The sequence below is a fragment of the Rissa tridactyla genome, chromosome 22, assembly GCF_028500815.1.
Source record: "Rissa tridactyla isolate bRisTri1 chromosome 22, bRisTri1.patW.cur.20221130, whole genome shotgun sequence".
NCBI classification, from domain to species: domain Eukaryota; kingdom Metazoa; phylum Chordata; class Aves; order Charadriiformes; family Laridae; genus Rissa; species Rissa tridactyla.
In genome coordinates this window covers 5,662,756-5,793,737 of record NC_071487.1, presented here as the reverse complement: position 1 = coordinate 5,793,737, position 130,982 = coordinate 5,662,756, and the positions used below count along the sequence as shown (strand labels likewise).

Genomic DNA, 130,982 nt, shown 5'->3' with positions numbered 1-130,982 from the left:
GCTTCCACCTGGCTGTGCTGATTAGCGCAGGGAGCCCTGGTGTCGGAGAAGCATCTCGTGAAATTCAGACCAGCGAGGTCTTCGTCCACACCCGCACACGGCGAACCGCATGCTGTCCCACACCAGCGTCGACCGCCGGCCCTCCCGGCAGAGGGCCAAGAGCGCGGGGGCCGCGGTGCGGGGGCCGCGGCGACTCCGGGCTGGAGGGTGGCGCATGCCAGCGCCAACCAGACGAGGGAGGTTCAGATAAGAGGAGGAATCTTGCCTGAAATAACTTTACTTTTTAAAGCATCCTTAGGCACGCGAGGAATCTGGACGGCGGGGGGGAGGCAGAGCTCTGGTGTCTGGTGGTGCAGGGCGTTAGTGTGTTCCCGGCCGTGGCGGCTGAGCGCGGTGATACTGTACGGGCATCACCGGGAATATTTCTGTTAGAGCTGATAAAGAAAGCCTAAGGCTGGCTGCTCCTGTGAGGAACCTCGGGGGTGGTTTTTTCTCCCAGAAGATGGAAGAAGAAGTGGTCTCACACCGTCCCGTAGGCTCTCGTGTGAGCGTGGGGGTGCAGGGCAGCTGGTTGGGCTCAGATCCCAATGGATCTTGTGCTGGGTACCCGCTCCATCCTCAAGGAGCAGCGCGGTTACAGAGGGCGTCCCTGGGGGCTTACAGAAAGGGCCCCCATCAAATTAATCGCACAGGTGGCTCGTACGGGTGATAACCTGGTAGTGGTAGGTTGGGCTCTCCAGGGGAATTTGGATTCGCACCAGGTATGTAATGTGACAAACGGGCGGGAGAAGCTCTGGGGTGCATCCTGGGTTGGGATCCGTCTGGCTTTTGGTACACAGCGGCGTTTTCTTTGTTGGGGCTTGTGCTTGGCCCTGGGCTGGTTACGGTGTCTGGTGACTCGGATGGAACCCAAGTGGGCACCATTTGCTGCAACTCTCGAGCCCTTTGTGGCTCCCCTCAAGAGGGGATCTGACCACGCTTTGCCAGTGGACACGCTCCGATGGAGCAGGAGCCGCGTCAGGGTCCAAAGGGTGCGAGCGGGACAGGCGATGGGATGGAGCTGGCTGGAGAAGGGGCTGGGGAGGGTCCCTGTGGTGGGGCTGTGTGTGCTCAGCCGGGGCAAGGAGGCTCTGCCAACCCGGGTGCTGGACCTGCGTCCCCTGCTGAATGATGCTGATCCCCAGCAAGTTGGAGAGGGGGATCTGGGGCTGCCAGCCCTGCGTTAGAGCCGCTCGGTGCGTCTCGGAGGTGGCTCGGTGCATCTTGGTGGCGGCAGGAACCTGATGGAGCGGTTGTGGCTGGAGTGGGTTGAGCCGGCGCCCTGCCCTCATCCTCTGCCTTGAGGGTTCTCCTTATCCCTGGCAGCACTCGTGCTGGGTGTGAGTGATGCTTCCAGGCGGTGCCCCTGGAGCCAGGATCCAAACCGCCGCGGCCCCTCCTCCCTTGCAGAGGAGGATCAGCTGGTTCGTGCTGCTTGGGACTCCTCACCGAGGTGTGCACCCAAGCCCTGGTGGCACACAGGAGTGTGACCGGCACTGTTACCTGCCCCCAAGAGCAGCACCAGTGGTTCCCAGCCCCCTTCCAAATGCCACTGAAAGGTCCCAGGGTTGTCAGTGGACCTTGGGGCAGCTTTCGTGTGCCCAGGACTGCCCTGCTCACCCGGTGCTGGGCTCTGCTTGAGCCCCGTCACTCACCTGTGACCTCCCCTCACAGAGGAACAGGAGCTCTGGGACTGGTAGCGAGTTTGGGGCTGTTTGGGTGGGCGGGAGCTGGGGGATCTGGCGAGCGTGAGGTTGTGCTGCTGGGGAATGTGTTGCTGTTGATCCCAGTGGTTTCCCAGCCCTTTCTGACGGGTACTCTCTGGCTGCAGACATGCCACGGGCAAAGCTCAGCATGGAAACTTCCTGGTGGCCATCAAGCAGGAGAAGGGAGAGTCGGCACGGACAAGCGGTGAGAAGCCGCACGGCGAGGAGGAGGTGAGCTCCGGTGCCTGCATCCTTCCCCACACAGTCCCCGGGAGCAGGGTCTGTGTTGCCCAGCCTGGGGCTGTCCCTCCACTCACCCTTCAGCAGCCCAGGCGCAGCCAGGAGAGCCCGTGGCTGCGGCCGTGACCTGAGGAAAGGCCCAGACCTTCCCTCGAGGGACAGGAGGCCCAGGCGGGTCCAGGCTGCTCCTGTGTCCTGCCAGCGCGATGGCGTCAGGCGCTCTGATCCGTGACGGGTTGTCCCTTTCCCTTCACTGGGTGCCAGCCGGTGAAGAAGAGGGGCTGGCCCAAGGGCAAGAAGAGGAAGAAGATCCTTCCCAACGGCCCCAAAGCCCCTGTGACGGGCTACGTGCGTTTTCTGAATGAGCGGCGCGAGCAGATCCGCACGCAGCATCCTGACCTGCCCTTCCCAGAGATCACCAAGATGCTGGGGGCTGAGTGGAGCAAGCTGCAGCTTTCGGAGAAGCAGGTACCGGCCCCCAGGAGAGACCCGCCCCCAACAGGGCTGGGCAGCGCCCTCCGGACCCTGCACCCCAAACCCCTTTGCTCGCTGCCTGGCTGCAGCTCCACAGAGGGAGCTTATCCCACTAGTGGTGGGCTGGTGAGCAGGAGCTGGGCCTCGAATAGTGGGGAGGGGTCAGCAGCCCCCCCGGGGAGCCTGGGGCCGGGCCGGGCTGAGGACCCTCTGTGACCGTAGCGGTACCTGGATGAAGCGGAGCGAGAGAAACAGCAGTACATGAAGGAGCTGCGGGAATACCAGCAGTCAGAGGCCTACAAGATGTGCACAGAGAAGATCCAGGAGAAAAAGATCAAAAAAGGTGGGTTGCGGGAGCAGCGGCTGCCGGCGTCGCTGCCAGAGCCTCTGGGGGGATGCTGGGCTGGCTCCTGGGGGTAACCTCCTTCCTCCTTTCCAGAGGATGCGGGCTCTGCGGCAGTGAACACCCTGCTGAACGGGCACCCACTCAAGGTAAGGCCCGGGCAGGTCTGCCTGTGTGGGGGGAAACTGAGGCACTGCAGGGTTCAGCCCGTGGGAACCGCGCTGGCTGCAGGTTTGGGCAGAGGGAGACTCCTGGGTTGTGCTTCAAGGCCCCAGTTTCCCGTCGAAGCAGAGCCCGGAGTGGCAGGAGGCAGAGGGCAGCCGTCCTCCCTGTCTGCCCAGGCAGGGCCACCCCCCTGTCCCTGTGCCTCCTGTCCGTCCAGCCCCAAGGAGACGGGTTCCCCTTCGGTGGGACCCTGCCTGATCCGTCCCCTCCTCTCCCCCAGGCCGGCGAGTGCAGCGACACCTTCTCCACCTTCGACGTGCCCATCTTCACAGAGGAGTTCTTGGACCAAAACAAAGGTGAGGGGCTGGGGGAGGGCTGCAGCATCTTGCGCGGGGGACGGCTGCAGCAAGCGATGGTGCTGCAGGAGCAGCCTGCATCCCGCGGGGCAGGACCACGGCGGGCGCTGGGTGCGAGATCCAGGCTCTGAAAGGTCCCTGGACCTGGATAGAGGGGCTGGTGGCGCTGATGAGCCTCTTTGAAGAGTTGTGGCTGGGGAAGGGACGGGGTTTGGGATGAGGGAGAGAGTCAGAGGGACCACCCCTGACATCGCGCCGTTCCCGGCAGCCCGGGAGGCCGAGCTGCGGCGCCTGCGGAAGATGAACACGGAGTTTGAGGAGCAGAACGCCATCCTGCAGAAGCACACGGAGAGCATGAACTGTGCCAAGGAGAAGCTGGAGCAGGAGCTGGCCCAGGAGGAGAGGCAGACCCTGGCCTTGCAGCAGCAGCTCCAGTCCGTGCGGCAGGCCCTCACCGCCAGCTTCGCCTCCCTCCCCATCCCCGGTGAGTTCGGGGCAGCCGTGGGGACCAGCCTGCTGCTGGGGCCTGGTGGCCGCGCAGAGACACACCGGGGGGGTTAATAAACGCTTGTCTGCTGATGGGATGGGAGCCAGGGCACTTTGGGGGACTCTCTGGGGAGCCCAAGGATGTGACAGCCCCCTGTAACGGGGTAGGGCAGGCTGGAAACTGCCCTCTGGAGCCATGGTCACAGCTGTGCCCACAAACTCCTTTTGTTCCTGGGCTTGTGTCGACGCGGCTCTCTCCTGCTGCAGGAGATGGCACCTATTCTTCAGGGTCCCTTCCCCAGTCACCAGCACGATGGGCAGGGCTGGGTGGGGACTTGCTGGCCCTGCTAACTGGGCTTCTGCCTCGCAGGCACCGGGGAAACCCCCACGCTGAGCACTCTGGACTTCTACATGGCCAAACTGCACAGCGCCATCGAGAGCAACCCCCTGCAACATGAGAAACTGGTGGTGCGCATCAAGGAGATCCTGTCCCGGATAGCCAGGTGAGCCAGGCAGGGCTGGCCGGAGCTGGCGCACGAGGACCCTCATGTCCCGGCCAGCACGGGTACCAGCGGGTCAGCCCGTGGCAGGGGGGGTGACAGGAGCCAAGCAGGGACGGTGCGGGTAGAGAGGGGCTCAGGGCTGCACCAGGCAGTTGTGGGAGAGAGAAACCGACCCCCTGTAACTCAGCCTTGCTTTCCTCCCTCTTCAGCGAACACTTGTGAAGAGGACCAGTCCCTCCTGGAGCCCGGGGCCGGCCGGACCATGGCCCTGTCCCTTGGAGCTCATGCAAGGGACAGTCTCTGCTGGTGGTCCGGCTGCTTCCCCCTCCACCCCACGCACCTGGCTGGAGAAGTGAGCTGGGGGTCCCCCTCCCCGGCCCCCCTGCGCCCGGCTCCTCTGGCTGCAGCATCTCTGAGGACCTTGAGCCTTCCTGGGGACCAAGCGGTGACAGGGCTGAGAGCCGCCGGCCGGCCGCGGTGCTGGGCGAGGGGGTCAGCGGTGGGCGTGAGCGTCCCCCCTGCTCTCCCGTGAGCTCCCCAGCTCCTGCAGCTCCGTCTCGCTCCACCGGAGCCTCCCAGCTGTCTGAGGGCGGATGAGGTGCCTGTGGGTTACTGGAGGGAATCGGCGCCTTCCAGGGGCGGCTGTTAACCGGCCTGTGGTGGGAGGGAGGCAGCCGGGTGCCCTGGGAGCCCCTGGGGCTCAGCGCTGCCTCCCGGCCCCTAGATCAGCCCAGGGAGCCTCTTGGTCCCCTCTCCTGCAGCAGGTGAGGTGGCAGCTTCCTTCTGCTCGCCTCTTGCTTTATTTAATCTTCCCCCTTCCCCTTGCTGCTCCCCGATGGGTGCCTTCAGCCCCCTGCCTGTGTCACCCTGCCTGTCACCTCTCCTTCCCCACCCGCCTCTGGGACCAGGCAGGGCAGCTCCTGCCCTTTGCAGTGGTGAAGGCAAAAATAATCATGCAGGAGCCAGGACTGACCCCTTTTTTTCCCCGTGGTGGGGAGCCTGTGGGGCAGTGCACAGGTTTTTGGCTCCTGCCTCCCTGCCCGAGCCCCTCCTGCATCGTGGGACCACCGTGACGGCAGCCGCGTCCCGGCCGTGCTGTGCTGGGGTCGCCCGGCCCCGGGGCTGCCCGTCACTAATCTCAGACTGTGTAATTAGAGAGTGTCTTATTTTCTTACTAGCACTACGGTGATCTGGCCCTGGGTTTAACCCGGGGCTGGTGTGCGACCGCTCGTCTCTCGCCTGCAAGGTCCGTGCTCTGTAGATGAGTCTCCTGGTTGCCACTCCCGGCGGCCACTTGGCTTGGGATGGAGATGGGAGCAAATAAATGTGGGAGAAAACAACCAGCCTGGGCTCCGTGTGTTTGTGCTCAGAGGCAGCTTCAGAGCCACTCCCGGCCCTAATCCCGGGAGCTTTGGGGTGTTGTAGGGTGATGGTCCCGAGCTCATCGCTGCAGCCCCCAGCACCAGCCGGGGAGGGTGCGATGGAGCCGGCTCTGTACGGGCTGCTCTCCCACCTCCTCCAGCCTGCCCGGGGCCCTTCCTACGTGGCAGAGCTCACCCGATCCCAGGTGGGTTACCTGCGCCGCGGGATCAGGTTCCCAGGCCCGGGGATCACCTTACGGCCGAGCCGGGAGCTGGCACCCATCTATAATTCAGCAGTGCCGGCAGCGGGATGCGGCGGGCGGGCAGGCGCGGCAGGCAGGTCCAGGAGGGCAGCCCCATGGAGAACGGCGTGGGGCAGGAGCCGGGGACCCCCGAGCTGCCCTCTGCCGAGGACATCCCGGCCCCCCGGCCCCCCCGTGTCCGCCCCAGGCTGGTGTTTCACACGCAGCTGGCCCACGGCAGCCCCACGGGGCGTATCGAGGGCTTCACCAACGTCAAGGAGCTCTACGCCAAAATCGCTGAGGTCTTCGGCATCTCGCCCACCGAGGTGAGGGGGCTGCGGCTGCCGGGGCGCGGGGAGGGGGCTTTGCACCCAAAGCGGGGGACACCAACCCCATGACACCATCTGTGGCCACCCGTCCTGTGGGTCCCCAGCTGCTTGCAAATGCAGCCCCCAAAATGACCTGGAAAAGAGTGGTTTAATCTCAGGGCTGTCACGTCTCCTCTGGGGAGCGGTTGGGTGGCTCTGTGCCTCGGTTCCCCCCCCGGCATGCAGGCAAGGAGCCGGGGCTACCTCTTCCCTGGCTGATGCCAGCGACCGCGTAGCCTGGAGCCCAGGGAAGGGCTCCCAGGGAGCGGGTCCCCGGGCAGGCTGGGTGTCCCCAGACCCCTCTGCTCCAGCAGCGCCCGGACCCGGCTGCCCACGGCCGGCACCTGCCCCGACAACCCGGATGCCCCCCGACCCTGCTGGGGCATCTCCAGCCCCTGATGAGGGGGTTCCCCGGGGCAGATCCTCTTTTGCACGCTCAACACGCACAAAGTGGACATGCAGAAGCTGCTGGGGGGACAGATCGGCCTGGAGGACTTCATCTTCGCCCACGTCCGGGGCGAGACGAAGGAGGTGGAGGTGACCAAGACGGAGGATGCGCTTGGCCTCACCATCACAGACAACGGGGCTGGCTACGCTTTCATCAAGGTGAATCCCCCCCCCCCCCAGCCCCGTGGGGTCACGCTGGGGCTGGGGGCAGCCGTGGGAGCGGTGGCCCCGCAGGGTGGCATCCCCTGCTGCCACCCCATCCCTGGGACCGTGCTCCTTCCCTGACTCCCCTCCCACCAGTGTGTCCCTCCCCGCCCCAGGCCCACGCTGGCCCTGGGGGTCACCCCCACCATGTGCAGTTTTGGGGGGGGGGACACACCCTCCCTGCCTGACCCAGTTGCTGAAGGACACGGGACCACGGAGGTGCTTTTGTGCCGGGTTGGGGGGGGGGGGGGGGCTATGTCTATCTGTCTTTCCCGTGGTGCCACCTTGTCGTTGTGTGTTGTCCCCCCCCGCCATCCCCTTCCACGGTCCCCAGAGAATCAAGGAGGGCAGCATCATCAACCGCATCCGGACGGTGTGCGTGGGGGACAGCATCGAGGCCATCAATGACCACACCATCGTGGGCTGCCGGCACTACGAGGTGGCCCGGATGCTGCGGGAGCTGCCCCGGGCTCAGCCCTTCACCCTCCGCCTGGTGCAGCCCAAAAAGGCCTTCGGTGAGTCTTGGTGGGGGGGGGGGGTCCCGTCCCCTTGCCCTGGGGATGGGGGACCCCTGGGAGGGGCGTGGGGAGGCCGATCCCCCCTGGCCCCCCTGTCCTGCAGCCCCCCCCAGGGTCTGCTACCCACGTACCCCACAGACTCGCAGCACCCCTGTATGGGGCACACCTTTGGGGAGGGGGGGGGAACGGGGGTCCCCATGCCTGCTTGTCCTCCCCATGGGCACCCCAGCTCCTCTGTGTGTGCTGTCATGAGCATCCTGTAGCCGTCTGCACCCCCCACACCCCCCGCGCCCATGGGTGTCCCTTATGCCCACGCTGCCCCCAAGCACCCCCTCCCCATGCACGGCTCAGCCTGCGGTGCCCCCCCGCCTCGGGGTGCTGGGACATGGGTGGGCTGGGTGACGGCCGGGGTGGGGGCAGCGAGGGGCAGGAGGGTGCCAGGCCCTGCCTGTGCCCTCACCCCCCCTTACTCTCCCCCATTACCCCCCCCCATCCTGGGGTGCAGACATGATCGGGCAGAGGACGCGGAGCAGCAAGTCCCCGGGCGAGGGCAGAGTGACCAGCGGGAAGGAAACGCTGCGGCTGCGGGCGCAGGGCCCGGCCACGCTGGAGGAGGGGGTAAGACACCCCCCCGCCCCCGAAACCCCCCCCCACCCCCTGAGCCCACATCCACACACACCGTGACCGGGGTGGCGATGAGCATCCCCACGCCCCTGGGTGAACCCTATGGCGGGGGGAGGGGGGTGTTGCTGGGTGCCCACGCGTGCAGCACCCATGGGCACGGCCTTGTGGGAGTGGGGCGGGGGGGGGGGTGTCCCTGAGCTGTGCCCCCACCTCCTGGCACCCACCCGCTGGGCCTCTCGCCCCCAGCCCAGCCCCTTCGAGGAAGAAGCCGCCCGCCGGGTGGACGACCTGCTGGAGAGCTACATGGGCATCCGCGACAGCGAGCTGGGTGAGCGGGCAGGGGGGGACGGGGGGGGCCCTCCCCGGACCTCCACTCGCCACTGACCCGGCCTCCCCTCTTCCCCAGCCTCGATGATGGTGGAGGCGGCCAAGGAGAGCCCCGGCGCGGCCCAGCTCGCCCGCGGCTTGGACTCGGTGCTGGGCGAGTTTGCCTTCCCCCAGGAGTTCGTGGCCGAGGTGTGGGCGGCCGTCTGCCACCCCGAGGCAGGGCAGGAGTAGCTGGGGGGGGGGTGGGGGTGGCGGCGGGGCCCCTTGTCTGCGTCCCCTCCCTACGTCCCCACCTGGGGCTGGCGGTGCTGCTGGGGGGTCCCCATCCTGCCCCCTCATTGCAACCAGGTGTGTCCCCTGAGGTGGGGGGGGGGGGGGCAGCAGGGCACCCAGCTGTCCCCCCATCCTCCAAGGACCACCCCCCCCCCCAACTCGTGCACCCCCGAAATGTGGTGGGAAGCGGCCGTGGCTCATTAAAGCAGAGACTGGAGGAGAAGGGCTGTTGCTCTGGCTGGACACGGGGCTGGGGCCCCCCCCATGGTCCCCCCGGGGATGCTCACCCCCAACAGGCGCAGAGAGCTGTACAAGCGGTGGTTTATTGTTGGGGGGGGCACTCAGGTGGGGACAGGGAGGAGGGAGCAGCCCCGTGCCCCCTGCCACCCCCCCCCAGGTACCGGGGCTTGGCGGAGGTGGGTGGGGAGAGCCCATGGATGCAGGTGATGGGGACAATTAATTAACCTGGGGGGTGGGATGGGGGGATGGCTTGTCTGTGTGTGTGTGTGTGTGTGTGTGTGTGTGTGTCCCTGCTTGGCAGCTGTCCCCGGGGGCCGCTACTGCAGGACGGAGTCAGCGGTGAGCTTGCGGCGCAGGGAGGGGTTGAGGACGGGGTAGAGGGAGAGGATGGAGGGCCGGGGGCGCAGGCTGGGGTAGACGCGCTGCAGCACGGCCCGGCGGAAGAGGATGTAGACCCAGGGGTCCAGGATCTGGTTCCAGGTGACCATGCGGATGTAGATGAGCAGCATCTTCTGCGTCTCCGGGGGCAGCATCTGGAGCCGGTCGCTGCCGGCCGGCAGCTGCTGCAGGACCGTCTGGACGATGAAGATCTGCGGGGCATGGAACGGGGCAAGGCGTCAGCGGGGGGGCGACGTGGGGGTGGGCCATGCAGAGGCCATGAGCTGCCCCAGGGTGGGGGAGATGGTGAGGGTCCAGGTTGGGCGTCGAGCCTCTCGGAAAGGGCTCCCAGGCCGGTTTGGGGCACCCAATACCGGGGAGCACCCGCTCTGCCTGCGGGCGGTGCTGAGCCCCAGACCCGTCGCTCAGGTGCCCACCCAGGGTGCAGCGTGGTGGCGGGGGGGACACCGAAACCCAGGGCCTCGCTAGCAGGGACGTGGGGGGAACAACACCCTGAGACCTGGGACCTCGGCGGGGGGGAGGCCACCAAGACCCAAGAGGGACGTGGAGGGGGGGGCACACCGAGACCCAGAGCCTCACCAGGAGGGGCATCCAGCAGATGGTGGCGATGAGCATGATGCCCACGAGCTGCACCATCATCTCCACCTCGCTGTCCCGGCGTCGCTGCACTGACTCCCGGTCATGGTAGACGCGGCAGAGCGTCACCACGCTGACCGTGTTGAAGATGAAGGAGAGCAGCACGGAGAAGATGCCCAGCAGGGCGAAGAGCAGGCAGAAGACGACGTCGCCAGTGTCGGGCAGGAGGGTGAGGAAGCACCAGGAGCCCGGGTACTGCAGCGTGTACCGCCCCAGCCCCAGCACCGGCAGCAGCCCCAGCAAGCAGGAGAAGCCCCACACCAGCCCCACGATGGACCAGGCGCGGCGCTTGGAGATGCTGGTGGAGCGGGAGAAGGGGTGGTTGATGCCAAAGAACCTCTCGCCAGCCATGGTGGCCCCCAGCAGCAGCGGGCACTGTCCGAAGAAGACCATAGAGAAGCCCAAGAAGTTACAGAGGTGGCAGCCGGGGTCCACCTCGGCCCAGGTGAACTTGATGAAGTGGTAGGGGATGATGACGGAGGCTGTCACCAGCAGCCCCATGAAGTCCGTGACCACCAGCCCGCAGAGGAAGACGAGGAAGGAGGAGCGGGCCCGGCTGGACAGCTTACGGGAGGAGCTGAGCAGGACGCAGAGGGCAAAGAGGTTGGAGCAGAGGCCGATGAGGCCGAAGGCGGTGGAGAACCAGGGCGAGGTGATGCTGTTCTGCGCCGTGTCACGGCCGTCACTGGCGTTGAACACCCCGAAGCACGTGTCTGACTGGCCGGCCGTGCTGCCGTTGCGGGGCTCCATGTCCCCCCACCCCATCCCGCTCCTTCCGGCGGCTTCAGGCACCCTCTCGGCTCAGCTCCATGGCGTGTGCTCCCTCCGGTGCCAGCACCGATCCCGCCTTGCCCTGCGGGGACAAGGAGGGGGGGTTTAGGGCCGGGCCCCGCGGCCAAGCCCACCCATCACCCACCGTGCAAATGTGGAGCACCCCCGGGCTGGGGAGGGGGACACCACGCCAGGGCCACGGCACGTGCCGGGCTGGCGCTGCTCTGGGGGCGGCAGCGGCCGGGAGGGCCCCAGCCCCGCAGCTGGCCAGGATTAACCGTCCCCGGCCGCGAGCCACATGGGGCTGTTGCCATGAGGCTGTAATCCGGCGCGGTGGGTGTTCGGAGAAGCGCGGCGCTGGCAGCTCCGCTCTGATGGCACCGGCTCCCCCTGGCCCCAGGGAGGACACAGCCAGACACCCCCGAGGACACCTGCCCTCTGCTGTGGCGGGGGGATGCTCTGAAGGACGGGGTGCGCAGGGACGGGGCGGCTGTGACAGGGCCTGATCCTGGCACACACCCACCCCCCCCCATCTCTGCTCCTTCCTCTCTGCACCCCTGGCTCAATGCAGGGAGACCCCGTTCCCGCAGTGTGGTGGGGAAACTGAGGCAGGAGATGGGACATCCATGCCCGGAGCCATGTGCTGCAGCCCCCGGTGCCGGCACGGCGGTCACCCCACGGCTGTGGGACACGCAGCTGGCCCGCATGTGTGCCATCCCTCCTCTCCCCCTCCCCGGCCCCGCCGCAGCTGGAGTCAAGGCTTTGTCACCGGGAGGCTGGCCCGGCGCCTGCGGCAGGGTGCATGAGGACGGCTGTGGTCGTGGGCAGCCCGGTCGATGTCACGCTGCCTTGCCGGGCCCTGACCCGGGGCTGGGAAGCATCCGACATCTGGAAAGCCCCAGGGCTGCCGCCTCCATCGCTAATTAGTCCAGGCTGCAAATGGCGTGATGTGGGATGGGGCAGAGGCGTGGTGACAGCGGGGGCTGGACACCCCAGGGACCCCAGGGACCAGACCCCTCCTCTCCTCCTGGGATCCCTTTCTCCAGGCTGTGGATGTCCTTGCTGCCCCGTCCTCCCCGTCCCCACACCGCTGACGTTGTCCCCAGCCCAGTGGCCCCCATGGGATGCCCAGCTGCCTCTGCAAAGACCCTGCCGCAATGCTCCTGGGCCGCAGGGGTCCTGGCAGCGCTGCCTTCCCCCCCTGCAGGGTGGCACTGCCACCCGCCCTCCGTCCCCGTCCCCAAGGCAAACCTCATGCCAGCCCCGATGGGCGCCAAACCCAGCGGCTGGTCCCGCGTCCATCCCTGCTCTGTGTCCTCATGTTCCGGGCGAGCCCTGGGCCGCGTCCTGCAGCCTGGCACCTCCATCCCCTCGCCACCCCCTTTCCGGCCCCCGGCGCGAGGGTGGCCACGGGGCCGGGAGCCGCGGCCCACACCCGCGGCGCACGCTGATCCCACAGCCCGTCCCGGGGCTGGGACGGGGCCAGGCGTTGCAACATCCTCCTCTGGGGCCGCATCCAGGCGGGCTGCAAGGCCGGGGGTGCTGGCACCCATCCGGCATGGCAGCGCCCTCGCCCCCATCACCGAATGCACCATCAGCCCCCGCGGCTGCTGGGTGGTAGCAGGGGCATGTCCCTGTCCCCGTCCCCATCCCTGTCCCGGCGCAGGCAGCTGGCAGAGCGTGGCAATGATTCACTGCCGCAGCGTGAGGACGGCCACGGCTTTTTCCATGAGACAAGAGCGAAAACTTGCTGCTGTTTGTTTCCTCCGGTTCCCAAGGGATGGCAGCGGCGGCCCCAAAGGCATCAGTCCCCTTGGGGCATGCGGTCAGGCCTCGGTGGCACTGTTCGGGGTCCCAGAGGAACCACCAACTTTTCCCATGTCCCATGGGACTCTCGTCCCTGGGAGGCAGCACATTCCTCCCATCCCATGGTGATGCCACCATGGCTCAGAGGTCCCACTCCGGCTGTCCCTTGCCATGTCTCTGCCCATGCTCTCGGGACACGGTCCTCAAATGTGTGTCCGTTCCCCACACTCCTTCCAGCGTGGCTGGGGATCAGGAGCACCCAGGGCGATGCCACCCTGCTGTCCCCATTGCCCAGGGACTCACAGCCATGGGATGCTCCTGGCTCACTGCAGCAGGATCCGACCCCTCTCCCCACAGTGTCCAGAGTGGGGATCCCCGCGGCGCCACCAGGGCTGGGCAAGGGTGCACCAGCCCCAGCAGCTCCGCACACCCCAAACCCCACCGTCACCCACGTCCCCTCCCCGTCCTCCCCTCCCCTCCTGCCCCTGCACCACCGTGACCCAGACCCTCACCCGCCGCTCGCTGCCAGCAGGGTTGGGGACACGGGGGCTCTGCCCCAGGACCAGCCGCGATGCTGGGACGGGCTCAGGGACCGAGCAGCGGGTGCCACCCTGCTCGGAGCTGCCTCAGCCGGGTGGCGTGGGACCGCGCGCAGCACTTAGAGGGAATCAAATATTAAAGAGCTGGGAGCGAGCCGAACCCCGCGCGCGCCAGGGCAAACCAGAGGCACTTACTGGAAGGGGTTCATGTGGGGGCCAGGGACTCCTCACTCGCTGTCTCCCTCCATCATGGGCGGTCACCGCAGGAGGACGCGCGTGAGGACGGCAGTTCCTGCGGAGGAGAGACCCTGAGCCCGCTGCCTGTCCCCGCGCGCTGCCGTTTGGGGTTACCGGATCTGGCAAAACCCTCTCCCAGGGAGATCCCACGGGACCAAGGGTTTGGCTGCGAGTAAAGGCAAAGGGTGCTGGGGTTAAAATCCCGGCGGAGAGCAGTTATCTCCGCAATGGGCCGCTGGAGCCCGAGAGGCGCTGGCAGCAGCGGCGGGGGCTGGTGCAGGCGCTAATGGGGTTCTTGGCGCCATGCGAGCCCGTGGGTCGGCATTACGCCGCAGATGCACCGCAGGCCTCCCTGCCTCCGCCGGGCACCGCTTCCTGCCCTGGCCACATCCGAGGTTAGCGAGGGAAAGGCGAGAGGCTAATGGGGGAGCGCAAGAGGCTGCTCCTTATCAGCGCAGCGCCCGCCCCAGCACATCGCTTCCCCGGACGTCCTCGGCAGGATCAGGCCGGGAGGGGCTGGGAAGGGAGGTTCGCTGGGTACCGGGGCACCACGCGCCTGCAAAGGGACCTCAAACCGGGCAGCAGCGACTCCCCCCCACCCCATGTGCCCCCTTGGCCGGGGCTCTGCCACTCGGGACGTGGCACTTGGCCGCAGGACGGCTGCGCAGAAGACGCTGCGGGGCGTTTGCATTTGTCCCTTTGCTTGCTGGACACCTCCAGGGACAGGCCCTTGTCCCTGGAAGGACGAGGACCTTCTCTGCAGCGTCCCTTCTCTCCCCCCAGCCTGATGTCCCTTGTGCAGCTGGTCCCACCCTCCCCCGTTGGGCACCTCCAACCACCCCCCCCTCCCGCCCCCGGCTGGGGCTCCCTGGCAGCAGATCGGCTCAAGGCCATCAGCTGGGACAGGAAAAGCAACAGCCACGTCATGGGGATGGGGACCTGGCAGAGCCCCAGTGTCCCTCCCTGGACCCACAACCATCAGATGGACCCACTGCCGGGGGAGATGGCCTGGCCCGGAGCAGGGACACCCCTGGGACACCCAGGACAGAGGACATTCATGGAAAGCATGGATAGACCCCGCCAGGCACGGTGGCTGTCCTCGCCTGTCCCTGCTGTGGCCCGTCGCGGGGGGTCCCCAACCCGGTCACCCCCCGGGCTGGGTTAGCACCGTCCCTGGGCCATCTCCTCCCAACCTGTCCCCAGGGCCCCCGGCGCAGGGCGGGCGGTGGCGGATCACCCTGGGCACCTTTGGGTGCAAGAGCCGGGGCAGCGCTGGGCCCCCGAGGTGGCAGGCCCGAGGCGGGGGGGGGGGGGGCAGCCAGGGCCCCCCCGCGCCTCGGCTGCCCCCGGCCGCAGCATCGCGGCACCTCCGGGGCTCCGAAGCCGCCGCTGGGTCGCCCGCTCCGCCCGCCCAGAACAGCCCTTTTCCCGGTCCTTTCCCGGTCTTTTCCCGGCCCTTCCCAGCAACGCGGCGGAGCCGGCGAGGGGGGACGGGGGACGCTGCTCTGGCAAAGCCGCTCGCAGGGGCCGGGTCCGCCCCGGCGGGGGGAGCCCCGAAAGCTGGTGCCGGGGAGAGCCTGGGACGTGCCAGCCCCGGACACCCAGCGCGGGGGGCAGACAGCCGGGGGGGGTTGGAGGGGCACCACGTCCCCGCTCCCCCTCCCCCCAACCCGTGGGGGGTCACCGCTTTCTCCCTCCCCCGAAACCTTCGGGTTTCTGCGCAAACCAGCCCTTATCGTCCCGGCCCAGCCCTGCGGTTTCTCCGTCCGTCCCGGTCCCTCCGTCCTTCCGTCCGTCCCAGCTTCGGGGGCTCTTTCTCCTTCTCAGCCCCTCCGGTCCCTACCCCCGCCCCCCGGGTCCTGCATCCTCCGGCCCCTCCATCAGCGGCTCCCGACCCGGCCCTACCTCGCTGCCGCCGGGACGGCGCGGCTCCGCCCGGCTCAGCCCAGCCCGGCTCGGCCCCGCTCGGCTCCTCTCGGCCCCTCTCGGCCCGGCTCAGCCCGGTCCCGCCGGGGGGCGCGGGGGAAGGGCCGAGCCGCCGGCGCCCCCCGCCCCGCCCCGCGCCCCCGGAACAGTGTCCGGATCCGCCGCCCTCCCCCCGCTCCGCACGGGGCTCCCGACCCCCCCCCCTCCCCGTCCCCCGCCGACTCCCCCCCCGACCCCCCCCTCGGCTCCCGTGCCGGCACCCAGCGCCCCGAGGGATGAGGCACGGCGTCCCCCGGCCCCACCTGCCCCCACCCCGGGACCCCCCCCATCCCGGGACCCCCCCCACGGCCGGTCCGGCTATATTTAGCCGCTCCGCGTTACTCATCTGTTTACCCCAGGCGGATTCCTGCGGCCGGGGGGGGCGCGGGGGGGGTCAGTCCCGCCGCCGCCGCCGTTGTCCCCGCGGGACCCGCACGGCACAGCCCCGTCGGGCGGCACCGCAGGGGGCCTCGTCCTCCAGCCTGGCGGGGGGGGGCGTCCCCGCCGTCACCCACGGCGGCCCCCGAGACCCGGTAACGGGGAGGAAGGAGGGTGGAGGAGAGCGACCGGCCCCCCCCACCCCCCCCGCCCGGCAGCGTCCCTGGGTGTCCCCATAACCCCGGCCGTCCCTACCCCAGGGGACACACCGGACGCCCGGCTGCTCGGAGCTCGGTGTGTCACTGAGCTGCCCAGTGGCAGGTGGCCCAGGTGGCCCATCCCAGGCACTGTCCCGCTGAGGCGTGAGAGCTGCAGGAGGGACGCGGTGGCCTCTGCTGCTCCTTGTGGCCCGCTGGGGAGGGCAAAGCCCGTCCCTGGCACCAGCGTCTCCATCCAGCTCGGAAGCACTGGGAGCGTCTGAGCCCACGGGTGACGCAGTGGCGCCCCGTGCACCCGGTGTCCCCCGAAGGCCAGGCTGGGGCACGCGGGCGGCTGAGCGATGCTCGGGAGCCTGAGCAGGATGTTTTCCTGCCACCGCCTTGGCACTGCCGGGCTGCAGACCCCGTCCCTCCATCCCCTGGTGTGGAGCAAAGACTCACAGCAGAAGCCCAGGAGCGGGGTGACAGTCGTTTGGAGCCAGAGGGACACCTGCGGAGCCGGACCACGGCCGGCCCTGGTGGAGGAACGTGCCGGGAGCAGGAGAGGCCCCGCCGTGAGCAAACTCGTCTCAGCACCGGCCGTCGTGCCCGGATGCTGCTGGGGTGGGTGTGCCGACCCTCCCGCCGGGCTGGCGCGGGGCGCAGCTCCGCTCTCAGAGGATGTGGGCACGGGGGGTGCCGAAGGGCGGATCCTCACTGGCCTTGCCACCACCCTGGCGTGAACCCAGCCGAGCCTCTGACAACTGTTTCCGACAGCAGAAAAGAGCTGGACCTCCCAAACCCAGCCCGGGGCTGCGCCGTGGCAAACCACGAGGCAGAGGAACAGAACCGGCTCCCCCCAAAATACGGGGGAGATGTGGAGCAGAGCACCCAGAGCAGCCGCGGCTGGAAAAACCATCCTGGCCTTCAGCTGGGTCCAGCCCCTGAACCGGCCGCGGTGGGTGCCCGGCAGCCGTAGCCCCGGGGCTCAGGCTCTCGTGCCCCATCAGCGGCTCCATCCAGGGCTGGACGTCGGGGGTGTGGGGAAAAGGCAGCGCCTGGGAGGGGACACGGACCCTGTCCAGGCTGGGGACACCGTAGGATGTTTTTGGGGGAGTAGCCCCCCCATGCGTGTGTGTGCCCAGGAGGGAGGGGGCACAGCGGGGGGGGGGGGTCGTTAAGCAGGGAGGGCGCCCAACCACTGCCTTTGAGGTTTGGTTGGGTTTTTTTTCCCATTTCCTCCAAAGCCGTCCCTGGCCCGGCCGTCACAGGCTTCCTGCGCTGAGCTCGGCGCCGGACCCCCCTGCACCAGGCAGACGCTCAGTGCTTTAAATAACCCACAGGAAGGAGAGGCCGGGGACGCGTCCCAGCGCGGCCGGCCTGGGATGTCCGGCAGGATGGGGAGGGGGCACCGGCTGTGGGGCTGGGACGGTTGGGGTCTGCCCCGTCCCCGCGGGAAGCTCCGCAGCGTGGGCTCCCCCCGCCTTTGCAGGGCTGGATCCCACCGGCGGCGCCCAGAGCTCTGACACCTTCGCTGCACCTTTTTGAGGGCTGGACTGAAGAATCACGGAAGGATCATAGAATTGTTAGGGTTGGAAGGGACCTTAAAGATCATGTAGTTCCAACCCCCCCCGCCCCCAGCCCTGGGCAACTCTGTCAACGTTTTGTTCCTGCTGCAGATACTCACAAACTGGGACCGATTCACGGTTTAACCTTCTATTTGGTAATCTAAATCGCTTCACCCCCTTCGGTCTTTCAATACATGGCGCGTTTTCCAATTCTTTCAGGACTGGGCGACCTTCCTGAGCTATGGGGAAAACCGACAGCCGTGGGGCAGCCCCCGAGGCCGGGGAGCTCCCCCCGAGCCGGGCTGGCTCTGCCTGGGCAGCCCCCGAGCTCCTCCGCCATGGGGCAGGATGCGGCGAGGCCCCTGGGGAGGAAACAACAGCGCTGCAGCACTTCATGGCCGAGACAGAGGTTTCCCGGAGGCTGCCGGGCGTTACTCACCCCGCTCCCCGGCGTCCCCTCCCGCCGGCTCCAGCAGAGCTGGGACACCCCGGCGCTCGGGAGCTGGTGGGGTCGGGGCCGGGGGGGGGGCCGTCCCAGACGAGGGGCCGCGTTAGCAAAGCGCATCCTCCGTAGGGTTAATTGCGCCTAATGCTGAGAGCCAGCGTGTGCCGGCTCACGGGTAAAGGGGGGATTCTGTCCTTGAGCGCGTCAAGGATGATCGGTCAAAGAGCTCCTCATCAAGACAGCAAGTATTGGTGATGTTCTTGAGGAGGAACGTCCTGGAACGCACGAGCATATGGACCTTGAAGATGGTACTAATCTCCGTGTTTGGAGAAGTTTAACCGACTTGGCAGAAAAGTGAAAATTCTCAGTGTCCTGAGCGGAACTACCTTCATTATAACGCTAAAAATCACCCCCGTAGGTCGAGACGACCCGCGCCCAGGTGAAGACCGTTTCCCTGAGCAAGCGTATGAGCTGTAACGCCGTTGTGCGCCCGTAGGTACATTACTAACCAAGAAAATAGGGGCGGGAGGTACTAATATGATAACCGTGTTGTAAAACGTGCGTATAAACCGCGTGGAAAGTTCCGTTTGGTGTGCCCGGTTTGTGGGAAACCACCCAGCCTTGGTGCAACCCCGAAATAAATCACCGATGTCTTGTCCCGGCGTGTGAGATCGGCCGCTGCCCTGCGGGGAGCGGAGCCGATTTTTTGGACAAGAGTTTCTGGCTTCGCCAGATGGGACGCGCCGTGCCGGGATGGCCGTGCCGGGATGGCCGTGCCGACGACCAGCGGGGAGAAGAACCGCGCGGGCTCCAGCGGCCACCGACCTCTCGACCGGCCGCTCCGTGAGAGTTCCCTCCTCGTCAGGGAGCGGGGAGCGACTCAAAGGCCCAGCGTTAATTAGAGTCACGGAGAATAAAGAAGTGGAGAAGGTTATAAACGGAGCGGGGGACGGAAGGCTCGTAGGTGGGGTATTTTATAAGAAATGAATCCCACACGGTGACAAGCGCCGTGCACGAAGGGGTGGTTAAAGGTTTTCTTCCTGGGTGACGATCTGGGGACCGGTCCCTCCTCTGCGCCCTCCCCCCGCTCACCTTTAGGGTGTATTCTTAGGAATCGGAAGAAGTTTGGTGGAGGCCCTCTGATGAAAGGAAAATTAAGAGAGTATTGTGCGCGACGGTGGCTCATGTAGAAGTTGGAGGGTGAGGAAAAGTGGCCCGAAATGGGAACCTCGAGGTACGATACTATTTTGCAGTTAGCGTTGTTCTGCAGGAGGCAGAAGAAGTGCGATGACGTTCCGTATGCGGATTTATTTGTCGCTTTAAGAAATGATCATGAAACCAGAAAGAAACGTGGGTTGCCAGCAAACGATTCTAATGTGATGCTGGTGACGGATGAGAAAAAGGAAAAGCCCAGATGCCGTCCGGCACGTAGCATTGGGAAAAGATGTGTAAAAATGGGAGAGGAGGAAGATGTACAGCTCCTTGTAGCTACAGAGAGCGGTTCTGACCAAGGCAGGGCAGCGGGGAGAGAACAGAACGGGATTGTTCCCGCGGGGCCGGAGGGTTCCCCCCCCGGGAGGGCTCGGGCTCAGCAACGCGCCGTTCCTCAGGCCCCTCTCGCGGCAGCAGTGGGACCCGCGGGGCCGCCCGGCTGCGTAAAGCCCCCGTTTACCACCTCCGAGCTGTTAACTTGGAGCCGGGCAGCTGGATCTTAGCGGGAGGATCCTGATCAAACGTACAGACCAATTCAGCTGAGACTCGAGAATCATAATCCCGGCTGGGAGGATGTGCGGGGGCTTTTAAACACCCAGCTCCTCCCCGAGGAAAAGCGGCCGGTGTCAGAAAAATCAAAAGAAGAGAACACGCAGATTAATAGAGAAGGGCCTGGACGTTTCACGCTGAATCGGGAGCTACCTGGAATCCTGATTCTGATGTTGGGAAATCAATGATTAAACGGTATCAACAGCTAATTCTGTGTGGGATTAAAAACGGGGTACGGAGACCTAGGGCTCCAGCTAAATCGTTTCAAGTGGTTCAGGGAAAAAAGTAAATCCTTCTGCATTTCATGAAGGACTTCGTGAAACCGCGCGGAAATGGACAGGCTTGAATCCTGACGACGAGACGAATGAGGTGATTTTTAATATGTTGTTTCTAAGACGGCGTGCTCCAGGGGTAAGGCAGATGCCGCAGGAAGTAGATGGGGTGTCGGGAACGTCGGCCTCACGTTTGATGAAAATGGCGTACGATGTATCGTAACAGGGAGGAGGAAGAAAGGAAGGAAAAGCAGAAAGAGGGACAGAAAAGCTGGGAGCCGACGGGCCAGCCTTTAGCGACTGCTCTTGCCCGAGCACAAGCCGCGGCTGGAGGAAGGGGTTTTGCTGGAGGAAGGTGTCGAGGAAGAGGAAGGGGAGTGGGAAGAGGAATGTCACCAAGGGGACGAGCGCCTTTAGGTGTGGATCGCTGTGCCCTCTGCAAAGGACACGGGCGCTGGAAGAATGAGTGTCCTGAAAGGACTCGAGGGAAGGCACAGCCGGTTCCTGTCCTGGGGCTGGATTTGTTCATGATGGGGACGGAGGATTCTGAGTGACACCAAACTCCCCGGCAGAGCCCCCGGTTCCCCCAAAGCTGGGGAATGAGACAATAAGCTTTTTAGGGGCTACAGGAGCTACGTACTCGGTATTAAGTAGTTGTGAAGGACCTTTAAGTTTACTACGCCAGTGACCGGGGCCATGGGAAAGCAAGAAGTAAAAGCATTTTCCAAACCTGTTAAATGCAGAATTGGTGAACATACCGTAGTTCATAAATTCTTATATCGTAGAATGATAGAATGTGCTGGGTCGGAAGGGAGCTCTAAAGGCCATCTCGTCCAACCCCCTGCAGTGAGCAGGGACAGCTTCAACTGGATCAGGTCGCCCAGAGCCTCATCCAGCCCGGCCTTGAAAAGGCTTAACGTCACCTACCCACACGTAACGCAACCCCGAGAAACCAGCCAAACGCGCCTTTCCCTCAAATTACAGTTGTACTGCGGCGTTCCCCGCTTACAGGCACCGGGGCGGGAGGCGGCCACGCTGCCACTCTATGGGCGAGGAAAACTGAGCGTAGACACGGGGCGGATCGTGGCGGTGCAACCCCCCCTCCCCCCCTGCCTCCTTCAGGCCGCTCGGTACTCGGGGTGATCTCCCTCCAACCGGGGCCACAGAACAACACGGTGGTCTGACATGAAAGAAAGGAGGAAAGAAGGAAAGAAAGAAAGGAGGAAAGGAGGAAGGAAAGGAGGAAGGAAAGGAGGAAGGAAAGGAGGAAGGAAGGAAGGAAGGAAGGAAGGAAGGAAGGAAGGAAGGAAGGAAGGAAGGAAGGAAGGAAGGAAGGAAGGGAGGGAAGAAAGAAGGAAAGAAAGAAGGAAAGAAAGAAGGAAAGGGCAGAGAGCAACGGAGCAGAAGACAGGCGCGTGCCTGGTCCCCACGGCTCCTACCGCTGGGAGGTAACAACTGCAGTTGCTCGCTCCTGACACCGTCCGGATCATGGCCACGGGGAGGGGGGATACCAGGGCCCCAAGATGCAGCAAGTTCTGGGGCTGCGTAACCATCGTCTGAGTGGAAAAATACCTGACGAAAGTCAATTGTCTCGGGTCCTATAAGCAGCGATTGTGGTAAAGACCCTCTGAGCTCTCCTGGCTCGTGGCGCACCGTGACCCCCCCGAGCTGAGACACCCCCCAGGCCGACACCTGGAGGCCGGGGCAGGAGAAGACCCTTCTCAAGCCTCAACTAACGCCCGTTGAGGAACGCCGACGCATCGCGTTTACCCTAAATCTGAGAAAGGGGAATTTTGTCTCTAGGCTGGTCTCTCTCATCCATCCCTACGTTGTGAGAGACGTTAGCTTTCTGGATGGGGATGCTCTTCTGGCCCTCCGGGCACACGTAGGACCTAAAAGCGGCACCTTTTGGCTCGCTGGCATTGCCCGTTATTAAGAAACTCCCGATCGGAGACCTGTCTGTGTGCGCGTGCGCACGTGCTCGTATGCTTTGCTTAGATATATACACATATATGGATTAATCTGCAATTTGTGCCTTTGCTCGTACGTGTATGTACGGATTCGGGATACCTGCCAGTAAGTCGAGTGAAATCTTGCCCTCTTCCACTCTGGAACTAAGGCACCTCTCGATTATTTCGTTTACTCATTTTCTAAACCCCTAAACAGGCCAATGATTAGGTGCTGCTAAAATTCAACCTCTCAATCTACCTTACGTCATTAGTGAATTTTGAAGCGCTGCTGAATCATAACCCCGTCAAGGCTTCTCATCCGCGAGAGCGTTGCTAAGGGTTCGCCTCCTCTGAGGCCTAACGGTGGAAAGTTCCAACGGGAACCAGGGCGGTCGGTACAAGCCTTGGAACTGTAACACCCGGTTTAAGCTGGGAGAAGAGACTGCGGAAATTTGCAACCAAATCAAATCCTTGGGTTTGTACGCACTCCCCCGGACGTACTGAAGCAGGGACGGCTCTTGTAGGAATTCCCCGACTGAAGATATCGTGGAGCAATTTGTGGAGGACCACCTCGTTCGGTGGCACTAGAGCCACCGAAAAACAGGAACGGGTTGCGGATATTTGGAAACCACGGGAAGCTTACGGCACCTGCGTGCATCGACGTGTTCCCCCCTGAAAGGCACCCAGAGATTTGGCTGCCTCAACCCCCCCACCAGCGGAGGGGAGGGAATTTGCGTGGCCAGTTCCAGAGGGAAAAGGATGGTACCGGCTCTGCGGAAAGGCGGCCAGGAGAGTTTTACCTGGGAATTGGAAATGAGGGGCTTTAATCCCCAATATTCCCGCAGTGAGTAAATTAGATGCAGGGCTATGGTTGAGAAGTTATTTAAAAAGCTATAAACACACCCGCGATCCTCTGATGACGCCTGCGGCCGCTCGCGCTTTTCCTCAATGGTTTATCCCACGGCTGGGTGGGGGTAAGGGAATTCGAAAAAAGCCGGCGTGAATATCTCAGCCCCTGCGTTGAGAAAATTCGGGATGAGACCTTGGGTGCAATCTGGGCCCCGCAAGAAGCAGGAAAGGAAATAGCAAATATCAGAAATAGCAAAACGGAACGGCTTTAGATGTGCCCGTTACCCCCACAAGGGGGTCTGGGCCGCGGTTAACCCTGGTTGTTGTGCGTATGTTGATCAACGTGGCCAGATTTCTACGGATCTGAATGAAATTCGTGAACAGATTCAGCTTTTGCAGGAAATGCAAAAAAAGGCGACACCTCCTCAGGGCTTGATCTCCTGGTTCCCTGATTCAACAGCACGGATAAAGAAATCGGTCGCTCTTGTGGTCTTGCTGACTTTTGGAAGCCTATAGGTAATAGGACCACGTACCTGGCAACGTTGTTCTGAAGTTAGCAGATGCGGGGAGTGATGAGACTGACGCGGGAAATCCCAGATAAGTCTCACAGGGGAGAATTGCACCAAAGCGCGTCCTCGGAATGGTTAATAGCGCCTAATGCCGAGAGCCCGCGCGCACAGGCCCACGGGTAAGGAGGATTCTGTCCTCGATTAGGGAAAGAGCTCCTCATCAAGGCAGCATTGTCAACGTTCTGGAGGAGGAACACCTGAACATACGGACCTTGAGAACGCTACTAATCAACACGGGTGGCAGAGTTGAGCCAACTTGGCAAGACAGCGAGGATTTAGAGTGTCTGAAGCTGAACTACCTTCACTGTAACATGAAAAGTCACGCCCATAGGTCAAGAAGACCCTCGTCCAGGTGAAGATCGTTCCCCTGAACAAGCGCATTCGCTGTAACTCGATTGCACAGCTATATGCGGCGCAAATCAAATATAGATGGGAGGTACTCATATGATAATGATGTAAAATGCGTAGACAAACCACGCGCAAAGTTCCGTTTGCTCTGCCCGATTTGTGGGAAACCCCCGACCCGAGCACCCAGCCTCGTGCCGCTCCGAAATAACCATCCGTGTCTCTTCCCGGCGCGCGAGATCGGCTGCTGCACAGCGGGGAGCGGAGCAGATTTTTCAGACAACAGCTGTGCCCTACGGCCAGCGCCCAGAGGGACCGATGCCAGCCAGCCCCGGCTCAGCCCTGCAGCGCTCCCCAAGGTGCCCGACCCCCGCTGAGTGTCACTCGAGGCCCTCGGGGACCCCCAGCAGAGCGATGGGGGTCTGGGGAGCGCAGCCGCCCCTGGACAGGGCAGCGAGAGCCACTCAGGCAGCGGGTGGGAGGGCAGCCACGGAAACCGGATTTTCCCCTGTAAGGAGATATCCCATCTGCTCCTCCGCGCCGAGGCAGGCGCTGCGCAGCCGTTGAACCCTTTCATCCCACAGCCGGGTCAGGGGGGCGCTGGCATTCCCAGGCTGGAGAAGCCAGATCCCAGGGGAGAGTGTGCCAGAAATGGGGCCGGCTGGGGGGCGATGGGCACAGGGAGATCTGCGGCAGGGGGACATCTGGGGCAGTTGGAGATGAGGGTGCTGCGGCTCCAGCTGGGGAGCACCGGGACTGGGCAGGAATGTCACCAGCAACGGGAGCAGGCGGGAGGGGGCTGCTGTGGGCAACATACAGGGCTGACAGCACATGGGGAAGGGGTGACAGAGCCCAGAGGCACGGGGGTGAGGACATCCCCCTCCAACATTACCCAGCCACCAGAGGAGCAGGGGAGCCCCCAGTGCTGGCCCAGTGTGGGCCTGGCTGGTGATGATGTGCAGGAGAGCTGCACGGTGCCCACGCACAGGATACCCGGCCTTAAACAACCCCTATTTATTTGCACCAAAGTCTCAGGGTCCCTCAAGATAAAAGCAAAGACAGGGAAAACCCTCAGGAATAGGCCCTATGCTGGGCCAGGGCCTGGGGATGTCTGTGGGACAGTGCCTGTGACAGGGGACACGACCCCCTGCCCACCCCTGCGCCAAGTGTCCGGAGCTGGTGGGGAGCTGAGCAGCCCCTCATCTGCGATAACGGTAACGCTTGAAGTGGAACCAGAGCTGGAAGATCCCATTGGCAAACTGGCAGCGGAAGCCGTGGCGGTGGGAATACTCCCACTCCCGGTTGACGATCTTGAAGGCGATGTCCTCGTAGGGCGGCCCGGCGTGGAAGCGCAGGATGGCGAAGTCCTTGTTGTCCTGGCAGGCCTCCAGGAAGTACTCAGGCGTCGAGCGCTTGTCGATGAGGTCGGGGTAGAAGATGTTGAACTTGTAGCCCTGCACGATCTTCGGGGGGGGGTTGTCGAAGTCGTAGTGGGTCTGGTTGTACTTGTTCCACTCAAAGCCCGTGTGCACCCGGTTGAAGAAGCGGGGCTTGCGGGGCCGGTACTTGTCAGCCCAGAGATAGGCCTTGCCCGTGAGGGGCATTTCCACACTGAACTGCGCCTCGTCCGCGCCCATGCCCTCCTTGGCCTTACGGAAGAAGATGTCATCGGCGCTCTCGGTGGCATCACCTGTAGGGAGGAGGGGTGACATCGGGTCCTGCAGTGCCAGCCAGGCCTGGGCTGCGGGGACGCTGCTGCCAGGCGTGCAGAGGGAAGGAGCAGCAGATGCTGGGCAGGGGATGTGGAGCTGGACACGGAGATGTGCAAGCCGCCCTGCAGACTCCAGGTGGGCAGAGGGCTGAGCTGTGCTGGGAAAACAACCCTTCCCTCTTGTCTGCAGCCCTAACAGCTTGGTGGTGTGACTGGGAGTGGGGAAGGATGTGACGTAGGTACCCACAGGGAACACCGGTGTCTGAGCCCCATCTCCCTGCTCCTGCCCAGGCCACAGCACCCTTTGCTGCCTGGGGCATCCCTGTGCCAGGCCGGCTCTGGATGCGTGCTCCAGATCCAGCTCTCACTCACTCTTTTCTGAGGGCAGCGTCCCCCTCCAGCCCTGCACCCCGAAGCGCGCGCACGCACACCCCTCTGCGCCAGGCAGACCGTGAGGCCGGCGGGCACAGGGCCTGAGCGTGGGGCTCCTACCTGTGACCTGGAGCTGCTGCCGCAGAAGCAGCAGCCGATGCGCGTCCTCCTCGGCCTCCAGCACGTGGGCGTCGAAGGGCAGCTCGTTGGTGCCCAGCAGCCGGGGGCTGTACTTCCCTGCATCATAGTCATCCAGGCTCTGCTGGATCAGGTCCTCCTCCATCAGCACAGCTTCCCCCTCTGCCTCTCCTTTGGCCTCTGTGTCCTGCTCAGCCTCCGGCTCCGAGGACGGCCCCGGCTGTACCACAATGCTCTCCTCTGGATCCAGCCTGCAAGGAAGAGAGAAGAGAGAACTGGGACGGGGATGGTACCCTTGTTCTCTGCTTACCCGAGGTCTGTCTAGACGAGGATGCGTTTTCTGTCCCCAGTGCCCGCAGGGAGAGGCCCGGACGGCTGCGCTCCCCAAGGGAAGGGCTGCGTACCTGTCGCTGGGGGAGGCCGGCTCCTGCTTGATGATGGGGAAGAGCGGTTCGCTCTCCACACCCTGCTCCTGCTTCAACTTGTACAGTTTCTGGCGCAGCACATCCTGGTGCCGCTCCCGCAGCCTGCAAAGAGGAGATGAACTGTCAGGTCCCACCCAGCAGAACCACCTCATGCCCACACTGCCCATAGCTGTGACACCCACCACATCTGCTGGGTTTTGTACAGTTTTTGGGATTAATAACCCTCCAGTTTGGTTCCTTCTCAGAGACCTCACTGTAAACATTGCCACCGGAGAAGAGACCAAGTGTTCAGCCCTTTTCCATGCTTGGGAGAACCAACCATCTCAGAAAAGGTGTAAAACCCCTCCACCAACGACTTTGGGTTTGTGCCTCCCCAGCTCTGCTCACAGCAGGGTCTGCGCTGCCCCTTTCCACAGCCCTGGCCAAGGGACAGTCCCTGCTCTCACCTGGCCCGAGCCATATAAGCCTTCAGCTGCTGCAGCAGGCTCTCCCAGTACCCAATGTCAAGGTTGGGTCCTCCTGCCCGGATCTTGGTCTCGATGCCCTGGTATAGCACTTGCAGCTGGTTGTACGTCTTCCCCTTGAACACGGACTGCACGTCTGAGCTGACCGAGGCGTTGACACCATCCCGACGCTCCCCTGAACAGACAGGCAAGGGCGGTCAGTGAGTCTCCGAGCGCTCAGCCTGCTGTCACCCAGGCTCTCCTGGGCTGCACCTGACAGCGGAAGGCTGGATCCCAGCACAGGGAGGCTGTCAGATCCACAGCCTCCATCCAGCAGATCCCAGAGAACCCCTTTGAGCCCAGGTGTGCCCGGCAGACCCTACGCCCTGCTTTACCCACCGCTCACACTCCCCTTGACACCCACACCAAGCCCTCCCGCTTACCCGGGCCTCCTTTCCCAGAGGCCTCCAGTTTGCGGAGCTTGGCTATCTCATCCTCTGTGATGATGGTCATGTCCCTCCAGAAGTCCACGTTCTTCCCTTGCTCCAGCTCCATGTAAACCTGCAGGCAGGAGACAAGCAGGACATCAAACACCTGCTCTGCACCCCGGGCAGGGAAGTGGAGCGGAGGGGGCCTCGAGCTGCTGGCCCTCAGCCAGCCCCAGTACAATGGCGGCAGAGCTGGCACCTGGATGTCCTCCACCAGATCCTCCATGTCAGAGACGGTCAGGCCATTCAGGAAGGTGTAGGGCTCGTGCATCTCCACGGCCAGGTCGTCATCCTCCGCACTGATGTACTTGGCCAGAAGGTCAATGGGTTTTGCCCTCCCATCCCGAATCCGGATCTTAGACCTGGGAAAGAAGAGAGGGACAGTGAGCGGTGCCTGCCATCCTCTGCTCCCTGGTGGGCCCGTCCCCATGAAGCTGCACACCTACCGCAGCTTGGCCTGCTGCAGGTGGAAGTTGTCCTCCTGCTCCTCCCAGGTTTTGAAGTGCTCTGCCTCTTTCTCTCGCTGCAGCATCTCCAGCTCCTGCTCACGCATCGCCTTCTCCCGCTCTCGCTCCAGGCGCAGCTGCTTCACCTGCCCGGGATGGAGAGAGATGTGAGGCCACTGTAGATGGGGCACACACAAAGGACATCCCTTCGAGGACGCAGCTGTAACCCTGCACCCTGAGCTGCCTTGGCTCCTGTCATCAGCCCAAGGCTCCCTGGGGAGCCAGGAGCCATGAGAAAGAAGAGCCAGCATGGGCCAGTGGGGCCGGAGTGCTTGCTGCTCGCTGCCAGCCCTTTGGAGGACAGGGGATACAGGCACAACAGAGTGCCTCAGTGCCATGGCCTGGCACTTGTCCTCCTCAGCACTTCCTGAGCTGGAGTCAACCCCAAGAGAAGCCTTCTCACCCTGGAATAGCAGAAGTCGGTATACTGTGCCCCTCCCGATCCTACAGCCTATGCGCACCCCCAGTGAGAAGAACAAAGGAGTTTCCAGGTGAGCGACTGAGAGAACTGGGCTGTCCACAGAGTTCTCTGTCAGATGGTGAGAGGGAGGGGACACGCAATCCTACCTTCTGCAGCTCCAGGCGATTGTCCTCCTGGATTCGCTTGTTCCTCTCCTTCAGGTCCTTCTCATCCAGGTGGCTGATTCCTTTCTTTTCCAGCGCCTGAAACAGAGTGGCCAAGGGAAGCTGTGAAACACAGTGACCTCTACAGCCCCTCACCAGCCAGCAAATGCCACCACATCCACCTGCTTCCACTGCTCCAGAGAGCTCTGATCCTGTCAGAGGTCCCCAAATCTCTCAGAGGTCCCCAGATCTCTCAGATCCTACTCCTGAAGCCCCTCAGCAAAACCCAGGCTCAGCCCAGGGAGGCCACCTGACCTGGCAAGCGCTAACACACCAGTAAACACTGCCCAGCACTCAAGCTTCCAGCAGGTCCGGGTCCCTCTCCTGCCCCCTGACCCACCTCCTCATCCCACACCCCTGGCTACAGACCTCGATCTTCAAGAAAAAGGAGGTAAAACCCCACTGAGCTTGTCAGAAACACCCAGCTACTACTCTAGACCAGCATTTTGCTCTCACATGGCTGCTTTTAGGGCTACAGAGGTTCCCACCTCAAGCAAAAGTCCCCCTCTCCTGACACCCCACTGCTCCTCAGTCCTGTCTTGTCCCATGGCAGCTGCAGGGGCATGATCTCCTTCGAGCAGCCTCCTACAACATGCAGGTGCAGAGAAGAGCTCACTTTGCTCCAGATGAAGGTGCCCAGCAGGTTGTTGTCCCCAAACGGATTGTCGGTGTTGGTGTAACCCATATACTCCTCTCCCCATCCCATCTTCTCCCGCTTCTTCCTCTCCTTGGCCTCCTTCTTGGCCAGCCGGCGAGCCCGTTTCTCCTCAGGCGTCTCCAAGGCTTTCATAAGGGCAGCCTGCTTCTTCTTTTCCTCCTTCAGCCTCAATCGCTCCTGGAGGCTCAGCTGCTGCCCCGTCTCTTCCCTGCCCCGGGAACGTGGCGGGGAGGGAGAGCTGACAGAAGACACGGAAGACTTGGAGCCATCTCTCTTCCTCCGCCGCTCTCTGCTCCGGGCTCTCCTCTTGTCTCGCTCGCGTTCCGAGCTCGAGGCAGAAGAGCGATCCCGGGATCGCGAGCGGTGTTTCTTCTGGCTTTTATAGTGCTGGTCCCTGTTTTTGCTTTTCTTCTTCTTCCATTTCTGTCTCTCATCGCTGGAGTCGGAGCTGGGGTAGGGGGAAAGTCGCGTTTCATTTGGGAAATGGTTACTGGCTCTGTGTCAGACAACAGGCACTCCAGAGCGGAGAGCACCTTTCCCTGCTGCAGATGTGGCGAGTACTGACGCAAACACAGCCAGAGCTGCCAGCAGAGCCGAGAAAGCTCAAAGGCGCTTTCATGGCGGTACCTGTCTCCCTGTACCACCCCCTCTCCCCCAGCAAAACCCCCATTCGGGCGGATTTTGTGTCACAGACACCACTTTCCAACCACTCCTCCTCCCGGGTGTATTCAAACCTCCCCTACTCCATGCCTGCGGCCCCGCCCGGGCTCCCCCGGCGCTTCCACCTCAACCAGGCACCGGGAACAACTAGAGAAGCCCGATTCGTCCCACCCGCCCCACCGGGGCCCGTGATTCCCCCCTCAGCCGCGGCCTACCCACTCCAAGGCCCGCTCCCGCCTACCCCCGCGCCGGCGCCCGCATCCCTCTCACCCCGAACTCGGTTCGCGACGACGTTCCCGGCTCCTACTCCGGTATCGCTTCTTCTCCCGGCTACTGGAACGCTCCCGGCCCCGCTCCCGCCGAGGCGAGCGGGACCGTCGCCGCCGGGCCGGGCTGCGCGACCCGGAGCCCATCAGCTGCCGCTCCGCCTCGGGGTCCTTCGGCGGAAGTGCTGCCCGGCGCGTTCGCCTGAGCCGGCCGGGGGCCTCGCCGCGGGTCTGCCCAGCCGCCGCCTGCGCCCGAGAGGGCGCAGGCGGCGGCTGGGCAGACCCGCGGCGAGGCCCCCGGCCCCGCACCCGCCCCTCCCATCCCGCCCCCTTTTTCTTCCTTTTTCCCCCCAAAATGGGGACGTGAGTCCCAGCCGCGAGCGCAGGAGAGAGGAGGCGGAGCGAGCACAGACTACAGTATGCTTTATCACAGAGCCGAGGACAGATAGCATCAATTTACAGTTCTCCGGAGGAGGGGGAAGAAAAAAAAAAAGGGGGGGGGGAATACCCAAAACCGAGGAAAAAAAAAAAAAAGAAAAATAAAGCGCTCATGACTTAAACCCCACCCAAAATGAAGAGAAACGTGACAACACCCATGGCATCACATCCCTGCATCCCCCCCCCCGCCCCTTACTTACATACATTCGTTACATGGTGCGCGCACGGAGCGGACACAGAAAACGAGTGGGAATATGAACATCCCGATAGAACGGAGCCGGGGCTGATGGACACACGGATGAAGGGAGGTCAGACAGGAGCCCGGTACGCCTGAGGCCTGGCTTTCGCCTCGCCCTTCGTGGCTGGGGGCGAGCGGAGGGGGAAGGCCGAGCGGTGGGAGCCCAGGGCGAGACCTACAAGGGGCTAAAAAACTTCCCGAAGCGCGATTTCGGCACGTATGGCCGAGCCTCTCGCCGCAGAGGCAACGGCAGCCAAAAGCTGGATCCCTCGCGTGAGCATTCAAGGGCTCTACACCATCCTCTCTGCTCTACACCTGCCTGCGAAGAGCCTTTACAGGAGCTCGATGGCGCGCACAAAGAGATGCCGGTTTCCTCTTGCCGGGCCATACCTGGTGGGCAGAAGCCACCTGCAGTTTGGCAAGTGCCCGAGCTGAAAGTTCACCAGCAGCCTGAGCACCAGGGAACATTCCGGGCATTCCAGTGGGGAGGATATGGGGATGAAGGAGAGCGGTGGCACGCGGCTGCGTGGGAACCGGCTGTCTCACGGGGCTGCTCCGCTCGGATCCCAGAGGAGTAAAAGAAACGCTCCTTTCAACGACGGAGAGAGCGCGGGGGTTACAGCAGGGACAGCCCCTGCGCTGAGCTGCTGGGCCACTACAGAAAGCCCTGGCAGAGAAAGAACAGGCAGCTGGAGTCCCGGATGAGCAGGAGGGACATCCAGACCAAGGACGGGGTGGTGGTTTTCCTCCCCAAAAAAGGGCCGATGCTCTTTCCTGTGGGTGAGACCTAGTCCTGCCCTCCTCTGACTGCGCGTCCTGCGATGGCGGCGCTGACAGCGCTTGGGAAATGCTCCAGAGCTCCCCGCCACCCTCACGCCGCAGCGCGGAGGTGGGCTGAGAGCCAGCCTTAACCTCCAGGTTCCTTTTAGCCTCCAAGGCAAGGGGAGGCTGAGCAGTTCTCCAGCACCGAGCTAACCCGACCCACAGCAGGGAGCGCGTGCGAGCCCGGAAAGGGGCAGTTTCCATTTCAGATCAACGTCTCCCTAAAGTAAGGTTCCTTCCGTCCCCTCACGATGACAACGTTGCTTTAAGCCCTTTGCACGTCCCCTCGCAGCTCTGGCCCTTGGCATCCAGACCTGCTCGCTCCAAAAGGTTCGGCATTACAGAACTGCACAAGGATTGTCTCAAAAAGCCCGAACGCTTGAGGCAAGACGCGGAATGAATATGCTGCAAAAGGTCGGGGTTCCCCCCACATCTCTTGCGACCAAGCACAGCTCCAGCTTGCAAAGTTCATCCACTGAGATACTCCATGAAGGTGGGGCTCAGACGCTCCCTGCGCAGAGGCTACGCAGCTTTAGAGACCCCCAAAATGAGGGGAAAGAATAAAATCTCCCGTCAATGATGCTTAAACAATCTTAAACGAGATGCTTGATTGCAGTGGGCTGGACAGTCCTGGCGAGGCTAAACCCACCAGCCCACCAACAAGGTGGTACCAGGGCAGCTGGGCCGCGGCTCCGCCAGCCTGAGCCCAACCTCCCAGGTTCCTCCCCAGAGCTACGTTCCTCCAGCGCAGCACCCAAGAGCCGCATCTCAAGATGCGGAAGGGATGCGGCTCCCTCCAGCCTCTCTACGCTTGCGGAGGAAAAAAAACCCCAAAGGCTGAATTTTCAGCATTTTGAAGCCTCTTGCTTCCAGCCCAGAGGCAGGCTGTTGGTCTGCGGGTATTGCACTCTTCCCGGCTCCCCTCCGCCACAGCGCTCAGCCCCCGCAGCCCGCGGGGCCCGGCCGGGACTGGCACCACGGGGTGGGTCAGGAGCCGATTCCCAGCCCGCTGCAGGGGCTGGCACGGAGCGCTGCTACTAGCTGGGTGAACGAGCTGTCACGGAGCGACTGAAAGGGGAGAGTTTAAGACTTTTGATAGGTTATTTGGTAAATACGTGAACACACCTAAGGGCAGCAGCTTGCAAGCTCCCCAGCCTGTGCTCTCGAGAGAAGCACACCTTACAGCCTTCGGCATCTGCAGGCAAGGGGGGGGAAGGCTGGGTCCCGTACTTCTAGGCAAGAAAATGTCAATTCATGAAGATCCTCACCAAGTTTAGCACATTGCAGAGGGGAAGAGCTTCCTGCCAGCCCAGTTACCTTCTGGGACCTGAATGAACCCATCCCGAGTGCTGCTGTGAAGACAGATTGGAGGGGCTGAGCCCTGAGAGAAGGGTCCCACTTCCCCACTCCTCTACAAGGAATCCCAAGGACAGTCTGAAGATTGTGATGAGAATAAAGAGATTTTGATCCTCTTTCTCAAGTGAGGCTCACAAAAAACATGAGCAAGACCCGCCTCCCTCTGGTCTAAAGGATTTCCTTTCTTCTCTCTGGGAGAAGAAGATGGGATTGCTCGAGTTCAAGACAATGCTATGGCATGTGTCCTGCTGACAGGTGGATGAGCCTAGTCTGAACACTACCCAGTGACACCAAACCCCCTCGCCTAAAGCCTGCAGCCCTCGAAAAGCAAACTCAGACATCCGAAGCAGCGATTTCCAAAAGCAGATGTTACCACAGGCAACATCCCAGGCACCCAGCTTTTTGTCCAACAGAGTCCGTGAACGCAACGCTGCCTGGCAGAGTTAGGTGGCAGAGCCAGGCTTCCATTTCTGCCTCCAGTGTGTGCGGATGTGCACGCGCCTCCCTGACTGCCCTGAGGTACGGAGGATACGTGTGAACCCAATGTTCGTGGCCCCCGAGGACTGGGGGGTCGGATACACCCATGAGCATGCGAGGTGCTGAGTGGCTCCAGGAGGACGCAAGTGTCCGGAGAAGCCACACGTGGGGCCAGGCAGAGCGAGGAACTCGCACTCCAGCGCGGCTGGTCCCTGGAGGCGCACAGTTCTCGTCTGTCCGTGCCGGTGTGTCTGGAGCAGGTGGCGGTGCGACAGCCGGTAAGACGAAGCGTGGACTCCAAGCACAGAGGGACGGGGTGACGCAGCAGTGCAGTACACGGTGAAGGCAGAACCCATTGCAACGTCCGGAGGAGAGCCGAGGTGACCACGTCACTGTCGCCAGGAATCGTTTGCTTCCCCCGCACAGTGTTACAGATCAAGAGAAGTCACTAGCGATTTTTTGAATCCAAGTAAATTGCCATGGCTACTTTGGACTACTGTAACATGGGAGCAATTCTATTCAATGGCCTTTAATACATTGCATTTACATAGCACCTTTCATCCCAGGGTTTAAGTGCTTTAACGGAAGTGGGTACTGTACACCCATTAGCACGGGGGAAACCGAGGCACAGAGTGGTTAAGTGACTTGCTTTAGGTCACTCAGCAAAACCGTGGCAGAGCCTGGACAGCCTTAAACCTCCTGACTCCATCAGTTGGTTAGACCACGCTGCTGCCTCGAACGAAGCCACTCCGGTCCCTGCCCTCCCCAGCAACGTGCTCCTACCAATTCTCCAGTGAGGTCTCACACTCCTTTCTGATGCACAAATAATATGACCAAAAAAAAAAAAAAAAAGTGCAGTAAACTAAATGTTTAAAAAAGCACATTTGTGCTGTCTCTGTGCAAAGATAAAAGAAATAAATACATGATTAAAAAATTAAAAAGGTTCACAGTATCACACATGGATAGGTAGCTACGGTAGTGCACGTCTGGAAAACACTGTGTTACTACCCAGGATTCTCTACACCCAGCTGGATGTCTCCATTGGGAGCTGCGGGTGAGCGGGTGGTTTCTCTGCTGCCCACGTCTGGGATAAGTAGACATAAACGGTTATAGTTTTGCTCCGTTCTGAAATGCAGTGCCCGGGATCCTGCAGTGCAGCAATACTGGTGTCAGCAAGCTCTTCCCCATCCCACTGGAACGGCTGCATCAACGAAAAGGGAACACATCGACCTGCAGAGGGAATCGCTGCTCTCTGGGGCTTCTGTGTCTGCATAGAGATTACTGCAAGAGGCAGAGAAAAGAGAGTCAACACCCGAGCACCCGCCCCGCGTTCAGGTCTGAGCCCAGCCAACTCCCCAGAACCAAAACAAGCGTGGAGAGAGAAGGCGGCTGTTTGTTTCGCATCCTCCAGTAACGACAACACGACTGGAGAACTTCAGCTCCCCAGAGCTTTCACTGCACCAAACTATTCAGAACAAGCCACAAACCCTTGCTGAGCAGACGGGGTCTCTGCCGGCGCAGGAGATCTCGCCCGCTGCTACAGAGCTCATCCCAGATTCAGCAGGGCTCTGCCGCAGCCATGCAAGAGCCCCATGCTGCGCAGAGGCCACAGCGGCTCCCTCTGCAAGGTCAGCTTGCAGAGGGAGTGCAAGCTCCGACCTCGACCCACCGGGCACCCGGCACACGTTTCTCGTACACTTACTGTATCGCTCTCCTCATCGGAGACAGAGTGGAGTTGAGCGCTATAGTGGAGCGGGGAGTAAACCCAACTCCTCTCGTCTGTCGGCTGCCAGAGTGGCCAGAGACGGCGGGGAGAATGCAAGGAGAGCAGCAGCAGAGCAGGGAGCAAAGGAGAGAAGAGGAAAAAAAATAAAAGGAGAAAATAAAAAGAGTAGGAAACAATACAGTAAGAACAGCTGTCCACCTGAGGGAGAGAAGTGAGCTCAGTGCCAGCTCGCAGCAGAGGAGCCTTCCTCATCCTCAGTTACGTACCTGCTCCCTACCAGCTGGGACACGGGACAGCCCGCCAGCAGCTGACATCGGACACTGCTCCAGCTGCAGTGGGGATGGCACAACCTCTCCTCTTGCAGGGACAGATTTTTAGAGCTTTTGAGAGCCAGGGAAACCTCAGCTCCCTGCCACAGCGTCGCCCCGCTCCAGAGGAACCGAGACACATGGGAAGTGACTGACCTAAGGGCACTGACAGAGCTCTGGGTTCCACTACCCACTCCCAGCTCTCAACCCCCTGTCTCCCAAGCCCTGTGCATTCTACAAGCTGGCATCTCCGGTGGCCAGGAGGGCTTTTACAGTGAAACCTGTTCCGGTTTGCTGTGCCTTCTCCCTTCCCTGCAGGCCAAGCAAGGCAACAATGGGTGGGTTACGACCGTGGTGGATGATGGCCACAGAAAGGAAAGAGTTATCGAAAGGAAAGAGTTATCGCCAGAGTCTTGGAGACAGTGGGGTGATGGGAACAAGTACAACAAAAGGAGGCAAAACACAATTGGATCTTGGAAAGAATGAGGGGGAAGGGGACGTGCGGCGAGAGAGCCGGTTATCACAGCACCGGGCATCGGTGTGACAAAACAGGCTTCTGCTGCCGACACAGCACAGAGAAGCCCAGGCAGATTCAAGGGTTGGTGTCTGCTTCCAGCGTTCCCAGGGGGGACCCACTTCCCCTGCAAACAGGCTCTTTTGGCTCCAGAGGTGATCCCAGAGACAGGAAACTGCCCCCTTTGACTCAGCCTGGGGTTTGCAAAGGAAGAGAAATGGAACTGGGTACTTGGGAAGAAGCCTGGGGGAGGTTCCCAGGCTGGGAACTAAGTGTAACAGTCTACAATGTACAAGAAACTACAAGAAGCCAGAGGAGCTTTGAAGCACTGGGCTCCGCATGCTGAACCCCATCGGTAATTGCAGCTACATTAGCAGAGACCGCTGGGAGGGAAGGAAGATAAACCTGTGCCTGAAGCTTCTTACGGGGGCTCTGCTAGAGGTGCAGGAAAGCTCAACGCTGCACAAAGCCAGCCCCACATCCTGTTTTTCATCTGTCCCGACTGAACCGCGTGCTCCAGCCAGCCTCCTTCAGAGCCTTTTAGGAGCTCAGATGCAAGCAGGGAGCTGCAAAACCCAGCGGGGAGATAAAGGAGCATCCGGTGCTCGGTATTAACCCTCCCGGTGCTGGGGCAGCTCAAGCCAGCCGAGGGGGCAGGAGGAGCTGCTGGGAGGGGTGGCCCGTTTGCCTACAGAGGTGCAGCGCTTTCCTCACGCCAAGGCCAGGAGCACGTTACTGCCACTGCTTCCCCGTGCGCCCTGCCCGATGACCTCCCCCCTGCCTGGCACCAAACTGGCAGCTACTGGGAGGACCACGCTATACAAATGCTTGTGCCGAGGCTCTGAGAGCACTGCCATTACCCTCCGAGGACATCAGCTCTCCCAAAGCCTGAGAAGGGAAATATTAAAACCTACAGCACTCTGAGCCCCGCATTCAGCCCCTCAATGCTCCACTGCCTCCCTGCACCTTTTGGAAAGGAAAACACTCACTGCTCACAGAAAACCTCCAGAGAGGAGGGAGCACCTTGGTGATGCTGAGAAGGGCTGGAGAGCAGAAACCATTCCTAACCCAGCAGGAACTCCTAACTCATTTGGCTTTACGAGCTGCTCAGGATCCCAGCCACCAGAAAGAGGACCAGCCACAAGAGATTATATCTGCAACTGGAATTTAGCAGCTTCAAAGCATCCTAATGGTCCCTTCGGAATGGCATCTGACTTCCTGGGCCAAGGGAGCAGAGTCTAACATGACCTACAGAGGTCGGGTGCCTCTCTGTCCAGGTCTGGTGCTTGCAAGTTTGTCCAAGGGCTGGGTGACACTGCAGCCCATCCCACGGCAGGAGCTGTGTCACCAGCCTGCAGAAAAGCAGGGCAGAGCATGTGTTTCTGCAAAATCCCACAGGGAGATCCCGTTTGTGTGATTTCCATATGCTTCCCCGGTTTCTGCTGGGCTGGTTCCAAATGGCCGCAGAATACAGAGCCACAGCATCCAAGGAAACGCAGTGCTGGCCCCAGTGTTTCAAAGCTGCAGCTCTGCTCCCCTACGCGCTAGCGTGTTCACTTACAATCCCAGAGGAAAGCGAGGTGGTTCGGAGTCTGCGCTGGCGGGGAGAGTAAATCCAGTACCTCCCATCTGTGAACTGGATGGCCCCAGGGCAAGTGAAATGAGAAAGGAAACAGAGGGAAAAAAAGGATGATGTGAAAGAGAGGATGAAAGAGAAAGCAAAAAACAAGGGGTTGGGCAACTCCAGGCCTGAACGGACCAGCGGGCGGGAAAGCCGTGCGTGGGAAGAGCAGCGCCCATGCCCTGCCACAGTCTCCGCACTTTCATTCCCCTGTAGGTGAGCAGGAGGATAAAGTGCTCTCCTTTCAGGAGCAGACTTCCAAAGATCGGATCCAAGTCCCCTGGGACAAATCATCCTCTGCACACAGCATCCCTTCGCCGACCGTTGCCCCTGGAGCACTCTCCTGCAAGAGAGCAGCCATGGACCAAGCCCCCCTGCGCTCTGGTGCAGCCTCAGTCAAGCTCCAGCTCAAGTGGTTTTCCAAGGAGAGCGCCCGTGGGAACCCAAATCAGCTTTTCCCTTCATCCCAGCAGTGACAAACACTCCACAGCACACGACACACATTTAATGCAAAACTCAAGGACTCAGATGAAGTATGAAATGCTGATGAGCAGTCAGTCACGCTCTCTGTGGGCACACACTGCACACAGATGGTTTCCTCCGGATAGGGAGGTGCCCCTCAAGTTGGGGGGAGCGCATATGCTCAGGGACAGGGAGGAAGAGGAGCTGACCCTTGCTAGAAGACACTTGCCAGTGGAGCAGGCAGTATCTGCAGGCAGCTTGCACACAGCTGCCATCCACAGGCAAAGAAAGAGCAGCCAGTGTTAGAGGGAGCTGTTTGCGTTTCGAACGGCATGCATAAAAACCCAAACAGACAAGCTTTTAAAATGGAGCTGATTCCTTCCACAGCTCCCACAAGCCTCGGAATGACTCGGCAACAAGTGAGCAGCTCTGCAGCAGAGTCATGCAAGCACAGGGAAAGGCAAAACACTGCCATTTTTAGGTTAGCCTGAAGGAGCTCATCACAAGGGCTCAGCTCATCTCCATCGCCACGTAACTGACAGCACCGAGGCGGAGCCGGGCGCCTCTTTTAATGAGAAGGTTCCAGCGCCCAGGCACGGAGGAGAGCTCTCAGGGGTCGGACCCTCAGCTCCGCTCCGTGAATCCACCGGGCAGGTACGCGTTTGCTAAAAAACTCTTCTCTGGTCTGCAGAAGCTGCTCAGACATTGCGAGAGCTGCCTGAGGAACACAGCGCCAGGCTCCACAGCACTCTGCTGCCAACCAGCAACCACCTCACTTACTCCCTGTCTCAGCACTAGATTTCCACTGCATCACCTAACGCCTCTGCCTGCAGGGAAAGGAAAAGCCAGAGTTCACCAGAGCCCGAGGTCAGCCCCACCGCAACCACCTCCCTTCTGGCTCTAGGCCACTGCGGCGCGTTTGTTTCCAGGAAAGCAGCCGGGCTCTGTGCCTGAGGAAGGAAGAACCTCTCAGTTGCACCGACATTCACCTTGGCTGGTCCCGGGAGTGAACACGCTGGCCTAGATAAGCCCTTCAGCACTTGTGCTTGGAAGTAGAGCAGCACACCTACAGCTACATCCACAGCACAATGACACCCATTTGAGCCCCACTAGATGCTGTCTTGAGTTCTCCAAGGGTTAATCCAGTTCCCTGCATTCAAAAACCCATCCAGCGTTAAGATCTGGAGGTGCTCAACACGAAGACGGCGTGGGGCAGACGCTGCCCCACACCCAACTGCCTGAAACAGAGACTGTTACAGCCTCGTCCAGCCTTTCCCCCCACACCCCTAATGGGCCAGGAGGAGAAGGTATCTTACAAAGTATATGTCTGTGACTGGCACGTCATCTTCATCGGAGGCCTGGCTGGCTGGTTCGGAGGCCTGGCTGGCTGTCTCCACCTCTATCGTAGCTGCTGACGTTACAACGGCACAGGCTGAAGAAGCCGCCTCTCTGGAATGGGGAAGAAACAACAGTTGTAGTCACTGTGATCAGAAGAGGCACAAACAAGACTGTATGATTTAGTACAGAGGAGCTGAAGATGCTCCACTGTCACATCCAGAAAGATCAGGTCAGCTTTGCTTCAATGGGGGAGCACCTGTCTCTCTTCAGGAAAGCTGGTGCCCTACAAAGTCAGCCCCCAGCACAAGTTGCCACCGACCAAATGACACCGGGCAGGCTCTGCAAAGCTGCCCAACGTTCCCAAACACTCACTCTTTGTCATCTTCTTTGGGAGCGACGATCTCAACATCACACTTGGGCTCCAGCTCGACACTGATCTGCTGCAGCTCCTCCTCAACCCGCACCTCCTCGTGCGACCTGGTAACCAAAGAGAGAGGCCCAAAGGCTCAGTTGGGCACTAGTTATGCACAGCCTTCAATTTTAGGTCAGCCTGAATCAGTCCTGAGTCAGCCCAGCCTCTCGCACCGCAGCCTCCCACAGGACAAGCTGTGCTGGTCGCCCCGGCACGCGGCTGCCAGGCGCTGGCGGCACCAGGCTCCCAGCACAGCCCGAGCTGTTGACTTCGGCCCAGAGGAGCCACCAGACCTCCCAGGATTGAGGATGTGGATAACCAAAACTCCCAGGCAAAAAGAGTCCGTCCTGTCAGGCTGCACTGCTCAAGACTAACGAGGTGGGAAAAGAGGACAAGAACAAAGGGATTAATTAGCCAGGGCTGCAGAAAAGACGGGCAGTGTCAAACGGAGTACGGGAGGAAAGAGGAAAACTGGCCTCTGGGGAAAACCTGTGTCCAGAGTTAGCCCAGCGTTATCTATCGACTGCACAAGGGCCAAACCCTCCAACCTCTTCTGAGACTCCCAGAGCCCCAAAGCTGCTCAAGCGCACTCCAGGGTTAACGTCAGATTTATCTGCACGCTCAGGAGCTGTTTGTGACACTCTTCAATTTAATACCTCATGCTATTAAAGTAATTGCTTGTGCTAGCAGGGCTGGTTCCATAGCCCTCGTGGGAAGGAGGAGCGGGAGCTTGCCAAGTCCAGGGCACGGTCTCGAGGACGGACGAGCTCCGGGCTTGTCGGCAGCACCATCCTGCCCTGGCTGGGAGCCGGAGCCAGCAGGCGGCACTCCTGTCCAGCTCGGTGCCGGGATCTCGCTCCTCTCCTCCTCGAAGGGGTGGATCTCAGAAACCCGGAGGGAACTCCCCAGCAGATTTAGAATAATCAGAGGTGTGACACGTTCTTGAGCAAATTGGATAAGGTCTTTTTCATTTCAGCTCAGGAATGTAAATTCATGTTTTAATAACTTTGTTCTTGCACCGGCTTTCACCAGGGGATCGCAGAGTGCTCTACAAATCCACAGGTCCCTGCTCCCCTGGAAAAGGACACACTGAGACGCCGGCACCAGAAATGGAGAAACTAGGCAAAAAATAGCAAAGGCGGCCACACTTGCGTGCGGTGGTTGTAGCTGTGGCGAATCTACGACAGACAGATCTACTTCTGACCAAGTCGCTAAGCTCCCCGTACGGCCCAGGGCCAGTCACTGTGATTCACCTGACCTATTTCTGGATGAAATCGCATCCGACAGCAGCTCCCTCCGTTAGATGCCAAGGGAGTAACTTGAATGAAGTCACTGCATTTTGCCGAATGGGTCCCACCACCGCTGCCTGAGATTAAGTCTCCAATTTTCAGCAATCTCACACAATGGTGAGGTGCTTCGCAGGTGCCTGACACTTCAATGAGTGCTGCAAATCAACAGCAGGTAGGTCCTCACCCTCCAGTGACAGGAATTTACCAAGCCTCAGCAACACGCAGCATCCAGAGGTATTTTCATTATGAAATACCACACAAAGGGATTTTTTTTTCCACGGTGTACGTGGTCTGAAGCTCAGCAAATCACTAAAAGCTAAGAACGAGGGGAGATGTAAGACTAAGACAGTGCAAACCCTCATCTTCCAAAGTCCTTGCCTTCCTGTGAAGCACCAAACACCGACTGCAGGGAGAGAGGACGTCAGCCTGCCCAGCAGCTCCTCTGGCTACGGCACATCCCAAGACCGAGTCTCGGATGTGCGTTTCAAAGTCTGTGCCTACAACACTTACACGGTGTCCTGGAAAGCTAGGGCAGAGTCGGCAGCAAACACAGGGTCCTCATGCAGATCATGCTGACACAGGCAATGGGGTCATTTTTAGTGGTGCAAAAATATGCAAGATAATTACGTGATACGAGCCTCGAAATCCAGACATCCCTATGCAGCAGGGGATTTTTGTCCTACCTTGCCCTTGGCTCTGAGCCACCTATCACCGCAGGAGGGGTAAAAAAAAAACCACCCTCAAAGTATCCGAGTTTCTGAAAACACGGGAAGGTTCTTCTCTGGGGTCTAAGGGTGCTCAGTGCCTCGCAGCCAAAGCCCTTTCCCACATTCACACCCGCCGCAGCCAGGCGGCAGGAGATGCACGGAGGGACATCTCTTCTCTTCCTGCTGGTGACGCTCATTTGCCCAAAGCGGGACGTAAATGACCTTCCTCGATTCTGGTGCTGGTTGGGTGAGTAAATTTGAACAACTCAGTCCTTTGTAGACTTTCCTGGGCCCTTTCCCATCAAATAACAGGAGTGATATTTAAGATTCCTTGCAAAGCACTGAGAGATCTGCTTGTAAGGAAAATTCCATGTAAGAAATGGGGATCATTTGATTGCGAGAGGCAGCTCAGCACCCTGCCACATACACGAGGTCTCTGTGCAGCAGCGCAAGAAGAGATGAAACACTTTTCTCACCTGCCATCCTGCCCTGAGGAGTGTGTGCGCCTCCTGCAGAAAGAAACCAGAACAGTAGATTCTGAGGAGCGATTTAAGACAGAAATCCTACACTGCCCCCAAATCTAACTCCCCACCCCATGAGGGAGATGTTCTACTTAACAGCTGACACTTCTCCCAGCAATAATTAATCCCATCAAAGCTGTGTCGTCTTGCTCCCAGGAGAGATTTAATTAAAATCGGTCATTAGCATTCCAGAGCATAGGGCAGCCTGCCGAGATGTGCAGCACGAAGAGGAACGGCAGCCGCCTGCCGGCAGTGGGAGCAGGGGACGGACGCTGTCCTCACCTGTACCTGGGCTGCTCAGAGGTCTCCGAAGGGGATCGCTCAGGAACAGAGAGAGATGTTGAAGATAGTGTCGTGGCTATGGAGGCCGTAGTAGCTTCTTCAAAGGAAGGAGGTGTGCAGGGCAGCAGGTCTGGCCTGCCTGCTGGCCCGGAACGGAGGGCAGGAGAAGCGCAGGAGGAAAGAGATGAGTAGGTCAAACACCAACACCTCACCTACACCAGCCCTGTGCGGGGCTGTTCCACCACCAACCCCCGCACACCCTCACAGGGACTGGTCACTTAAAACCACAAACAGGCGAGAAGTTGAGCTGGGTTCACGAACGCAGCAGCTTCTCCCCAGGCATCCTCTAGAGAGAGCCAGTAAGCACCACTGCCAGCAGGACAGACAGCAGCTACAGGAAACGTAACGCCAATGAAGGCATCTCACTGGTAAACCAAAGCTGGATTAAAGGCTTGGGTCGCCAGAGATAAATATCCAAGTGAATTAAGAGATGAATCGAGTGCTCACTGCTTCGTACGGGTAGAAATCTAACGCCTACTCACTCGAGAAGCCCGTCCTTCACCACTCTAGCCCAGAGGGACGTGATGAAAAGGCAGCACGGAACCAGGCCATTCGGGTTTTTTTCTAATAGCAACGTCATGCCCCTTATAACTGTCCAAACGCTGTCACTGGAGTCCTGCACTTCCCAGTGCGTTCCCCGCCTTTGCTTTTTTTAAGGGTGGAAAATTCAACTTTCTGATCATTTTTGGGCTACGACTGCTGGCGCCAGTTGGCAGCTGCTGCCTTGCAGCGGTGACGCAAGCGACCATTTGTACTGCAGAACCACAGCGTGCTGCAAAGAAGGGATTCGGTCTTCCCCGATGCAGAGGCGCTGCTTCCCCAATCAACTAACCGTCGGTGCTGTGACAAAACAATATACTCTTACCTTCTCCCCTGTCCTGGTTAAGTTTAGCACCTGCAAGGCACAGCAAGACACGCGATGAAGAGCTGTCCCTCAAGGAAGACATGTGGTTGGTGCACCGTGGGGAACTTGACGAGAACAGGGGAGGATCCTAAGGAACCGCTAGGAAAGAGGGTAATGACACAGCCAGCAGCCACCAAACGAGAGCGTTACCTTCATCGTCAAGTGTGGGGTAACTCCTGGCCGCACGGAGATCATACTGCGTTTCGTCCTTTTCAGAGGGGAGCTGGCTGGCTGAGAACGCTGCTGTTGGACCAGCCGTCTTGACAGCGAGCAAGGCACTACGCCCTTTCTTTGAGGGAGATGACTTCAGAGCTGGATGAGAAGAGTGAAAGAGAAGATGAAATTGCCACCGCCACCAACTACTGTCCCACTAAAGGCACTTTTCCCTCCACAGGGAGAGGCCTCTGCCCTCCGACACACACACACGGGCTCTGCAAGTGCCATCTCCACAGGGCTGAGCCTGCGTCAGGCTGCAGGAGAGCTCCTGGGTGGGAGTCTCAGCAGAGCAAAGCCAGCCGTGACAAACCGAGGGCTTTGCAGTTCCCCAGCTTTGCTCTGTATTACGGCGGAAAAGCCTGCTCAGACTCTGGCCCAGAAAGTCTCCACGTGGACTGAAGCAGCAAGACGGAGATAAGGCTCTGCCTCTCCCACTCCACACGGGCAACAGCTCTCGGACAAGGTACTTACAGGAATTCTTTCGAAACACCGTGTTGGTCATGAATTTGAAGAATCTCTCTGCATAAAAGCTGGGTCTGTGTACTGACACCGTGTCCTACAAAGGCAAGAAGCAATTGTTTAATTTTAAAATTGTCCCTCAAGGCAGAATTTCTATAACAACCGACGCAGTCTTTTTTATTCCAACATTTAGCACTGATAGAGCCTTAAAATGGAAAGGCTTAACTGAAATGATCTGATTAATGCTATAAATAAGCCTGAAGCATTGCCTTTGATTTGATTGCATTTGATTATACTCTTGCTGTAATTTTATAATGGATTTTGGTGATTTTATCCCTCTGTAGACTTCCTGGATTTTTCAAATATTGGCCTGATTACATAGATATGATTTGTTCTGGCTTTGCTGGCTGACATTCAAAGCACACCTGGACACCTTTGCATACGACACGGACACCAAAAATTCAGCACAGGGTCTCCATACATTTCAAACATTTTGCACTTTTTGTTTAAAAATAGTAAAACCAAAGCTATCTCTGCTTCTGGCGTTCGACTGTGCTACCGTGACTTGGCATCTCCACCTTTCCTTTGCCTTGTTATTTAAAGGAAGCTAGGATATGCCATGCTGAAAAAAAGTTTCCACATCCAAAGTTGCTCTTTCGTTAAATACGCACCTGGCGCTGCAGGAGACAAGACAGCAGGGAAACACCGCCAGGGATTTATTAACAGATAGCTTACTGAAGTGGAAACACAGTCAATCACCAAAGAGAGCAAACGCAGGGCTCTGACACGTACACGAGTGCCTGCGCCTTGCGCGTTCAGCTCCTGGTGTCGCGGGGAGAAGGAAAATGACAGATGGGAGCAGAGGAGGAAAGCCGGTAGCACGACAGCTAAACACACGAGGAGGGGGAGTGAGCAAGAAAACCTGATTGGGAATAAGCGGCACTACACCACCGTGGAGGCACAAGAGGCAAGAACTATTCCTTTCATTGGCTTCCACTGTGCCAGTTCGGGCACTATAAATAGCAAGGTAATCGGCACCAACTAGAATAAACGAAGCCAAGGCAGGTAATCCTGCCGAGGCCTGGCCAGTTCCTGCCTCTGCACAGGCACTCACCCCGTCATGGACAAGGGCCTTCCAGGTATGTTCTAGCTTCTTGATGAACCTAATTCCAGGGGAGAAGGGGAGAGAAAACGAAAGAAGAGCGATTCAGGCACATAACTCTGTATCAAAGCCACCTTTCACAGCCCGCACAGGAGAGATCACTGAGCTGCTAACGATTCCGCCTTCATCCGGCGTGTAGCCAGGAGAGGTCAAGCCGAGCACAGCGGCATCTCTGCAGCGGGGTCAGAACTGCCTGGGAGCCCTACAGGGAAGGAGAAGCTGGGCTGGAAGAGGGGCAGAAAAACACCTGGAGATGCGCTACCCATCTGAGGCACAGACCCGGGGAACTTCTTTATAAGCAACTCATTATGTCTTAGAAAAATGGTTCTGTGTCACCAGCTGTTTTAAGGACAGGATAAAAATCCACAGCCCCCGACACGCATCGACAGACAGCTTTAGGCAGCCTGCCCACTCATTAGCAAACTCTTCAGGAGAGGAAAATCTTCCTGCTTTCATTCAGTATTAAAATAGATGTTAAGACACTTAAAGGGCAGACTGCAAAGTTACCTACCTGTATGACTGAAGGATATCTATTATCCCTACATGTAGCAGGAGACGCTCTCCTTTGCCGTTCACGGCTGGGATTCCTCCCATCCTGCAGGTAAAACAAAGCCTCAGTGAGTGCACCCCAGAAAGAGCAGCTGTAAAACCCCGAGAGCTGCGGAAGGGAAGGACAGACAGCGGCACTGACAAGAGGGCTCCGATGGGGTGGCTGGACACAACGCAAAACCTGCAAAGCCGCTTTGCGCGCAGCCATGGGAAGTCACCTACTGACCCAGGCCACCTCGCACAAGGCGTCCCTGGGGCTGCCGCCTGCATCGCCAAACACCGGCCATCAGGACAGGAACCGCGTCGCGTGGCAACGGCTCTGCCTGGGCCGGAAAGCACCGCATCGTTTTTTCATAGCTACAGGGTATTTTATTCTGGGGATCAGGTTATTTATCAGGTCAGTGTGAGCTGTCTGCCTGTTAGGGCAGCAAACCTTTAAGAATGAGGGTATTTCCAGTCCCATCCACGCTAATATCAGTCCTGCCAAAGGTGCAGCAAGCACTAGCACCAGCACACAACAGAAGCATGCAGGTCTCAGGCAGGCCACTGCAATTAGTCATACGACTTGAAAGAATGGAAACACCAAAGTATTATCCTGGCTCCGCCGTGACTCATCCTCCATCCACGCTGGAGCAGCTGGTTTCAAACAGCAACAAAGAGCAAACCCCCCGTTTTCGAGCAAGCTTGGTCCAGAGAGGCAGAGTCACAAGGGCCGCCTGCAGCCCGAGTGTCACAGATCGGGCACGGCACAGGACAGGATTTGGGCAACCCCCCCCGCCCCCAGCTCCACCAGTTACTCCAGCGCTCGGCTGCACTGCTGTGTGCTAATTGCACTGGGATGCACTCAGGGTACTGTTAGGGATTCCAAAGATGGAGTGATGGAGAACAAACGCCGAGCTCCTAGGGACAGGCTGATCCCCACTCCAGCACTCGGATGCTGAGCTAGAACTGAGCTAGTTTCATCTCCCCAGAGCGCAGGAGGATGTTTAGAGGCTGGTACAGGAGCTGACAACCTACAGACTGGCCTAAGAAGAGAGACCTCTGTGAGCCTGGAGTCCTACACAAATACTCCCCGCCCCAGATTTCCCCTTTCTCACCACACCACGTTACCGGCAGCAATACCACAACCCCCGGGAGAGACGCCCACTCTGCCCACATGGGCTGCAGTTCGGGATCTACTACTCCGGCCTCCACGTCTGCCCCTCCCAGCAGTGCAAGAGAACCCGGTTTTCACCTACGTGTCGTCTGTGTCTATGGACTCCCCCCGGGCAGCCCCACCCTGGATGGACTCCATGGCCGTGGAGTAAAGTGCCTTCTGCCCCACGGGACGCTTCTCATCCGACGTGCTGTGGGCTCCCTCAGACTGTCGCTCCCGTTCTTGCTGGTCTATGTTATGAACCCCGAGCAGGAGGCTGTAGTCCATGATTTTAAAACTTTCCAACACCTACAGGTTAGCATTGAGTTTAAGAACAAAGACAAAATATCAGGCCAGCAGCTCAAATCCAGCACAGATCTCGAAGCACGGAACAACCCGTCCACATTCCCACTAACAACTCCTTTGCCAGAGCCTGAATGTTTCTGAACCAATCATCATCTCTGGACTTGACGGCACAGAGTTTGGCCACCCCACAACCAACCCAAAGGGCTGAAGGCTTGCAAATAACACCGTCGTACCATGTATCTGCTGCACCCTGTATAGGAAAAGCGTATTTCGTCCCAACAACCCAGCTAACAAGTGGAACAGGCTCCCACAATTTGACGCGCCAGGCAAAGGAACACAGCCTTAGTCCTCAGGGGCTGTCATGCCATCCAGCTCCGCTGCTTCGCTTTCAGGGAGAAGGGCAGTAGAAGGGATTTATCCTGCTTTGGGGTTAGCAGATTAGCAAGGTTCTCAATCGTTTACTCTTCCTCCTCATGCTCGAAAGGCACCGAACTTCGTGAACCCCCTCCCCAAGACGCGGCCCCTCCTTACCAGACAGTCTCGTTGCAACGTTTTCACCAATGCACTGAAAGTGTCTGCATCCAACATCAGGCCCTCGGGCATGTCTTGTATGAAGTCTAGATCCTTGTACGTAGGGCTGGACTTTTCTTTTTCCTTCTTGGATGCCCGGCGTTTATAGGTTGAGCCTTTCAGGTCAAATTTCAGGTGCATTTTCACCACGCGAGGCAGAATGTTGTTCATCACGACCACGCGGATGTTTTTGCCCCCCGATTGCACACAATACAGTCCGTAAAACTTCGGCAGCAGAGTGCGTGGGTTCTGGTTCAGATTCTGCGGCAGGGGTGGAACAAAAGCATGGCGAAAGGTCATTTTGGCAGAAAACTCCTGCCACATTCAACACACGGCACGTTAACAGATCTTGGAGCAGTCAGGCTAGGGGTTCTTCACCTAGAGATTTTCTGAACTTTACACAAGAGCTCACTGGACGCATTTGATAAACTCTTGCATTTCAGTGGCTTTAGGACCTGAAAATACCACTTATGCCTTGAATACAGGGAATGAGATGTTCAGCACTCTGGGCAAATAACCAAGTCCGGAAATTCCCCGCTTTCCCCATCAACAGCAGCTAAAAAAGGGAAACCAAACTGGGAGAGAAATAAACACAATAAGTGGGAACTTCAAGTTTAAAAATAACAGCTATCTTCATCTCTTCAGAAGTGTCGGAAATCAAGAGCCATTCTATGGCCCAGAATAAACCAGGGACACGGTATTTTTTAAACAAAACAACATCAATTTTCTGCTCCTTTTGCAGAGTTGCTTTATAAAACCCAGTTGGCCAGAGAGCACGGATATCCTGATCCGCTATCATCTCCTTTTTTTTTTTTTTTAGGCAGCGGTATTGTTAGGAATGACATGACAGGCACGATTTGCTTGTTCAGCTTTGGGGAAATTTGGGAAGGCAACAGAATATCTCTGCACGCTACGAAAGGAAGGAGAGAGCTGACAGATTCTCTGACAGACGGCAGAAGCACGACCATATTAAAATTTCATGCCCCTCCTCATCTCACCTAACTGGGCACAGGAGCGAGCCCTCTTTGCGAGCGCGCTCTTCAACATGGCGCAAGACGGAACGCAAACGGCACTTGCCCGGCTTTAAGTAACTGAGGATGCGACCACTCTGCTCCCTTCCCACCGCCTCCTTCCAAACCAGGTGGGTTTCCCCACGAACAGCAGAGAGAGCGCGTCAGCACCACAGTAACCCACAAGTGGCACGTAACTCTGCACCAGACAGGCCAGGTCGGTTTAATCCGTTACGCTGATTGTTAGCCAGGACAACAGTGCAACTCCAGTCCCATTCCAAATCCTCCACCTGATTTACTACGTGCGTTAGGCAAGAGGTGGCACTTTCCAAGAAAGCTCATCCTGTCCAGGAACTTGACTGTGACTTGCAAAAGCAAGCGACCGGCTCCCGCTTCCACACAGACACCCAAGGCCCTGTCTCACTTCGGCAAATTTTCCCCCAGTAAAGATTGAAAGGGAAGTATTTTCATAAAATCGGCGTACGATCACAAAAATCAAACCCACTGCAACACGCACGCACACAGATGGGGCAGCATTAATGTCGCTTGCCATCATCACCTTCTCCTCAGCACCTCCATGGTGGCTCTAACGGAATTTCAGTGCCTTCATCTATCGAGTGGACCCTTCACCACAGTTACACAGGGAGACAGCTCTGGTTTACGCGCCAAAGCGTTGGGTTTGGTTCTGATTTACTACTTGTGACCACATGCAAGTCCTCTGGGTCTCAACATATTGCCCTGCCAGGCCCGAGATTTAGCCAAGAGCTACCTGCAGCAGACTGGATGTACAAAACTGACTGGTACCGCGGGAATCTTCAGCTTGGGACTGAGCCAGGACAACCAGCATCTGCCTTCGGAGCAGCTCTGTTACACAGCGGATACGGGAGATATCCAGGGACGGCCGCAGTTTCCCCACAAAACCAAGGTGGTTCTGTTACTGCAGTCATCACCCCGGAGCCAGGCTGAGGCAGACGCACGGCGCCAAGTGAAGAAGAATGAACCAGTGCTGGTGAAACGACACCCAGAAACACACATCTGCGAAGCCATTTTCAGGCCAGAACATGCCTACAAGCTATGGCACAATTACCTGCCTTACCTGACAGGCTGAGAGAGTTGGGTTGTTCAGCCTGGAGAAGAGAAGGCTCCAGGGAGACCTTGGAGCCCCTTCCAGTCCCTGAAGGGGCTCCAGGAAAGCTGGGGAGGGGCTGTTTGCAAGGGCATGGAGCGACAGGACAAGGGGCAATGGTTTAAACTGGAGCAGGGCAGGGTTAGATCAGCCATTAGGAAGAAGTTCTTTACACTGAGGGTGGTGAGACACTGGCCCAGGTTGCCCAGAGAGGGGGTGGAGGCCCATCCCTGGAGACATTCAAGGCCAGGCTGGATGAGGCTCTGAGCGACCTGATCTAGTTCAAGCTGTCCCTGCTCACTGCAGGGGGTTGGACGGGATGGCCTTCAGAGGTCCCTTCCAACCCAACACATTTAAAAAAAAAAAAGTTTACCCCCAGAGTCTGCAAGTAATTGGCAGGATTTGTGCTTCTGGGCCTGGCTTTGAGACATGCTCTTGGTGATGTCCCCAGCACAGGGCGGGCAGGCCACAGGAGACCCAGGCTGGGGAGGGGGGGGGCATGCCCCGGGCAACGCTTTGGACGGAAAAGCTGCCACCGCCAACCCAAGTCGGGTCCGAGGCGCCGGGCGATACGCACCATGTAGTAGCCAGGAAGGAGCTTCTGTAGAAATTCAGCTTCCTTGTGCATCACAGTTTTTATGATGAATTCATCGTCGCTGGTGACATAGAAGAGGGAGCCGCTGGCACCAGGGTTCGACAGCTCTATCAGAGGCTCGTTACATAACGAATACTACGGAAGAAAAGGAAAGAAAAAAAAAAAGATTATTTTTAGCCCCCGCTCATTGCGCGTTGAGTTCTATGCCCTTGAGGGCTTTCCCCAGCACGCTGCCTCCCTAGAAGATTAAGGGGTAGCAAAGCTTAAGTGAAAACTATTTTCATTACAGGTTAGGTCTAAGCGGCAAAGCTGATGGACAATTTACAATTAGAGACCGAGATTACAGTTCAGAGCACCCCAACTGCTGAGAACCAAGCTAATAATCTGCTTTCAGTGACATCCAAGCTCCATAATGACATCTTGTATTTTCCCACTGTGCATGTATCACATTTAGGCTTTTTTTTCAGCATGTTACTGCAAGCGCCGAGGGAAAGACAGGATTTTAAGAGACATGACAGTCTGCTCAGGGTTCCCCGTATCACCGAGCTGGAGGGAACGCGAGGCACCGGCTGTCCTCTGGCCTCGTACTCCCCTGTGACACAAGGATTTTTACAGCCGCGTCTCACCCCCTCAATCCTGATAGAAACCCAGGAAAAGGATTAGACCAGGTGCCCAAAGGAGAAGAGGGATCAGCACTGGGTAAGCACAGCAAGGGGTACCGCACCGAGAATTGAACCGGGAGGACACTTCTAGCCATCAGAACTCAAACAGCAGGTTCTCAAAAGAGGAGGGAAAAAAAAAAAAAAAAAAGGCAACAGGGGGGAAAAAAAAAAAAAAAAAAAGAAGGAAGTGCAGGCAAGCACATGCCCTTTGCAGGTAAGGGCCAACCCCAGGGTAACCACGCCGGTCGCGTGGGTTCAGGGCAGCACCACGTCAAGAGCTGCCACAGCAAGAGGCAAGATGGGGAGAGGGAGGTAGGGCGTGCAAGGGACACAATCAGAGCAATAAATTAAACGCTCATTATTACGCACTGAAAACAGCTTTCAGCCCTGCACAGATTAGTGATCCAAGTCTTTATCAAGTTAATTATCTCATGCATAATTAAAGGCATTTGCTGCTGTGGCAGGCAAGAGAGAACCAGGGGAAGCAGAAGCAACAAATCAGAGCCGCGACCTTTCCAGGCTCTTTGCCTCACCCAAGTTTTGAGCCACTCATCAAATCAGCTGCCATTATCTCGGATGGCACAGATGGGGACCGTGTTACTGTCAAACCGTGCAATGGCAGAGATTTGGTTCCGCTTGTAGGTGTTCAGCTGTGATTACCCCTACCTACAGTTCAACTCGGGGGAAAATAGGGGCTATTAAAAAAGGGGGAGGGTGTGTGCTCGTTTGGATGTGTTCCCTTCCCCAGTTCAACAAATGTCCTTTTCTAAAGAGCAGGACGTCACATACATGCAAGGGATCAAATTCAACCCCAACGTACCCCAAGCCCCAACAGCTTGTATTACTAGGTATTTTAAAACCAGCCTTTCCAGCTCTGAGGAGCTTTCTGAGCACAAGAACAAGCTGTATTTTATTCCTTCTTTGTAAGACGATTAAAATAACTACACTCGCGTTGCTCTCGAGTGAGTACACAAAGAAAAATTCCCATCTTTGTCCTCAGAGCCCCAGGGGACATTACAGGGTTGCACCCAGCAGAACGCAACTCCTTTTGCTTGTAAACACAGTAAGTTATTGTCACCACAAGCAACAGAGAGGGAACCCCGTCGCGTAGCTCACACAGCACTCGCTGTGTGCAGATCATTGCCTTTCCCTCCAGGGCGAGCCAGCAGCTACCTCGTAGCAAACAAAGACTTGGGCTGAGCGGTGCTGGTCTTGCTGGGACCGTCACTGGATCTCCTCCAAAACTGAACAGACTCCCTAAATCCACAGCCTGTTCCCACTCCTGGCTGGGATCAGAACGATGCCTCAACTCTTTTCTGTCCCTTTTAGGCAAGAATCGCTGACAGCCTTCATTTAGGGGCAAATTTCTTGGGTTTAGAGTAACCATCGCAAACAGACCATCTTGGGTTTAGACCATCGCAAACAACGGAGGAAAGACGGAGAAATCCCAAAATATATCCATACCAAATAATCATCTGGACGAATCCCAAAGAGTTCTCGGAAGTACCGAAAAGCCACTGGCGCGTAAGTCTTGAACCTGAAGTCAGCGTAATGGTGAGCCGGGGTGAGGTTACTGCCTTCGCTGCACAGAAGAGACAGGAGGTGAGCAGGGCCTCTGCGTTACCGCTCACCAGACAGCTACAGCCACATCAAGGCTACTGGATATTTAAGAGGAACCGAGCCTCGCAAAATGACACCTTAGGAACAACAACAAAACATCTTTCTTCTGTGGCAGGACAACAAGAAAATAGATTTTAAATTATCTGCCACAAACTACTTCCAGATAACGCGTGGAACCACCGCTTGCCAAGCAGAATATATTTACACAGGGAATACAGCTTTTACGAGCTTTGTTTATTCACGGAGCTGAGTTTCTTCCATCTCAAACAGGGGATAATTTTGTGGAAGAAATTCTAGATGGACAGGTAGAAAGAAAAGCACGTAGGAAGGCTAACAAGCACAAGTATACAGCACTGCATCTTTCACTTCCTTGTGCAAGCCAGTGTACTGCAGAATCTAACACTTCCCACTGTTATGTTTGTACGTAATCGATGCATATTTAAAACATTCAGAGCATCCAACTCTGTGATCTAAAGACAGATGGAAGCTCTCTTGAAAAAAATCACTGAGAGGAAAAGAAATAACTCATCCGTTCATTTTGTTTCCCCTCTCTCCTTTACCTCGGGAAAAAAATGCTCTCCACCACGTAGAAGTCCTGCATCAGGACATCTCTCTCTGGCTTGGAGCTCAGATTGCCGACAGTATATCCAATCCCTAGCTGGATGGCCCCCTTCAGAGTGGATGAGGTGGTCTGGCAGAAAGAAAAGAGCAGTCAGTGAGCGTTTCACAGCAGATTATCGCCATAACATCCCCTATAACAGAACGCAGTCGTGTCTATGGCTTCTATGGGGTCACCCCAGGCGCTACATACTGCTACACAAGTTCAACCAGCTGCTGAAGGGTTAAGGCTCCCAGAAGGTTTGCCATTTGCAAGATTATGCAGTACGAGGGCGCTGCGTAAAATCTAAATCAGCTCGGTAGCTGTTACCAAACTGAACCAGGAAAGCTCGGCTGTGCTATTGCTAACCTCGGGCCCCAACTCCTCTTCTCAGCCTGCTACCGACACACAGCCGCCCGACCCCACGCCGCAAACCCAAACCTTTTTGTAGGTGGTTTCACCAGATGCATCAACGCCTCGATGACCTATCTTCTTCCCCTGGCCGGGCTGTCCTGGTAACGACGGTCCCTGCAACGAAAAGAGCATGGCTAAAGCCCAGAAGAGAAGCTGACCTGGCCAACAAGAACACGTAGAGCGGCACAGGCACAACCACCATATCGTGGGGATCGCTCTCTACCGCTGGAGAAAAATCTGCAGAGCGCAAACAGGTGTAATTGGCACCAGCAAGCCTTAAAACAAAGCTGTTTGAATTATACATCCATCCCACAAGACAAGAAGAATTAGAATATCCAACCACTCCATCTGACACCCTCGGTACTGAGCGGGCAGAGCCCTCGGCAAAGATGCTGAGCTCAGGGAGATCCGCTTGCTTCCCAGCTGCCAAGATTCCGCAGCAGTTGCTCGACTGCCGTTTCCCATCGATTTAAAATAGCCACGAATTAAATCAAACAGCAAGAGAACTTTATTCTTAAAAATCCCACGCCCTCAGGTGTCATACCAATACCTCGCGCTTCACTGGAGAAATACAAGCCAGACAAGAGGGAGAAACCAACCCCACTCCTGCCTTCGTACGGAGAAAACCCACGTAAGTGAGATCTCATTTGTTTACAATTGAGAGGAGGAGCCCGCACAGGGTGACCACGACACCAGCCCTTCCTGAAGTTTTGCAAAGAGTTTCCAGAAACACTATGGGGCTGCCAGCACTTCCGAGAGAGAACAAACCTCCTTCTACCCCATTTTCCTCCTCCTCTACCTCCGAGTCTGCCTGGGCCTTTTTGTGCTGATCCAGGAGGGAGCAGATCATGGCCGTACCCTTCCGCAAGCCAACACAACCAGGTTTTGTGGGGTTTGATGCGGCTCCTTTCGCAGCCCTGCGTGTGGGGCCTCTATTCTCTGCCACAGGGCAACGTTTCGCCTCCTCCTCCGCTCCCCCAGCACCCACCCGCAACACCGGGGGGTTCCTTACACTAAAGGACAGCCAGGCTTTGGGTGTTCCTTTAAGCAGCCTGCGGAGAGATCCAAGGTCATTTCCCAAGTGACAATATTGTATCGCACTCTCTCTCAAGTGCCGCACAGACCCATCTCCGAACTGATGGCTACAGCAGACAATGTATAATTTTGTTCAGACTACAGAAGTTCTTTGTGTTTTAGCTTTTAATCAAGAGCTTGCAGCTATTTCTGGCCAAACTGCCTGTACTTCTGGTACTAAGGGCCCGACTGAGCTCTCCTTCAAAAAAAATATCTTATTTCCCACTCCATTTGAAACATTTAGCACGGCCGGGCTTGCTTCCCGGGACTCCTTCTCCCAGCAGTCGTGATCAGCAGCACAGCTCAGCCTTGCCTCACAGCTTCCAACCAACAAGCCGCAGCCCATCACACACAAGCTCAGGCTGTGTCGTCCTGCCTCGCCACGCGGCTCCTCATCATCCTCTCGAAGCGATTAACAGACACCGGTAGCGGTTAAGGGATTGCCATCACATGAAAAGCAGGAGCAAAAGTCTCTTCCGCAGTCCCTTGTCTACCCGTGACTGTGTTTCCAGGGCAAGAAAAAGCCGGGCTATTTGTGCCCTGAACAAAGCAATTGACTTCCACAAAAGCTGAGCTTCCCACTATGCATATCTCCGGGGGGTGAGAACGAATCGAGTGCCACATTCCTGGCAGTTTTATGGGAAGATTTTTGCTATTCACATATACAAACGCTTATCATCCCAGGTGAGTAATGGAAAGGGGTACGTCAGAAAGTCAGATCAAAGAAAATTCATTTGAACATGGTGCCCTAAACCAAGAGTGTGGGCTTCAGGGAACAGCTTTCAGGCACAGATCCTCCTACTAGATTCCCTGCTGCCAACTGTGAAGTTTTGCTCCAGAAGGTAACAGTGATTCAGCAACCTGCGACCTGGATTATGTGTGAGAAAATATCAGCCCCTCGAGACGTTCCCCTCTTTTATGGCTTCACAAATCACAGCCTCCTCGACTCGCTCGCAGGAGCGGGTAAGACCCAACGCTGAGCCCTGGAGACGCTCAATACACGGATTCTCCATTTATCCCCTGCTGGTTCTGGTGTGGGAGAGGTGCCCTGAGCCACTTACTTACAGACATCATGGATCATGCGGCTAAAATTGGCCACGTGGTGGGCATAATCCCTTCACATCCCCTCTGGGCTGGTGGTGATGCTAACACAGCGACTCCAGAGACCTGCCATTAATTTTCTTTCTTCCAAATAACAGATATCAAATTTTCAGTAATCTTAAACGTATTTTTAAATCCAACTTCGCTCAAAAAAAGTCAGGCACGAGCGTTTTCTAGAGCTCTGTGTTCTCGTTTCTCAACACGGGGTTTTCAAGGCCAGCTTTACACATCTCACCTCGGTGACGGCTGCCTTCTTCGGTGCCAGACCTGAGGAGAGAAGGGAAGAGCATCAGTAAAAGTAGGGACATCAGGAAAAAAAACAAAGAAACCAATGAGAAAATAGCCTAATGCTTTGCTCTTTCAAGCAAGGTGGAAAGCCTTTAAAAGCAGCTCGTTCACTAGTGCGGGAGTCTGAAGTCACAGGGGTCACCCAAACAATTTCGTATTCAGAAGCAAAAGGCGCACAGTTTTCCCCAGCAATGATGTTTCCCAGAGGCTTCCACGGAGAGAGTTCTGGTAAATCCCTGCTGCACCGTAAGTAATAGCTCCACAGCACGCTGAAGAGTCAGTTACATGCAGAAGCCCAGAGAGACACTTATGAAGCCGCTTTCCAGCCACTCAGAAGGCACTCGACAAACCATATTGATAATTGAATCTATTTATAGAATCCGAGGTCCAAATATATCGCAAAAATGGATGCATCATTTATCTCTACCACGGCCTTTGGGAGAAGCTGCCATTACCCCATTACAGCGAACAGTGAGAAACAAGGATTTTGCCTGAAGCTTTCAGATAGATACTCCAGAGTTGGAAACACGGGCCCAAACCCACCTTGCCCTTTCCCAGCACGAGCCCAGGCTGGCAGGGAGCTCCTTAATTTTCAGACAACAGCGAGAACAGGCTCCTCTGCTGCCAGCCCCGCGGGGCGTTTGCTGGCCTGCCGAGAGCCTCACGAGTGGGACCACAAGCTCCAGCCCAGCTGGCTCTGGAGAGCCACCATGAACAAGGATCAAGAGCTGCTTAAGAAGAAGAGCTGCCCACCCCATCCCGGCAGCACAACGTCCCCTGCCAAGGCAGCCCCCAGACCCCGGAGTTAGGAGAGAAGCCCGCTTGCACAGAACACAAACCCAAGGCATAGATTTACGGCCGTCCAGGTAGGAGTCTGCTGCTCCCTGCTCCTGCCTGAAGCATTCCTACAAGCACAGATCCTTAAGCAACCCACAATCCTTCAGAAAGGGCTTAATTTCACAAGAGGCCGTTGAGTGGAGCTTGAGAGTTTTGGCTACGAAGAAGAAAGGCTCTTCCAAGCCTTCAACTTTTCCCCATTTGAGGGCAACAGGGGGATTGCACAATCGCCTACCGGTGCGCAAATCCTCCTACTCGAGAGGGAAACCAACACTCAGGCTGGGCTTGGTCCCTCTCTGGGGGGAGCAGGAGATGTCCAGCCCTCCCGGCTGGCAAGGGGTGAAGCCCCAGAGGATCCATCCCAACATGCTGCTGCTTCAGCATCTCCCCCGTTTGGCCAAGAACTACAATGGTTTAACTGGGGTAACTGCTCAAGCTCCTCAAATACGAGCAGCAATGCTTCATGGCTTGTTTCAAACGGAGCCTGAGCAAGGAGCTGGGCATAACAGGAGCAAGATGCTCTGCGAATGACGATAGCACCAGGAGAGAGCTTGATTCAGTTACTTTTCAGGCAGTATTTCAGACACTGGGAAGCAAAAAACCAACAAACCCAAAAAAAGCCCTTTCGTGGCCACGAGAGAGATGAAGTCACTCTTGATCAGAAGTGCTGAGGTTCTCTCACCATCCGGTCTCAGCAAACTGGGTGCAAAACGGGTCTTGTCAACGCGGCACTTTGAACTGTCTGCAATGCAGCTCCCCAGCACGACAGCTTGGCCCGCGCTTGCAAAGCCGGAGCGGCATGGGAGGGTTCACTTCTTGCTCTTTTGTTTTAAATCCTGCTCTCCGGGGCCCGGGCTGCACATCAGGAACAGAATCACAGGACTGCAGCAAAGGTCTGAAACCCCGTTCCCCCCGTGCAAGCCGCATCGCACAATCCCATCTCAGAACACTAGTGCCCCCTCAGCGAGTTCACTGACGACACCAAGCTGCGTGTGTGTCGACACACTGGAGGGAAGGGATGCCATCCAGAGGGACCTGGACAGGCTGCAGAGGTGGGGCCTGTGCAAACCTCATGGAGTTCAACCAGGCCAAGTGCAGGGTCCTGCACCTGGGTCATTGCAACCCCCAGCACAAACCCAGGCTGGGGGATGAGGGGACGGAGAGCAGCCCTGAGGAGAAGGACTCGGGGGTGTCGGTGGGGGAGAAGCTCCACACGCCCCGGCACCGTGCGCTGGCAGCCCAGAAACCCCCCGCAGCCTGGGCTGCATCCCCAGCAGCGTGGGCAGGGGGGCGAGGGGGGGATTCTGCCCCTCTGCTCCGCTCGGGGGAGACCCCCCTGCAGTGCTGCCTCCAGCGCTGGGGCACTGACAGCAGAAGGACACGGAGCTGTTGGAGCGGGGCCAGAGGAGGCCCCGGAGATGCTGGGAGGGCTGGAGCCCCTCTGCTGGTTGGACGGGCTGAGAGAGCTGGGGGGGTTCAGCCTGGAGAAGAGGAGGCTCCGCGGAGACCTTCCAGCCCCTGCCAGTATCTGAAGGGGGCCTACAGGAAAGCTGGGGAGGGACTTTTTACAAGGGCAGGTAGTGATAGGATGAGGGGTAATGGCTTCCAACTGGAAGAGGGGAGATTGCGATGAGATGTGAGGCAGAAATTGTTTGCTGTGAGGGGGGTGAGCCCCTGGCCCAGGTTGCCCAGAGAAGCTGTGGCTGCCCCATCCCTGGAGGGGTTCAAGGCCAGGTTGGACGGGGCTTGGAGCAACCTGGGCTGGTGGGAGGTGTCCCTGCCCAGGGCAGGGGGTGCCACTGGGTGGGCTTTAAGGTCCCTTCCCACCCAAACAGTTCTGTGACTCTATGATACGGAAGGTGAGCACAGCAGGAACCACTCGTCGGCGCAGACCAGCTCCCCTCCACCACTCATGTGGGTAGAGCATTCTTCAGCCAAGGGACCATCCCCTACAGGGATGTGAAACCTCATCACTCTTTAGGACTTCACCAGCTCAGAGGACCACCGCTAGCCCAAACTCCGCATCAGTTTTTGTGCCGAAAAATTAGTTCTTTGGTCTAAGACAACATGATCGCTCAACAAAAAGACCTGCCCTGGCCAGGGGAGCAGGAGCTATGGCATCAAGTGAGCATTTGGCTAATGAACTTTCAGGGCATGACCGGAGCAGCAACTCAAGACCACAGAGGAACCCAAATGGGCAAATGCTGTTCCAGGGTGAACAGTGGAAACGGCTGGGAACACAACACGGCCAATACGCTCTCCCTGCCACGGCCAGTACCGCTCTCCTACTGCACTAATCTCTTTTATGCACTTTGTCACAATTCCAGGGCAGGAGATTATCTTTAATTTTGTGATAATTACCACAAGCCGCTTTCGTTCCCTGCTTTTAAGTGTCTGCTGCTGTACACGTACCAAATGTGGAATCAACACCAATGAAGGAAGGGTACCGGAGGTGGGGGACTGCGGATCTCCAGGAAAAATGATGTTTCAGCTGGACAAGAGCATAACCAGCAAAACCTCCACCTCCCGAAAAAAAAAAAAAAAAAAGAAATCACCAAAAAAAAAAAAGGCTGTATAAAATCGACTTGTCTAGGCAGAAAATGAAAAAAAGCCTTCCCATGGCTTCTCGGTGCGTGGCACTCGGCTGCGCTCATCTCAAACACGCTGACAGATGGCCTTGCAAAAACTGATTTAACTCCGGCTTCGGGGGTTTTACAGCCACGGGAGACAGCGCTCGGGTTTGCGGGGGAACAGGCGCTCTGCTGCAGGAAGTTTCAACACTTAACAAAAGCTAATTGAAACGATTCTTATCGGATTTGGTGCAGCTTAGTGAGGGTGTATTCAGAAACGTGACGAGTGGCTCCAAAAGGGGAACCCCGGGACGGAACCCCAGCTTTCTGCCCTGCCTCCAGCTCGTGCCTGGGTTTTGTAATGCGTTTCATGCACGCTTGACCTGCTGCCTTCGGTTCCTCTTCTCATCTGCGCACGGCTTTGAGCTGACCCTATCCCAACGCTCGAGCTCCTCCAGGGCCTCAGAAACAAACGCTTCGGTTGTAGCATTCAGCGATTCTCATCTCCGATTTAACGTTTATTTCCCCCCCCCCCCCCATACGCCCCTCTATTCACAGCCAGAACCGCCCTGTCTCTCCCCGCCACGACGCCGACACCTCACAGGACAGGGATGAATTTACTCCTGGAATTCTGCCTATTTGCCGTCCAACGCAGAAAAGGACTCTCGAGTTTTAGCTTTACCGTACCAGAGGAGCGTAACCCTCCACAAGGGGAAATAACTCGATTCTCCTCTTACGCCATCCATTGCGTCAACAAACTGCTGTTCAGGCCTTTTCAGGCCCCCCACTCCCCACTTACACCCGCTTGACCACTCACTCCCAGTAAGCAACGCCCAACGTAGGCTGGCAGGAGGCTCCCGCTCGCCAAGGAGAGCCTCTTCGTTAACAGGTTCGTCAGCCTCACCGCTGCATCCGAACGCACAAAACGGTGCAGGGTTGGGATGAGAGCAGCTCCCTCGGCTTCTCCAGCCCACAGCCGCTCTAGGCGCTGCCACCAGGGAAATGCAAGCGACGTCAGAAGTTAAAAAAAAAAAAAAAAAAAAAAAATAAAACCCATAAAATTTTGGGGCCTAAAAGCAAACTTCATGAAAACCAGAAAATATTGCCTGTGCTGACCACAATTTAGAAAGAGTTTAAGTTAAAAACAGGGGTTTCGAGTCTCATTTAGGTGCAGAGAATAAATTTTAAAATCTAATCGAGGAAAAAAAAAAAAAGTCACTGGGGCCCCTCTCAAAGCCAGCTGAGACAGCGCACGAGCAAAAAGGCCTTCGATATAAAACCAGAAAGAGCCACAAAAGGCATCTGTCCACTGAAAAGGCTTTTCTTAAGAAAGTTTACAATCACCCAGCAGAAGCCTTGTTTAAGGCCTAATAAAGAAGTTGTCTTTACAAGGCAGATGTTATACACACACTTACAAATTATAAGTATTTGATGCTTTAGAGAAGCCAAAGCAAGGTGGAGACTCCTTTCTCCAGTCGGAGATAGTGCTGCATCTTTAACAGCAGCTTCACTTTATCAAAGTATTTACCAGGAGCTCTACAATGTGACTGCAGCTAAAACCACGTTGGGATATAACCCCCCCACGTTAAGCTCTTCAGCCGCAGGCTGGGCCGACACGACCCCTCCAAAAATGCAACACGCGAGAGACCTGCCGTTTGCCACGCTCTCCATCGGGGCAGCCCAACCGCAACCAAACACGGCCAGTTTTCAAAGTACACTCCTCCAAAAGTGCCGCATCAGCAGGTCACATTTGTTGGTGGTGCCTTTTTTTTTTTTTTAAAAAAATGTTCTTTGTTTTTAAGCTACTGAGCTGACATCAGGCTTTGCAAAATTGACATTTAATATTAACCCAGCCTTAGCGGCTGGAAACGGTGAAATTCTGACACGTCACACACACACACCAAAGAGAGTCTGGATCTAATTTTCCACTGATTTGATGGAGAAGAAGCCAACGCCATACACCTGAGCAACCCATTTGGACAACAAGAGGAGGTGAGGACGCAACCAGGATGCCAGGGTTTATTGTTCCATCAGAGCACTCCAAACGCAACCCTGGCTGGTTAATGCATTATGTGCAAAAGCATTAAGAAACACAGTCCTAAGGCACGGGCTGTGAAAGTTAAAGGCAATCACAGAATCCCAGACTGGCAGGGGTCGGAAGGGACCTCTGGAGATCATCTCCTCCAACCCCCAGCCACAGCAGGGTCACCCACAGCAGGTGGCACAGGAACGCGTCCAGGCGGGGTTGGGATGTCTCCAGAGACGGAGACTCCCCCACCTCTCTGGGCAGCCTGTGCCAGGGCTCTGCCACCCTCACAGCAAAGAAGTTGCTCCTCATGTTGAGATGGAACTTCCCATGGTCAAGTTTGTGCCCGTTACCCCTTGTCCTGTCCCCGGGCACCACTGAGAAGAGCCTGGCCCCATCCTCCTGACACCCCCCCTTTCAGTATTTATAAGCATTGATAAGATTCCCCCGTCAGTTGTCTTTTTTCCAGACTAAAAAGACCCAAATCCCTCAGCATTTCTTCCTAAGAGTGATGTTCCAGTCCCCTCAGCATCTTGGTAGCCCTTTGCTACCCCCTCTCCAGCAGTTCTGTCCTGGCAATACTCGTGTAGCAGATGTGTTGCAGTCGAAATACAGACAGAAAGGCTGGAAATGAAACGCATCCATCAAAAGAGACAGCTGTTACCTCCCGTAAGGGACTGCTGATAAAAAGAAATTAAAATTGGGGGTGGGGGGAGAGGCAACTCAGAGAAGACGCCAGAAAACAGGTCTCAGCTGAGAAGCAGCATCTGACTCGGCACAGGGCCGGCAGCCGGGGCTTCGCAGGAGCCAGCGCAAGTGTCCTCCGTATCAAAAGGGAAGGGCAGAAAGAGACCAAAGGGGGCTCCAGGAAAGCTGGGGAGGGACTCTGGAGCAGGGAGGGGAGCCACGGGACGAGGGGGATGGTTTTAAACTGAAAGGGGAGATTGAGATGAGATGTGAGGCAGAAATTGTTTGCTGTGAGGGGGGTGAGCCCCTGGCCCAGGTTGCCCAGAGAAGCTGTGGCTGCCCCATCCCTGGAGGGGTTCAAGGCCAGGTTGGCCGGGGCTTGGAGCAACCTGGGCTGGTGGGAGGTGTCCCTGCCCAGGGCAGGGGGTGGCACTGGGTGGGCTTTAAGGTCCCTTCCCACCCAAACCAGTCTGTGATTCTATAAACCTCCGAATTTCTCCTCACGCTCAGACCGCGCGGCTCCCGCTCGCAGCAGGCAGGACCGACAGCCCAGGGCGGTTGCGAGAGAGGAGCAGACACAACCGGCAGCAGAAGCCGGACTCTGAGCAGCCTCCTGGAGGAGGCAGCTATTTACAACCTGCCCTTCCCAGGCACCCAGGATGACCTACTTCTGATCATTAAACACATTTCTTCCCACAAAACACCACAACTTCATTAGGGTGAGAAAAATCAAGTAAGCCACAATAATAAATAAGAAGTTTGGGGGTTTTCCCCCCACCTTAAATGCGGCATCTCTCACAGAAAGAGCCGTAGCTGACTGCTCCGCACCCTGGGCACTGATAGCTGCTGCTGCCATTGGGGAGCTTGTAGAAGTAATAAGGAAATGAAGCAATCTGACATAAATTCTGCTTGTTATATAGAATGCACATATAGCTTTGATACCAAAACATCCATTTTTCCCTGGAACTCCTGTTGACTGAATGATTTTTTGGGATCATCTACAGGAAACTCGCGCTGGTGGAACACAAAAGAGCCGAAACATTCTCTCTCCCCACTGGGGCCAGCCCGGTGCTCAGGCCAGGCTGGCTCCGTCCCGACGGGCAGCACGGCAAGGGGCAGGAGAGCCCCCGCGCCCGGCAGCCCCACGGTCCCCAGGACACCTCAGTCACCATCCAAAGTCCAGCAGTTTTGTGCAGACAGATGGAAATGCTGGCGGCACCGGGCAATATTCAAACGGGACTCCCAGGAGCGGCCAGAGATAAGTAATCCCATTTAATCCCACCTCGGCCGCCCTGCTCTCCTGCCTGTCCTCGGCCCCTGCTCGCCGCCCACGCCAGCCCCGGGCCTGGCCATGCCGTTTCAGACACGCGGGAACCACCTCCGCTTCGGGCAGGGTAGGAGATTTTTTGCAAACCGCGATCTGCTGCACCAACGCTACGCACTGCACTCTCTTTTCCCATGCCCTTTGTCTTGTTTATTTGAGCATAAACTCGTTAGGGAAAGGAACGGCATGGCTCGTACAAATTAAAGGAAAGAGCTTAATGTACCGGCTAGGTATGACGGGGCCCAGGGGCACCGCGGTGACACAACAGCGGTGACACAGCTCGCTCCTGCCTTTCCAGCCTGGGCAGCTTCCATCTACCAGATCTTCAAGGAACCGGGGTTGGGTGGGCGGCAGGAAACCCCCCCGGCTGCAGCCCACCCCCAGTCCTGTCCCAGCCACCCCCCCCTCACCCCCCCAATTTCTGCTTGAGGGTCTGAACCCCAGACCCCAGGGATGGAGCCACTGAAGCCCTGTATCACACAGCCCAGCGCGGCCATGCCAAGCAGAGCATCCCGCTCGTGGAGCGTCACCACCGCAAGGGACTGCCACAAAGGGAGGATTCTGCAGTAAAGGCGCCTACCGGCCTGTTTTATTTTTTGCTTTCAGGCAGAAACTGTTTCTGCCTCAGGAATAAATGTGTTTATCCCAGCTGAGGAGGCAGGGCAGAAGTTAACGCGTTCCTCCCTCAGCCGCAGGTGCGGGACCGCATCCCGGGCGCAAGCCTCCTCGGGAGCCGCGCTGCTGAGCCAGGACATACCAGGCTGAAACGTTTCCTTGACAACTCACCAGAAAAGCGCTTACAGCACGGAAGCCCAATTACAGCGGGGAACGAGCAGGACAAGACCATGGAAATGAAATTTAAAAAGAACTGATTTGTTTTCTTGTCTCAGATCAGCTGCATGTAGGAAAAAGGAAAAAAAAAAAAAAAGGACAATTTCAGAGCGCCTAGCCCGAACCGTGTGACACAGCCGACAAAAGAGCATAACAAAAATCTCATCAAGAGGAGCACACAATAGCTGACACCCAGTAGCGGAAAAAGCTGCAGCCGTTCGGCTCCACATTCGACTCTGTAATTATGCAATCCAGTGGGATGTTCAGGCGAACATCTGCTAGATGGGAAAGGTGCAATCTTATCTGAACACAGTGTTCCTGCTCCCTTCCACGCCGCCGGTCACAGGAGGATTGCAGAGTGGAACAACACACGCTCCCCAGCACGTCCCAGGCGGCCGAGCATCTCCCCGAGGCAGAACAGTGAGACGCTGCCAAGGCCGGGGACCCCGGCAGCGGCGCTGGGGACGCCAGCCTCCTCCTAGCCCCTGGCTTCTCTCTTTATTACAACCTACAAGTCCAAATCTGTCTACCAGAATTCACGGCAAAGCTTAATTAGGATTAATTAGAGAGAGCAAACATCGCAGCAGGAAGCGTGACCTCTCCAGGACAGAGCCAGCTCTCTGCGCCTCCGACGACATCCAGGCACCGTGGCACCACTTTAACACCACGACGCCGATTTAGAGCGAGGCCATAAAAGACTGCAGGACTTTGAAGTCATGTTCCTCACAACCATCCAGAAGAGCCAGAGCAACACCCAGTTGCCCCCTTACCTTTGCTGAGGGGTAGGATCAGCTTTGCATCCCCTGCGAGAGGGTCCCAACCCACCAACACCGACCACTGGAGCTTCTCCTGGCTGCTGGGAGAGCTGTAGTTCAGCAGCGAGAAGACGGAGAACCTCCTGTTGCCTTTACAGTCACACTGCAAAAACATCGGGGACCTGAGCGCAGCGCATGACCCCAGGCAGCCCTTGGGACTCTTCCTGTGTGTTCCGATGGAGTTTTCAGCTGCCACACGGCCCCAGAGCGCTGTTTCCCAACCCCGGGTCAGAGAAGCACAAGACAGCTTTGCGAAGGCTTGATCCAGAACTCCCTTCCCTCCTTTGTTTTCTGAGCATCCCTATCTCCCTGCCTGCAGCTGCTGCCTAGAAGCGGGATTCAGCACTTTTAACTCACGCCATGTCCTGCCTCTGTGCAGGGAAAGGATGCCCAGCTGCATCCTCCACGACGCTGTTCTCCAAGTGCCACTAATCAAGGGGGAGACGCGCGAGCCGAATGCGAGGTTACACACCGCTTGCCAGAGCCAGAGCAGTTAACTGTGCCCCAAACGCACCGGGTGGGCAGCGTGGCACGACTCAGTGCTTCAGCTGCACGAGGCTCAACGTCAGACCTCAGCAGCTCCTGGGCAGGTAGGGATTAGCGCTGCCGGAGGTTCTTCTCCACCATCCCACCACCTCCGCGAGCTCCCTTTGCAACTCACCGTCTCTGCCAGGACATCCGCAAGGCTGGGACCAGGCACGGGACAAGGAATCGGTGGCTGGAAAGAGAACTTCACTGTAGCCAACCCCCAAACTTCTTAAACTGATAAATAGCATAGGATATTGTTACTGACGGGGCCAAACCCCTCTAATTAGAGAGCAGGATGCCTTAGCACAACATCCCTTTACCCTGCTTCTCTGGGTACCCCTCCGAAGGATCTCCACCTGCCTTGGGAGAGCACTGGCAAGTCAAAAAAACCCTTCGAGCTGTTTGTAGGAGCAGCGCAGCAGACACAAAGAGCGGCAGATGGCAAGCTGTACAAGACAGTGACAAACTATGGCCCCTGTTTTATCTCTCAGCCCTTTCTCACCGAGGGTTCTGCAGCTAAACAAAGTCGGCCCCTCTGATCCAGGAGGGAGGGAGGGGTGAGGTTATTTATTGCTTCCACCACTTAAAAGCATCTTCCTATAGATGTTACTTGACAGAGAGCTTACTCCCCTTGCTCATTCACCGTCAAGGATTATTCTCAGACTAAATTACCTTAAAATAGAATACAACTCAAGAAAGATAGCCACCTCCCCAGATTTTCCACTTTCTGACCTTCTAAAAGACGTGCTGAAGTCCAGTTACGACAGTCACAGCAGGGAAAGAAACCTACCTGAAGTTTCACAATAACCACCCACCGCAATAGCGGGATCTACAGAAGCAACCACAGCAAGCACCGCTTTAAAACTGTGGGAGCTCAGCATCCCAACAAACAGCAAAGTCCAAAGGGAAAACAAGTCTGCAGATAAATTTTGTCTGCAGGCCACCCTCCACGAGCCATCCTGAAGACACACCTGGATTTTCAGTGAGCGGGGTATTTCCTGATTTACTCCGTAGCCAAAGCTGCTCGGCTAAATCCTCTAAGATTTAATTCCGCTCTTGCTAATGTCGCTTGACAGAGATTTTCCGGGGGTGCTCAAACCCTGAAGACTTGAAAGGGGATTTCAGAACGGGGTCGCATACAACATGCGTCACTGGATATAAAGTCCTTTTGCTAGGCTGCTCACAGCAGGTCGAGTAAACTCTCCTCCACCAAACACTTCCAGGTTGCCACGGGTGCTGCTGCCAACACCGCAACACGCACACGTACGCACCGGTTTGCATCGCGACGCCGAGGACAAGGTCTGGGTGGGAGAGGAGGTGGGGACATCTGTAACTTCTACCTGTTTCAAAAACAAGACGTCAAGGCAAAAGCATCAGGTTGAATTCCTGAACGTGTTTTTCAAGCATGGGTTTGCTTTACAGCCCCTCTACGCAACTCGGATGTAGTTTTCAAGCTGACCAAGTCCCGCTAAAAACACGCGGTTAAAAAGACAGGATCAGAAAAGCGGTCCAGTGACACATCTTTGTTCATGAGATCTGCTTCTGAAAAAACTTCAGCTTTTGCTGCCGTAACAACCAGAAATTCAAGCTCTCCAGCTGCATGCGTGTCTCATCTGAGCTCGTTAGGCACGAAGCTATCAGAGATTTCTTGGCCTCATTCAAAATTAACTACCTGGACTCACACGTGGCAGAAGGCCAGGTCTGGCTGGTGTTTTGCTGCTCCTCATCAGTGTGTCCTCTGCCCTCGTCACAGCTTCCTGCCACCCGTGCTGCCTGTGCCCTCCTCCTGCACAGACAACACACGTTTCACACAACCCACCCAAACCCTACGGCAAGCCCCAGTGAGGGCTGGCCAGCTCTTCAGGAGCAAGCTCTGCTCAATCACAGACTGGTTTAGGTTGGAAGGACCTTAAAGCCCACCCAGTGCCACCCCCTGCCCTGGGCAGGGACACCTCCCACCAGCCCAGGTTGCTCCAAGCCCCGGCCAACCTGGCCTTGAACCCCTCCAGGGATGGGGCAGCCACAGCTTCTCTGGGCAACCTGGGCCAGGGGCTCACCCCCCTCACAGCAAACAATTTCTGCCTCACATCTCATCTCAATCTCCCCTCTTCCAGTTTCAAACCCTTCCCTCTCGTCCCATGGCTCCCCTCCCTGCTCCAGAGTCCCTCCCCAGCTTTCCTGGAGCCCCTTTAGGGACTGGCAGGGGCTGGAAGGTCTCCGCGGAGCCTTCTCTTTTCCAAGCTGAACCCCCCCAGCTCTCTCAGCCCGTCCTCCCAGCAGAGGGGCTCCAGCCCTCCCAGCATCTCCGGGGCCTCCTCTGGCCCCGCTCCAACAGCTCCGTGTCCTTCTGCTGTCGGTGCCCCAGCGCTGGAGGCAGCACTGCAGGGGGGTCTCCCCCGAGCGGAGCAGAGGGGCAGAATCCCCCCCTCGCCCCCCTGCCCACGCTGCTGGGGATGCAGCCCAGGCTGCGGGGGGTTTCTGGGCTGCCAGCGCACGGTGCCGGGGCGTGTGGAGCTTCTCCCCCACCGACACCCCCAAGTCCTTCTCCTCAGGGCTGCTCTCCATCCCCTCATCCCCCAGCCTGGGTTTGTGCTGGGGGTTGCAATGACCCAGGTGCAGGACCCTGCACTTGGTCTGGGTGAACTTCATGAAGTTTGCACAGGCCCCACCTCTGCAGCCTGTCCAGGTCCCTCTGGATGGCATCCCTTCCCTCCAGTGTGTCGACACACACGCAGCTTGGTGTCGTCAGCGAACTCACTGAGGGGGCACTCAATCCCACTGGCCATGTTGCTGACAAGGATGTCGAAGAGCACTGGTCCCAATCCATCCCATCCCAGCAAATCCTTTCCTCCAGAGGGATCCTATCCCTCCCTGGATGTGCCAACAGCTCCTCTCTCCCCCAGGACTGAGGGGGCTGGTACCCAGGAGCAGTACCGAGCCTCCAGTCCTCCTCTCCTCCAGTGGGGCTCCATCAGCAAACGTCCCCTGCAGCAGCAGCAGCTCTAGAGAGACCACGTACCCGTGCTGGGAGACTGAGGAAGGACCTCTAGGGCAAAAGCTGCTGCCGCGAGGCATGGGGGGGCTGTAGGTTAAGAATAAATTTAAATTATTGCTCACCACCATGTTCTCTTCCCACCAGCCTCGTTAAGGCCACTTCTGCTCCCTGTGACTAGAATGCTGCGGTCGGGTGCTCCCGCTCTGCTCTAACAAAGGCACCTGAACAGATGGAACAAAACAAGCCACGGCAGAACAAGCTCAAAAGATGAAGTGTGCTGCCAAAAATCGTAACTCAAAGTTTCAGCAAGTAGTCTCTGCTCTCCCTGGGATCCTGGCTGTAGCGTGGCAGCTAGTGACTCAGCTATCAGCTGAAAATAAGTTACCTAAAAAATAATGAAATGTAAAAATCCCTTCTAGGGCTCTTAGTAGGAAATACAAACAGGCAATAAATACGGAGATGGCAGGAAGAGATAAGCCAGTGCCTACGCTGGCTTACAAGGATGTTTCAGCTGCGTTACACTGACGATGACGGACAGCCTCCAGCCTCCTCCACCACAGGTAACCACAAGCTGAAGGACAGGCTCTTTCTAGCACTGATCTACAGCCCGCTCCAAAGCCGGGCCAGCAAAGCAGCTTCCCCAGCCCAGCCTGGAGGTTCTCGCTTGGAGGCTGAGCCAGGTATTTATTGCTTCTATTTAGCCAAGTGCAGCTCTGTCCGTTTATCTACTCTGCTCCAGACTCTGTACAGGTACGCGTCCAAACTAAAGACGCAAAAGAACAAAGAGCAAAATCCAGAAGAGCACTTAGGCTCCCCAAGTGCTGCGCAGGCAGACCTGAGGCACTGGTTATCCCCAGACTCCAGGTGCTGAGGACACGTCAGATTTCTGGCACTGTTTTCCCAGAGGCTGCCGCACATGCCCGTACCCGATCCGGCCCCTCTGCGAGAGCAGCACTGCTCGGCATTCAGGAGAACGGAGACCACGGTCACTGCTGAGTTGTGCGCAGGGCAAGGGCTGCGCATACCCTTTGCTCCCTGCGCTTCCAGGGGATCTAGGAGTGGTCAAGGTCATTCTGAAGTGATTTTGTGGTTTCTAGGATGCGTTTGACAGCAGACTGTTATTAGGCGAAAGAGAACAAGTCACTGTGGAGCTGAAGCCCAACCAGCCGGCTCAGCTCCTTGCCCAGCTTTCCAGAGCCCCCGGCCGGCTCTCGGGCAGTGGGATTCAGAGCAGGCCTGCTTTAACGAGAGGCATTCGTTAAACACAGAAACTACAACTGAAGAACGTGGGGCTGCAGGGACAAGTGATGGTCTTGGGAAGAGCCCCGTCTGGCTGGCCACACGGCTCCTACACGGGCAGGGGGGTGCAGCTGGGAACAACTCCTGGCCTCACAGGTCCTAAAACAGAGCCCTGAACCACGAACAACTCAACTCCTGAGCCCTTCTCGGGGCTTTATTCAACATCTGCCGCATCCGAGGGAAAACTGGGGATGTCCTATAAGAACAGGTATGGAATAAAGCAATTTAAGACAGCAGCGTGGCGTGAACTTCAGTCTGGCATTTCTGAACCACATAGAAGAACCTCACAGGACTGTTAATACTGTCTGCTAAGACTTCAGTAAAACCAGAAACTAAGTAGTTCCCCTGAACTGTAACACTACAAGACTGGATCGGCCAAACACCCGCTGCCACCGACTCGTGAAGGAGACGGGCACAGCACAATCAGCTCCTGCCTTTGGAGAGAAACAGAAACCCCACCCAGGCACGCAAACATCACACGTTCGCTCTGAAAAGCGTCTCCAGGAGGACAACGAAGCCTCTCGCTCGGGCTTCCCCTCCCAGCTCGGCTGGTAGCTGCCGGCTCTCCATTTAATGATGGTGGGGTGGGAGAAAGAGACAGGAGTGTGCGGTAACGCTGGCCAACAGCTACGTACCAGCTCTCCATGGGGAATACAAGATGCACGGGGCTGACACGGGAAGTCCCATGGCTTAAACTCTGCATCTCCTGGCTCCCAAGCCAGTAATCTTCTTCCATGCCAGGTGGCTCAAGCCTATCGATCTGCACCCACCAAGCAGTGGGGCTCCTCCGGCCTCACCGGTGAGGCCAGGGAGACTTGAACTGGTGAATTATTTTTACAAAGCACAGTAAAATGGAAGTTAGAAGGCTTAGAGCAGTCAGGTGCTGATGGCCTTCCATGGGAAGACGAAAAGGCAGGTCTGATGAAGCAAACCCACCCCGCAGATACTGCGACGCCATTTACGGAGGGACCTGACCAAGCTGTGAAGTTTTGGATGGGGCAATACTTCTTGGCTTCCTCTTCACCAAGAGGGGTGCACCGGTTCTGCCCGACGTTCAAGGCCAAGCATAAGGCAAAGGACATTTGGCGACCATTATCTTGGCAAGTCAAAGCAACCAAAGGCAGGAGCTCTCATCGAAAACATTAAGTAACAGGCAGCACTCGCCACTCCTGCCTGTAATACATTCCTTTTTCCTTTAGATGAGCAGCTGCCATTTGGGCACATCTTATCCCTCCCTCCCACAGGCCTCGGATTAAGTCATTTTTCACCCCACCTCACCCTTGCAGATTAAGTTGTTTTTCAGCCCACCTCACAGGAAAACTCGCATTTAAATTTCATTTCTTCAGACCCTGTAAAAACCCACCTCGTTCCTCTAGGTTACGGTTTGCTCTTCACGCTGGTCGCTTCCAGCCTTCTTGCACTCCTAGCTTTCAGTTCAGAAAAAAGATTCAAAAATAAAACCAGTCTTTGTGTTTTAAAACCTGGAAGTTGGGGAAGCCACAGCATCTCTCTGAAATCGGTTATAAACCTTAAATCTCAATACCTCGGGGAAGCTCAGGCATTGCCATCCTACCGATACAAAACCAGAACTCGGGTGTATTAAATGAAGGTCCCTCCCAAATTACCATGCTCTTTGCGGCTGACGGAGTCCTGACCAGCCGCCCACCACCAGCGTTTCATCTCCAGAGGGTCTGCAACTTAATACCAGCCTGTATTGGCCAGCTCTGCATCTGGTAGACGATGGGCAGCCCGGTTTATTATACCAAAGTCAAACATGAGGCAATTGCTGCCTTTAACTGAAATACAACTGTCTTGTCCGACAAAGTGCACACTCATTTTGCTTCGTTTTCACGCCAGACCCAGGTTTATCAGGATTTGGATAGGGGAGCTGCGGCGCAGATTGCGGTTAGATGCGGGAAATGCACGGGGCCGGTCCGCCGAGAAGCCGCAGAAGCAATTAGCAGTTTCAGGATGTTCGCTCCTTCGCTTTCTCATTTTCTTTAATAAGCATTTTCTGGCATTACCAGTCGAGAAGCCTCTTTCCTAAAAGAGTGTCCTAGATAGTTAATCCACCAGTGACTCCTACTTAATACCAAAATGAAAACAAACATCCAACCCTCTGAGACTAAGGTGGAGAAAGACTATGTCATCATTTCTCTTCCACCAAAATTAATTTAAGCCTGAAGAGATGCTGGTTTGAGAGGAAGCATCCTGGAATTAGAAAAAAACCAAACAAAACCACACCAGTCTGCATACCTAAAGCTACAAAACGCAGCATAATATGCACCCCCTAGAAAAAACTTAATTATCTTGTAGCATAAATTAGCGTTACAGGGGAAAAAAAAAAAAAGCAGTAAATTAAGCAAAGGCAATTGTTGGCCTTCCAGATTTCAGTTCTGATCCCTGAACAAACAGTCCTTACCGACACAAGAATTATCCCATAACATGTGCTATTTAAACCCACGAATAATCACCACATGTTTGGCCAAACTGAAAAAAACTTTGCCTTATTTCTGGATTCCACCTAGGCAGGCGTCTGCCCGTCAGTTAACACTGACAAGTACAGCTTCAAGACGGTATAATTTTTTGCTGTCTTTGTTCCAGCTTTGAAGTCGGGGACTATTTTACATCTCTATAGTTTGCATTTCTGCCAGCAAATTCTATGCCGTTTTGTACGCTGCCCCCGTCAACACACATCCAGACAGATGGCGAGAGCGGCACCGAATACATACAGAAAGGAAAACTGTCATTTTAAAGACAACACCCATTTAAAAATGACATTTAAAGAGAAGACAAGCGGCTTCAGGTATTACATCTGCCCTCTCGGCAGCACGTAGGATTCCTGCTGGCGCTGCCCCTTCCTCTCGGCGTGGGGACGCGCGCGCTGCAGAGCCGGCTGCATGGACAGAAACCGCGAAACCAAGAAATCGCAGAGCGATGAGGCAAGTTTCACATCAGCATCTAAATGGAGTGCCTGCCTGAAGTGCCATCAGGCACACATTCAGGGAAGCAGCACTCAGCCAGATGATGATTTTTAGCCAGCTGCCTCCCTTTGAAAAATGCAGTAATGGACAATTTTTGCCTTGAAAAATGCACAAAATTTGCTCCATCAGATATGCAGAGAGACTATAGAAAGAAAACTACTGCAGCATCTTTGTCACCAGCTGCCGGATCCTGCAGATACAGAGGTGTTGGTAAAATTTTGCTTGCATTACTGCCCAGGTCACGGCAAGTGCCAAACGCAACACACGAGCATGAAGACAAGGGCAAGTTTTCCCCGTTTTTTTTTAGAGCAGTTGCCAAAATACCATCGCTTCTGCCATGTGTTAGAGTCTTCCCCCTCCCCGCATTTACTAGCGCAGCCAACGCCACCAGTGTCACAAAGCCAATGGGAACTCCAGCTCCCAGTTCTACGTGGGGCATCCTGCAGGGAGAAACCAGGCCACCCGAAGGGGGGCAACAGGAGACTCAGGCTAACCGACATCACTTTGTGAAATGGAAACTCATGTTTCTAGGCGTTATGCCATGTCTGAAGGTTTTTCTTCAGCCCCATAGACCTTCAGGACCTTCAACGGACATTGGAGAGGATATTTAGCCGAAGCTGGCCACCCAGAAGCTGACCCACTTCGGACAAAGTGGTAACGAGACCAAGGGGGCTCCAAGAGCAGAAAACCATCTGGGTCTCACCTCGGTGGCCGTAACCCCCAAGATCTTACTGGCTGCACCGACACAGCAAGCAAGCAGTACATACAGCCGTCGGCGTTTCCATCGCGGACGTGCACGTCGATGAGATCGGCCGTTTAAGGCCCAGCAGCCTGCCCTGCGCCTTGCGGTGCTTCGGAGACGCGTCTTGAGCTTTGGAAAGATTTCACAAAATCTCTCCAAACTTGCCAATTACATAAAAATATTTCTCAAGTGCTCCAAATCCTTTGTGAGCTGTACTGACGCGCCAACCAAAATTGCTCCCAACACTCAAGTTGCTCAAATTGGTGCAAAGTGGCCTTAATTACCTGAGCTCGTACAGCCCTGCATGAGAAGTGAAAATCCATACGCAGCCCTTCTACGTTAAACTCTAATCCCCGGAGGGCTGAAAGGACCAGCATTAGAAAGGTGTTTATAGAGTATTCACACAATAACTGAAGCCGTGCTGTAACCGCATGGCTGCCCAATTTCAACTGGAGGAAAATATCCAAGTAAATATCCAAGAGCTCAGGAGGATGCTGTCAACTTGCCCTTTAAACAAAATCACTTCCACTCACAAATCAGGAATTCCACCCTGAAAAATAATTGGGAACACCCTGAAGCCATTCGTCTTATGCACAGGAACAACACTATTCTACTCTACTGTTGGAGATATATATATATATATGTGTGCGTTTGTGTGTATGTATATTGTTTGGTAGGTAACAAACTTGTAGAAAAGCCTGCAAAGATCACAAAACACTCCAAAGATCGAAAGCAGCAAAGCGAAGGTTGCCCTGCTGCCTTGCAGCACCCGCGGCTGGGACTCTCTCCCGTCCTGCAGGAAGGGGAGGAAGGAGAGCAGATTAAGATGACCGACATTACCCCTGCTTTAAATATAAGGTAGCAGCGCTTTTATTCTACGTACCTCATCCCTCCCCATCCTTCCTTCCTGCCCCACGTGGGTTGAGCAAGAAAGACACAAGACAGGCACACATCCAGCCTTAACCAGGGAGGCAGAAGGTAAGTTTGTGCATCAAGCTTGAACTCACAAGAGCCTGACTTCGCAAACAATGCTCTTTTAATGGAGATTACGCGCGTTTTTCCTCAACTCCACCAGGTTGTGCTTCACTGGTCTCAGCGGCCGTCTCAGTCACTGGAGATCTGGACCTCAACTTACTTGGGGTGACAGATATAAAGCAGCAACTGAGAAAGGCAAACTCCAAGGGGCAAAAAAAAAGTGTAACTGGCAATTTAAACACCATCTTGCCAGGCAGCAAGTGAAAAGGCAAAATAATCTTGACTAATTCTATTCTTGCAGAATCACAACATGGTCACCAGCATGATCTGACACATTCAAGACACCCATTTTGAAGGGCACCATCCCGACGTGTCCAGAGTTTGAGTTACGTTAAGGACAGGCTTCCAACACCAGCCCTGCCGAACGACTGCCTGAACTCACCTACCCGGCCTCAAAAGCAGCAGACCTCTTTGCCTCCTACAGAAAAAACAAACCAAAAAACCAACACAAAACAGCTGGAGAATTACTCTGAATGACTAAATTCAGCGAAAGAGTAGGGACCTGACTGGCTCCTGGCCCAGCACTCCCCTTCCTCTGCTGATGAGCTGCCTTTCCTCCAGGAGCTCAGCACTGGCTGAGGTCAAAGCTCTCCCACATCTTCTGGAGAAGAAATCAGGAGGCGTCTACCGTGGTACAGGAACACAGAGAATTTGAAGAGTCGGTAGTTTGACAGAGCTTCATCAGAGAAAGCATCACCAGGCTTAAATGAAGAGCCACTGTGGCTACGTGGACCCTCAAAGCACAGAGAGCTAATTTTGCAGGAGCCACCATGAGAGCGTCACTCAGCAGCAGCTACCGCAGGCACCACCGGGACCCGCTGCAAATCCAGACTGCAGAAGCAGTAAAGTCTCAACAGCGGCAGCCGGAGCACAAGGCAGAAGCTGAATTAAACATCGTTCCCCTGCATGGCTGGGAGAGATTTAATTTTACACAGTAAAACGAAAAGCAGCATTTGAGCTGCCTGGAGTTTGACCAGTACCAAGCTCCCCACCAGCCCGCGGCACTAACGGTACCGTCCCAACAGCGCTGCCATGTTTTAATGCCTGGAAACAAGGCAAAACTGCCCTCGTCTTTTAATCCCTTAATTCCTCCGAGTTCAGGAGATTGAGCTATTTCACACAGAACAAAGACAGGAGCTTGTTGCATGTGGTGTTCCCATGCTCAGCTAATCTCCCGGCCCTTTCAGAGGCGGCGAGTCTCTCTGCCCGGGTCAGTCTTGTGACAAACCCCGGACCGTGCCCCGGTTCCCTTTGCTGGATCAACGAGCGCCTTGTGCAGCAGCAGCTCCAGGTGTCCACAGGAACACGGGCCCGTCCTTCCCAAACGCTACTCACGCGACTAGCGGGTCTGCGAGGGTAGAGACGCCGGAGAAGCAAACAGCCGGTTTTCCAGCTTCTCTTTTCTCGCAGGAAGTCCTTCCCACCCTCTCCAATAGCAATTTCTGCAAAGAGAACATGCAGATTCTGCTAATTACAGCAGAGACGAGGACTGTGCCCCCTCGATGAGTGTTTTATGCTCCTCGCGCTGCATGCAAACCGTACGGGCAGCGACTGGCCATTGCGAGGTTCATTTTCTGCCACTCCAGATCTAACGGCTGCGAATCACCCGAAGGGGCAGCTCTTCTAACGGCCATTTGCCAGAGACGCAACTGCGCGGAATACGCAATCTCCACGCTATTCTTCAAATATCAATGATTCCAGCCTGTTTCTGTGTTACGGTAAAATATTTAAGAGAACCCTTCGCATTACACACTGACTCTCTAGTTGTATGCATTTGGGGTTTTTAAACAGAATTAGGGAAGAGCGATCGTTTTGCTGTATTCAGAGAGAGCTAGAAGAGACACAAAAGGAGCTAAATCATACAGAGAAAGTCTTGCAGCCTCTCACCAGAGCTGCCAGACGGTGAAACGGGTCACGGTTAGCAGCGACCAGCAGCATTGGACGGGCCGTAAACACCGGGGCAACCGAACGCGTTGAAGCCTCCAGATTTCCTCACCGCGGCGGCACGTCCTCTGACTCAGCCTGGGTTATTCACCACAAGCCAGTGCAAAAACCCACACGTAAGCTGGGGAAGCCGCAAGAACACATGATGGAAGAAGACAACGCTTAATTAGGGCTTGACAGCATTTTCTGCTTAAATATGTGGGTGAGAAGAGACAAAGTGACAGAAAAGCTACTCTGATCACTTTTAGCTTTTTAATTACAGAAAACGTTTCCCAGAAAGTCCTGAGGTTAACTCAGCTACTGGCAACACCGAAAAACTCAAACAAACAAGTGCCAGGCTGCTTAGGAACGGAATATTTCTAAGACCTACCTAAAGAAGGAAAAACCCCAACATTACCATATTATCGTTGACTCTTTTAGGGCTGCTCGGAGAGGGCAGCCTCCCCGCCCGGGGACTCAGCCCGTGGTTATCTGGAGAGGAGGCGGAGAGCCTGGGAACGCCAGCAGATGCTTTTCCTCTTGGCACGCAGCTCCCCAGGCGGGGAGGTGAGCAACGCCAGGCTGCTCCGCTGAGAAGGTCGGTGCTGATAAGGATCAAGACAAAACTCCCTTCACAGGGGCCACTGGCTTGCGTTTTTTTTTTTTTTTTACATGACCTTCTTCTTTCTTGCGCTTCTGTTGTTTCATTTCAGCACTGAACGGCCTTTGCTTTCCAGTCCCTCGCAGTGCCTTGATTTACCTCTCTGCCACGCTCCTGCCGTTCCGTTGCCGTGCGCGCACTCGCGCAGCCCGGTGCAGGCAGGGGCTCAGCACAGCACGCGTTTCCATTACGGCATCCTTCCCATTAGAGGAAAACACAACCGGCTGCACTTGTTTGTTGGACGAACACGGCGCACCATCAGCAGGCGACAAACACAGAGAGGGCGCTCGTGCCAGGAATTCTGCTTTGCCAAAGACTTATAGAAAATGACAATATTTTGCTCCTTTGAGTTTCTGCGCCAGCCACGGATGGGTTTAGAAACAGCGAAATACCACATGGAGGTATCGCCCCGATAGCAGCTACTTATTGGGAACCCACACCAAACCACTAGGGCTTTGCACCTGCATAATGCTTTAAAAATAGCTTCTGCCCAGCCCCACGGACGTGATCAGACGCCCAGTCCGACATGACTAAGAAATTCAGTTCTTGGGCACATGCACAAGGCGACCCAGCTTGAAGGCCTGGAAGGCAACAGCTTGGGAGAGCGCTGAAGGGAAGCGACACTGACAACTGGGTTATTACACAAATTGTATTCAAAGGGGACTATCAGGAATTTTGGTTAGAGACCTGGAAAGACTTAATGGGAAACAAAACCCCCCCGCCTAGGCCTTCTTCTGCTCTTCTGTTGTTATTTATGAATTCAAACATACACAGTCACCCCTCTCCCCATACATACATCTTCAGGAAAAGGAGGTGCCGAAGCCTCCGCTTTAAACTTCCGAGGGTCTAGAGAGCATGCCTCAAAACCGGCATCCTGCTCCGCTCCCCCCTGCTCCTGCCCATTCCCCCGGCACTGCGGGCTCCGGGGGGGGATCAGGGAGGGCGCACCCATGGGATCAGACTGCCCGGGGAGGGTAGGACCCGCCATGGCTCCTGCTTTCCCGCAGCCAGGCTGTGAGAGGAAGCATCTCCAGTGAGCGACGCGACCAGCAGCTCCGTCCCCGCGCTGCTGGTGGGAGTGGAGCGTGCGAACCAGCCTGGTGAAGGTCACTCCCACCCAAACACAGCCAAACCCTCCTTCCACCGGGAGCTGGAAACACTTCCCCCTCCAACTCCGCTTCTGACGTTCCCCAGCACGGTGCGAGAGGTGCAACGTTTTCTGACTTGTGGGTCCCAAGTTAGTTACACCCCTGTAACGCCTGCAGTTCCCATAGGCACAGAGGGGAACTGACCTCGTGCCTGTGAGGTCCCAGAGAGCACGCGGGTACCGCATCCATGTCGGGAGCGGGGCACCTGCCAGGCCTCTGTAGATTGATCCTGGTCTACAGGAATATGTTTGGCAGCCCAAAAAGAGGAACGGGAATAATCAAACGTGACAAAGATGTAAGCAGCACGCGACGAGAAGGGCTCTCCGAGCCTTTGTCAGGGTATCGCACAGCCGCGACGGATCTATTTCTGGACTCGAGTGGCTGCGATTGAAAGATGGGTTCGTGAAGAAAGCAAATACTGGAATTCCTGCTGCCGCTTTTCAGGCTGCAGCCACCTTATATGGGAAAATCGTATTTAATAAGATGGTGCATCTGGCGAGAGCCCATAATGGTCATGTCAGTGAATCACTTCAATAATCGTTCCCAAATTACGCACTGCTCCTACTAAATCCACTCAGGTCATTCCCCGAGGAGCCCTTCTGGAGAGGCCCAGCGAGCTTCCCAAGTGGGACACGGCAGCGGCAGCTCTGCCAGCCGCAGATCCAGCAGCGACGTAACGGGCCTATTATATACAGGTCAATGCCAAATGCTAGTTAATGAAAATTAGATTAATCATTCTTCGTCCTGGGTTGCTGAGGATTCGTTCTCCAGCCTGTCCTGACACTGATACCGATGGGCCCAGCACCCTTTGGGGCAGTGCCCAGATCTCCCCGCCATACAGAAACTGCCCTTCACAGCTCCCAGGCCCCGTAATTCCAGCTTCCCTATTTGTTTCCAGCCGATGCACATCTTAAAGGACAATTAATTTGCCAGAGCGGCCCGAGTTCTATTTTCATTGCCTCCCTCCTTTCCTGCAGCTGAGCTGTGACTTATTGACTGTGAAGTAACTGCAGGGTCTTTGGGAGTTCAAGGCACAGGGTGTTTTTCTGCCTGTTTTTGCCTAGCTGACTCCCTCTGCCATCATCCTCGCTAGCACCATTTCACGGGAAAGAGGCATGTGACATCCAACTAAGCTGTGAACCATAATCATGCTGGGGATGATGTTTACATTTGATTTTTCCTCAAGCTGATAAGCTCTCTCCAATTTCCCTCTCCATCGCGTTGGTATGGATCGAACCGCTCGCGCCCCACGGGGTGGGATTCTTCTCTTATCTGTAATCTCCGCACTGAAAATATCGCTCCCGGCAACACTTCAAAAGTCACTTCAAAGTTATCACTGCAAAGAGGGAAGAGCTGCAATACCGTTCTTCATCTGTCGCAATCAGCGCTCTCCCAGTGCTTTCTGCAGATGGCCTTACAGGTGCCGCCAGCACCCAGCGCGCTCGGCACCGCTGCCGGGGCCAGGAACGCCACCCGGCTATCTCCAGCTCTGGGTACAGCGAGACAACTGTTGAACAAGAGCATAAATACCTGTTAAAATCATTTCAGCTCCCTAAAGCAGAGGAATTCAACCCTGAAGAACACCTTGGAGGTTTTTGCCCAGGCTCTAAGACATAAATGATGGGCAGAGTGCCACCCATCTAACAGGAGACACGAGAAACGGAAATAAGTTGGACATCAACACTACCTCCCCCCTGGGCTGAGAATTTCCACCTTTGCAAGGAGATGGTACAAAACTGGTAGCAAAGCTGGTCTCCACCAACAGCTCTCCAATAACTCGAGCCCCTTCGGAGGTTTCCAGGCCCTGTCTCCAGGCTGCACCCAGGCAGAGGGGTGGTGACGCGTGTCTCCTCACCCAACCGGTTCTGGGATCGGGGCACCCCAGCCTGAACGATCCCGGTGCTCACGTGCCACCCCGCACGCACGCGGTGCCTCCGCTCCTGACAACAGCTCCACTACCTGCGCCAAACCCGGCCAACCGTCCCTCACAGTCCCTGCAGCCCCCTCCCAGGGCAAGAGGGTGAGGACTTGGGGAGGAGGCACCGCACACACGCGCCCCCATCAGCTGAAGAACTCCCTCTTCAACCACAGCGGTTACAGAACTTTTGAAAAACTCAAAGCCGGGTTCTCAGAAAGGGACCAAATTGGGCCTCTGTGCTCACGCATGAAACAGTGCTCTGGCCCTAAATGAGGTTTTCTCCATCAAAGTGTGTTATGAGGCTTCCAGAAGCTCCCTTCAGAAAACTCTCCATGCCTTAAGTCAACCTACCCCCAAGGCTCCCCTGACTTTCAGCCCCTCTCCTCCCTCCATCCAGCTTTACTCCTGCACCAGCCCAACGGACTCTGCTCTCGATGTTTACCGAGCGCTTGGGGAAGGTCTTTGCTGACCCGACCCACAGTCTGGATTAACCCCGCCACGTTCGTTTAGCAAGAGCGCAAAGAAAGGAGTAGATTTTAGCTGCACCGGTAATCCTTCACCACCGGCACAAGCATTAAGGCGAGCGGGATGAAGCACCTGTAGAGGTGGGTCACGAGCACTTCACCACTTCCGCCGCTGCCCCAAACAGCCACAGAGGCACCAGCGCTGCGCGCGCTAAATTGGATTTGTCGCCGTCGGCTTCGAAACAGTCAACAAAACAGGGCGGCATTCTGCACAAACCCCCTCTGCTCCTGGGCACACCGCTCCGGCGTGCGGCATTCCCATCTGCTGCAATGAGGACCGCGGAGCCATGGACGTGCTCCGGCAGCCAGCCGTCCCCTCTCTGCCCCGCCTGCGGGTGCCTCCGCGCGCAGCCTACCCAGGGCCATCTCCGGTCCCCCCAGGCTTTGTTCCCTTCCAGAAAACACTCGTTAGCTGTCGTGCACGTTGTCCCCAGCCCTCCCGGGAGCTCCAGCTGCAGGCACGGCTGAGACCGAGTGACACAATTTGGACACTATCCAAGCGAGGAGTAAGCAACTCGACTCAAAAAAAAAAAAAAAAAATCAAAGCATCGGTGAGATTACTGGCTCCGTTTCATCTTTTTTACTATCAGCATAAGGTGAGACAGTCTACAGGTTCGTAAACTCAGATTTACTTGCAAAGGAAAGAAAAACACACAGTCCCTGCTTAAATCTCTCCTGAGCAACAGCCTCCACAGACACCTTGACTTGTGCTGAGCAACAACCCTCTACGCTCCCTAAAAAACAGAAAGGTGACAGGGAAATGAGAAGGATAAACAATATTTTAGTTGTTCATTGGCAAGAGGTTCTCTCTTTTGCTCCCGCAGCATCACAAGCTGGAAGTCCACCAGCCACATCGCACCGCGCTGGGAGCACGCTCCCAAAAAAGAGGTCTGAGGGGGGGGCCGCCACGGGCAGCCCGGGGAAAGGCAAGCAGCACGCAGCTGGCCCCTCCATCGTCCTCGCAGCACCAAGGAACCCAAGCAGAAAGGCCGGGGCCACTTGCCTAAATCTCAGCACCTTACCAAAAGTGACACGTTACATCCAGCCCCCCCAAGGCAGCGGATGACATCTCTGAAATAATCACAGCTACCGCTGCAATTTGTTGGTTTACAGGAGATCTAACGATGCTCATTTAAGGCCCCAAAGATGAGACTGCTGTCACGGCACAATCAAAACCCCTCGGCCTCCTCGCAGGCTCGGGAGAAACCGGCGGCTCAGGCGGGTGTTCGGGAGCGCGGCGTCGGGGTCACGAAGGACCGTGTCAGCCCCAGAGCAGCGCGGGGCCCCCGCGCACAGCTAACGCTGGCGATTCTGAGGCTGTTAATTGCGCTATAAATGATGAGGCACAGCGGTGGAGGCAGGTGCCCCCCAGAGCTGACCCCGCCAGCCAAGGAACCTGGTGTAAGGCTGCCAGCTCCAGCCCTGCCCGGGACCACAAGGAGCCGCCGCAACAGCCCGCCGGCCCCCAGCAAACACCCCCCCGCCCGAGCCCCGGGGAACACCAGAGGCCCGGCCTGGCTCATCGAGCGGGTAGCCCGGCCCGGGGCCCTGCTCGCCAGCCGGGTGCCTGTTCCGGCGGCGGGGTGCCCCGCTCCCGGGGGTGCAGGGTACTGCAGCCCCCCCGGGGCCGGTAGCGGGCAGCAGCCCCGGAGGCGGGCAGGCCGGCCGGCCGGTGCCCTGCGCGTTGCCCCGGGGGCCGCAGCCGCCGCCCCCCACCGCCGCCGGCCCGGGACGCCCCGGGGCGGGCGGGGGACGAGGATAGGGACACCCGCCCCGGGCCGAGGGGCAGCCCCGGGGCGGAACCATTCTGGGTGCCGGGGGGGGCGGCAGTTGGACGGGACCACGCGGTGGCCGGGGGTGGCACACTCGGGGGGGGGGGGGGGGGCTGGACTGAACCACCCCGACCACCCCCCGCCCCGGGCACAACGCGGGGCCCGGCCGGGAGGTACCACTTGGACCAGCCGGGGGGGAGTAGGGGGAGTTGGGCTAAACCACTCTTGGCCCCCGGGGGGGGAGCAGCCCCTCAGGGGAGGGGACCAGGCCGCGGAGCCCGGCCGAGGCGGCGGCTGCCCGGTACCCGCAGCCCGTTACCTCCTGCCGCGTCCAGTCCCCCCACGCCGGCCTCCGGGGTGATGGCGCCGGCCCCCGCCACGGCCGAGCCTTCCGCCTCCTCGGGCACCTCCAGCTCCATGGCCGCCGCGCAGGCCGCGGGCAGGGCAGGCCCGGGGCAGGACAGGCCCCCCGCCGCCGCCGCGCTGCTCCCGGCTCCGGCCGCCGCCGCTGAGGAGACTGGGAACGGCGGGGACCATAGAGCGCGGGAGGCGCCGCGGCTAGACCCGCCCCAGCGCGGCGGGGCGGAAGGGGCAGCGGCCACCACCGGAAGTAGAGCTGTCCCCTTCCGCCGGAATTAATCGCGACGTAGAGGCTTGGCTGTCGCGATAGTCCGTGGGCTGTGGGACGAGGACCCCGCGCTGGAAGGCGCGGGGAGGGGTCGGGGCCCCGCACACCATAGAGCGGCGGAGAGTGAGGCCGCCGCTGTCCTCTCTAGCGGGCGGGAGGCACCATAGAGAGGGGGCGCGGCCTGCCGGTCGCCATGGCAGCGGGGGCGGGACCCCGGCGGCGGGGGCGGGCTCGGCCCGGTGCTGCATGCGGGCTCGTGCGCGGGGCCGGGACCGTGCGCCGTCTCCCCTCGCTGGGTTCCCCGGGAGCCGCCAAAGCCGCCGGGACGGGTCTGCCCCGCCCCGCCGCCGGGCACCGGGCGCGCTCCCTCCGAGAGGCCTCGCGGCCGGGCCCCCGCCGCCGCTCCCCGCCCCGGCTCCCCCCAGTGCCCCGCCAGTGGCACCATCTAGTGGCGCCGCGCAGCCGGGCCGGACCCGGGGAAGCCCCGGGGCGCGGGTCAGCCCCGGCCGGCCCCGCCGGTTCTCCCGGCCCTGGGGGCCAGATGTGTCACGGGCAGCGGCAGCCCCGGCCGGGAGCCAGCCCGGCGCTCAGGCCCGGCCCGCGGCGCCGCCGGGGAAGGAGCCGGCAGCTCCGGTGATGCTGATGGGCGGCGTGGCCGTCCCCTCGCCCCAGGTGCTCCCGGCCGCGGCGCTGCGCGGAGGGCAGCCGGTGGCCCGGCAGCGGCTGGGGAAGCGGCGGCCGCCCGGACGGGAGCTTCTCCGTCCTCCCCCCGGCGCTGGTGGGGGGCTTCGGCTCGAAGGAGCCCCCTGGTGCCGATGTGAGGAGCGGTGGGGAAAGCGGCGGCTCCATGGCTCCGGCCCCGGGGTGGTGGCTGGTGGCCGGGGGGTTCAGGAGGAACTGGTCCCCCCACGCCGCCCCGCCGCCGGGCCGTGACCTGCTGTGGCATCAGCACCGACCCCGGCCGGGAGTGGCAGCCTGGATCGAGAGCCGAGGCGTGGAGCTGGTTTCTGTCACCACAGGACAGCGACCCCGCGGAAGGAGGAATGACGGGGGGCTGGTCCCCAGGTGGGGGGCAGAGGGAAGGGGAAAGGGAGGAAAGGGGAGGCAGCCATCAGCAGGGTCACCTTTGCCCCCACACCCCCCTCAGGACCGGGAGCCCCAGGCTGGCCACCGTCCCTGGCCCCTCTTGGGGCACTGGGTGAAGCCATTTGGTCCCCCGGTGGACTCCCGAGCAGGGGTGTTGGGAGGGTTTGGGGGTCCAGGGCTGTGTAGGTGGGCGCAGACCCCCACCACCTCCTTGGAGAGGGCCAGGCTTGGGGGGAGGACCCTCTTCCCCAGGCACCGCCACCCTCAGCATCTAGTGAGCCTGTCCCTGCCCGGGGCTGGGTGGGGGGCGGGTGGACATGACTGAGCCACCAGCACCATGGAGGACAGCAGGGACAGCCCCCTGTGACCCCTGCTGTGCCTGGGAAGCTGCCGCGGGACCCCCTTCCTCCTGCTTCCCTCTTGCAGGCAGCGTCTGGCCCACAAAGGGTTACGCAAGGCACCCTGGAGTGACACCACTGCCACCAGCCCCAGAGCTCAGCTCCTTCCTGGTCTGATCCCGATCGGAGGCTCGGTGAGTGCCTGACCCTGTCCCCCCGGGATCTGATGGCCCCGATTCCTGTTTGGGGATGGGGACCCAGCCCTGCTTTCACCTGGGGAACCGACCACGCTTTGTTCCTCCCTGGGTGGCTCCAGGACCCGGAGACCCTCCTGGAGTCCTGTCCTGATGGCAGGGAGACACCCCGGGAGGGATCCTGGGACCCTGATGTTGCAGCTCTGTGCCCTGAGGGCTGGAAGAGGTGCCTCCATCCTACTGATTTACACCCTGGCTGGGTCAGACCTTCCAGAGACCCTTTTCCCAGAGCTGGGGGGTCAGGATAAGCCCATTGCAATGTGGGTGGGGTTGGGTTAGAGGAGCTTCTGGGGGGACCCGGGACCCCGGTCCTGCACGGCCAGGAGCAGACAGGTGACGAGCGGTTTTGCAGCTCTGGCTGAGAGCAGGGACCCCACTGATCCCGGGAAGGCTTTGGGGCCCCAGACTGAGGACCCCCGTCGGTGGGGAGGTTGGGAAACATGTTATGGGTTGTTATGGTTCTAATGACCACGGCCGTAACAGGTTATGGCCACAGGGAAAGGCTGGGGTGGGCAGGGTGTGTCGCTTTCCAATAAATAAGCCCCCACCAGTTGCTGTCCCCACGGTGGGCATTGCTGGCGGTGTCACCCCGGGGCCAGGCACAGCCCCGAATCAGGGACCTTGCAGCGGGACAAGCTGCCCTGGTGCAGCCCCGGCTTTGTTTGGCATTAAAAACCCTGGAGGTGAAGGCCACGGTGCGTGCGTGGGGCAGAGTGGGGACGTGCGGGGGCTCCCCGTGCTGCCGGTGCCCGGTGCCGGGCGCGTTGGGCTGGGCCGTGGTCAGCTCTGCCCAGATACTGCCTCTCCCGGCGGGGCCATTTCGGGTGCGGGCTGGTTTCTGTCGGAAACCGGCCGAGCCGGCTCCTCCGGCTGCCAGCCTTGGCCTTTGGCTCGGGACAGGCCCTACGCCAGGTCTATCCCCCCCCCCGCCGCCGGGGACAGGACCGGGGCTTGGCGGCACGCTGGGTGGTGCCTGTGCCAGCTGGCGAGATGGGAGCTGCTGCTGTCCCCGCACTGGCCCCCCGGCCCCAGGCTGCCACTGCCCACGGCGAGCCACGGGTGGCAGTGGGATGCGGGTGCGTGGCTGATCTGTGGCACCCTGGTGATGGGACAGCAGTGGGAGCCATCTGGGGACAGCGAGGGGCTGTGTTGGGTGGCAGCAGGAGCAGCTCTGGCACCGCAGATGAGCTGTCACCCCGGGGAGGTGATGCTCTGGGTGTCCCGTAGTCGGGGTCCCTTGGACCTGTGGCTCATGCCGTGTCACCCGTGGGCATCCAGGGAGCCCGTAAGCACAGAGCAGCCGACACTGGTGACATGGCGGGGACGGGACACGCCAGTTCAGCTCACTGGCAGGAATCCACCCCACTGCTGTGCCAGGGTCTCCTGTATGTTATCGGTCTTACAACACCAGGACAGGACCATGGGTGCCACCACACCGCGGTCCTGCGCAGCCCCAGCCAGCCCCTGGGCACACGTGTTGGCCACCGGCGGGGGAGGGCAGGCACTTGGGCTGGTTTTGGCAGCTCATTACGCGGAGTGGAAACCCGGACTCTGCCCTCCGCACTCGCTGGCTCGCAGCCCGCCCGGACGGGGCTATTTCTGAGCCCCGGTGAATGATTACACCATCCCTCCCGGGGGCTGTCGTGGGCTGGGTGTCGTTTTGGGGGCCCAGCCGGCTGCTTCGGTGCGGCTCCGGCTGGGGGCTGGCCACGGGAAGCCCCCGTGCTGGGGCTGAGCCGCCATGCTTGCCCCAGGGCTGGCTGCCAACCACCGGCCCCAGCTTCCCCACGGGATTCCAGCCTGGCATTGCCTATGGCATTGGCCACGGGGCGTCAGCGCTCGTTTCGGTTGCCCCCTGGTCCCGCTGAAGCTGCCCCCCAGCTGATTCCCAAAGGGGCTGTGGCGGTTTCCAGCTTCCCGTGGTGCCAATGTGGGGGGGGGGCCCTGGCCGGGCTCGAGGGTGACCGAGCCGCGTTGGGGAGCCAGCATGGCCGTCCCGGAGCCCTTGGGCACCACGGGGCCGTGTGGGTGCTGTGGGACAGGGTGCTCAGGCAGTGGGGCCAGCGCGGACAGAACTGGGGGCTGTGTCCACGGCAGAGCCATTGGCCAATCAGAGACCCCGGAGATCTGCTGTGGCAGAGCCATTGGCCAATGAGAGACCCCGGAGATCTGCCACGGCAGAGCCGTTGGCCAATCAGAGCCCCTGGAGATCTGCTGTGGCAGAGCCATTGGGCAATGAGAGACCCCGGAGATCTGCCACGGCAGAGCCGTTGGCCAATCAGAGCCCCTGGAGATCTGCCACAGCACAGCCATTGGCCAATCAGAGCCTCCGGAGATCTGCTGTGGCAGAGCCATTGGGCAATGAGAGACCCCAGAGATCTGCCACGGCACAGCCATTGGCCAATCAGAGAACCCGGAGATCTGCTGTGGCAGAGCCATTGGCCAATCAGAGACCCCGGAGATCTACTGTGGCAGAGCCATTGGGCAATGAGAGACCCCGGAGATCTGCCACGGCAGAGCCGTTGGCCAATCAGAGAACCCAGAGATCTGCTGTGGCAGAGCCATTGGCCAATCAGAGACCCCAGAAATCTGCCACAGCAGAGTCATTGGCCAATCAGATCCTGGGGAGACTTGTCACAGTATATATATATCAGCCAATCAGAATCCGAAGACATGCCACGGCAGAGCTGTTGGCCAATCAGAGACCAGAGAGATCGACTGCGGCAGAGCAGCCGACCAATTGCAGCCCGCAGAGCCGTCGGCCAACCAGATCTCGGGGTCCTGCCGTGGCAGAGCTGCCGGCCAATCAGTGCCAGGGGACAGCGCTGTCGGCCAATCGGCACTGGGGAGATCAGCAGTGTCGTCACGGCCGTGGCCCCTTGTGCCCGCGGTGGGCCGTGCCGTGCCCGAGCCTCGGCCGTGGCCGTGGGTGGGCCCAGGATGGGCGCTGGTAGCCCTGGGGCAGGAGCAGGACGCGCCGTCCGGGGCAGCCTGGCCCCGGGGGGACATTTCAGCAGGCAATGGGTGTGGGTCTGTCCTCGCCGGTCCCTGCGCCAGTCGGAGGGGTGAGGACCCAGCTGTGGTGGTGGCATCGCGCCGGCCTGTTGGCCTTCGCGTCCCCATCGCCCTGGAGAATGATTTGCTGGTCTCGCCGGGGTTCCCTTGGTGTGTGCAATGGCACGGATAAGCCTTGGAGTCCCTGGTCAAACTGGCTCCTTCCCGTCCCACCCCATGGGAAGGCGCGGGAGACTCTGGGCCCGCTGTCCCCCACCCCACGCAGGGATCCCGCGTCTCTCCAGGTTCACGCTGACGTTTCCTCCAAGGAGCCAGGGGCTGGTGGAGGCGCTCCCCAGGCATTTCTGCCCGGATGGAACGTCACCCTGTCAGTCAGGCTTACCTGTCCTAAGTGGAAAATGTTGGATTTGGGGGGAAAACCCAGGGAAACCAAAAGTTGATGCTGAGGTGCTGCTGCTCCCCAAGTGGTTAGCGGAGCTGCCGGCTCCGCTGTTGTGCCGGAGCCCAGAACAGCCAGGCAGGAGGGCACCGAAGCAGCATCCCGGGGTCTGCCGGCTCCTGGGAGGAGGGAGGGTACCGTGAAGACGGCATGGGCAGGTGGTCCCAGCCCTGGAGATGGGTCCTGACTTGCTTGTCCTACGTAAAACCTCCCCTTCCATGGACTCACATCCGAGGGGACGGAGATGGACCTCCCGAGGTGGGGAATTTCATGCTGCACGGAGGCAGCTCTGGGTTTCGGAGCCACTCCCCTGTGGGGTTAGCCGGGGTGTGACAGACCTGCGAGTCTCGGTGCCCCGGTGGGTGCCAAGGCACCGCAGGGGGTGTCCCCGGTGCCTGCGGCTCAGCTTTGCTTCTGCTCTTCGTTGCAGCCTGAAGTGGGATTGAGGAAGGGGCCAGCGGCTGCAAAGAGGAGCCGGAGCCGGTCTGCGCCCCCGGCTGCTGGGCAGGGGCTGCCGCGCCGGCCGGCTGCTGCGGTCACCTCCCCTGGTTCGCGTTGGCGGGTGCCCACCATGGAGGAGATGCTGATCTGGGAGCAGCACACGGTGACGCTGAGCAAGGTGAGTGTGGCCCAGGGTGGCTGCAGGAGGGGACGGGGTCTGTGGGGCCAACTCTGCCTGACCCCTCTCTGCCCGTCCCCGCTAGGACCCTCACAGGGGCTTTGGCTTCGCTGTCTCCGGAGGCCGGGACCGTCCCAACAGGGTGACCGGGGACACAACAGTGGTTGTTTCAGATGTGGTGGCCGGGGGACCGGCGGTGGGTCGGCTCCAGTGAGTGTACGGGGATGTGGGGATGTGGGGGGTGCTCGCTGCCAGCGGGGACGGGAAGGGCAGCGTATCGTTTCTGCTAGGACAGGGCCAGCCCGGCTGCCTGCCCGGGGGGATGGGGTCCTCCTGGGGCAACGGCTGCCCCCGCCACCCCGCCAGCTCCCCCCGGCTGGGGGCTGCGGCTGGGGCAGAGCCACGGCTGCATCTTCCCCCCAGGAAGAAGGATCACATCGTGATGGTGAACGGCCTTTCCATGGAGAACGTCTCGTCCTCCTTCGCCATCCAGACACTTAAAACCTGCGGCAAGATTGCCAACATTGTGAGTGTGCCCTGTGGCGGGATGGGGGCCGGCATCATGCACGGAACTGCGTCGTGCCTGTCCCCATCCGGCTCCCCTGTCCCACACCCCCCGGGGTTCACATCTGGGGCTTGGAAAGTGCTGTAGAAACACCTCCTGGCAGAGGCGGCTGCACCCACCACCCTCTCCTTCTCACTTTCCACCTGCAGACACTGAAAAGACCAAAGAAAGTCCAGCTCCCCGTGAGCAAGAGCCACTCCGCGTCCCCCACCATGCCCCAGCGCTATGACTCGGACGAGGACTTTGGGTCGCAGGGTGCGCATCCAGCCCTGCACCGCTCCCGGGATGACCTGGACCACAGCCGGGGCTATGACGGGGACTCCTCCAGCGAGAGAAGTTCTGGCCACCACCAGGATGACCGCCGCCACCACAAGCCAGCGTCCCGGAGCCGGAGGCGAAGCCAGGACAGCAGCCACTGGAGGGAGAGCCCTCCTGGCTCGGATCGGAGGGGCTACAGCCGGCACCGCTCCACCAATGGCTTTGGCCACGAAGGGGACACCAATGGGCTGGCCCTGGTGTCGGGCTTCAAGCGGCTGCCGCGCCGGGATGTGCCGATGAAGCCCATCACATCGGTCCTGGTGAAGCAGAAGCAGAACGAAGGTGAGGCCCTCCCGCTCCCTCTGTCCCTGGGTCTTGTCACTTGGTTTGTGGCCGTGCACCCCCTGGGGAGGAGGCAATGTCGGGGTTGGTGCCGGGGTCTGGGGCACGCCGTGCTGGGTGCACCAAACCTGCCTGGCCTCAGCCCGGGGTTGCAGTGCTCAGCTTTGGGGCTTGCTAGTGCCCCATGGGGAGCTGGGGCGGGCCATGGGGCTGGTGGCGAGGGGGTACCTCGAGGGGGTCCTGCGTCTGCCTGGCTCCGGCACTGGCGAGGGCTCTCTCTGGTGCAGAGTATGGCCTGAAGCTGGGGAGTCAGCTCTTCATCAAGCACATAGTGGAGAGCGGGCTGGCGGCGAAGGGCAGCTCTTTGCAGGAGGGAGACCTCATCCTGAAGGTACGGGGGCCCAGGGGGCACGCAGCCCTTACTGCGGATCTCACCTCCCCTCTTCCAGTGGCTCATCCCTGGCCAGCGTCACCCAGGGTGCTTCCCTGGGCTGCCTGCAAAGGACAGCAGCTCGGCTGGAGGCAGCACCGCCTGGTGCCCGCGCCCTGCCCCGGCTCCCCAGCCGTCACCAGGGACCCCGCGGGGGCCCTCGGGGACCAGCTCCCCGCAGTGCCAAAGCTGCCTGGTTGAGGCAGCCCCACGGCGTTCAACCAGCGACGGTGGCTTGTCCCGCTGCCACAGCGGGATGACACCTGCCCCGCTCTCCCCACGGCACGCGGTCCCCTCCCGCGTGTGCGTGTCCCTGCCAAGGGAGCGGTCGGCCCAAGGAGCTCGGGGGTGGTCAGGGCATGTCAGGTGAAACGACGCTTAAAGTATTTGGGGAAGAGGAATTAGGGGAGGGAGACGCTTCATTTGCACACACGGGCCAGGCCCACCCGTGGCTGCTGGGAACCAGGGCCAAAGCGACTCTGGGACAAACAGGAGGGATTTAATCCCAGCAATCTGGCGGGAAAAGCTGCCGTGCCTCGGGGAGATCGCAGCCCCACTGTCCACTTGGGGCCTGACCCCCCGGCGCCAGTTCAGTGTGTGGAAGGACAGCGCTGGGCCAAGGTCAAAGTAAAACTGCGCTTCAGGCAGCATCTGAGGGGGTTTCTGCAGCTCCTGCCTCTGTGCAGGGCCCCCCTGCAGCTAAAGGTGGGAGTTAATTAGCCTCGCTAATTTGTTTCCTCTGTGTAGGAGGCGGCCCCACTGGGAGGAAGCCAGGAACGGGGACATGGGCCAGGATGGGCAAAGCTGCGGGAGCTGGGGCTGGGCTGGAGCGGCTGGGCAGGGACAGGGAAGATGGCAGTCGGAGCATCCCATTCGAGCGGGGCTTTCCTGGGGGCGGCTTTCCCAGGAGCGAGTGCGCTGAGGCCTCCCGCTCTGCCCCCTCCAGATCAATGGGGTGGCCAGCGAGGACATGTCCCTGGCTGAAACCCAGCAGCTCATCGAGCGGACGGAGGGGACCCTGACCTTGCTCGTCCTCCGGGACCACCGGCAGTTCCTGGTCAACATCGCTGACGTTGAAGACAGCCAGAGCGACAGCTCCCGGATGGATGGTGAGGGGACACGGGGATGGGGCCGGGGCCCAATACACAGCCCAGGGACTGGACAGTCACTAATGCGTCTTCCCTCCTGCTGCTGCAGATATCTCTGACATTGACTCTGAACTGTCCCATCCGCCATCCCCTGAGACCTCCCCACGACTTCCAGCTGCTGCCAGGATGAATTCACCGCCGTAAGCGCCGCTCTGTCCCCACGAGCCCCTCTTTTCCCCATCAGATCCCCCAGGTCCCCCACGTTCCCTGTCTCCCTGGAGGGGCTGGTTCTCCTCCATCCCGGAGCCAGTTCACCCTGGAGGTGGGACTGCCATTCCGTCCCCAGCTTGTTCCACTGTCCCCGCTGCCCTCTTGGCACTGCCTGCCCATGCCCATCCAGCACCTCCCCCCGTGACCTGCCTAAATCCTGCCCCAACTTTGTTCCAGGGAGAGGAGACGATCGAACAGGGACCCTGCGGCTGACACGGTCGTGGACGATGCTCGGGGCCCTGGTGAGTGAGCTCAGATCAGGCTGGGAGAGTTAATGGCTCTGAGGGGGTGTCTCTGCTGTCCCCATCCCCCTGGCAGAGCCGTGCCAGGTCTCCCCGTGCCTCGGCTGCCCTGGCAGTGGCGCAGCCTCCTGGACCAGCCCTTCTTCCCTGCAGACCTGCTGGAAGCTGTGGAGGGTGATGGCTACCACAGCCCCCACACCAGCCCCGCTGCCCGAGCTGCCCGCAAGGACGGGTACGTCTGGCAGAGGCGGTGGGAAGGGGCTGGGGGAGACGGGGACCTGCTCCGCCGCGGGGTTGGGGTCACAGGGCCGGTGACCCGCTGTGCTGTCCCTGGCATGTCACTGCTGGGCTGACCATGGCTTCCCCCGTGGCAGGTACAGCGCTGACTCCAGGGTCGTGCACTTTGTGAAGGCCAAGAGCGTCGGGCTGCGGCTGGCCGGTGGGAACGACGTGGGCATCTTCGTGTCAAGCGTGCAGGAGGGGAGCCCGGCCGACAGCCAGGGTGTCCGGGAAGGGGACCAGATCCTGCAGGTACATGGGACTGGGAATGGCTCCGAACGCTGCTGCACCCGGACTGGCCCCATCCCTCTTGGGTCTGATACGCCCCAGGGGTTGGATTTCTCCTGCTGGGCATCATTTTGGGTCGGTGCTGGGTCGGTGCTGGTGTCCGTGGTCTGAACCCATTGGGCTGGCTCCGAGGGGACGGTCCCGTCTCCAGCACCATGCCAACACCCGCGGGGTCCAGGCACCACCTCAGCTGGCCCAGGGGCCCTCCCCAGGGCTCCCAGAGGTCATGGCAGGCACTTGGGTCACAGGGACCAGTTCCGTCTCCCACCCTGCCCTGGGCGCTGCTGTCCCTGGGACCCCCACTGGGTCCTCCATCTCACCGTTGGGGCCGTGTCTAAGTGCTTTTCCGTGGCAGGTGAACGACACCAGTTTCCAGAACCTGACCCGTGAGGAGGCTGTGGAGTTCCTCATGAGGCTGCCGCCGGGCGAGGACATCACGCTGCGGACGCAGAGCAAGCAGGACAGTGAGTGACGACCGGCCTCATCCTGGGCTTGTGCCTCTCCATCCTCTTGTCTCTTCCGAGCAAGCATCAGAGCTGCCGGACTTGCCATGGCTCTTCCTGCCCCCGCGGGGTGGTCCTTCTTCCCTGCACCCCCCTCCTCCGGAGAGACGATGGGAGGGGACCAGACTGTCCTGGCCCTGTTTGTGCCTTGGCATCCTGGAGCACGGGGGCTTTCTGGCACCACGGCTCAGCCCGGAGAGGCCAGTGTGTGCTGGGGGGTCAGGTCCTGCTGTCCCCAGCATGCCTGAGCGCGCCATGGGAGGAAAAGGTGTTCCCAGCACCCTCCTTAGCAGCAAGGGCTACTCTGGAGGCTCCCGGCCCAGCCCAGCTCCTTCCCAAATTTCTTCAGCATCTTCCTCCTCAGCCACCTCTTCCCCTGACGGTCCCTCTCACCCTGGGCTCCAGTTTACAGGAAGATGATCTCGTCCAACGTGGGTGACTCATTCTACATCCGGACGCACTTTGATTTCGAGAAGGACACGCCGTCGGGGCTCAGCTTCGTCCGCGGGGATGTCTTCCATGTGCTGGACACCATGTACCGGGGCAGGCTGGGGAGCTGGCTGGCTGTGCGCATGGGCAGGGACCTGCAGGAGCAGGACAAGGGCATCATCCCCAACCAGAGCAGGTAACGATGGAGCCAGGAATGGCCCCAGGATGAGCAGAACCAGGGGATGGCTCCCCGGTGAGATGGGGACATGGATGGTGGGCCCAGTAAGAAGCAGGGCAAGGGCTGATGGAGCAGCAGCGGGACGTGTGAGATGGTGAAATCCCTTCTCAGGGGTGATGGGGCAGTTGATGCTCTGGTTGTCCAAGGTCCCAGAGGGAGAAGGCTACCACAGCCTCATCTGGCTGTGCCACCAAGCGGGGATGCTGGATTCCACCCCTCCCCTTGGAGCCTGGAGAGACAAAGCGGGGGGTAAATCCGGAGGTTCCAGGTCCTGAGCCCTTTTCCCTCCTAGGGCCGAGCAGATCGCCAGCCTGGAGTCGGTGCTGAAAGCCACGTCTGGTGCCAACCCCTCTGGGGCACGGGCCGAGTTTTGGAAGCTGCGGGGCCTGCGGGGTGCCAAGAAGATGCTGCGGAAGAGCCGGGAGGACCTGTCTGCCCTCACAAAGCAGGGTCACTACCCACCATACGAGAGGGTGGCCCTGAAGGAAGGTGGGCACCAGGGCTGTGTCCCCAGTCGCCCAGAGCCACCCAGGGGACATGGGCCCCAGGGCTGCCCCGCTGTGGGTGCTAGCGGGAAGAGCGGGGCAAGTCCCAGGCCCACGGGCACCTCAAGGAGCGGGGCTGGATGCCCGGGTGCTGCGAGCTCTGCCTTCGCCCCCAGCCTCTCTGAGCGCGTCTGTCTTCTGCCCACAGCCAGCTTCAAGCGGCCGGTGGTGATCCTGGGCCCCATCGCAGACATTGCCATGCAGAAGCTGAGCACGGAGCTGCCTGAGCTGTTCGAGATTGCCCGTAAGTGCCCCCCACGCCAGGTAGAAATCGTATCCGGCAGCCAGACCCTGTGTCCAGGACCTGTGGGAGCTCTTCACCTGCGGCTGTCCCAATCCTGCCTCATTGCCCCCTCCCCGTGACACCCCAACACCTTCCTGGACTCATTCACCCTCTCCCCAGGCATCATGAGACCAGCCAGGCCCCAGGCATGTGCCCCCCTTGAGGGACACAGCCCCGGGGCAGGACACAGCCAGACCCAGCCTGGGGCTGGCAGAGATGCCACGTCTCCCCCATCCCCTCTCACGCCGTGTCTTCATGTCCTGCAGCGAGCGTGGCCCGAGATGGGGCTTCATCCAAGGTCATCAAATTGGACTCAGTGCGGCAGATTGCAGAAAAGGTGAGAGACCTTCCCTGTGTCCTTGTAGCCAGGCGGGCCAGGGCCTGGGGGGGAGCCCACGGCTTCTGTCCCTGTCCCCAGCGGGACTGATGGCCGTGCCCTCCCCCAGAACAAGCATGCCCTGTTGGACATCACGCCCTCGGCTGTGGAGCGCCTCAACTACGTGCAGTACTACCCGGTGGTGGTGTTTTGTGAGCCTGAGAGCCGGCAGGGCATCAAGGCCATGCGCCAGTGGCTGGCGCCCGACTCTAGAAAGAGCTCCCGGCGCCTCTATGCTCAGGCCAGCAAGATGAAGAAGTACTGCAGCCACCTCTTCACCGCCACCGTCAGCCTCAGCGGCAGCGGCAACACTTGGTACGAGGCGATCAAGGACATCATCAGGACTCAGCAGAGCCAGCCTGTTTGGACGGCGGTGGAGCAGGTATGGGGCATGGGGTCCCTGTGGCAAGGCTCAACCTGCCGGGGTGGCAGCCAGGCAGGTGACGGAGCCACGCACCCGTTCCCCCCCCCACACACACACACACCTGGGGTCCCCACCCCACAGGCAGATGTGGCACTGGAGGACAGTCTGGATCTGCTGAACCCACCGAGCGCGGCGGCCTCGGGCTATCTGACCTGCGACAGTCACGCCAACAGCGACTACGACGACACGGACGGTGAGACGGGCGCCTACACTGACGGCGAGGTGGAGGACGCCTATGACCAGCCTGGGCTGGCCCGCTCCTCCGAGCCAGTGCAGACATCCCCAGGCCACGGCCTGAGAGAGCAGGTGGGTCCCCCATACTGGTATGAGGGGCTGGTGGGGCAGAGGAGGGTGGCACAGCGCCTACCTACGGGGGCTAATTCCTGTCCCCTGTGGCACAGGCGGGGTGTCACCTCCAGCTGCTGCCGGGTCCAGCTGCACATCCACACCTAGCTCTGGTTCCCCATTGCGGGGACGCAGCCCAGCCCCGGGCTGGGTGAGGCACAAATCCTGCCCCTACCTCTGACCCCCCCGTCTCTCTGCCCTTTCCCAGGCGACCGAGCAGCAGCGGCAGGGCCAGCGCTACGACAGCATCAGGTACGCTGCGCACCAGGGCCAGCCCCGGGGCTGGGGCAGCGCCTGCGCAGGCTTCCGTGTCAGCTTTGCCCCTGCCTGCCAGGGGACTGTCTCTGCCACCCGCAGAGGTGTCACTGCAGCTTCTCATCCCCCAGGGAATACGAGCACGACGCTGTGAAGAGGAGGTTCACACGAGCCAGGGACGACTCAGACCAGGAGGAAGGCTACGAGTGGGGCCCAGCTACAGACGTGTAGCAGCACCACTGGTCCCTGTCCCACTGGGCAGCCAGCCCCCTTGGGCCAGCCCCGTGCCACAGGGTCCATGTGACAGCCCAGGTAGTGCCACGCAGCACCCCACAGCCAGGCTGGGTTGGGACTAATCCTGCTGTACCCCTCCCCACCGAGTGCCTCCTTCCCCCTTTTGGCCGCGTCCTCTGCTGCTGGAATAAAAGGGACGGTTTGATGAAGATGGGCTGTTTCCGTGAGTGCTGGGTGGCAGCACGCGGGGGAATCCCGTGCAGCCAGGTGGCCTTGCTGGACACAGAGGCCCTGCCTGGTGAGAGGCATCGGTGCGGGAATCAGGCTCGGGTTGTGCCAACGTCTGGCACTGCAGCAGGCTCAGGGCGCGTGGCCCAGAGCTGAGCCCCCTCTGCTGCAGCCCAGCCAGGGCTCCTGAAACACAGCCTCCCACCTTCCCTAAAACTTTTTATTTTTACATCAACCGAGCACACAGGCAAAGTCAGGTCAGCGCTGCCTCGGCCGTAGGGAGCCAGAGACCCACTCATCAAAAGACAGTAGCACCAGTGGCTTGTCCCTGGGGCTCATGACCCCAGGCTCCCCGGGGTGTAGTGCCGTGTTCCCTTTTGCCGTGCCGAGGGACAGCCCTGAGACAACCCGGGGCCCCAGCAGGCCTGTGCGTGCAGAGCGGTCAGAGGCAGCACTAGGGAAAAGCAGAGGTAGTTTCCCAGCTCGGTGCAACAGGTCTAACAACGGAGGTCGTTTGTACCCGCGACAGGCCCCTGGCAAAGCCAGGGAGGAGGAGCGGGTGTCAAGGGTGCTGCTGCCCTTAAGGCTGAGCCTGGGAGCTGCCGGCTCTCCCTCGGGGGTGCCAGTCTGCACCCACACTCTGGTGCGCAGGGTCGGCGCCCCCCCGGGGCCGTGCTGGGGCAACCTCCAGAGCTGTGCTTCCAGCACCACCCCCACATGGGGAAAGGCACCGTCGGTGAGTGTAAAAGCACTATCTGCGGTGACTTGGATGGGGTGACCTTTCACGCAGGGTCCCCTCTCCTCCTGCCAGCACCAGGCCAAGGCAAGGGACCCTGTGAAGGAGCAGAACAGGCACCATGCAGGCACTATGAGGCAGGGAGGGGTGAATGGAGGGGTGAGTGGAGGGGGAGGAGGTGCCCGCACTGTGGCACCATAGGTTCTGACACCGCTCAAGCCGGGTATCAGACCCTCAGAGTCTCCCACTGTGTCCTGAGTAAAACGGAAGAGGTGCAGAATTAGACCCTGCTGGGGACCAGAGGGCTCCGACGAGGGCGCTGGGGCAGGTGGCAGAGCCTGTCCTGCCCTTGTGGCCGCGGGCTCACTCCTGCCTGGCCCCAGGCACGCAGCGACAGCTGGGCACGGGCAGCGGCTCAGAGGAAGATGGGCTGCTCCTGCCCAGTCAGTAAGCGGTATGTGGAGGCCGGCATGGTCTTGATGTGGACCTAGGCAGAGACGCACCGATCAGTTGGGAGACGCCAAACCCCGGGCTGGAAGGAGCCCTGCCTGCTCTGTGCGCAGCCGCAGCTGCCTTGTGGCACAGGGACCCTGGCCATCACCCAGCCCGGGCCCGGCTCACCTCGCTGACCGCCTGCGTGAGGATCTGGATGATCTTCTCGTGGGGCGTTGCCACCACGCTCTGCCCATTGATCTCAATGATGCGGTGCCCCACGCGGATGCCACCTCTCTCTGCGATGCCCCCACGCATCAGGCTGCAGATCTGGGGAGCAGGGAGCGCTGGTAAGATCAGAGCTGTGCCCACAGCTCAGGGCCACGTGCAACCACCACCCCAAACCCTCTCATCCGTGCGGGCTCCTGGCAAGAGCTCTGGACTCGGGCGCTGTCTCCTCCAGCCCACGGGCATGCAGCGAGGGCAGGGATGTCCCTTTGTGTCGCTGCCACCAGAGCAGTGTGCTAAGCTGCAGGGCATGGGCAGCCCCCAGGTGTTGCTCCCCTGCTGACGGAGAGCTCAGCTCCCCCCATGCACCCAGCGAACCCTCCTGCTTCCATCAAGCTTCTCCCTGCAGCGGCAGCTCCTGCGCGTGTGTGGAGTAACTGCATCTCCAATACTATTGGGAGCATACAGCCGTGCCACCCCTCCGCTGCCCACCCACCCCATCAGCTCCTGCGGGTCCTGAAAATGCTCCTCTCTGCCTTTCAAACGCAGCCATTGTGGAGCCCAGAGCAAGGAGTGTCTGGGGCACCGGAGACAGCAACATGTCACTAAGGTCACGCCAAGAAAGGCAGGAAGAAACCACCACCCCAAAAGCAAATAGCTAAGGAGCATTAGGGAGACTGATTCAACCACCCGTGCTGCAGGAGGGCTACAGAGAGCCTTTTGCAAAGCAGATTTCTGTGAAACCTCAGCGCTGGCAGGCAGAAGGAACTCTGAAGCTGTGTGCTCCTCCATGCGGACACAGCCAGAACCGTGTGTCCCTCTGCCAGACGGGTGGCTGCAGTCCTCGCCTGACCCCGGCCTGGCTCTGCTCCCAGCCCCGTGGGCACTCACCACGCCGTTCTCAACACAGAAGCCCAGTTGGTACTTGGAGTCGGGGCGCCGGATGACAGCCGTAGTGACAGGGGGACAGTGCACGATGTTCAGCATCACCTCTGTCTGGTGCTTCAGCTCCTGGAAGATGGGATGGGGCCTTGTCAGACTTTGGAGAGGTATTCGGCATGGCTGAGAGAGGCAACGCAGTCACGTTGCTCATGGGAGGGATGAAGATTAGCAACTTGTTTTCAATGGGCAAACTGAGTCACACACAGGGATATTGCCATGTTCAAATTCAGAAAGAACTTATAAATCCAGTTCTAAGCGTTCCACTCTGCCCCTGAGGCCACACTGTCCTTGCTTTCAGCTCCTTCCTGCCTCGGAGATAAGAAGATGCAACGGGTTCCCTCCCGGACAGGTGCCAGCCTCCTCACCCACTCTCCTCCTCGGGCAGGGCCCTGCCTGCACCCTGCCACAGCAAGTTTAGTCCCCAGCTTTGTCCCTGCCTTATCGCATCCCTTCCTCCCAAGCACTCAGAGCAGGGACTGTCACAGCCCACGGGATGGGTATGGCCCCCCGCACTCCTGCCCCCTCTGTCTCCCACGGCCTCCTACCACCCATCTGCCCCCAAGCTGGGAGCACCGGGGGGACGCCGGCATTACAGACACTCCTGGGCGCATTCAGGCCAGTCCCTGTCTCTGCCAGCACTCACCCTCCTGCAAGGGTGGAGGCAGGAGGCCGCCCCGGCCGCAGCCAGCCCCGGCTCACCCGGATGATGCTCTGGCAGGTGGCGAGGGGCAGCCCCACCAGGCTCGTCCCGTTGACGGACATGAGGCGGTCCCCGATGCTCAGCTCGCCCGACCTCTCCGCGGGGCCCCCGTGCATCAGGTTGGCGATGACCACTGTGGGCAGGATGGAGCCCCAGCCTGACTCCACGATGGCGATGCCCAAGATCTCCCCCTTCTGCTTCCGGATGCAGACCTGTTGCGGGGCACAGATGGGTTACGGTCAACAGAGTCATGGGACACGCATCCCGGCCCCAGCACGGGTGTCCTGGGCTCAGCCAGCTGGGATGGGGCCCAGTTTTATAAGGAGCAGCTCAGCTGCTCAGGGAGCTGTGGAGGGAACAACAGAGGTGCCAGCGGGTACCCCATACTGTCCCCACCCTTCCAAAGCAGCTCTTACGTCCTTGCAGTTCTCCTGCCGGGAGAAATGGGTCAGCTCTGCGTTGTATTGCTCCTGGTCCTCGAGGGCATGGCTGTACTGGCGAGGGCTCAGCTCGCTCGGGTCGATGCTGTTGGCCTCCAGGAAGCGCTGGTAGGCCACGCCGAACGCCTGCCCGATGGCCTGAGCGATGATCTGGGCCTGGGGAAAGACGGGCTGTTCATGCCCACGGCTCAGGGCCAACGGTCTCATGACCAAAGTGGAGTCAACAGCTGCCAGGGCCCTGCAAAGCCCAGCACAAGTGCTGTACCTTGGGAGCTCCGGGGCATCCCGGCTCCTCCCCTGCCTGAATGGGCCCCTTTACGGCGCCAGTCCTCCCCCCTTTTCTGCTGGGCCCCTCTATGTGGCAGAGGTGCTAAGGCTGGGCTCCTTCCTGCTCTCTGTGCTAGTTGGGAGCCCCCAGCATGGACATCCGGAGCACCCTGTCATGACAGCAGGATGGGGCCCAGGACCCAAACGCCACCCTCCCCTCCCGAGGGACCTGCGTGTCGCCTCACATCGGCTGAGTGGAAGACGTGGCAGATCATCTTGTAGAGCCGCTTCTCCTCTGCCACCTCCGACCGCTGAGGCAGTTTCCGGCGCGCCATGAGCACCACAAGGGAGCCGATGTCGGCGATGTAGGAGATGGTCTGGAGGGAGTGATCCATCATGGCCTCCTGGCAAGGGGGACACGGGCAGAAACATTCAGCCCTCCCTGGCCCAACAGACTCCATGGGCAGCCTGCGAGCCAGCCAGGCACTGTCATGAGCAGGAAGGGTTTGGGTTTAAATGCCACCATGCCGGGACACAGCCGAAACGCCTGGCACACGCTGGGCAGAAACCACGTCTACACTAAAAGGTACAAACAGCTCCTTTGATCAAGGACTCATCCGTGTCTCTGGGTGCTGCTGGGGAAAAGACAGCTCTTCCCTCTTACTATAAAGCAGCAGCTAATCCTGAGGTAGAGAGCTACAGAAATTTCAAGCCTGGGTTCCCTGGAGCTTGGTCTGGAAACCCAGCAGCTCCCATGACGCGCAGTTTGCATGAGAAGCCTCGTGGAGCCACACAGACAGCCGAGGGACACAACACGCCTGCGTGGGATGGCTGCAGAGTGACATGTCTCCTCCCAGATGCGTGTCCTGGCCCGCAGGCCATCCTTGGTCATGACCCCACTGGCATGGGTGCAAAGCAGAGATCCCAAGGCCAAAGAGGAAAGTTTCAGCAGCCCCAAAGCCACGTGGGTGCTCCTGTTCCCCACTCACCTGCGTGTCAGCCGTGAGCACCTTGATCCTCTGTGTGGAGACAAACAGATCCACCTCTGTCATAGGCTGGGACTCCCCCTCCGGTGCCTGCAGAACAAAGCACGCAGGAGAGGTCACTGCTGCTGCTAGGACTCCTCTGGGTCCCTGCCCCACGGCAGGAGGTCCCCCTGGGCAGGTCCTGAGCGCTGCCCCACACCCACGAGGGGCCAGGCTGGGCCAGGCCAGTGGCAGTCGTGCCCCCCTACCCTCCTGCACCTTGATCCTGTCCACCGCCTCCTGGGCCTGTGCCATGCGGACGCTGGTTGGGGGGTTCCTCTCTGAGACCAGCTGCGTGGAGCCCAGGTACTTTGCCCCAAAAATCACACCATCCAGCAGATCCTCTGGGTCACAAGGGCCTGGAACTGAGGCATCGGGAGGGACTAAGTAGAAGCTGGTCCCCCCACCTCTGAAAACTGGGGGTACCAACTCCTGCTGCCCATTAGCTGCATTCCTATACACGGCAAAGCAGCTCAGCACTCGGGAGAGAGACTCCTGGCATCACCAGGGGACCAACTCTGACCCCAGAGCTGCTTCCCCCTTCCCTCCGGCACACCCTGGCATCCCTCTTTCTCCCTTCCCAAGCCTGAGCAGTCCCCCTCCCTGATCCCTGAAGCACCCGCATTTGCAAACGCAAAGGGTCAGCTGGGATCAAATGAGCCACACGGAGTCTGCAGCCACATAGGCGCAGAGCCAGGTGCTCCCTCCCCAGCTGCGATCCCTCGCCACCCTGCTGCATTTGGGGTCTGGGCAGGAGGCAGTGGGTCAGGACTCCTGGGTGCTTTTGCTGCTCAAGCACTGAAGCAACTCACCCTCTTTGAAGGCCGGGCAGGAGGATGGAGGTTCCCTGTTCTGCAAAGCAATGAGAGAGCAGGTGAGGCTCTGGCTGGGATCCCACGGATTCAGCCTGCCCATCCTGTGGCCAGGCTGCCCTTGGAGCACCAGGACAGGGAGGGCAGCGTGTCCTGAGGCTGGCGGGGCGGGAGGGATGCAGGGTCCTAGGGCTGGAGGCTGTTTGCAGGCATGCTTGGATCAGACAAGTGCAAGTATCCCCCCACGTTTAGAGAAGCAGGAGCCAAAGCCAGTACCGAGGGTCTTGTCTGGGCACCCCAGCAGCATGAAGCTCTGTAAGACCCGAGGAAAAGAAATCCCTGGCTCCTGTCTGCCACCACCCAAAACCCCACGAGGGAGCAGAGCCAAGGGGCATGTCCTGGCTCGCTGCAGCCCGTGCGCGATGCACTCACAGTCACGCTGCCTTGTGGTGGCTGCTCTGCCTCTGGGGCTGGAGTGGGAGGCAGGGTCACCCAGGCCGGCTCCGGGGAACCATCCCGATTGCCCTCGCAGAGCCCCTCTTGATAATACAAGCCATCGGAAGATCCTTCCTCCAAGCTCTCCGGTTTCCCCAGCCCTTCAGGCGTCTCTGCAGTGGCTGGTTCCTCCTGAGCCTGCAGCATCTCCAGGTTGGTCCCGGCCAGGACATCGGAGCGGGCCAAGGGTGTCTCGGCGCTGGCCTCGGGCAGCCCCCCCTCGTAGCACAGGAGGCTCAGCAAGTCCTCCCGGTCAGCCTCAGCAAAGAGCAGGCCGTGGCAGGGCCGGGAGCAGGGCGAGTGCTGGGCACAGCAGGGCCGTGTCTCCAGGCCCCGGCCTGTTGCCACATGCAACGGGCAGGGCCGGCACTTGTCCTGGCACTGCCCAGAGCTCCGCTGGGCCTGCTGTGGGGCCGTGCCCGCCGGAGGGGCTGTGCCAGTGCTCGTGGAGGGCAGTGGACCCTGCTCTGAGGCGGGCGAGCGGTCACAGAGGTTGGGGTCGAGGGTCTCGAGCTGGGCCAGCAAGCCCTGGATCTCCAAGGGTTCGTCCTCTGCATCCTCGGGGGACTCATCCAGCTCCATGACTGTCGGGTCGCCGCTGCTGGGGGCTCGGGGGTGTCCTGCGCCCCGAGGGGTGCTCTCGGCACTGGGTTTCCAGCCAGCGGAGCCCCGCGGCCCCGCAGCCCCTGCCTCCTCGTCCGTCTCTCTGCCCGAGGCTCGGCAAAGCTCAGCTTGTCCGCCTGCTCCCCCTCCGAGGTCCGAGGCTGAAGCAGGCCCCGAGCCGGGCCCTAGAGCCCTCCCCCGGCCCTCAGGGGCGGGCCGGTCCCGCGCGGGGCGCAGGGTGACAAGGCGGGGGCTCCCCGGCTGCCCGGCACCCCCCCGGCGCGCAGGGGCGCCGGGCCGCACCGCGGACTCTTCCTCCGTGTCCATGGCCGGCGGCTCCGGGGCCTCCTCGTTACCGACGCCGGGGGGGGAGGGCGCAGCCGCCTGGAAATCCATGCTGCTCTCCATGGCCTGGCTCCAGCCCGGGGGCGCCAGGGCCAACTCCGCCGGCACCGGCTCTCCCCCCGGAGCCGGGCCGGGCCGGGCGAACTCTCTCGCCGCCGCCGCCCCGGGAGAGGACGGTCCCGCTGCTGCCGCTTCCGCCGCTTCCGCTTCCGGGCGCCGCCGCGCATGCGCGGGCCGGTCGCGGCCCCTCCCGGCGTGCCCCGCGGCGCCCGGCATGGCGGCCCCGGTGCTGCTGCGGGTGGCTCGGGCGGCGTTGCCGGGCACGGCCCGCGGATACGCCAAGAAGCCCGGTGAGCCTCGTCCCGCCGCCTGGCCCCCATGGCGCCCCCGGCCCCGGCGCCGTCTCGCGGTCCCCAGTCCCCCCGCGGTCCCCGAGCCTTCCCTGGTGGCGGCCTGGTCCCCTCCTCGCCCCGTGTCCCCCGGCCCCGGTGCTGCTGCACCCCGCCCGTGCCCCTGCTCGCGTCCGTTCCCCTCCCGGCATCTCCGCCCCCCGTCACATCCCCGGCCTTGACCGTGCCCTTGTCCCCGCAGCCGTGAAGTCCAAGGGCAAGAACGTGCCGAAGGAGGGGCTGCAGGGCCCGGAGGTGTGCACGGACCCCGTCATGCTCACCACCCACGCCATGGGGGTCAATTACTTCAAGGAGGGCCCGGAGGTGGCCCTGAAGCCCGACTCCGAGTACCCCGACTGGTAGGTAGTGCCCAGCTGCCCGGTCTGTGTGCGGAAGGAGGGGGGTCCCTCCGGGGGGGCCCGTCTCTACAGAGGTGCCATCCCCGAGGCACAGACCGGTGTAGGAGAGACAGAACTGCTCTGGGCGGAGGAAAACTGCCTCTCTGCAGCCCAGAGACCTTCCGCCCGGGCCGTGGGAGGAGGGCAGGCAGCACCGTGGATGTGGTGGGTGAGGAATCTGCGCGTCCTGGCCATGTCCGTCAGTCCGTCCCGCGCTTGTCCCTTTGCCCTCCCTGCTGCGGCCTCACGTCGTCTGTGTTCACCCCCAGGCTCTTCAAGATCCACCTGGGCCCCCCCAAGAAGCTGGAGGAGCTGGACCCCGAATCGATGGAGTATTGGAGGCGCCTGCGGAAGTACAACACGTGGCAGCGCAACAGGCTGAAGAAGGGCAAGAAGCTGTAGGCGCTGGCAGAGCTCGGGGCACGGGGGCCACCCTGAGTGCCAGCGTGGGTGGCGCTGGGACCAGCTCCTGCTTTCGGTCTCTTCTTCTTGCTGTAAACTCGTAATAAATCTCTGTGAGGCTGATACCTGTTGCGGAGGCTGCGGCAAACCCAGGCCCTCAGCGAGCTCGGTGCACATCCCCCCTCAGGCCGGGCCCGGGCTGGTGAGGGGCTGAGGCAACACAGGTCACAAATTTTTGGTGTATTCGCTAAAACAGAAGCTCAGATTTTCGCTCATAGAGGGAGCCTGCGCTGCCAGATGGGTCGTGGTCCCTTCTCTGTCACTGCACTGCCACAGCTGCGGGTTAAGGGCCCCATGGTGGCGGTGTAGTGGGTTTGGGATGGAGAAAGGCTGCGCTGGTGCTGCTGTGTCCCCTGGGGGGGCTTTGGGGGCTGAGCAGCCTGTGCTTGCCTGGGGGCGGGAGGACTGGGACCAGGTTCTGGTGGCGCCGCAGGGCAGCGGGTGAGGTGAGCGGGGACATGGTGGCCCCTCGCAGTGCCACCCCCGCGCCACGCTCTCGCTTCCTCCTCCGGCAGCGGGGGACCGACGGCTGCTGGGGCGGCAGGCTCCCGGCTTGGCTGGGCTGTGCGGTGAAGGCAGGGTCTTCCTCACAGCAATGGGGGCCTCGCTGCCCTGTCCCTGCCTGTCCCCAGCCTGGCAGAGCCCGGCAGCTTCCCCTGGGTCTCGGTCCTGCCCATGTGTGGGCTCCCCCGGCTGGGACTCGTTGCCCTGCGGCTCCTGCCTGTCCTTGAGCTGGGCAAAGCAGCCACCTGCGAGGTCCTCCTGCAGCGAGGAAGGGGCGATGGAGGCGCTGCCCGGCCCAGCAGCATCCGCAGTGGCCCCGCGCCCTGGAGCCGGGACTGGGGGCCATGCCCGGCTCCCCCCGGGGGCTGCGGGGCGGCTGGGTTGGCAGCTGCAGCGCCCGCGCACCGGCACAGGAAGCGGTAGAGGAAAGCAGAAGTGCCGTGCTGCAGCGCCGGGGGTGGGGGTGTCGGGGAGATTTTGGGTTGAACCCTCATTTCCTCTGCCTGGGGCTCGGTGCGCACCCTCGGAGCTGACGGGGCTCAGGCCGGGCCGTATCCCGTGGTGAGTGTCCTGTCCCCGCCGTGCCCATCCCGCAGCTTGCCCTCCCCTCGCCACCCCCCAGCACCTCCAGCCCCCCAAATCCAGCGGCAGGTGAGCAGAGGGGGCACCTGAGTCCTTGTCCTCTGTCTCAGAGCCCCCCCTGCTCGCGCTTGTGTCACCCGGCCACTGTGGATGGCTTGGTCCTGGGGACAAGCGCCCACCTGAGGTGGGTTGGTGGGGAGGGACCCGGGGGGGGAGGAGGAGGGCGCCCATCCCTGGGTGCTGCCCCCATCCAGGGCGATTCGTGCCACGCTCCCCTCACTGCTGAAGCCTTGGCCAGGGACAAGGAGAGCTGAGGTGGGTCCCAGCCCCAGGACCCCCGTGTACCCTCCCCTAACCCCTCCACAGGCTCCTTGTGGTGGCCCGGCAGGGCTCATGCTGGCTCTGGAGCCATCACTCAGGGGCCTGGTGACGGCAAGCGGGCTGCTGCCAGAAGGAGAGGGGTCCCTGGGCTCAGCCCTCCATGCTGGGCCTCATTCTCTGTGTCCCCCGAAGGAGCGGGGAAGGTGACGGGGGACGTCCCCTTTTTCCAGTCCCTTGGACCCCGTCCTGCGAAGGTCCCTGTCCTGGGGCTGGGCCAATGTGGCCCTGGCTCCTCACCTGAGGCCGGGGGCAAGCAGGGTCCCCCGTGCTGCTGTCACAGCTCTTGTCCTCAGGTGCAGAGGGGGGAACTTGTGTCATTCCTGGCTGGCTGCTGGCGTCCAGATCCAGCAGCGCTGCCCAGCCAGCTCCCAGCACCTCCGTCCTGAGCCACCCTATGCCCGGCAGCGTCCAGGGTGCAGGTGCCTGTCACCTTGTCACCTTCTGATGGCTTGTCCCCTCCGTGTCCCCAGGCAGGTGGCGGCAGGGCTGGGGCGGGATGGGGGACTGGAGCACGCCCATCAGCTCGCTGGGTGAGGAGGTGATGGCGCGGCTGTGTGAGCTCCTGGATAATGCCGGCCGGGGCTGGCGCAAGCTGGCTGAGATGGCCGGGGTGGAGAAACGCTTCAAGTGCAGGTAGGGGTTGCGGGGCATCTCTGGGGGTCCAGCCCCACGGGGTGACAAAAGGCACATGGCACAGCCCTGCCATGGTCTGAGTGAGGGGCACACAGGTCCCTTGGCCACCCCATCGTGGCCACAGCCTGCGCTGGGGACACTGCCGAGTCCCCCGGCCGGGTTCCCCATCCTCCTGGTGCAGGAGGTGGGCAGTGGCGCTGAGCACTGCGGGCGCCTTGCAGCACGGAGGAGCTGGAGATGTGCTCACTGAAGGTGCTGGAGCCCCATGGCAGCCCCACGCAGTGCCTCCTGCAGCTCCTGGCCGAGCGCGACTGCACCCTCAAGTACCTGCTGGGCTGCCTGGAGAGGATGGGGCACACGCAGGCCTGCCAGGTCCTCAGCAGCGCTGGTAGGGACGGACAGCGGGGTCCCATGGGGCCTGGAGAGAGGCACCGGGGGACAGTGGTTCAGCAGAAGGAAAGCAGGGGGAGATGATGATGGTGGTCTTGTGCTGGGCAGCGGGGCCCTGGGATGGGATGGGATGGATGCAGTAGGGTGAGATAGGATGGGATGTGGTGTGCTGGATGGGGGCAGGGGGGACAATGGGATGTGGTGGGACAAGTTGTGATGGGACAAGAAGGGATGGAACAGGGTGGGGTGGGATGGGACAGGATATGATGGGACAAGATGGGATGGGGTGGGGTGGAGCAGAGTGGGATGGGATAGGATGGAACAGGATGAGGTGGGGTGGGTGGGATGACACTGGATGACACTGAGTGGGACAAGGTGGGATGAGGTGGTTGGGACAGGACAGAGGGGTGGGATGGGACAGGGTGCAGTAGGATGGGGTGGGATGGGAAGGGAGGGTGTGGGACAGGTATGATGGGACTGGTTGTGACAGGGTGGTGCAGGACAGGGGTCTCAGCCAGCCCAGGCTGGTCTCTCCTCTCCCGCAGTCCAGGACATGATCCGCATCACGGTGCAGCCGGAGTCGCAGGCGGTGATGGAGGGGGTGAGGGTGTCCCTGACCTGCTGGGCGACTGGCCCGCCGGGGCTCGCGTACCAGTGGTTCTGCGGGAAGCAGGAGGTGAGGTCCCCTTGCGCCATGTCAAGCAGGGCCCCTGGCCCCCACCCATGGTGAGGGCACTGGGACGGGTGGGAGGGACCCCCCGACTCTTTGTCCCCGTCCTGTCTTGTAGGTGCCCGGAGCCACGTCCCCGGAGCTGGTGATCGACACGGCCGCCCCACCGGGCCAGGCTGAGTGGTACATCTGCCGGGTGAACTGTGGGGCCGCCTTTGCCTTCTCCAGGTGGGCCCACGTCCAGGTGGAGAAGAGCAGCAGCCCCAGCTCAGGTGGGGCCCGAGATCTGCATCCCCGGGCTGGCACCCATGGGGCACCGCTCCCCCCCTCGGCGCCGGGGTGGCTCCCGTAGGGCATCGCTTGCCATGTGGCCCCCTGGCTCATCCGCCAGGGTCTCTGGGCTTGCTGGGGTGACAGTGCCCATGGACGTTCTGTGTCCTCCTCGTGCCCTCTGGTTCACGCCACCTGTGGGTGCCAGGGCCTGCGGGTGAGGGACGTGGGGCTCATGGGCAGCTCAGCGGAGCCCTGCCGTGGCCGGGTGCCGGATTTGCCACCCTGTCCCCTCCCTAGCCAGCAGTTACTGCCCGACCATGGTGGGGCTGCAGATCCTGCGGCAGCCGCGGCCGTGCCACCTGGCCGAGGGGGACACGCTGGTGCTGGAGTGCAGAGCCATCGGCAACCCCCCGCCCCAGTACCAGTGGTTCAGGAACCGGCGCCCTGTGGAGGGGGCGCAGGCGCCCCAGCTGCAGGTATGGCGGGACCCCTGGCGTGGCGTGGCGTGGTGTGGCGTGGCATGGCACAGCATGGCACGGCGCAGTGTGGCATGGCACGGCACACCGCCTCAACTGCTCACTCTGTCCCGCCGGCAGGTGAAGCTGGTGACGACGGCCGAGCGGGGCAGCTACTCCTGCCGCGTGTTCAACCTCTTCCATGAGGTGTGGAGCCGGGAGGTGGACGTGGAGATCGGTGAGGGCCCCAGACAAACCTCCATGGACCCCGTCCCGCCTGTCCTGGCTCTGCTCTGCCCCCCCGTGAAGCCCTCCCCTGGTTGCCCTGAGGTTTTGGGGGGCTCCAGACTGCGCCGGCTGGTGCTGTCGCACACGGGGCTCCCTGACGCCCATTTTGCCGCAGGCCCGCGGCTCTTCGCCTCCGGAGGCTCCTGGCAGGAGGGGGACAGAGGTAGGTGGGGGCAGAGCGGGCAGGTCCCCGCTGCTCTGCCCGCTGTGCTCCCTGGGCACCGCGGGGCTGTGGCATGGCTCTTCTCTCTTTCCAGGCTCTCTGGAGCACGGCGGCCCCGGCCAGCTGTACGGTAAGAGCCTGCCGGCGAGGGGTTGGTGGTCCTGTGGGGCTGTGACCGTCCCCAGTGTCATCAATGTCACCCCACGAGGCTCTGCTCGGGGTGCTTTGCGCTCTGGGGAGAGCAGAGCAGTGAGGCAGGGATGCCACGGGGCACCCCGGTATCGGGGGACGGTGACACCGTCTGCAACCGGGTGTCACCTCCACGGGCTGAAGGTAGTGGGGACAGCAGGAGCTTCCCGCTCCATCCCCAGCACCTCCCTCTCCCATCCCGGCAGCCACCGACAAAGTGGCCCTGCTGATCGGCAACATGCACTACCTGCACCACAAGCAGCTGAAGGCGCCCATGGTGGATGTGCACGCCCTCAGCGCCCTCCTCCGCCAGCTCGACTTCAAGGTGGTCTCGCTGCTGGACCTGTGCAAGGCCGAGATGCAGATGGCCGTCAATGAGTTCCTCCTCCTCCTCGACAAGGGTGTCTACGGTGCGGCAGCACCTGCCAGGGTGGCTCCAGCTGCGTGGGCGGGGGGACTGGGTGGCTTTGTGCTGGTGGGGTCTTGCGGGGTGGCCAAGCAAGAAGCGGGCACCATCAGGCTGAGGGATGTCGCCTGCTCTCCCCGGCTCCTGACAGGTTTGCTCTACTACGCCGGGCACGGCTATGAAAATTTTGGCAACAGCTTCATGGTGCCCATTGACGCGCCCAGCGCCTACACCTCGGCCCACTGCCTGTGCGTGCAGCGGGTGCTGCAGAGCATGCAGCAGCGCCGCACCGGCCTCAACATCTTCCTGCTCGACATGTGCCGTAAGAGGTGACCCAGCCCCGGCCACCGGCCCAGGGACAAGCTGCTGTGCCAGGAGATCCCAGCACAGGGGTGCTGGATCCCGGGGACAAGCTGCCGTGACAGCACAGGGGTGCTGGATCCCGGGGGAGCGGAGTGGGACGTCCCCTGGGGTCCCATCCAAACCCCCGGCCTTTGTCCGGATGCCTCAAAGCATCCCTGCCCCAGCTGAGCCGGCAAACGCCATGATGGGTGGGCAGAGGGGCACAGGGCAGCCCCTGGGGTCTGGGGTGCCTTGGGGTGGGTTTTGGGGGTGCGGCGGGTCCCGGCTCCGTCTAGTGGCGCTTCTCTTGCAGGAACCTCAACGACGACATCATCCCGCAGGTCGGTGCTCTGCAGGTCACAGCCAACATCGTCTTCGGCTACGCCACGTGGGTCCCCTCCTCACCATCCCCCGGCACGGGCAGCGGGGCTGAGTCTCCCTCCCTGGTGCTGAGCGGGGGCCGGGGCCCAGCCCCCCGCCATGGCGCTGCCCCGTTTGCACCTGTTTCTCTCCCCACCCCGTGTATCGGCTCCCCCCGGTTGGTGCTGGAGGTGGTGGGAGCCCCCAGTCCCTGACAGGGCAGGGAGAGGCCCATGGCACTGCTTGGCTTCGGGCAGCGCCTGAGGTGAAGCCCCGAGGCTCCCCTGGAGCACAGGAATTCAGGCTGGCAGTCATTTAAGCACCCTGGATCCGCCTGCGGATCCCACCTCTCCTGGCACGCTGCCTGGACGGGTGGGCACGAGGGGGTAGAGCCGTGGGCCGGTGGCTCTGGCTTGCCCAGGGCCGTCGCCCTGGTGGGGGCTGGTTCCCAGGGGAGCGACAGAGCCCCCGATGGATCCCACCGCTGCCCCGTCCCCGCAGGTGTGCGGACGCTGAAGCCTACGAGCTGAGCCAGGGCGAGCTCTCCAACGGCATCTTCGTCACCTTCCTCAAGCGCTGGCTGCTGGAGGACGAGAAGATCACGGTGCTGCTGGACAAGGTGGCGGAGGGTGAGTGGGGAGCGGCGGGGGATGGCGACCCCCCCCCCCCTGCGGTGGTCCCCGCTGACCCCCCCGTGCCCCTCGCAGACATGGGCACACTGGAGATCACGCGGGGCCGGCAGGCGCTGGAGCTCCGCAGCAACCTCTCAGAGAGACGAGCCCTGACGGACCCCATCCGCCCCCCCGGCCAGGACGAGTCCTCCGCCAGGAACCTGCAGTGGGCCAAGGCTCACGGTGAGGGACTCGGCCACCCCATCTGGGCCTGGCACCCAGGAAGGGGACGGTGCTGAGTCGCAGGGCGAGGTGGCGGCAGCACCTGCCGAGTTTCTCCCACCCTGGAGGAGAGAAACTGCCGGCACGGAGCCACCAGCCCAGTCACTGTCCCTGCTGCGGGGTGACACGGTGGTCAGCTCACCCGCGGGTGCAGCTCTGGCCCCGAGCACCTGCAGGTCCCAGCCCCGCGCTTGCTGTTCCCCCCTGCAGTCCTGCCGGAGAGCCGGCACCTCCGCTTCGACTGTGGCGTCACCGTCCAGCTGGGCTTCGCCGCCGAGTTCTCCAACATCATGATCATCTACACCCGCGTGGTGGCCACCCCCGGTGACATCGCCAAGTGCGAGGCCAAGCTCACCGACATACCCGAGGTGGGAGCGGGTTGCCGAAACCTGCGCCGGGGTGACGCCGGGGAATAAGGTGGGGGGACCAATGGGGGATTTCACGGCTGGCCATCATCTGGGGCAGGAGCTGGACGTGGACCTCAAGTGCACCAACAAGGAGAGCCCAGAGGAGGTGGGCAGCCCGCTGGCGCCCGCCTGGAGCCTTGGCTGCCCCTCCAGCTGCCTCTACAGCCGGCTCTGCGGCTTGCAGAAACTGCGGGTAAGAGCCGCGCTGGGTGGGGGGAGTGCTGGGAGCACGGCGTGGCCGTGGCCCGGGACGGGGTGCCCACGGTGCTGTGCCCCCGCAGCAGGAGCTGGCCTTCACCATCTGCCTGCAGTACCGCTACCGCGGCATGGACGACTTCGTGGAGGAGAGGCGGACGGTGAGCGTGGGCAAGCCGCTCATCGCCAAGCTCAACCTGCGGCTGGCGGCCTCCCCCTCGCCCCCCAGCAGCCCCCTCTCTGCTTCCCCCCCTGGCAGCTGGGGGGCAGCGGGGGGCTCCTGGGTCAACACCCCTGAGGAGAACCTGAGCCCTGAGGTCCCCGGCTCCCACGCCCTGTAGAGGGACAGCGTGCCCCCCCCGCCCCCCGTCACCACAGTCCCCTGGGTGTATCCTGCGGGGGGGCCCGGGGCTGGAGGGGACGGAGGTGACGTGGATGGAGGCAAGCGCTGGGTGGGGTGAGCCCCATCCTGGCCTGTGCCGGGGGGGTGCGGGGCTCGTTGCACGGCACGGCTGGGACCCCTGCCCAGGGGACTGCAGCGCGGTGCTGCCTGTGGACACGGCACTGCCACCGCGGGCACAGGCAGTGCCAGCCCCACGTCCCCTGGCGTGGCAGTGCCAGCCCCACACGCCATGGCAGTGCCAGCCCCACATCCCCTGGCACGGCAATGCCAGCCCCACACGCCATGGCAGTGCCAGCCCCACGTCCCCTGGTGCGGCAGTGCCAGCCCCACACGCCATGGCAGTGCCAGCCCCACACACCAGGACAGTGCCAGCCCCACACGCCATGGCAGTGCCAGCCCCACGTCCCCTGGCGTGGCAGTGCCAGCCCCACACGCCATGGCAGTGCCAGCCCCACGCGCCAGGGGACAGTCCCCAGACAGACCCCACGGCTCATCTGGCACGAGGCGTTGCGCCGGGGCAGGGTCGGGTTCATTCAGGCCTAGGAGAAATAGAGAGAAATAAGCAGATTAGGGGGCAAATCCCGCGGGAGGGGATTAGAGGGGGTGGGAGCGGGAGGGCTCCTGCTCCGCCACGAGGGGCTGGGGTGCCCCCCAGCACTCTCAGTAGCACCCAGTCCTCCCAGTACAACCCCGGGCGCGGGGCTGTGCCAGTCCCGTCCGGGCAGCGAGTGATTTCAGGAGAGGATTGGGACTTAGGGGACTAAAAAAAAAAAAAAAAAAAAAAAAAAAAAAAAATCCTTTTTTTTTTTGCTGGGTTTTTCCCAAACGCGGCCTCACGCGCAGGCGTCCACAGTGATGCGGGGCGTGCTGACCGGGGCTCAGCCCGGGGAAAGCACCAATAAAGAGGGAAACGGCAGCCGGCTGGGCGCTCCCGTGGCTTCCCTGCGTTTACACGGCGGTTTTTTTGGGGCCAGCACTATTGCGAAGCGCCGCGCGGCACCGGGGTGCCCACGGGAGGGAAGGGGCAACCGTCTCTAAATCCAGGGTACCCCAAATCCAGCATCACCATAGCCCGTGTCACCGTGTCACCACCAGCCGGTGCCACCCCCATGCAAATTAGCTCATTTAAATAATTCGCACGACTCCCCAACCCAGGCGCTCGCTCGGGGAGATGCATCCTCATCCCGGGGCCTCTCCGCGCCCTTGCTTTTGGGTGGCGGTTGCAAGATTGGAGGCTGGGGGGTGAGGGTGGTGGTGGGGGGGAGCATCCTCGCCCCAATTAGGCTCCGATCAAACGGGTCGGGGGGTGCCGAGCCCCCCGCTCTCCGCGCCAGCCGGCTTTTGTTGGCGCTCCGGAGGCCGAGGGGTGCCCCGGGCTGGCGCCAGCCTTGGCAATTATGTCATGTGAAAAGCGCAGCCCCCATTGAGCGCGTCCCTTCCCCCGGATCAAACCCCATTACTTCCGCAGCCGTTGCTTCATTATCTCCCTGCCGGAGCACGCCTCTGCCGAGGCCGCTTCACCTCGGCCCTGGCCCATTAGCCGGGTTGGGGAGCCGGGGGAGCATCGATTATGCGTTTAATGGGTTGTTGAAGGTTTAATTGTCACTAACGAAGCAGACGAGCAGCAGCAGCCGGGGGACGGGGGACAGGGAGAAGGGTCTCGCCAGGGTCAGTGCCTTGCCTGGCCCGGTGGCATCCCGGCCGGTCCCGCCCTGACCCCGGGGCTGTGAGGATGTCAGAGTCCGGCACCGGGGCTGTCGGGATGGGGGGGGACCGGGTGTGCTGGTGCTGCGCAGGGTCTGGCACCTGTGGGGACACAGCGGGGATGGGGCCACGCCAGCAAAGTCCCCAGTTTGTGGCTGTCGTTGTGTCTGAAATGGGAAGATTTTCTGGGGAAACACATCGTTTTGGGAGGCGAGGGGGGAAGATCGGCGCTCACCTTGCTTCCCCGAACACCCCAGGGCACCCCAGGGACCCCCCGCACCCACTCGCCCAGGGCTGAGCCCCCGCTCTCTCGCTATCCCGGACGTGCTGCAGCACCTCGGAGCCACCGCGGGCTCGGCAGTCTCTGGGTGCTGGTGCCACTGTCTGTGCCCCGAGCCCCGGCGGGCGGGCTGGGTCCCCCTGGGGCTGCGGAGCCACGCTGGGGACCCCGGGGACGTGGCACCTTGTCACCACCCTGCTCCCACCTGGCAAGGGATAAACCGGCCTCGGTGCACCCCGCCGTGGGGGCTCCCAGCTGGCCCCCTCCTCCGGCCAGCCCCGTGGTGGGGCCGTGGGGGCTCCCGTTGCCCCCCACCTCCCACCCGCACAATCACGGCAGCTTCGTGCCGCCAACATGTGGCCGGGCGGGAGCCGCTGGGGAGCAATTAGGGCAGGCGGGTGACAGGCGCAGCCCCCCCGGGATGGCCGAGCAGATGCCCCTTGATGAGCACAAAGCCCGTCCCAGCCCGCGGCCGGGGCCGCATCAGGTCACCCCTGCCTGGATCCGGCCCCGCACAGAACAGAGGGAGCGGGGCGGGAGTGTGGCCCGGGACGATGCTCCCGCATCCCCCCAGAAAGCTCCATCCCGGCGGAGGCTCCGCAGCCCCAGCGCGCTAACGAGCGGCACGGCTAACGAGCGGCACGGCGGGCAGGGCCCTGGCAGCGCCCGACTCCAGCACGCGGCAGCCGTTCAGCTTATGTCTTTACTCACGATACAACTGTCTTCTCAGCGCCGGCGCATCTACCGGCGCAACCGGCGTCACCCCGACGTGGCTAAAAAAAAAAAAATCCCCCCAAGTACTCCCTACAAAACTAGAGCTTTTCCGGTCAGTTTTGTTTAAATCTGCAGCATTAAAAAAAAAAAAAAAAAAAAAAGAATTAATAATAATGAGAAGGGGAAGGGGTGTGGGGAAAGGAGGTGTCCAACCGGGGACAGTGGGTGGCCTGGTGGCACAGTCGGATGCCTGAGCCTTGGCCAGACCCCCAGCTCGGGCCGGTGCCTCGGCGAGGCAGAGGGGCCGTGAGTGGCTGCCGGGGTGTCACCCCATGGTGGGGTCCCGCTTCCCTTGCCACTGACGGTGCCGGCTCCTCGGCGGGAAGATGCAAGCCGGCACCCCAGCCCCACGCCGGCTTTGGTCCTGCTGAGCATCCCACCGTCATCCCTTCGCCCACCCCGGGGCCGAGCCGACACCGGGGACAAGAAGCGGGGGCCAGCAGGGCCGGAGGGGAGCGTTCATCAAATGGGCTGCCAGGTCTTGTCAATGGTCTGAATGTGCTCCTTGGCTTTCATGCGGAGCGAGGCGATGCTGGAGCTCCTCTGGTCCACCTCCTCCAGCGGGTACTTGTCCACAAAGGTGGTGCCGCACTGGTAGGGTGCGGGGGCCATGGGCTGCATGCCCTGCGCCATCGGCGGGGGGGTGTTGAGGAAGGAGTGCCCGCCGTAGGGGGGCTGCAGGGCCTGGGGGGCTCCCATGAAGCCGGGGATGCTGTGGACCGTGGTGGCGCTGGAGATGGGGGATGTCAGCCATGGGTCGAGTGGGAGGGAGTTGCTCATGGGCCCCACGTTGGGCGTCATGGGGGGCCGGTTGAAGGAGAGCACGGGAGTGTCGTGGAGCTTCATGGAGCTGGCCTCCATCTTCTCCTGTCGCCTCCACTTGGCTCGTCGGTTCTGGAACCAGACCTGCGAGGTGAGAGCCAGGGTGAGCCCCCCTGTGCCCAGCCGGTCACCCTCAGCGCGCCCCACGCACTGTGCCCCATGCAGGGTTCTGCACTGCGTTCTCCAGGTGGAGTGTCCCCTACGGGGTGTCCCACCCTGCCTGGGATGCCCCATGTGTTGGGTCCCACGTGGGGTGCCCCACAGGGCTCCAGCAATCCCCAGGGCACCGCGCACCTCTGCCAAACCTCTCCTGCAAGCCCCAGAGACTGAGGGCACCTCCCAGGTGCGGAAAGCAAGAGGTGTCACCACCCAGCCCCTGCCCTCGCTGCTCCACGGGAACACGCACCCTGTCCCCACAAACGCCCATGCAGTCCTCGGGGTAACGTTATCTGTCCTTCAAAAGCTCCTTGGTAAAATCTTTTAGAAGCCAAACTGCCACGGTCGCGCCAAAGCCCAGCAGGAACGAGAGGGAGCAGTGAGCCAAGGCCAGCGGTGACATATCGCCCTCGTCAGAGCGCTGGTCCCCATGTCCCCAGTGCCCCCAGCAGCACGGGCTGTCTGCTGCACGATGCCGCGGGGGAGTAAAGATGAACGTCTGGGCTGAGAAGGGAACGTCTCCCATGGGCTGGTCACGGTGCTGGACACTGGGCTGTACTGGTGCAAACGTGTGTCCAGAGACGGGCACCGGAGCTGGTGAGGGGTCTGGAGCACAAGTGCTGTGAGGAGCGGCTGAGGGAGCTGGGGGGGTTCAGCCTGGAGAAGAGGAGGCTGAGGGGAGACCTTCTCGCTCTCCGCAGCTCCCTGAAAGGAGGGGGCAGCTGCAGGGGGCTCGGGCTCTTCTCCCAAGGAACAGGCGATGGGACAAGAGGAAACAGCCTCCAGTTGCCCCAGGGGAGGTTTAGATGGATATGAGGAAAAATTTCTTCACTAAAAGTGTTATCAAGCGCTGGACCAGGCTGCCCAGGGCAGTGGTGGAGTCGCCATCCCTGGAGGGATTGAAAAGCCGGGCAGACGTGGGGCTGAGGGACGTGGGTCAGTGGTGGGTTTGACGGTGTTGGGTTGATGGTTGGACTCGATGATCTGAAAGGTCCCTTCCAACCCAGAGGATTCTGTGACTCTATGAAACTCGTCATTGCTCAGAGAGCTCAGCAGAGGTGTCCCTGTGGTCTGCACCCCCCCCCCAGGAAAAGGCTGTGTTGTCTTGGACTCGGACTGAGGCCTGGGAAACTCGGTTCATTTGTAAGGGGATTTCTGCCTTGCTCTGCAGTGGGTCTGTCGCTTCTTCAACTCCCTGACCCTTTCCCTCACCCTGGTCTTGCCCCGTCAGTCTCAGGGACAGGCTGCGTCTCCCCCCAGCAGAGCCTTGTCCTGCAGCCCAGGGAGCGAAACCTCCCCACCCCTCCACCCCCCCAGCACCGCCCCGCGCCGGCAAGCCTAAAACCCCCAAATCTGTGAGGATCTTGTGCTTTCCCAGCCCTAAAGACCTCGAAGTGGTCACAAGTGGCTAAGGTTTGGCTGCTTTCCCCTGGGACCAGCTGGAGGGACGTGAGTGGGATCAGCTGGAGGGACGGGAGCAGCAGCCACCCGCAGGGGAAAAAGAAATAAATCTCTAAAACCCATCTCCCTGCCCAAACGGAGCCTCTGGCACGTGGGCTGAATTGGGACCTTGCGGGGGGGACGAGGCACGGCCATTAAATCCCCTCTCCGGTTTTGGCAGGAGCGGCCGGCTCAGCGGAGATGCCGCTCCCGCCCTCCGCCAACGTGGGGACTGAGGCACGGAGCGAGACGGCGGAGCTGGGAGTGGAGCAGAGCTCCCAGCCCCAGGACGGCCCCTCTGCCACCGCCCAGGGGACAGGTCTGGGGCGCTGGGGCCACCGGGCATCCTCCCTACCTGCACGCGGACCTCCGGCAGGTTGACCTTCATGGCCAGTTCCTCGCGGCTGTAGACGTCGGGGTAGTGGGACTTCTCGAAGGCGCGCTCCAGCTCGTGCAGCTGGTAGGTCGTGAAGGTGGTGCGGTTCCTCCGGTGCTTCTTCTTGGGCTGCTCCTCCTCGGTGGTGGCTGGCGGGGTGTCCTCGCCGTCCCCCGGCTTCCGCAGCTCGCCCAGGTCCCCCTCGCACTTATTCAGGAACATGGCGGCGCCTGCGAGGGGACCGCGGGGGTTAGCCGGGGCGCAGGGACACTGGACTCGCCCGTGCAACCCCAGGCTGGGGATGGAGGGACAAGCGGAGGGATGGACGGGAGGACGGGGTGGCCCCAGAAACAGGTTACGCAAAGGCGTAATCCTCTCCGCTGCTGCAGCGTTATCCCGGGGCCGCAGCGTCCCGGGGACTGAACCGGGGGACAATGCCCGCGGCACCCCGCATTCAGCTCTGCCGTGGGACGCGGCCAGGTCAATGCGTCCACCCAAAGCTGGAAGTCGAATTTCACCTAAAGGCGAGGATTTTATGGAAGTGCCATTGCTGAGCGCTGATTCGACCTCTCCCCTGCCCGGCGTGGAGGGGACCAAGCCCAGGTCAGCTCCCTCCTCCCAGCCCAGCTCCGCTCCTCCAGCCCCTCTTCCCCACGGACTACGAGTCTGTCCCCGCGCCCCTGGGGGACCCAATGCTGGTTCCCAAGAGTGGCCGGAGCCACCCAGCGCCGTCCCCTGGCTAATAACCTTTTTTCTGCCTGCTTATAAGCATTTTCAACCCTTAAAACATTTCATCTTTAAGCTTTTTATCCGGCATCTGAAATCTTCCTGCAGTATTTGCTGGGGATTAAGGGTCCCTTTCTACCACGAGGATGTAGGCAAACACGGAAATGGGGCAGAAAGCCGTAATCCTGGGGCACTTCTGCTGAGGGGAAGGTGCCTCATCGCCCAGATGTGCCAGCAAGAATTCAGCTAACTCCCAAAGGGGTGTCGGGAGGGAGAGGGAATGCTGATTAATTCTGGGAGGGAATAAATGGGGGTCCCGAGAGGGCGGCATCCAGGGGCCGGGTGTTGCTCAGGCTGCGCAGTGTCCGTGTGCAGCGAGCACGGCGAGTGCCTGCGCAGGGCGCGGGGCGCGGGCGCGAGCAGGGCGTCTGCAGCAGGCGCGCGTCTGTGCGCATATGGGGACATGCGCGGCGCGCCCACGCGGGCAGGCGTGGGGTGCTCGGGGTGCGCGGGAGGGCACGCGTGCCGGGGATGGAGCACGGGGTGGGCGGTGTGAAGCGCGCGCGGGGCAGTTTGTGCCGCGTGCCCGCTGCGTGCGGTGCCCGGGTGGCAGTGTCCGCGTGCCACACGTGCGCAACGCCATGCCTGCACTGCCAGCATGCCAGGCACGGTGTACATGTGCAGCGTGTGCAGCGCGTGTGCAGCGCGCACAGCCGGCAGCGGGTGTGCAAGGGGTGTGGGGTGCGCAACGTGTGCAGGGCGTGCGCAGTGGGGCGGGCACAGCGTGACTCCGCGCACGGCGGGGTGCGCAGTGTGTGTGCCGTGCCTGCACAGCGTGCACAGTGCCTTTGCGCGCAGCGCACCCAGCGCGTGCAGTGCAGGCGCCTGCAGGGCATGCAGCACACGCCGTGCCGTGCAGCGCGCAGTGCAGGCAGGCGGCACGTGCAGTGCCTGCGTGTACAGTGCACCCAACACGGGCAGCGTGTGCCCAGGGCCCGTCGGGGCTGTGCACTGTGTGCAGGGCGGTGGGCGCAGCGTGTGTGGCGCAGGCAGCGCGTGCCCGTGCGTGCAGCGTGTGCAGTGCACAGCGCCTGCAGTGTGTGGGTTGTGGGTGCAGTGCACGCGCTGGGGCTGTGTGCAGCGTGAGCAGTGCTGTGCGTGCAGTGCGTGCAGTGCGCAGTGTGTGCGGCGTGTGCAGTGTGTGCAGTGCACGCACAAGGGCTGTGTGCAGCATGAGCAGTGCTGTGCGGGCAGTGGGTGCAGTGCGTGCAGTGCACAGTGTGTGCAGTGTGTGCAGTGTGTGCAGTGCTGTGTGCGCAGTGTGTGCAGTGGGTACAGTGCACGCCCAGGGGCTGTGTGCAGTGCAGTCAGTGCTGTGCGTGCAGTGTGTGCAGTGTGTGCATTGTGCGCAGTGCACACCCAGGGGCTGTGTGCAGCGCGGGCAGTGCTGTGCGTGCAGTGGGTGCAGTGCGCAGCGTGCGCAGCGCACACCCAGGGGCTGTGTGCAGCGCTGTGCGTGCATTGTGCGCAGTGTGCACAGTGTGTGCAGTGCGGGCAGTGCTGTGAGGGCAGTGGGTGCAGCGTGTGCAGCTTCGGGAGTTGCCAGCCCCCCAGGACGCCCCGTGGCCCCCGGCAGGGTGGTCCCTAGCCCTGGGGGCTCTGGCCGGCTCCGGCTCCGTCCCTGCAGGGAGGCTGCAGCCTTGGGGTGCCCGGGGGGAGCTGCGAGCCGGGGCGGGGGTGCTGGGTGCTGCGCCCCCGCGGTGCCCCGAGGCAGGGATGAGCGGCTGCTGGGGGAGCACGGGCCCCGCTGTCACCGTGCGAGTGTCGCAGTGTGTCCTGGGGCTGGGGACGTGGGGAGGGGACGGGGTCCCCGCCGCCGTCCCGCTCTCACTCACCCGCTTCTCATTTGCGCAGCTCTGCACCTGCAAGGAGAGGGGAGAGGGGGTGAGCACCCAGAGCCCCCCAGCCTGGGGCACAGACCCCCCCGGGGGACCCAGCACCCCCTCAGAGCCCCCCAGCTGCCCTGCTCAGCCGTCTCCCTCGGCCCCACAGGGCAATGGGGGGGGAGCTGGGGGTGAGGGGGGAGCTTGGGGGGAGCTGGGGCAATGGGGATGGGTGAGATGGGCACTGGGCGGGGGGGCGGGGGGGGGGTGCGCTGGGGACAAGATGGGGCAAGCAGGAGGAGAGACGAGGTGGGACGATGCGGGGGACAGGGACGAGGTGCGGTGATGGCGGTCAGGGCCAGGGCTGGCGGCAGCCCCCCCCCCAACCCCGTCCCTCCATCCTGACCCCATCTGAGAGCAAAGGAGGCCGCGGCCCCGCGGTACGCAGAGCAACGCCCGGCGCGGGAGCGGGAATGGAAGGAAGAACAGCAAAACAGCCAAGCGGGAGCGACCCGGCAGCCGGGCGGCAGCACCGGACCCCGCGGGATGGGGGGTGCGAGGGTCAGACGCCCCCCCCCACACTCCGACCCCTCTCTGCCTCGGCCTGGCCAAGGTCGCGTGTGTCCCTGGGTGGGGAAGTTGGGGACGCCGGCAGGGCCGGGCTGGGGGACGTCAGCACTGGCCACCCCCTGGTCCCCGTCCTCCAGGGACTGGCCCCGGGACCCCCGAGCCTTTGCCGTCGCATTTCAGGAATTCTGCCTAAAAACCGGGCAGCGCTGAGCGGGTGCGGGGGGTGTGTGTGGGGGGAGCTGCCTCCCTGCTCCCATCAGACATTTTCCTGCGGCCGCCGTCATCCCGGCGGCAATTTGGGGGTTTAAAAGCTTAAGCTTTAAAACTGTGCTGGGAACCGCAAGGACCTGAAGCCTCGGGAGGGTTTTCCCCCCCGCCAAATCGGCGCCCCCAGCCCTGGTTTTCCTGTGGGGGCTGCCAGCTCGGGGGGAGGGGGTGCCTGTTATTTAAGACACCCAAAAAGGTGGCAGAAATGCCATGGAGCCCTGGTTGAAGTGGGTAAAAAAAAATCGCTTCCCCGGTGCCGGAAAGCAGCAGAGCATCAGTGAGGACAAGCGGCCTCCCCCAGCAGTGGGGCGCGCGGGGGGGACAGCCCGGGGACAGCCCCAGCTTTCGCTGGGGTGCATTTTTTTGCCCTCGAAAGCCCGTCTGGGTGCCAGGATTTCAGACACACACACACACCCCCCGCCCCGGGCTGGGGCCACCTGGGACGGGCTGTTTGCGGCAGCCGACGCGGGCGGTGGGGAGCGTGGGTGGCTCCTGCCCTCCGGCCCCGGGTGTAAATCGGTGCAAGTGATGCTGACGGGTACCCGGCACCCGCTCCCGCGCCCCCAGGGAAAGGTGCCAGCCCCGGCCCCGGCCCTGGGCGCCCCCCGGGGACACCCGCTCCCTTTTTCAGCATCTTCCCCCAGCGCTTCCTCCCGAATCGGAATAAAACGGCGTTACCTGCTGGGCCCAACTCGGCTTTTCCAGGAGTATTTAACTTTGCCGGTCCCTCCCGGGAACCAAACAAGCGGCTCAACCTCACCAATCTCGCAGCTTTGGCAGCCAAAGTTGCCTCTAGTCTTCTTATTTGTCACAGAACCGCCGCGCTAAGGCTCGGGAGAATCTTTATTTAGTGTTGCAGATGTCACCAAGGCCCCGCAGATTGGAAATGAGTCCAAAGGATTAAGACGAGGTTATTAATTGGAGGCCTTCCCCTTTAAGAATGATTGACAGTTACTTTCTGGACAAGTAATTGCTCTAAATGTCCCCCCAGCGCGGGTCCGGGGGGGCGGCGGCGGACAAAGCCCCGAACTGCCTTCCCCACTCAGATTGTCTCCCCACAAAGGCGTCCTGCTGGAGTTTGCCTTGTAATCCCCTCATTACGGGCGAGGAAAAAGAATTAGAAACAGGGGGAGCGGAGAAGAAAGGCCGGGGCGATGGGGGGAGAGGGGGAGGGTTTCCTTGGGCTGTGGAGGCTCTGCCCCGGGGATGGGGTCCGAGGCCGGCGCCCCGAGCCCCGGCGGGATGGGGGTGCTGCCGTGGCGGGTGTTTGTGCTCCCCGGAGGGGGATGGCGAGCCTGGGGGTGGCCCCGGTGACGGCGTGTGTGGCCCCAACGATGCTGCCGGCAGAGCCCTGCCCGCGCGGGGACCAGTGGCGGGACCAGGGGTGGGACCAGGTGTGACGGCCCGCAATGGGCACGGGGTGTGGGACCAGCGATGGGGACCAGGGGTGGGGTCTGGGGACCCGCTATGGGGTCTGGGAGTCGGGACCAGCCATGAGGAGCAAGCGTAGAGACCGGGCACCCTGAACAGCCAGGGGGATCCGGAGCGGAGAGCGAGTGTGGGGCACAGCCATGGGGAGCAGCCATGGGGAGCATTGGGCACCGTCCATGGGACCAGGTGTGGGGACAAGCCATGGCCGTGGGCCTGAGCACAGGAACCGGGCATGGGGGCACCGCGTGGGGTCCAGCCGTGGGGACCAACCCTGGGGGCTGCTCGTGGGCCCTGGCCGTGGGGGTGTGGGGCAGGGGCAGCCGGGCTGGGGGGCAGAAACGCTGTCCCTCTCCTCCCCCCTCCCCCTGCCGCCCCGGGGACCCTGGGGGTCCTGGGGTGCTCCGGGTGGCGGGTGCTCAGTGACGCCCGGACCTCTCAGTCCCGCCAGGTGGGTTTTGGTCTTTTCGTTCTCCGCTCACTTTTACTTTCTCCCAAAAGCCTCTTCCTGCCACCTGCAAACGCTGCCACCCCCGGCCGCTGTCTCGGCTTCCTCCCACTCCCTTCCGCTCCTCGCCACGGTTCCCCTTTTGGATGGCAAATGTCACTGCAGGGTTTTTGGACGTCCCCGCACCCCGTGCCGGGTGGCTGCTGGCCCTGTGTGGGTCTGTGCCCTCCCCACCGGAGCCGCTGCCGGTGGGACCCCACGGCCACCCCTGTGCCCCGGTTTGGGCCCTGGGGCCTCCTCAGCGTCCCTCCCTGCGGGGTGTGCGGCTTCGCCTGCCCCTTCTGACACCGCTCTGGGGACAGCGTGACGCTGTCTTGGGCATGGCGTGCCACCACCCCGGGGACAGCGTGACGCTGTTTTGGGCATGGCGTGCCACCACCCCGGGGACAGCGTGCCACCACCCTGGGGACCACATGGTACCACCCCAGGGACAACGTGCCACCACCTTGGGGACAGAGTGCCACCACCCCAGGGACTGGCTGGCAACACCCCAGGGACAGCACAGCCCCACTCCAGGGATGGCGGGACTTGCCCCTGGGGGCAAACATAGCGCCTGGGGACGGGGTGACACCCCCGTGCCAGGGCCCCACCTGCAGCAAGGGGGTGTGCAGGGGGGGCGCCACCTTGGGGGGGGGTTTGGGGACACCCCTGGGCGCAGGGACGACGCCTGGGGCTGGGGATGCAAACAGGCACCCGGACCTGCTGCTCGCCCCGGGCCAGCGCTCATGCCCACACTGGCCACTCTGATGGGCGCAGGAGCCAGGTCCCCTGCTCCGCTGGCCCTCGGTGGCTTCCCCCGGGGTGTCCCTCCCTGCTGCCAGGGCGCTGCCGTGCCGGGGCCGCGGTGCCCGGGCTGGCTCTGGGAACGGGGGGCTGCCCGGTGCGGCGCGGTGAGCATGGTGAGCGTGGTGAGCGCGGTGTGCGTGGTGCGCGCGGTGCCGGCCCCGCTGACCGCCTTAAGGTGTTGGCTCGCACGGGGAGCTGGGGGGGGGGGGAGGGGGGGGGGAGGCCAGCAGGCTTATTTGCCAAATGATTATAATTGCCTTTTAGGAGCAGATAGCAAATTGATTTGCTTCCTCGTCCAAGGCCCGTAATCGCTTCATCACTTTAAAATATTAATGCTATACTTCTTTGCTAGTTTCCCAATTACCCTAATTGAAGGCAAATTGGTTAAGAAGGTGCAATGCAGAGTATCAGGGGGTTTAGTTCACTCAAATGACAGTTTTAAACCTCCCTAATCCTATTAGCGGGCAAAGCTGCTAACGCTTAGAGACGCTGCGTCAGCTTACCGGGGCGGTGGGGCCGGAGGCGGGGGTCGGGGTGGGGGGCGGCCGGGGGCCACCGGCCTCACGTGACCAGCTCGGCCGGGGATTTATCACTTTTTTAGTTCATTAAGAGGCCTTGGGCCAGGCGGGGAGGCGGCAGGGGTGACCCAAAAGGGTGCTGAGCGGGAGGCAGGTGGCAGCGTGGGGAGGGCGGGGGGGGGCAGGACGATTAGCCAAGGAGACCTGGCGGAGGGTCCTGACCCGAATCCCAGCCGGCGCTGGGAGCCCCCGCGCAGCCCCACTGGGAGCACTGGGAGCCAGGCTGCCGTCGGGGCAGGGTGGGGCCCCGGTGCAGAGCCGGACGGGGGACCCTGCCGTTACGGAGCGCCTTGGGGACCCCGGTGCCACCGTCCCAGCGGCTGGCACCCAGCATCGAGCCCCAGCCCGGGAGAGAGCGGGGATGTGGGGTGGGAACGGGGTTACGCCGGGTGCCGCCACCCTATGGGGGACCTGGCCGGGGGACGGGTGGGGACACAGACGGCCACATCCCGTGCAACACGGGTGGGTTTTTGTGCCCAAATGGGAGATTTTGCAAGTTCTGAAGAAAGGCCGGAGGGCAGGGGTGGCAGTGATGTCAGGGACAGTGGGGAGGGCAGGTGCAGCGGGGCCACCAAACACGAGGAGGCTCCAGGTGTCAAGCCCTGAGCTGCCCGTCACACGCTCCCTGGGATGCCCCAGCACCCACCAGCTCCTCGAGGGGCGGGTGCCCAGGGGGGAGCCGAGCACCTCGTGCTCCTGGGGGCCTCCTTGCTGGAGCTCCTGCAGCTCCAGGTGCTCCAGCCGGGGTGGCTGAGACCGGCGGCTCTTGTGACAGCGATGAGCTCCACGGCACAGCTCCCAGCCCACCTGAGCTGCTTTGGGCTGCCCCCTCCCAGCCCCACCGCCGCAGCCAGGGGCAGCCCGGGCCGGGGCCGTCCCCACAGGCCTTTCCGGAGCAGATGGCCCCGGCGTGGGGAGGACGGAGGCGGCTCAGCGCGTCCTTTCTTTCATGCAAACACAGCGTGACTCCCCCGGCGGCTCCTGCTCCGGCGGGGAGGTGCCACTGGGGCCAGCGCTGGCCATACATTTTACAAGGGTTCAGCTAGCTTAGTCCTCGGGGACAGGCGACTCAGGCAGATTAGACCTCGCTAAAATAGGCAGGTATTAGTGATCTCAGCAGCCCCCAGCCTTCCGGCGCGGCGGCGTTTAAGCCAGTGCCGCTGCTCAACAGCCAGGAGCGGGGAGCAACTCCCCGGAGCGGGATGCCTCGGCCCCAACCAAAGGGACCCCTGCGCTGGCAGGGGATGCTCGAGGGGGAATTAAACGCTGCCACATCCCCGCCGCTGCTGCCCCTGGTCGGGGACAAACACGAAGTCCCCCGGCTCCTGAGCGCCGCTGGGGTGCGGCCGTGCCCGGGGGCTGCTGCACAAGGGGGCGATGGATCCGGTGGCCGAGAGCGATGGGCTGGGTGCTGGCTCGGGAGCGCGTGGAGCAGCCCTGCTGCACCGGTGTCATCGTGTCCCCCCCCTGCCAGCCCAGGACAGGGTTTGTGCGGGTGAGGGGTACAGCAGGAAGACCAGGCTGGTGCCAGCAAATGCCATGTTTATTGAGCCAAAAGGCGCGCGAGGCCCCGGGGCTTGTTCCTGGGGGTGACAGAGAATTAGGGACCGGTCACCCGCTGCCTCCAGGGGCTCACCCCAGGGGCACGGTGGGGAGGGGCTTGGCCAGCACGGCTGGAGGGGAGCCAGGTGTCCTGCACCCCAGCACCCACCCGGCGCACCCCGGGAAAGCAACCGGGAACGGTTTTGGGGAGGGAAAGCCACCCCCAGCACACGTATTGGGACCCCCCACCCCCAGGTAACGGCACCTGTAACACCTGCATCCCATCACTCCTGGGGGGCAGGGGCTGAGCCCCAGCGCTGCCGGTGTCACCGGCCGGCAGGGCGGGCAGCGACGCTACATCAGGGCGCACTTCTCCTTCACCTCGTCCATGGTGCCCAGCGCGCGGTCCCGCAGTGCTGGCAGGTCCGCCTCCCGCAGCTTTGTCAGGAAGGCAAAGGCCCCGGCGCCATCCTCCTCCTCTTCCTCCTCCTCCTCCCCCTCGCTGCGCACCATGGCGGCCAGCTCCTCCGGCAGCTCCACCGCGCCGCCGGCCACGTGCAGCTGAGCATCGTCCCGCTCGTCCTGCGTGCGGGTGGGAGACAGCGTCGGGGATGTGGGCAGACGCAGGCGCCCACCGGCCATGGGGCAGGGGGACGGGGGAGCGCAGGTCCCTGGGGGCCAGCCGGGCGCTGCGGGGGCGTTGGGGACGCCGGGGGGACGCCGGGACTGTCCGGTTCCAGATTCGGACAGCTGGACGGACACATGGATGGTGCAGAGACAGCAGCTGTTTGCTGCCCTCTTCAGGAATCATCTCCTGTCCCGGAGGAGGCCTGGCAGCCGCCGGGCCTGGGGCTGTCCCGGAGGATGGAGGGGCCGGGGGAAGACCCCCGAGGTCCCCCCGTGGGTGGGCTGGTCCTTACCTGGGCCAGGTGGTACTTGTCCCGCAGGTGCATCCGCATGGCGGCCCGTTCTGCCTTCCTCTGCGCAAAGGCTTTGTCCCGTTCGATCCTGCGGCGGCGGGGACCGCATCGTCACCCCCTGCCTCACCAACCCCCCCACCAGAGCCCACCTCCAGCATCGCCCTGCTCCTCCGGCAGCAGCGTCCCTGGGCCAGCCCCGTGCCAGGGCAGGAGGAGAAGGGGATGCGGAGGTCTGCAGGAGGGTTGCAATGGGGGCCTGGGGGCAGGGGCCACATCCCGCCCCTCCAGCCCCAGCAGAGATGCTCAGGGAAGGTGCCCGTTGGAGGCGTTTGCTCCTCCTGCAGCCTCTCAGCTGCTGGATGCGGGGCCACCGGGTCCCCCCAGCGCCTGGACCCAGGAAGGTGGGACCTTAATGCAATCCCATGCTGGCCACTGTCGTCCCTCGCCTCCACGGTGCTGGGCTGGCACCACCAGACACCCGCTGCTCTGGGGCGCTAACACCTGGGGGTGCCCCTTGTCACCTCCGGTGCATCGAGTCACTGTCCCAGCCCTGCGCCAGCCCCCACAGGGACGTCCCGTGCTGCGGGCGGAGGCGCAGAAGGGCTCTGCCCGTCCCTTGCCCCGGCTGCCTCCCTCTCCTTGTCCCAACTCAGGGACAGCCCACAGCAGGTGGGAGCCCGGTCCTGGTGCGTGGGGGACCCCAATGACCCCCCAGCCCCAGCAAAGCCTTACTTCTCCTCCAGCAGCTGCCGCTGGTACTCCTCAAACTCCTCGCGGGCCATGCCGTTGGGCAGCGTGGCCGCCTTGCCATCCTTGGGGGGCCCCTTGGGTGGCTCCTCCTTGCTCCCCTGAAAGCTCTTCAGGGTGGCTGTGAAGAAGGTGGCCATGGGTGGGCGGCTGTGGCAGCCCGTGCCCCACGGTGCCCAGTGCCACCGGGTCCCTGCCCGGGGCCGGCGCCTGCAAGGTCAGCGGGACCGGCTGCCCCACGGGCGGCGGATCAGGGGCGGATTAAGGCATTAGGAGGGGAAGACACAGCCAACGGGGTGGAAAGACCTTCCTGCGCCTCTCGCTGCACCCAAGGGTGCTTGAGGGGGGCGGTGGCGCAGGGACACAGTGGGGTGCTGCCTCGTTGGGGTGATGGGGAGGATGGACTGGGCTGAACGACCCCCATTGCGTGGGCCTGAGGGAGGGCGGCACCCGCAGCGCCGGACCGGGATGGGGGGAGCCCAGCGCCACAGGCACCCAACGCCACCCGCACCGGCACAGGGGGGGTTGGAGGTGCAAGAAGTCGGCGCGCGGGAGACCCAAGAGGATTAGCCCAAAAAACCCAATCAAGGGTCAAAGGACAGGAAGGAAGGCGAGGCAGCGGGCGGGTGCACACGCACCATCGCCCGCGTGTGTGCGGCCTCGTGCCCCCGTTAATCCCGGCTCCACCGAGACGTCGAGATTGCTTGGGAGCCGGCGCGGCCGGGGGCTTCCCGCCGCCGGAGGACGTGCCCCGCTCCCGTAATCTATACGCAAGCAATTCCCATACAGACTCTGATTAAAAGAATAATCCCCGGCTGCGCTGAGCCCTGAGGGGAGAGGGGCCAGGCTGCACGCGGGGGGCTGCGAGGGCTGGATCTCCCGGGCCCCCCCAAGCCTTTCCCTGTGCTTCGCCAGGCTCCAAGCGAGGGATAGGCCTAATTTGAGCACAGAGGCTTAAAGATGCTGGTTGAACTAATTTCTTTGGTTTAATCAAAAAGCCCAAATCCGGGTGGTTTAGCTGGCTGCGCCCGACGTCCCCGCATGGGGCCGGGTGGCTGGAGCGGGGCCGTGTTGGGGTTGGGGTTTTGTCCTCCAGCAAGCGGAGATGTCCCGTCCTGTCCCCCGTCACCGGGAGGGACAGCTCGAAGGGACCCCATGTGTGGCACCCGCCGTCCGGGGCTGAGTGTGGGGTGTGTGGGGCATGGCCCCCACCTTGGGAGGAGATCGACCCCATGGGAACCTTCTCTGGGCTGTGTGGTGGGAAGAAGGAGCTGTGCCAGGATGGAGGGAGGCTGTTGCCTCCTCTTTGGGTACCCTGGGGGAGGACAGCCCTCCCGCGCCGCTGCTGCCCCATCTCCACCAGGAGAGAGCAGCACCGGGGGCCACCCCACTGCCCGGCCATCCCTTGCCACGCTGCTCCCAACCCCAGCGGGTCCGGGGCACTTCTGACCACGGGTTCCCGGGAGCGGGATGGGGGTTAAACGTCCCTCAGGTGCTTCAGCTCCTTCTGCAGCTTCTCCGTGAGTTTCTTGAAGGACGGCCGCTTGCCTGGCTCCAGCTCCCAGCAGCTCTTCATCAGGACATAGACAGCAGGTGGGCAGCCCTCGGGGGGCTCCATGCGGTACCCTTCCTCCAGCAGCTCCGTCACCTCCTTCAGGCTCTGGCAGGATGGAGAAGCCAGCTGGGACCCCCTTTCCCGGCCCCGCCAGGGGCTCGCCTTGGCCAAGGGACAGAGGGATGTCCCCGTCCCGTTGGTGCCGGCAGGATGTGACCTGTGGCGTCCACCGGCACAGCACTCACCAGCTTGGGGTAGGGCGCTCGCCCAAAGGAGAAGGTTTCCCACAGGAGGATCCCATAGCTCCACACGTCCGACTTGGAGGAGAATTTCTGTGGCCGCAGGAGGAGGAGAGGCTGAAGGCGGACGGGAGCTGCGCTGGGCCCCTGTCCCTCCCCGAGGGCAGACGGGAGACAGCCCTCACCCCCCGCCACCCCCAGCTCCTCGGGGCTGAGACCCCCCGTATCCCTTTCCATCACCCGCACAGCCCTGGGTCCATCCCGCTGCATCCCACCGGAGCTGCTCTGATTCTCGCCATCCGCCAGGGCGAGGGCTGGTCAGGACAGGGCCCGACCTTCCGGAAGATGCGGGGCTGAATGTGCCAGAAGCCACCACGGGGCAGGGACAGGTCGGTGGCAGCAGGGGGGACCCAAGGGCATGAGCTGCTTCAGGAGGGCTCCCCCGCGCCCCCGGCCCTCCCTCCTTTCCCACCGTCGCTCACGTTGTGTTTCAGGGCCTCCGGCGCCGTCCACTTCACCGGCAGCAAAGTAGCATCTGCGCCCTTGGGATTGACCCGGGCCAAGCCGAAATCGCTCACTTTGGCCACGTTCTCCTCGGAGATGAGGATGTTGCGGGCGGCCAGGTCCCTGTGCACCAGCTTCTTGGACTCCAGGTAGTCCATGCCCTGGGCCACGTCCCTGCCGTGGGAGGCAGAGCACAATGTCACCCCTTCTCCTCACGGCTGCCCAGGGGGATGCAGAGCACCGGTCCCCAGCTCGGAGGGAGGAGGGAGATGGACTTACAGAGCGAAGAGGAGGAGCTGCTGGGTCGGGACACGTGCCCGGCCCCGTGTGCGCAAGAAGTTCACCAGGTTGCCCTGTAGAGAAGGAGAAACACGTAAGGACCAACAGGATGGGGCTGCCAGCGGACTTTTGCCTCTCGCGGGAGCTGCAGCGCCCGGCATCCATCCAACCCAGCCCCCAAAGGGGGATTTTCTCCCCAGACCTGAGCGGTGGTGGG

At 60.6% G+C, this 130,982-nt stretch overlaps 12 protein-coding genes across 35 annotated transcripts in view; 5 read left to right on the top strand and 7 right to left on the bottom strand.

The window, feature by feature from the left end:
- The window catches only part of HMG20B (high mobility group 20B), an 8,077-nt gene extending 2,422 nt beyond the window's left edge, over positions 1-5,655 (top strand). For all 5 annotated transcript variants that reach the window (XM_054182062.1, XM_054182063.1, XM_054182061.1 and 2 more), the window contains 8 exons: positions 1,871-1,976; positions 2,250-2,453; positions 2,682-2,802; positions 2,899-2,951; positions 3,248-3,323; positions 3,592-3,807; positions 4,180-4,312; positions 4,522-5,655. In XM_054182062.1, coding sequence (XP_054038037.1) covers positions 1,871-1,976; positions 2,250-2,453; positions 2,682-2,802; positions 2,899-2,951; positions 3,248-3,323; positions 3,592-3,807; positions 4,180-4,312; positions 4,522-4,534 — 922 coding nt within the window. In that variant the 3' untranslated portion in view covers positions 4,535-5,655. The remainder of the gene's footprint in view (positions 1-1,870; positions 1,977-2,249; positions 2,454-2,681; positions 2,803-2,898; positions 2,952-3,247; positions 3,324-3,591; positions 3,808-4,179; positions 4,313-4,521) is intronic.
- A 328-nt stretch (positions 5,656-5,983) lies between these two features.
- Positions 5,984-8,634, top strand: GIPC3 (GIPC PDZ domain containing family member 3). The gene is made up of 6 exons (XM_054182066.1): positions 5,984-6,241; positions 6,704-6,889; positions 7,269-7,449; positions 7,958-8,070; positions 8,323-8,404; positions 8,483-8,634. The coding sequence occupies exons 1-6, from the start codon at positions 5,984-5,986 to the stop codon at positions 8,632-8,634; spliced, it is 972 nt and encodes a 323-aa protein (XP_054038041.1).
- Positions 8,635-8,993: 359 nt separating this feature from the next.
- TBXA2R (thromboxane A2 receptor) lies at positions 8,994-16,573 on the bottom strand. Of its 2 annotated transcripts, none has more exons than XM_054182036.1 (4): positions 16,307-16,573; positions 13,263-13,359; positions 9,895-10,804; positions 8,994-9,506 (listed from the first exon to the last, which is right to left on the bottom strand). In XM_054182036.1, exons 3-4 carry the CDS (start codon positions 10,714-10,716, stop codon positions 9,234-9,236), a joined length of 1,095 nt encoding a protein of 364 aa, XP_054038011.1. In that variant the 5' UTR covers positions 10,717-10,804; positions 13,263-13,359; positions 16,307-16,573; the 3' UTR covers positions 8,994-9,233. The 2 variants fall into 2 exon arrangements, with proteins under 2 accessions (XP_054038011.1, XP_054038010.1); XM_054182035.1 differs by lacking the exon at positions 16,307-16,573 and adding an exon at positions 15,210-15,339.
- An 8,028-nt stretch (positions 16,574-24,601) lies between these two features.
- On the bottom strand, positions 24,602-30,084 carry CACTIN (cactin, spliceosome C complex subunit). 2 transcript variants are annotated; one of them, XM_054181987.1, is made up of 10 exons: positions 29,898-30,084; positions 28,926-29,415; positions 28,253-28,348; positions 27,626-27,771; positions 27,379-27,541; positions 27,135-27,252; positions 26,695-26,887; positions 26,228-26,350; positions 25,806-26,098; positions 24,602-25,292 (listed from the first exon to the last, which is right to left on the bottom strand). In XM_054181987.1, exons 1-10 carry the CDS (start codon positions 30,038-30,040, stop codon positions 24,802-24,804), a joined length of 2,256 nt encoding a protein of 751 aa, XP_054037962.1. In that variant the 5' UTR covers positions 30,041-30,084; the 3' UTR covers positions 24,602-24,801. The 2 variants fall into 2 exon arrangements, with proteins under 2 accessions (XP_054037962.1, XP_054037963.1); XM_054181988.1 differs by having other exon boundaries at positions 25,806-26,074.
- A 2,748-nt stretch (positions 30,085-32,832) lies between these two features.
- Positions 32,833-83,462, bottom strand: PIP5K1C (phosphatidylinositol-4-phosphate 5-kinase type 1 gamma). 10 transcript variants are annotated; one of them, XR_008463345.1, is made up of 21 exons: positions 65,299-65,691; positions 56,201-56,232; positions 53,818-53,904; positions 53,339-53,469; positions 52,623-52,740; positions 50,479-50,631; positions 47,727-48,026; positions 46,993-47,198; positions 45,717-45,800; positions 45,158-45,206; positions 44,056-44,140; positions 43,519-43,680; positions 43,330-43,359; positions 42,405-42,543; positions 42,078-42,110; positions 39,566-39,670; positions 39,172-39,304; positions 38,636-38,682; positions 37,334-37,408; positions 34,927-35,010; positions 32,833-34,505 (listed from the first exon to the last, which is right to left on the bottom strand). XR_008463345.1 is itself a non-coding variant. In XM_054182000.1 (19 exons), the coding sequence occupies exons 1-19, from the start codon at positions 83,289-83,291 to the stop codon at positions 34,503-34,505; spliced, it is 2,034 nt and encodes a 677-aa protein (XP_054037975.1). In that variant the 5' UTR covers positions 83,292-83,462; the 3' UTR covers positions 32,833-34,502. The 10 variants fall into 10 exon arrangements, 8 of the variants coding, with proteins under 8 accessions (XP_054037975.1, XP_054037971.1, XP_054037976.1 ...); XR_008463344.1 differs by having other exon boundaries at positions 37,334-38,682; XM_054182000.1 differs by lacking the exons at positions 37,334-37,408; positions 38,636-38,682; positions 65,299-65,691 and adding an exon at positions 83,192-83,462.
- Positions 83,463-83,541: 79 nt separating this feature from the next.
- TJP3 (tight junction protein 3) lies at positions 83,542-96,816 on the top strand. Of its 2 annotated transcripts, XM_054181969.1 has the most exons (21): positions 83,542-84,565; positions 85,013-85,118; positions 89,063-89,251; positions 89,337-89,461; positions 89,675-89,777; positions 89,966-90,416; positions 90,704-90,807; positions 91,793-91,955; positions 92,044-92,134; positions 92,382-92,446; positions 92,600-92,678; positions 92,821-92,977; positions 93,369-93,477; positions 93,922-94,141; positions 94,476-94,672; positions 94,877-94,972; positions 95,278-95,348; positions 95,458-95,769; positions 95,893-96,117; positions 96,365-96,408; positions 96,543-96,816. In XM_054181969.1, the coding sequence occupies exons 1-21, from the start codon at positions 84,348-84,350 to the stop codon at positions 96,640-96,642; spliced, it is 3,225 nt and encodes a 1,074-aa protein (XP_054037944.1). In that variant the 5' UTR covers positions 83,542-84,347; the 3' UTR covers positions 96,643-96,816. The 2 variants fall into 2 exon arrangements, with proteins under 2 accessions (XP_054037944.1, XP_054037945.1); XM_054181970.1 differs by lacking the exons at positions 96,365-96,408; positions 96,543-96,816 and having other exon boundaries at positions 95,897-96,073.
- A 15-nt stretch (positions 96,817-96,831) lies between these two features.
- APBA3 (amyloid beta precursor protein binding family A member 3) lies at positions 96,832-104,096 on the bottom strand. 4 transcript variants are annotated; one of them, XM_054181989.1, is made up of 10 exons: positions 102,888-104,096; positions 102,456-102,495; positions 101,863-102,008; positions 101,608-101,694; positions 100,864-101,022; positions 100,328-100,522; positions 99,911-100,123; positions 99,161-99,280; positions 98,231-98,371; positions 96,832-98,096 (listed from the first exon to the last, which is right to left on the bottom strand). In XM_054181989.1, exons 1-10 carry the CDS (start codon positions 103,959-103,961, stop codon positions 98,025-98,027), a joined length of 2,247 nt encoding a protein of 748 aa, XP_054037964.1. In that variant the 5' UTR covers positions 103,962-104,096; the 3' UTR covers positions 96,832-98,024. The 4 variants fall into 4 exon arrangements, with proteins under 4 accessions (XP_054037964.1, XP_054037965.1, XP_054037967.1 ...); XM_054181990.1 differs by having other exon boundaries at positions 100,328-100,507; XM_054181992.1 differs by lacking the exons at positions 101,863-102,008; positions 102,456-102,495.
- Positions 104,097-104,122: 26 nt separating this feature from the next.
- Positions 104,123-105,210, top strand: MRPL54 (mitochondrial ribosomal protein L54). The gene is made up of 3 exons (XM_054182052.1): positions 104,123-104,248; positions 104,490-104,646; positions 104,955-105,210. Exons 1-3 carry the CDS (start codon positions 104,173-104,175, stop codon positions 105,085-105,087), a joined length of 366 nt encoding a protein of 121 aa, XP_054038027.1. The 5' UTR covers positions 104,123-104,172; the 3' UTR covers positions 105,088-105,210.
- Positions 105,211-106,160: 950 nt separating this feature from the next.
- LOC128900626 (mucosa-associated lymphoid tissue lymphoma translocation protein 1-like) lies at positions 106,161-113,484 on the top strand. Of its 4 annotated transcripts, XM_054181982.1 has the most exons (17): positions 106,161-106,212; positions 107,085-107,247; positions 107,469-107,635; positions 108,183-108,313; positions 108,426-108,579; positions 108,878-109,056; positions 109,177-109,273; positions 109,439-109,486; positions 109,581-109,616; positions 109,882-110,085; positions 110,233-110,410; positions 110,737-110,811; positions 111,285-111,412; positions 111,491-111,637; positions 111,887-112,044; positions 112,142-112,276; positions 112,365-113,484. In XM_054181982.1, exons 2-17 carry the CDS (start codon positions 107,111-107,113, stop codon positions 112,617-112,619), a joined length of 2,229 nt encoding a protein of 742 aa, XP_054037957.1. In that variant the 5' UTR covers positions 106,161-106,212; positions 107,085-107,110; the 3' UTR covers positions 112,620-113,484. The 4 variants fall into 4 exon arrangements, with proteins under 4 accessions (XP_054037957.1, XP_054037955.1, XP_054037956.1 ...); XM_054181980.1 differs by having other exon boundaries at positions 108,426-108,535; positions 108,882-109,056; positions 109,882-110,410; XM_054181981.1 differs by having other exon boundaries at positions 111,285-111,637.
- A 2,417-nt stretch (positions 113,485-115,901) lies between these two features.
- RAX2 (retina and anterior neural fold homeobox 2) lies at positions 115,902-118,455 on the bottom strand. Its single transcript, XM_054182043.1, has 2 exons — positions 118,213-118,455; positions 115,902-116,345 (listed from the first exon to the last, which is right to left on the bottom strand). The coding sequence occupies exons 1-2, from the start codon at positions 118,453-118,455 to the stop codon at positions 115,902-115,904; spliced, it is 687 nt and encodes a 228-aa protein (XP_054038018.1).
- Positions 118,456-126,521: 8,066 nt separating this feature from the next.
- LOC128900654 (complexin-3-like) lies at positions 126,522-129,036 on the bottom strand. Its single transcript, XM_054182051.1, has 3 exons — positions 128,174-129,036; positions 127,442-127,529; positions 126,522-127,103 (listed from the first exon to the last, which is right to left on the bottom strand). The coding sequence occupies exons 1-3, from the start codon at positions 128,326-128,328 to the stop codon at positions 126,876-126,878; spliced, it is 471 nt and encodes a 156-aa protein (XP_054038026.1). The 5' UTR covers positions 128,329-129,036; the 3' UTR covers positions 126,522-126,875.
- A 116-nt stretch (positions 129,037-129,152) lies between these two features.
- The window catches only part of MATK (megakaryocyte-associated tyrosine kinase), an 8,276-nt gene continuing 6,446 nt past the window's right edge, over positions 129,153-130,982 (bottom strand). For both annotated transcript variants that reach the window (XM_054182023.1, XM_054182024.1), the window contains 4 exons: positions 130,766-130,839; positions 130,465-130,660; positions 129,989-130,075; positions 129,153-129,848 (listed from right to left, as the gene is read on the bottom strand). In XM_054182023.1, coding sequence (XP_054037998.1) covers positions 129,666-129,848; positions 129,989-130,075; positions 130,465-130,660; positions 130,766-130,839 — 540 coding nt within the window. In that variant the 3' untranslated portion in view covers positions 129,153-129,665. The remainder of the gene's footprint in view (positions 129,849-129,988; positions 130,076-130,464; positions 130,661-130,765; positions 130,840-130,982) is intronic.

What these genes read in the sequence shown, in the direction of transcription:
- GIPC3 (XM_054182066.1), top strand. Translation starts at nt 5,984, where the DNA reads ATGCGGCGGGCGGGCAGGCGCGGCAGGCAGGTCCAGGAGGGCAGCCCC. An exon ending in CTGGCTACGCTTTCATCAAG is followed by an intron (nt 6,890 to 7,268) that starts GTGAATCCCCCC and finishes CACGGTCCCCAG; the next exon opens with AGAATCAAGGAGGGCAGCAT. An exon ending in CATCCGCGACAGCGAGCTGG is followed by an intron (nt 8,405 to 8,482) that starts GTGAGCGGGCAG and finishes CCTCTTCCCCAG; the next exon opens with CCTCGATGATGGTGGAGGCG.
- TBXA2R (XM_054182036.1), bottom strand. Translation starts at nt 10,716, where the DNA reads ATGGGGTGGGGGGACATGGAGCCCCGCAACGGCAGCACGGCCGGCCAG. An exon ending in TCTGCTGGATGCCCCTCCTG is followed by an intron (nt 9,507 to 9,894) that starts GTGAGGCTCTGG and finishes CATGCCCCGCAG; the next exon opens with ATCTTCATCGTCCAGACGGT.
- CACTIN (XM_054181987.1), bottom strand. Translation starts at nt 30,040, where the DNA reads ATGGGCTCCGGGTCGCGCAGCCCGGCCCGGCGGCGACGGTCCCGCTCG. An exon ending in CGTCGCGAACCGAGTTCGGG is followed by an intron (nt 29,416 to 29,897) that starts GTGAGAGGGATG and finishes CCCCTACCCCAG; the next exon opens with CTCCGACTCCAGCGATGAGA. An exon ending in CTGCAGCAGGCCAAGCTGCG is followed by an intron (nt 27,542 to 27,625) that starts GTAGGTGTGCAG and finishes CTTCTTTCCCAG; the next exon opens with GTCTAAGATCCGGATTCGGG.
- PIP5K1C (XM_054181996.1), bottom strand. Translation starts at nt 65,458, where the DNA reads ATGTTTTTGCAGTGTGACTGTAAAGGCAACAGGAGGTTCTCCGTCTTC. An exon ending in GAGAGCATTTTTTTCCCGAG is followed by an intron (nt 52,741 to 53,338) that starts GTAAAGGAGAGA and finishes TCTTCTGTGCAG; the next exon opens with CGAAGGCAGTAACCTCACCC. An exon ending in CCCAAAGAAGATGACAAAGA is followed by an intron (nt 39,305 to 39,565) that starts GTGAGTGTTTGG and finishes TCCCCATTCCAG; the next exon opens with AGAGGCGGCTTCTTCAGCCT.
- TJP3 (XM_054181969.1), top strand. Translation starts at nt 84,348, where the DNA reads ATGGCTCCGGCCCCGGGGTGGTGGCTGGTGGCCGGGGGGTTCAGGAGG. An exon ending in GCGGCAAGATTGCCAACATT is followed by an intron (nt 89,778 to 89,965) that starts GTGAGTGTGCCC and finishes TTCCACCTGCAG; the next exon opens with ACACTGAAAAGACCAAAGAA. An exon ending in GGACGATGCTCGGGGCCCTG is followed by an intron (nt 92,447 to 92,599) that starts GTGAGTGAGCTC and finishes TCTTCCCTGCAG; the next exon opens with ACCTGCTGGAAGCTGTGGAG.
- APBA3 (XM_054181989.1), bottom strand. Translation starts at nt 103,961, where the DNA reads ATGGAGAGCAGCATGGATTTCCAGGCGGCTGCGCCCTCCCCCCCCGGC. An exon ending in AGGCGGTGGACAGGATCAAG is followed by an intron (nt 101,695 to 101,862) that starts GTGCAGGAGGGT and finishes TTTGTTCTGCAG; the next exon opens with GCACCGGAGGGGGAGTCCCA. An exon ending in TGCTCACGGCTGACACGCAG is followed by an intron (nt 101,023 to 101,607) that starts GTGAGTGGGGAA and finishes CCCCCTTGCCAG; the next exon opens with GAGGCCATGATGGATCACTC.
- MRPL54 (XM_054182052.1), top strand. Translation starts at nt 104,173, where the DNA reads ATGGCGGCCCCGGTGCTGCTGCGGGTGGCTCGGGCGGCGTTGCCGGGC. An exon ending in CGGATACGCCAAGAAGCCCG is followed by an intron (nt 104,249 to 104,489) that starts GTGAGCCTCGTC and finishes TTGTCCCCGCAG; the next exon opens with CCGTGAAGTCCAAGGGCAAG. An exon ending in GACTCCGAGTACCCCGACTG is followed by an intron (nt 104,647 to 104,954) that starts GTAGGTAGTGCC and finishes GTTCACCCCCAG; the next exon opens with GCTCTTCAAGATCCACCTGG.
- LOC128900626 (XM_054181979.1), top strand. Translation starts at nt 107,111, where the DNA reads ATGGGGGACTGGAGCACGCCCATCAGCTCGCTGGGTGAGGAGGTGATG. An exon ending in GAGCAGCAGCCCCAGCTCAG is followed by an intron (nt 108,580 to 108,877) that starts GTGGGGCCCGAG and finishes TCCCCTCCCTAG; the next exon opens with CCAGCAGTTACTGCCCGACC. An exon ending in CGGCCCCGGCCAGCTGTACG is followed by an intron (nt 109,617 to 109,881) that starts GTAAGAGCCTGC and finishes CCATCCCGGCAG; the next exon opens with CCACCGACAAAGTGGCCCTG.
- RAX2 (XM_054182043.1), bottom strand. Translation starts at nt 118,455, where the DNA reads ATGTTCCTGAATAAGTGCGAGGGGGACCTGGGCGAGCTGCGGAAGCCG. An exon ending in TGCCGGAGGTCCGCGTGCAG is followed by an intron (nt 116,346 to 118,212) that starts GTAGGGAGGATG and finishes CTCACCTCGCAG; the next exon opens with GTCTGGTTCCAGAACCGACG.
- LOC128900654 (XM_054182051.1), bottom strand. Translation starts at nt 128,328, where the DNA reads ATGGCCACCTTCTTCACAGCCACCCTGAAGAGCTTTCAGGGGAGCAAG. An exon ending in CGGCAGCTGCTGGAGGAGAA is followed by an intron (nt 127,530 to 128,173) that starts GTAAGGCTTTGC and finishes CCGCCGCCGCAG; the next exon opens with GATCGAACGGGACAAAGCCT. An exon ending in ACAAGTACCACCTGGCCCAG is followed by an intron (nt 127,104 to 127,441) that starts GTAAGGACCAGC and finishes ACCCGCACGCAG; the next exon opens with GACGAGCGGGACGATGCTCA.